Consider the following 144179-nt stretch of genomic DNA (forward strand, 5'->3'; position numbering starts at 1 on the left):
ACAGAAAACTCTGTTGAGGTGCTATCAGTGGCCTATGCCACAGTCAGGGTGATGGGCTTTAAAAGAAGAAATGTCTTTATACACATGGTCAACACATGCTCCTCTCTTACCCTCTCATGAACTAAGCAGGAAGGTTTTCAATCCAGGCCTTCATGATGTGTCTTTCAATTACACTTTTCGTCCTTGGTTCAGACTCTCACAGGCATGCTTTCATCTATCAAAAAATATTTAATTTAACTAAGAGTTGTCTAGTCAATATCAATGAACATGGTTTTATTTTGTAATCAGACTTAGAAGTCTGGGAGTGGGGAATGCACCAATTACAAACAGACAGACTCAGCAGTTCAGGCAGCTTCTGTGGAAGGAAATGACATCACTGTTGATAATGACATGTACAGAGAAAGATCAGCTGAGTGAATGGTGTCACAACAAAAGCTTTACACAACGTCAGCAAGTTGAAGGAATTGATATTGAACTTCAGGAAGGAGAAGTCAGAATAGCACACACTCATGCTGAGCAGTGGAAAAGCTGAATAGTTTCAAGTTCCTGGGCATTAATATTTCAGTGAATCTATCCTGGGCTTAGCACTGATGCAATCTTGAGAAAGACGCACCAGCAGTTCCACTTTATTTGGAGTTTCAGAAGATTTGGTCTGTCACCAGTGTTCCCTGTAAGGTGTGTGCATGTCCGTAGGCAAACATCTTTTGCTGGTAGTGCACAAAGGAATTTAATCCGCACACAAAAGGTTGTCACCCTCTACCTCATTGGCACGTTCAGTATCTTTCACGATTGTACAAAATCTGTGCTGTATGCAATGATTTACAAATAAAATACCTATCTGGATATTTTGTCAACTGGCTTTGTAATTTTATAAGTTCCGTTTGACAATTTCAAACAACCTCAATGACATGTGAAAAGACAGAGGTTACTACATGCTGTTGTACAGTATGTGAGAAATAAAACTCATTGTTGTGTATTATTTGATTTCTTTTAAACAATGACTACACATGATAGTTTATTATCCTTGGAAAAGCTTCAGGTTTATTTCCATGTAAAAATTCAGTGAGCACATTTGTTGTCACTGGGCAAGAAATTGCACAGCTCAAGATTTTTGTGCACACTGGTCATTCCAAAGTAGAGGAAATATTGTCTGTCATCAATATTCTTACAAGCGTCTACAGATGGACGGTGGAGAGAATACTGATATCACAGCCTGGTATGCAGGCTCCAATGCACAGGATTGTCAGGGACTGTGGAGAATGTAGATATGCCCAGGCTCCCACCTTTATCCAAAAAAATCAGTTTATTGAAGTGATATCCATGACTATGGACCCTTACTATCAGATATGTGCCCTTCTCTCATTACAACCATCAGGGACTTGGAGACCCACAATCGACAATTCAGAAACAACACCTTCCCCTCCACCATCAGTGATCTGTGAACACTACCTTCTTAGGGTTTCTTCACAATTTATTATTTTATGATTTTTATGTTTTTGACTGTATTCACTGACTACCATTACAAGGCAACGGTTTTTGTATCATATAAGTCAGTGATTAAAAAACATTAGATAGCCGACATTTCGGGTCAAGATCCTTCACCTGTTGTGAATTCCAGCATCTCTTGCGTCTCCACTAATTATACAAATGCATGTCCTGGTGATGAACACTCCACGAACAACCACAGTCACCCTGAGACAGAAGTTCTGAACACACTGTAAAACTCTGAAAATTCTGTATACAGCATACATACTTTGATCATAAATGAACCTTTGAACCTTTTGAACAACAATATTCCTTTGCATTCCAAATTGCCAAAAGCATCACAAGGTGTTTTGGAGTAGAGTTAGACCTCTTAACAACTGATCCTCATCGTGGACCTCCTTCATTTTCCAAACTGTCAAAGGTTTCACAAGATATTTTGGAACAGAGTTATCCAATGATAACTGATGCTGGACCTCCTAAGGTTTTAGCATGGATGATAAAGAGCTGAGTTGCAGGGATAGGTTCAAGTGATCTCTTAAGAAAAAGGAAGCAGAAATATTTGCAGAGACTGGAAAAGGAATACCTGATGGCAGAGCCGGATTAAGCTAGTTCAGGGCCTGTAGCATCTGTTATAAAGGGGCCCTAAATATAAAAAAATGCACATAAGTATTAAAAAATAAATTATGTACTTGCATTGTAAAGTAATTCAATTTTTTCCTTTGCTATACAGCCAGATAATAGGACAAATGTCTGACACTTTAGCAATAGTATTACTTACATGTAGGTATCAATTTCAAATGTCAAAAGTAACAAAACCACAATTCAAAAGTTACATTTTCCAGATTTAGCATGAACAAATTTATTGATGATACTGGAAATGTCTATTTCACGCAGAAGTTCATGTTCGATGCTCATTAGAATGAGATTGTTCAATCTGTTTTGAGCCATGGTGCTCTTTAGTTAATTTTTAATCCTTTTCAGTTAGGTATGATTTCTGTCCCCTTCCTTCGTTTGCATGAGCATTTATATGCTCTGCCAGAAAAGGGTCAAACTAGGCCAGTAATTCTGACAACGGCAAGTAATTTCCATTATAAGGGGAGCCAACAGTTTCATTACTATCATGAAATAACAGGCCTCGTTCTGCTAAAAACCTTATAGCTTCAGTTATTTGCTCTAGAAGTGTGCGCCAATACTTTTGTTCAGTCTCCATTTCTTTTCTGAGGTGGGAACCGACACGTTTAGCGGCACAAAACCCACAGTCTAATCTGACCTTGTATGTTCCTGAGCTGGTTTGGATGACCTAAAATCAGGGGAAAAAAAAGAGGAATCGTGAACTGGGTCACATAAAACTGTTGTGCCGCTCATCCCTTGTCGCAGGCTCACCGAGATGGCGCATACTCCGGCGGCGTAACAGCGCACGCTGCAGCGGCTCAGGAGCATGGGGGATAGCAGAAAGGTCACTGCGACACAGCAAGGAGCCAACACACGCCTGCACACACTTACCACGTAGCATGCAGCTCCCCGGACATGAAATCAGCAGCAATGCCAAATCGGCGTGAGAATACGGTGAGAGATGCCGATTTCACCAGACTGCAGCTTGCAAGCATTCAGTGCGGGGCCCATAGCATTTGCTACTTTTACTACTAGGTTAATCTGACCCTGCCTGATGGCAGGACAGCAGATTAAATTTATGGATGAGCACTTGGCTATAAATGAACTTAAGGAAGTAAGAGAAGACGAGTAAGATGGGTTGGGGGGAGGTGGTGTGAAGGCATGTGCGAGACATTGAGAAAATAAGTGCAAATTTAAAAATTTAGGTGTTTCTCAACAGGAGGCACTGCAGATCAACTTGATAACATGATAAGTGAAAGAATCCTGATTTCGCAGATGGCAAACAATGGGAAGTAGTGGATAACCCTAATTGGGTAAAATTTTGGAAGTGTGCAGTGTGCTGAAAGATTAGAACAGAAACTTGAAACCCAACTCAGGTTCACATATGTCATCAAGACTCTGTAGAAGACAGTTGGCAGTAGGAGGGATAAAGATGGTGGTAAGGAAATGGAGTTTGTCAATGGATTCAAAAGCCTTGTTCTTCCTGACGTATGAATGATCTAAATTGCTATTTGACATGTGAACAGTAGAAAAGGCAAGAGACATGCTGGTGAGACAAGCTTGAGTGTTGTGAGTAAGCTGCAGACTCAAAAAAGTGTAATTTAGGTCAGGGCACAAGGGTTCAACTCAGCTGAATATGCTGACTGTGTATGGTTGACTTTTTTCCTCAGAAAAGAGCATCAAAAACCACAAAAGTGGAGGTTAGTTTCACAGCACAAGTGGTTTTTAACCATTGTCTCTATGACAGATTGAATCACATGTTTAATTTATATTTGAGCGGCAGGGTAGTGTAGCAGTTAACGGCTGTGACATGAGTTCGATTCTGTCACTGCTTGTGAGGAGTTTGTGCATTCTCCCTGTGGCCACGTGGGTTTCCTCCCAGTGTACCACTGAAAGGTGGCATCACAGTGATGTAAGGCACCGAACCAGAAGTCCAAGGAACTCAGTTAATGATTTATAGATGTGAATTCAAATCCCATCGTAACAAGGAGAGCATTTAAGATCCCTTTAAATTAATCTGGTATGAAAGAAAGAAATTAGAAAAAGAGATTATGAAAACAGCAGTCTGTTGGTAACAGTTCACTAATATCTTCTGAAAATAAAACTATTGTCTTCACCTGGTATCTGCTTTTAGGCAGTATATCAGGATTAGGTTCCTTAAAATTGCCGCAGCCAGTGGGTGGGGATTTGTAGTGGAAATTAGCGCTCACTACCTATCGAATGTTCCCAATGATACACATCTCAAATGACAACCAAGTCCAGCTCCTAAACATGACAAGGTCAGCAGACACTGGAGATCCAAAGCTACACACACAAAATGCTATAGGAACTCAGCAGGCCAGGTAGCTTCTATTGAACAGAGTAAACAGTCAACGTTTCAGGAAAAGACTCTTCTTCAGGACCGGAAAAGAAAGGGGAGGTCAGAGTTAGAAGGTGGGGTCACGGGAGGAAGAAGTACAAGGTGGCAAGTGATAGGTGAAACTGGGAGAGGGGGAAGGGGTGAAGTAAAGTGCTGGGAAGTTAATTGGTCAAAGAGATAAAGGGCTGGAGGAGGGGGAATCTGATAGGAGAGGGTAGAAGACCATGGAAGAAAGGAAAGGAGGAGGGGAACCAGAGGAAGGGGGTGGGTGGTAAGGAGGTACTGTAAGATGAGAGAGGGAAGCAGGAAAGGGGAATGGTGAAGGATGGGGAGCAATTACTGGAAGTTTGAAAAGTCGATGTTCGTGGCGTCAGTTTGGAGGCTACCCAGCTCCTATGCTTCATGTGTGGCTGTGCTACCAAGCCTGTTGGAGCTGTTTCTACTGACAGAGAAGGGATGAAGTTTGGTCACTGGTACCTTAAGACCTGTCACTTTTGGGAAGATAGGGCTCATCAACTGTGATAAGCAGCTCATCTGAAAGAAGGAAAACTCTGATTTCAAAGCACTGCTGCCCTGTGGCTATACCTGCAGGGCAATGGGTAGGCTTTTGAAATAAATCCTGAGGAAAAGTCTGGAGCTAGGGTCCTTAAGGCAGTCCTACATTGCATTCTGCGTTGAGTGGCAACTCCTGCAATGTATCTGGTGCCAACATGTATCAGACTCTGCTGTTCCATTGGTTTCAACAGCTGCATAGAGAGGGGGAGCTTAATCCATCGACAACAGCTTGCTCTCTATATTGTACAACCCTGACGTGCATATTGGCTTGTGTATCACGTAGAGAGCTAGGACGCAATACCAATGGAGAGCCTGCATCTCAATTGAGGATTATTTGTTGATCTGAGAATAACCCGAATAATCACATTATCAAGTTTGCCGATGATGGGACAGTGGTGGGGCTCATCACCAACAACGATGAGATGGCCTATGGAGAGGAGGTAGAAGAGCTTGAGGCCTCGTACCAGGTAATTGGCCTCTTCTTCAATGTCAGCAAGACAAAGGAGATGGTTATCAAATTCAGGAGAGCTCGTACAACTCACACCAGTCTTTACATTAGCAACACAGCGGTGGAAGCCATCAGCAGTTTCAAATGCCTGGTAGTGCACATTTCTCGCAACCTCTCATGGTCCCAGAACACATGGCCTCTGCTTTCTGAAGGGAGCTGGACTTTGCACATCTATACTCACACCATTCTACAGATGATCTGTAGAGAGCATCCGAACAAACTGCATCACCCTGGCTACAGAAACTGTACTGTGGCGGACAGGAAGTCTCTAGCACAGGTGGTCAAGTCTGCCCACTGCGTCACTGGCACCTGCCTGCTCGCAGCCATGGACATATATGCAGAAAGGTGCCAGAACAGGGCCAGAAACATTATGAAGGATCCCACTCACCCTACTCATGGACTGTTTGTCCCATGCCCATGGGAGAGGAGGCCACGTAGCATCCGTACCAGGAGCACCAGACCTGCAAACAGTTACTGTCACCAAACAATAAGGCAGATCAATCACACCTAACACTAACCCACAACCACTACTTTATCAGTCACCTCACATACAGACACTCCTTTGCCTGGTGTCACTTTATCAGTCAATGATCTATGTATATAAGCAATCTTACAGTGTGTGTTTTTTTGTGCTGCATCGGATCCGGAGTAACAATGTTTTCATTCTCCTTATACGTGTACTGTTAATGACATTCCCAACCCTGAATCTTCAGTCTTGTTCCATCTCATTTCACTTTATTATCCTGGAAAGCTGCCAACCTTCTTCTATTCCCCATTCTGGCCTTTTACCTCTGCTCACCTGCCTATCACTTCTCCCTGGGGTGCCTCCTCCCTCCCTTTCTCCTATGGTCCACTCTCCTCTCCTATCAGATTTCTTCTTCTCTAGCCATTGACCTTCCCCATCAACCTGGCTTCACCTGTCATCTTCTTCCTCTCCCACCATCTTTACATTCTGCCAGTCCTGAAGTTCCTTCTCAATTCTGAAGAAAGATCTTGGCCTGAAATGTCAAGTGCTTGTTCTTAGATGCTGCCTTAGCTGCTGAGTTGCTCCACAATTATAAAACCAGAAGATGATAAGCTATAGGAGTAGAATTAGGACATTTGACCCAATGAATCTGCTCTACCATTTCATCATGGCTAATCCAATTTTCCACTCAGCCACAATCTTCTTCCTTATCCCTGTATCCTTTCATGCCCTGGCCAATCAAGCATCTATCAACTTCTGCCTTAAATATACATAAAGATTTGGCCTTCATGGCTGCCTGTGGCAAAGAATTCCAGAGAATCACCACCCTCTGGCTAAAGAAATTTCTCCTCATTTCCGTTGTAAAAGGACATGCCTCTATTCTCAGGCTATGTCCTCTGATCTTAGACACCCCAACCATAGGAACCATCCTCTCCACATCTACTCTATCAAGGCCTTTCAGCAATCGATAGGTTTCAATTAGGTCACCTTTCGTTCTTCCGAATTCTTGTGAAATACGTGTCCAGAGTCAGCAGACACTGTTCATACAACAAGTCATTCGATCCTGGAATCACGTTCATGAACCTCCTGTGAAGCCTCTCCAGTTTCAGCACATCCTTTCTAAAATAAGGGACCCAAACCTGTTTACAGTACTCCAAGTGAGGCCTCACCAGTGCGTTATCAAGTTTCAGTATTACATTCGTGCTTTCATATTCTCGTCCTTATGAAATGGATGCTATTATTGCAGTTGCCATTCTCACCACAGAATCAACCTGCACATTAAACTTCAGGGAATCCTGGACAAAAACTCCCAAGTCCCTTTGTTTCTCTTTTTTTTTTGTATTTTCTCTCCACTTAGAAAGTAGTCAACTCTTTCATTTCTTCTACCGAACTGCATAACATACACTTCCTGACACTGTATTCCATTTGCCATTTATTTGCCTATTCTTCTAATCTGTCTAAATCCTTATGTAGCCTCTCAACTTCCTCAAAACTACCAGCCACTTCATTATATTCATATCATCTGCAAACTTTACAACAAAACTATCAATTCCATCTCACAGATTATTGACATATAACGTAAAAGAATCAGTCCCAACACAGACCCTTGTGGAACGCCACTAATCTCAGTCAGATTTTTCAGGTAAGATTTTCCCTTGAGTAAACCACACTGACTGTGCCCTATTTTATTATGTGCCTCCAAGTACCCTGAAACCTCATTCTTAATAATGGACCCTAGCATCTTCCCAACCACTGAGGTCAGACTAACTGGCCTATAATTTCCTTTCTTCTGCTTCTGTCCCTTCTTGAAGAGTGGAGTGTCATTTGCAATTTTCCAGTCTTCTGGAACCGTTCTGGAATCGACTGATTCTTGACAGATCATTACTTATCTCTTCAGCCACCTCTTTCAGAACCCTGGGGTGCACACCATCTGGTCCAGGTGACTTACCTATTTTCAGAACCTTTCAGTTTCCCAACAACCCTCTCTCTTGTTATGGTATCTTCACACACTTCATGCTCCCTGACACCTGGAACTTACACCATTCTGCTAGTATCTTCCACAGTAAAGACTAATGCAAGATATTTATTCAGTTCATCTGCTATTGTCCACCACTACTATCGATCCAACATCGTTTTCCAGAGATCTGATATCCATGCTCGCCTCTCTTTTACACTTTATGTATCTGAAGAAACTTTTGGTATCTTCTTTAATATTTCTGTCTAGCTTACTTTTGTATTCCATCTTTACCTTCTTAATTACTTTATTAGTTGCCTTCTGTTGATTTTAAAATCTTTCCAATCATCTGACATCTCATTAATTTTTGCTCTGTTATATACCCTGTCTTTGGCTTTGACTGCTCTTATTAGCCAATGTTGTGTCATATTGCTTTTGGAATAATTCTTCCTCTTCGGGATGTGTATATCCTGTGCCTTCCAAGTTGCTTTTAGAAGTTCCAGCCATTGCTGCTCTGCCAGTGTTCTTTTCCAATCAATCCTGGCCAATTCCTCCCTCATGTCTCTGTAATTCCCTTTACTCCACTGTAAAATTGATACATCTGACTTCAGCTTCTCCTTCTCCGATTTCAGGGTGAATTTAATCATATTATGATCACTTGTCTCTAAGGGTTCTTTTACCTTAAGCTCTCTAATCAATTCTAGTTCATTGCACAACACCTGATCTAGAATATCTGATCCCCTAGTGGGCTCAACAATGAACTGTTCTAAAAAGCCATCTCATAGGCACCCTAGAAATACCCCCTCATGGAATCCAGCACCAACCTGATTTTCTCAATCTACCTACAGAGTGAAGTCTCCATGATTATTGTAACATTGCCCTTTTGGTATGAATTTTCTATCTCCCATTGCAACATCCTTACTTCTGTCTGGGGGTCTGTATACAATTCCCATTGGGCTCTTTTTACCCTTGAAGTTGCATGATGATTCAACACCTTCCGACCCTATGTCACCTCTTTCGAATGATTTGATTTAATTTTTTACAAACAGAACAATTCTGTCTTCCTGCCTATAATTTTGATACAATGTTTATCCTTGACATTAAGTTCCCAGCTATAATCTTTTAGCCATGATTCTATGATGCCTAAAACATCATACCTACCAATCTGCAACTGTTTGCAAATTCATCTCCCTTATTCCACATAGTGCATGCACTCAGATACAACATCAACAGTGCAGGATTCACCCTTTTTGATTTTGTTGCACCATGCTCAATATTTTGATTCCTTCCCAACATCTGCCTCCACTAACTGTTCTGGCACTCTGGTTCCCATCCCCCTGCAACTGGAGTTTAAACCCCACCATGCAGCATTAACAAACCGTCCCACTGGGATATTAGTCCCCCTCCAGTTTAGGTGCAAACTGTCCTTTCTGTGTAGGTCTCACCTTCCCTGGAAGAGAGACCAATGATCAAAAAATCTTATGCCCTCCCTCCTACACCAACTCCTTAGCTATGTATTAAACTGTATAATTTTCCTAGTTCTATACTCACTAGCATGTGGAACAAGTAGAAATCCTGAGATCTCAACCCTAGAGATCCTGCCATTTAACATCGCACTTAACTCCCTGAACTCCCAATGTAGAACCTCGTGACTCATCCCACCCATGTCATTGGTACCTACATGGACCACGACTTCTGGCTGTTCACACTTCTGCTTAAGAATGCTGAGGACACAATCCGAGATATCCCAGACCCTGGCACTCGGAAGGCAACATATCATCTGAGAATCTTGTTCTCGCTCACAGAACCTCCTGTGCATTCACCTTGTCTTCCCGTCTAGGTCACAGAGGCAGTCTCAGGGCCGAAGACCCAGCCATTCTAACTTTCCTTTGTTAGGTCACACCCCCTCCGCCCCAACATTATCCAAAATGATATACATGTTGTTGAGGGGGATGGAGGGGGTAGATGGAGCTCGTCAGCCTGGGAAGGCAGTCCAGCTAAGAGAGGGAAAACTCTGATTTCAAACCTCCGCTGCCTTGCGGCCATACCCACTCATGGGAAAGGCTTCGGGAGTAAACCCTGAGGACAAATCTGGAGCTGGAGTCCCTAAGGGGGTCCAATGTTGTCTTCAGCTTTATTCTGGCAACTCCTGCGATGTCATTGGTGCCAAGCTGTATCAGCCCTTGCCCTTCCCTTGGACAACATCGGTGTTGTGGAGAGGGGAGACTTGCAGCATGGGCAAATGCCAGTCTCCCATACAACCTTGCCCAGGCCTGCGCCCTGGAGAGGACACTCCAGAAGAGTTTCCAATCACAGATCCATGGTCTCATGAGATGCCACCATGAGGGGGATGGCCACAGGGGTAACCTACACTGGCTCCTTAACTCCTTTCTTCTTCCTGACTATCATCCAGTTTCCTATGTCCTCCAAATTGGGTGTTACTACCTCTCTATCTATGTCCTATCTATCACCCCCTCTGCCTCTCAAATGATCCAGAGTTGATTCAGTTCCTATTCAAACTGGTTAATATGGTTTCCTAGAAGCTGCAGCTGGGTGAACTTCTCGCAGTTGTATTGGTCAGAGATACTGGAGGTCTCCCTACCTTCCCACATCCCACACAAGGAGCATCACACTATCCTGCCTGTCATCTTGACTGTCCTAGTTGGACAGATGTAATGAGGAGAAGGAAAAGTAAAGTTTTGAAGTTTGCTTTCTCTGAATGAAGGCCCTCCTCAATGAAGCCTCAAAGAGCTAAAGCCTTGAGATCACCACTCTGACTATGTGTGTGTTACTTTGAGTCTTACTCTGGCTGGGATATGCCACCAGTGGGACAAATTGTGCTAGAGTATGTAACATGTTTGCTTCTAGTCTTCACTGCTCTTTGTGCTTGCCCCCTATGTTCTTAGAGCTGAGAGACGTTCAGTCCTCAATCCCTCACCGGATACTGACTGGATTATTGTTTATTATTGTCAAAGGTCTCAAAATGCAGTGAAGAGATTTTGTTTCTGTACCATCCAGACAGATCACAGCATACATAAGTACATCAATGCAGTTAAAGAAAAACAAGATAAGAATAAAGTGTTACAGTTGAAGAGTAAATGTAGTACAGGTAAACAAATTAAATGTGAAGGCCATGATGAAGGAGATTTGGAGATCCACTCAACTGAGTGATCCAGCACTTCTCTGCCTTCAAGAAGTTTCCTTGAACTTGGGCGGCCTCGAGGCGAAGAAACTTCGAGATGGGTCACAAGCTGACCTTCGACTCCAAAGCACCTATTTAAGCATCCATTAATCGCTGACTAAAGCATCAATGATGATTGAGATATCATGCGAACATGGAAGGTGAGCAAAAGTTCAGCGCTGACTACCTGCCTTTTAATTGGTGCCAGAGAAGCTGTCTTTGAGCGGCCTGTCACTGTGTGACTTGCTATGGTAGGGGGGTAGACCTCTTGTGTGGTGTCGCTCTCTTTTGATGATGAAGGAAGATGTTACCATGGTTCTGTGTCATGGATTGGACAATTGTGTTTATGGACTGCGGACATTTTTCAGACTTACGGTTTTTACATTCTGCATTCTTCACCTGCTTCTTTCTGTTTTGTTGAGCGAGAAGGTGTTTGGGGTTTGGGGAGGGGTTGATGTTCTTGTTGCATTCTGTTAATTATTTTTGTGTGGGGCAGGGGTTTTGGGGGGGGGTGATGTTTTTTTTTGTGCAATGGGGTGGGTCTGAAATTTCTCCCTGAATGACTATTATGCTCTTCTCTGTTTCATGGCTATCTGGAGAAGATGAATCTCGGAGTTGTATATGGATACATAAATGATCCTTTGAGATCAATAATTCATCTTTTAGTATATGAGAGATACGTTCAAGAGTCTGCTAACAGGAGTTGTTCTTGAGCCTGGTGGTACACAAGCTTTTGTACCTTTTACCTTACAGGAGAGGGCAGAAGTGAGATTGGCCATGGTTGGAGTGGTTGGTTGCTTGCCAGAGGCAGTGAACAGTGTGAAGAGAGTCAATAGAGGGAAGGCTGGTTTGTTGGATGGACTGGTCTGCTTTCACATCTCTCTGCAGTTTTGTGCAGTATTGGACGGAGCAGAATCCACGCCAAGCTGCAATATATCTGGATAGGATGTTTTCAATGGTGTCTGTTAAAATTGCTCTGGTTCTTCAGGACATGGCACACTTCCTTGGTCTTCAGAGGAAGCAGAGGTATTGGGGCACTTTCTTGGCTATTGGGTGAACCACAACTAATTTCAGTGATTTTTAAGAACTTAAAGTTCTCATCCATTTCCACCACACTACCAGTGACACAAACAGGAGCGTGTAATCCACTCTGTTTCTGAAGTTAATGATCAGCTCTTTTGTTTTGCTGACACTGGGTTGTGTTGATACCATGTTGCAAGGATTTCTGTCTCCTCACTATCCTTTGCCTCATCATTGTTTGAGAGCAAGCTGGCTACAGAAGCGTCATTTATGGACTTGGTAAATGGACTTAGAGCAGGAGTTTGTAACACAGTCAGGAGTGACTGGATTTATATTAGCCAGGGGTTCCGTGAACGGGTGAGGAAGTTGAAATTTTCACAATGACATCTGGTAAATGTTCTCAAAATATTTTCCTCACCTGTCTGGAAACCGCTTCCCCTGGTGAAATTCGGAGAAGATCTCTTACTTTTTGAGTTTAATATATGGCTCATTGATTATGGTCAGAACCTCAGTGCTGGGAATGTTGGTTAGAGAGGGAACATCTAAACTCCATAATCTATCATGCTCATATAGCCTCTGACAACCAAGTCCAACTTCCTGGCCTTCTCGTGTGGCTTAGCCTCTAAGCCCGGTGGAACTGTTTCTACTGACAGGAGAAGGGGTGAAGGCGGGTCCTGGTGCCTTAAAACCAGTGCTTTGGGTAGATGGAGCTCGTCAGCCTGGGAAGGCAGTCCACCTGAGAGAGGGAGAACTCTGATCTCAAACCTCCGCTGCCTTGCAGCCATACCCACTCATGGGAAAGGCTTCGGGAGTAAACCCTGAGGACAAATCTGGAGCTGGAGTCCCTAAGGCAGTCCGATGTTGCCTTCAACCTCGTTCTGGCAACTCCTGCGACGACACTGGTGCCAAGCTGTATCAGGCCTTGCCCTTCCCTTGGACAACATCGGTGGTATGGAGAGGGGAGACTCACAGCTTGGGCAACTGCCGGTCTTCCACACAACCTTGCCCAGGCTTGCGCCCTGGAGAGGGCATAGATCCATGGTTTCACAAGACTAACGGATGCCACACATGCTGGTGGATTTGTTTTATTTTATAAAGATGTCTTTGTCATTTATATGTCAATGATTCCAAAACATTCAGAACAAAAGATACCAATGATGGTCAGAAGACCATGAACTTATTACCATGTTTTGGCGTATTTATTAATACATATTTGCCGTGGCATCTGAAGATTGTGTAGATTCCATGAAAGGCAATGGTGTGTTTTCTTATTGTTGTTAGAAAGAGCTCTGGAGATAGGGAAATATACCCTTCCAGCCCAATAAGTTTGCACCACCTTATTACACCCATGTGATCAATTAACATGTGCACCTTTGGAATAGGGGAAGCAATTAGAGCACCTGGAGGTACAAGCTGAATCAAGGTGGTGGGGTTCTGGCCCAAGGGGATGTGGTCAAGGGGAGAACACAAACTCCTTATAGACAGTGGCAGAATTGAACCCAGGTCATTAGCACTATAATAGCATTGCAAAGTTCAAAGTAAATTTATTATCAAAGTACATGTATGTCACCACAAACAACCCTGAGATGCGTTTTCTTGCGGGCATTTTCAGTAAATCCAATAACCACAATAGAATCAATGAAAGCTATGGTGGCAACCAATGTGCAAAAGAAACAAACCATGCCAATATAAAAGAAAAGATAATAATAAATAAACAAACAATAAATATGGAGAGCATGAGATGAAGAGTTCTTGTAAGTGAGTCCATAAGTTCTGGGAAAATGTCAGTGATGGGGCAAGTGAAGTTGAGTGAAATTATCTCCTTTGGTTCAAGAGTCTGATGGTTGAGGGATAGTAAGTGTTCCTGAACCTGGTGGCTTGAGTCCTGAGGCTCCTGTACTATCAAAGTACGAATATATTATACCACCTTGAGGTTCATCTCCTAACATGCAGCCATGAAACAAAGAAACCCAAAGAACCCATGAGAAAAGGAGTCCCATCAAACACAAAATATTCAGAGAGAAAAGGCAACATCATGGGAACAGTAACCACACGTAAATTGTGCTCTGAACTGAAAACCACAAAGAGATTGACATAGTCCAACACAGAGCCAAGTGGTGGAGCAGTGATCTGAACCGGCCAAGCCCTCATCCTGTGCATACCCCTGAACAAGTGTATGTAAATATGAAGTAACGGAGTGCCACCGTGTGCATGTAAAGACTGCAATGCAAACATTTGTAAAGGACTGAGAGTCATCGAATGGTTTATTGTACATAATTTTATTTTTGAATAAAGTATATTTTGTTTTTAAAAAAGCCCTCATCTTGGGCCCAGACACTCTCACCTTTTCAACCTGGCTCAGTGCTAAATCAATATCCGAACATCGGGTTCCATCGCCCTGATGTGCTCTGGGGCCAGGACCCCAACACCTTGATTCGGCTTGTACCTCAGCTTTCCGATTCGCACCTGTGCACAAGTTTTCATCCAAAAATTGGGTTCAGTCACCCTGATCCACTCTGGGGCCAGGACCCTGCCACCCTGATTCAGCCTGTACCTGCCCTTTCCGATTCGGCCCTGAACTTAAGTCTCTGTCCGAACATGGAATTTAGTCAAATCAGGATGCTCTGGCACCAGGATTCTGCTGCCTCAATTTGAGTTTCAGCACAGTGCTTAAAATGATTGAAGTTCAGGTCTTCCTCACTCTTGGCGATGGGACTTACTTTGGTTCTGCCTTGTCGAATCTCCTCCAAGTCCAAGTGGAAGTACCAGAATATTTCTTGCAATGATTGTTTGCCAGAAGAAAGAGTGATTAACAAAGTATTTAGTTGTTTTCCTTGCTTCATTGGCTACCAGTCAGAAGTCACTGAGGATCGCCAGGGCCATCTTAAACAAGGAGTACCTGATGGCAGCTGTGAGAAGAGCACCTGACTTGGGTGAGGGGTTCCCTGATGATGGATACAGCGTTCCTGCGCCAGTGCTCCCTGCTGATGTGCGTAATGGTGGGGAAGGATTTACGGTGATGGGCTGGGCTGTATCCACCAGTTTTTGCAGGATTTTCCATTCAAGGGCATTGGTGTGTAACACCCTGGTTCAGATTTTTACTGCTATGCTGCAGGTATTTCATTTTAGCAGTTCTGTAAGAGCAGTCTGTTCTGATTTCAGCCTGTTTCGATTATTGTTGAAGATAAGGGATGCTGAGGAACGTGTGTCATGCAATTAGAGAGGGTGGTTACAATTTCCTGCCCTTGTGACCAAAGGGAAATAATAGCATCTTTACATTTATTTGTTCTGGTTTATGTGCCGAATCCAATTTAAGATAAAATGCAATTTATTTTAACTACACTGATTTGACAGACTGTTTTCCTGTTTGGTTGTTAATTGTGCTGACATGAATCAGGGTCACAGAGTCCAGCAGCATAGAAACAGACCATTTGGTCTACCCTGTTCATGCCCACCATCATCTCCTGTCCTAATTAAATTGCACATCTCTCCCTCAGTACATGATCTGAATTAGGAGGGATTGTATGTGCTGTTTGATTTTCTGATCTAGACATGAAGTATACATTTTGTAATTTCATCAAATGGTGTCAGTGAAGATCAGTGCAAAATCTGGACGTTCTCTATAAGCTGCAGTATTAACATGAACCTCAAGTCAAGTCAAGTCAAGTCACTTTTATTGTCATTTCGATCATAACTGCTGGTACAGTACATAGTAAAAATGAGACAACGTTTTTCAGGACCATGGTGTTACGTGACACAGTACAAAAACTAGACTGAACTACGTAAAAAAAAAACACAGAGAAAGCTACACTAGACTACAGACCTACACAGGACTGCATAAAGTGCACAAAAACAGTGCGGGCATTGCAATAAATAATAAACAGGTTACCAATATCTCTTCTATATTAGTAACAAGATCATCATGACACCAGTAGCTACAGTAGTCAACAGAGACTTGCATTCATGTATATTTGGAGGACAATCTCCAATTCACCATTCATTTATCCACGAAGAATGTGAGAAGATGGGCTTTATGGACAACATCAATGTGATAAAGCTACCCTACAGATCTGTATCAAGAGGGACTTTCTGGTCAAACTCAATGTGACAAAGGCCCCCCCTACCAACCTGTGGCAGGATGGTTTTATGGTCAATATCCATGTGATAAGGGTCCCCCACCAGAGTCAGAATTAGAATCAGGTTTATTATCACCAGCATGTGATATGAAAGTGGTTAACTGAACAGTAACAGTTCAATGTAATACAAAATATAGAAGAGAAATAAAATTAAAAAATAATATTAATAATAAATAACCAAGTAAATCAATTACGGTATACATATATTGAATAGATTTTTTAGAAAGTGCCATAAACACATATACTGTATATTAAAAAAATGCGGTTGTGTCCAAGGGTTCAATGTCCATTTAGGAATCAGATGGCAGAGATGAAGAAGCTGTTCCTGAATCGCTGAGTGTGTGCCTTCAGGCTTCTGTACCTCCTTCCTGATGGTAACAGCGAGGAAAGGGCATGCCAGAGTGCTGAAGGTCCTTAATAATGAATGCTGCCTATCTGAATCATTGCTTTCTAAGATGTCCTGAGTACTTTGCAGGCTAGTATCCAAGATGGAGCTGACTAGCTTTACAACCCTCTGCAGCTTCTTTCAGTTCTGTCAGCAGCCCCTCCATACCAAACATTGATCCAGCCTGTCAAAATACTCTCCACAGTGCAACTTTAGAAGATTTTCAGTGTATTTGTTGATGTGCCAAATCGCTACAAACTCCTTGTGAAGTATAGCCACTGTCTTGCCTTCTTTATAACTACATCGATATGTTGGTAGCAGGTTAGATCCTCAGAGATATTGACACCCAGGAGCTTGAAGCTGCTCACTCTGTCCACTTCTGATCCCTCCATGAGGATTGGTATGTGTTCATTCGTCTTACCCTTCCAGAAGTCCACAATCAGCTCTTTCGTCTTACTGATGTTGAGTGCCAGGTTGCTGCTGCGGCACCATTCCACTAGTCGGCATATCTCACTCCTGTACGCCCTCTTGTCACCACCTGAGATTCTACCAACAATGGTTGTATCATCAACAAATTTATAGATGGTACTTGAGCTATGCCTAGCTGTACAGTCATGTGTATATAGAGAGTAGAGCAGAGGGCTAAGCACATACCCCCAAGGTGCGCCAGTGTTGATCGTCAACGAGGAGAAGATGTTATCACCAATCCGCACAGATTGTGGTCTTGCAATTAGGAGGTCTAGGATCCAATTGCAGAGGGAGGTACAGAGGCCCAGGTTCTGCAACTTCTCAGTCAGGCTCATGGGAATGATGGTATTAAGTGCTGAGCTAGAGTCGATGAACAGCATCCTGACGTAGGTGTTTGTACTGTCCAGGTGGTCTAAAGCCGTGCGTAGAGCCATTGAGATTGTGTCTGCCTTTGACCTATTGTGGCAATAGGAAAATTGTCACCAACCTGTGACAAGATGGGCTTTATGGTTAATATCCATCTGATAAGGGCCCTCCTCTAACCTAACCTTATCCATTGTACTCACTAACAACAAACATCCATAGTACATTCTTTGGAAACCTCTTGGTGAAAGCAGACATCAGTAATGAAGTTTACCATTGCCACCAAAAAAATTCTATGAATAGTGGCTCTCCCTTTTATTGAGTGACATAAATCATGATCTTAAATCAAGCACAGAGCTAATAAATTATAAGGCATCTGTGTTCCCTGAACTTCGCTATGCTTTGGAGAACCTAACCATTTACAGCAAGGATCTCAAAACATTGGCAAGGTGCCACCAATGCAGTAACCATGAGATTCTCCAAATTTACCCGAAATGAAACAATAAGTGTCATTCACTCCCACAGTGGTTCTAATGGTTTGTTTATCTTTTACTTCAAATTCCCATCAACTGCGGCATATTTCATTGGCTGGGAGCCACAAATCAACTGACCTTTTTGATGGTAGCATCATGGAAAACTGGTATTAACTAAACACATTTCAATTACCCAGGCCTTGATTTATACTCATCACTGATCAACAGCCAATCAACCTGAGAATCAGAATCTGAAGCAGATATATTATCACTGACACACAGGATTTGTTACTTTGTGGTAGCAATACAAAGTCATAAGAAAGATCCTTCCATTGTAAGACCATAAGATATAGGAGGAGAATTAGGCCCATCGAGTCTGTTCCATCATTCAATCATGGCTGACCCTTCTTTCCCCTCCTCAGCCCTAGTCTCAGCTTTCCCCTGGAAACCTTTGATGCCCCGTCCAATCAAGCCGCTATCAAGCTCTGCCTTCAATTCACTGAAAGACCTGACCTCCACTGGAGAAAGACCTGAACTGGAGCAGTACTAACATTCTTGCAGGAAAGTTTGCTAGTGCTGCTCGGGGAGGTTTAAACTAAATTTGCAGAGGGCAGGGATCCAGAATGTGAGAGAGGTTAGCGAGATGAAGAATAAAGGACAGGTGGGGATGGTTCCAGAATATTAAGTGTGTAGTAGAGAAAGATGAGGCGGAACAAGTGATAAGGAGGACACATACAGAGGGATGGTCTGACGGAACATGGAGTTAAATATGCAGAAAGAATAAGTAAATTTAGGAAGGACAACAAAAGTCAAGGGGCATATAGCCCGATGGGAGTTCGGGGAGCTGGGTTAAGCACAATAGGCAGTGATTTAAATAGAGAGAGGAGAAATGGGCTAAAAATTTTATATCTGAATGCATGAAGTGTCAGAAATAAGGCGGATGAGCTTGAAGTTCAGGTGCGAATGAGTAATTATGATGTTGTTGGGATAATGGAGACATGACTGCAGGGAGATCAGACCTAGGAAATGAATGTACAAGGGTATACGTGCTATTGTAGGGACAGAAATGTGCGCAGAGGGGGTGGGGTGGCCCTGTTGGTGAGGAATGAGATTCAATTCTTTGCAAGGGGGGACATAGGATCAGGAGAAGTAGAGTCTGTGTGTATAGAACTGAGGAACAGTAAGGGCAAAAAGACCCTAATGGGTGTTGTCTACAGGCCCCCAAACAGTAGCATGGATATTGGGTACAAGTTGAATAGGGAGTTAACATTGGCATGTGGCAAAGGTAATGTTGCGGTAGTTATGGGGGATTTCAACATGCAGGTGAACTGGGAGAATCAGGTTGGTGCTGGACCCCAGGATTGGGAGTTTGTAGAGTGCCTACAGGATGCATTCTTGGAACAGCTTGTACGAGAGCCGACCAGGGACAAGGCTATTCTGGATTTAGTGTTGTGTAATGAACAGGATTTGATAAGCAATCTTGAAGTAAAGGAGCCATTAGGAGGTAGTGACCATAATATGATAAGTTTTTATCTGCAATTTGAGAAGGATAAGGGCAGATTGGAGGTTTCAGTGTTGCAGTTGAACAAAGGAGACAATGGAGCCATGAGGGAGGAGCTGGCCAAAGTTAAATGGACGGATATCCTAGCAGAAAAGACAGTGGAACAGCAATGGCAGGTATTCTTGGGAATAATTCACAAGGTGCAAGATCAGTTCATCCCCTGGAGAAGGAAGGATTCAAAAGGGGGAAAGGGGCCATAGTGGTTGACAAAGGAAGTCAGAGATTGCATAGCATTAAAAAAAAAGAAGTATGATAGAGCTAAGGTGAGTGGGAAGACAGATGGTTGGGAAATTTCTAAGGAACAACAGAACTTAACTAAAAAGGCAATACAGGGAGAAAAAATGAGGTACGAACACAAGCTAGCCAGGAATATAAAGGAGGATAACAAAAGCTTTTTTAGGGATGTGAAGAGAAAGAAGATAGTTAAGAACAATGTTGGGCCCTTGAAGAATGAATTGGGTGAAATCGTTATGGGAAACAGAGAAATGGCAGAAGAATCTAATAAGTACTTTAGATCTGTCTTCACTAGTGAAGACACAAGCAGTCTCCCAGATGTATGGATGGGCCAAGGACATAGGGTAACAGAGGAAATGAAACAGATTGACATTAGGAAGGAAACGGTGATGAGTGGACTGATGGAACTGAAGGCTAACAAATCCCCAGGTCCAGATAATGGGCATCCTAGGGTACTAAAGGAGGTGGCTCTGGAAATTGCGGATGCATTGGTAATCATTTTCCAATATTCCTTAGATTCAGGATCAGTTCCTGAGGATTGGAGAATGGCTAATGTTATCCCACTTTTTAAGAAAGGAGGGAGGGAGAAAACAGAGAACTATCATCCTGTCAGTCTAACATCAGTAGTAGGGAAGATGCTAGAGTCCATTATTAAAGATGAAATAGTGGCATATCTAGATAGCAGTGATAGGATTGGGCTGAGCCAGCATGGATTTACCAAGGGCAAATCATGCTTGACTAATCTATTGCAGTTTTTCGAGGATGTAACCAGGACAAGGGAGATCCAGTGGATGTAGGGTACCTTGATTTTCAGAAGACATTTGATAAGGTCCCACATAGGAGATTCGTGGGTAAAATCAGAGCTCATGGCATTGGGGGGAAGATATTGACATGGATAGAAAACTGGTTGGCAGATAGAAAGCAAAGGGTAGCGGTGAATGGGTGTTTCTCGGAACGGCAGGTGGTGACTAGTGGGGTGCCACAGGGCTCGGTATTGGGACCACAGCTGTTTACGATTTACATCAACGATTTAGATGAAGGCATTGAGAATAACATCAGCAAGTTTGCTGATGATACTAACTTGGTGGCAGTGTGACGTGATGAGGATGTTAGGAGAATTAAGGGTGACTTGGATAGGCTGGGTGAGTGGGCAGATACTTGACAGATGATGTTTAATGTGAATAAGTGTGAGGTTATCCACTTTGGGAGTAAGAACAGGAAGGCAGATTATTATCTGTACAGTGTAGAGTTAGGTAAGGGAGAAATACAAAGAGATCTAGGAGTCCTTGTTCATCAGTCACTGAAGGTGAAAGAGCAAGTGCAGCAGGCAGTGAAGAAGGCTAATGGAATGTTGGCCTTTATTACAAAGGGAATTGAGTACAAGAGCAAGGAAATCCTTTTTCATTTGGACAGGGCCCTGGTGAAACCACACTTGGAGTATTGTGTACAGTTTTGGTCTCCAGGGCTAAGGAAGGACATCCTGGCTGTAGAGGAAGTGCAGCATAGATTCACAAGGTTAATTCCTGGGATGTCCGGACTGTCTTACGCAGAGAGGTTAGAGAGACTGGGCTTGTACACACTGGAATTAAGGAGATTGAGAGGGGATCTGATTGCAACATATAAGATTATTAAGGGATTGGACAAGATAGAGGCAGGAAATATGTTCCAGATGCTGGAAGAGTCCAGTACCAGAGGGCATGGTTTAAGAATAAGGGGTAGGTCATTTAGGACAGAGTTAAGAAAAAACTTCTTCTCCCAGAGAGTTGTAGGGGTGTGGAATGCACTGCCTCAGAAGGCAGTGGAGGCCAATTCTCTGGATGCTTTCAAGAAGGAGCTAGATAGGTATCTTAAGGATAAGGGAATCAAGGGATATGGGGACAAGGCAGGAACCGGGTATTGATAGTAGATGATCAGCCATGATCTCAGAATGGCGGTGCAGGCTCGAAGGGCCGAATGGTCTACTTCTGCACCTATTGTCTATTGTCTATTGTCCACAGTTCCTTGTGGTAATAAATTCCATAAATTCACCACTCATGGTTGCACACTGGGGAGCTAAGCAGGTGCTACACCTTGCCCAAGGCTGACGTGCAAACCAGCAGAGTGAAAGAGTGCCTTGCACCTCCTTTGGTGGAGACATATAGCGAAGAGGTGTTTGTGAATACATAGAGCCTTCAGAAGAGAAGAAGCTGTGCAGGTCTTCTGGCTCCTGTACCCACTCCTGACGGTATTAATGAGAATATAGCATTTTATTTATTTTTTTGATGAGCCTCATCAATCCCTTGATTTAATCCCAGCCACAAGACAATATACAATCATCAATTAACTTACCAACCTGTAAGTCTTTGTAGAGTGGGAGGAAACCGCTGCACTTAGAGGAAACCCCGTTAATCACGGGGTACAAAATCATTGGATATGAACTCCTTACAAGAAGCACTGGGAATTGTACCTGGGTCGCCCGTATTGTAGAGAGTTGTGCTAACCACTATGCTGTTGTGGTGTTCAGTCATGTCCTGTATGGCAAAATGCTATCATTTCTTATTTGCTGATACTTGCCGATATCACTTTCGCTGTGTATCAAATTTCCAGCAATGGCTTCTATTCTATTCTCTCTTAGCATGTTTTCTATGTTTCTATGTCAGGTGTCTCCACCTTTACCCTATTTTCCTCCACCCCAGCAGGTCTCCATTTCACTCTTATTTTACCTTGTCTATTTTCATGTATCATCCATCTGCCTGTGTCTTCCAGCTCCACTCCACACCCTCCCTCTCTCACACCCATCCCGCACACCCTACCAAACACTTGGCTCTGTCTACCTATCATCCCTCAGCTTTCCACCTATCACTTACCAGCCCGCTTCTCAGTAACCCCTCACCTCTATATCGACTCCCTTTTCCTCTTATTTTAATATGTACATATGTGATTCAATGACTACAATATTACAACAAAACAAAATACAGTATTCAAAAAGGTGGTGTCCATCTTTGAGGAACCTATCACCCTCCTCTCATTGCTATCATCAGGGATGAGATACAGGAGCCTGAAGACACACACTCAATGTTTTAAGAACAACTTCTTCTCTTCCACCATCCAATTTCTGAATGGACAATGTGCCTCACTATTTTTTTCTTTCTTTGCTCTAGTTTTGCATTTCTTATTTAGTATGTATATATATTTAAATTCTAAAGTTACAAGCAAAAAATGTTTGTCTTAATGTACTTTTTAGTTTTTAATTATGTACTGCAATATATTTCTGCTGCAAAACAACAGATTTCACGGCATATGCCAGTGATGTTAAACCTGATTCTGGTGATTACATATGTATTAACAGTTTCAAATTAATTTCAGCTATCAAGTCCAGTCCCTGTGGAGCCCACCATTTCTGCAAATCCCCCCATTACGCCCATCCCCTTCCTTCCCTGCACTCAGTCCTGCTCCAGAGTATCAACCTGGTATGTTGACAGATCCTTGGCCTCGCTTCCCCACCCCCCACCCACAACGTCTGTCCAAGCTGCTGAATGCCTCCCACAGTTCATTTCTCATTACCATTTCCTGTACATGACCCCTCTTGCATCTACTCAGTTCAGCAAGTTTGCCCACAATGTTAAAAAAACAGATAAAAAGATTTTTGGTTGTAAGTTTTTACATTGATCAGATTTATTTTACACTAATCAGAAACCATTGTAGAATTAATGAGTAGAAAACAGACATAGGAATGTGATGGAAATTCATGCTTAACTTTACAGTGAAATTTTATACATTTTCAGTTCATGGGCATTATCCAGGAGAAGCTGTTGGCTCATCTTAAACTTCTCTATCAAAGTCTATTCAAGGGATATGGGGACAAGGCAGGGACTGGGTATTGATAGTGAATGATCAGCCATGATCTCAGAATGGCGGTGCAGACTCGAGGGGCCGAATGGTTTACTTCTGCACCTATTGTCTATAAAATCCTGAAAATGCACATTAGCAGGCTCATGAACAGCTTCTACTTCACAGTTAGAAATCTAATCAATCTATTGCATGACAAAATGGACTCGATTTTACCATCTACTTTATCATACGGCTGTACTTTGGCAGCCTGCCCTGCACTGTCTGTAACATCACTGCAAACTCTGCATTTAGTTATTACTTCTCTGAATAATTAGCTGCCGTGTTGGATGTCAGGATAAAACTCAGAACAATTGCGACATGAGAGTTGGAGCTCTGACTATTCCGAAAGATTATGGAACAGAAGGATGGATGCAATGAAGATGGAGGGATATGGGCATTGTGTAGGTAGGAGGGATTAGTGTTTGGATATTTTTGATTTGCTTTTTACCTAGTTCTGCACAACATTGTAGACGGAATGGCCTGTACTGGGTTTATGTTCTATGAGGCCAATTTGTCACATGTACATCAAAACAGTGAAATGTGCCACCTGGCTCTAATCAAATCAGCTAGGCAGCCTGCAAATCCCCAAGCCTCAGGGGCCAGCACAGCATGCCCACAAATCATTAGCCCCAATGCATACATCCTTGGAATGTGGAACAAAACTGGAGAAAGCAACACGGTCACAGGGAAAATGTACACACTCCTTCCTGACAGCGAGGGGAATTGAACCCTGGTCAGTGGCTGCTGTAAAGCAATGCACTAACCAATCTGCTACTGTGCCACCCCAGGATATTGTGCCATCTAGGGGTGCATAGAACTTGGTTAAAGACAGAACAAGCATTTTTTTTTAGATTCCTGAGAGGACACAGGAGCCCTGGCTTAACAGCACACTCAAGGACAATGCCGATACCTTTTGGCAAGACTCTCTCAGTAGTTCGACAACGTGTCTGTCCAGATAGTTCTATTGTCTATTGTGTATTTTTATTCAAGGCCTTGGGCAGCCCATCCCTAAATGCCCTTGGTGAATTGTGGTGAGATGCCTTCCTGAACAGCTGCAAAATTTTTTTTTAAATGCTGATGGGCAGAAAATTCCAGGGTATTACCCAGCAAAGGTGAAGGAAAAGCTATATTTTTTTTCCCCTAAGTCACGATGCTGTGTGGCTTGGAGGGCAAATTCGAGGGGGTGGTACTTCCTGTGCTTTCGCTGTCCTTGTCCTTCTAGCCAGTAGGGGTCGTGGTCTTGAATGGTTGCTGTCCAAGGAGCCCATGTGAATGGGTTAAAGGGGAGGGACTGACTGGAGCTAGACAAAAGTCGAACCAAAACTGGCTCGTGCTTTGCTTCGCTGTCTCCAAGGACTTTGGCTTCACAGATTAAGACATATCAGATGAACAGGAAGTTTTGTTTATTGGAGCAGTGACCACAACAGAAGAGCAGAGAGGGACTTTCCAATATATTAGCAGTCTTCAGACTGAGCCACACAGTCAGAAGTGACAGAACAAATTGGTGCCGACGAAGCCGCTTCTGCTTGGAGACAGTCTCAAGAAAGAAAGGTAAGGTTCGAACCCGTCTTACAACTCAAACTTTTTCATTGGGTATTTCAATTCAAATAACTAAAAGTATTTGTTTTAAAGGAACAGGTACGTAATTGTTATGACAACTTTTCAACTAACTGCTCTGGCACTCTAGTTCCCATCGCTCTGCAACTCTGGTTTAAACTCCACCATGCTGTATTAACAAATCTTCCCACTGGGATAATAGCCCCCGTCCAGTTCGGATGCAAACCGACCCTTCAATAGAAGCCCCACCTTCCCTGGAAGAGAGACCAATGATCCAAAAATCTTATGCTCTTCCTCCTACACCAATCCTTAGCCGCGTATTGAACTGTATAATCTTCCTAGTTCTGCCCTCACTAGCACGTGGCATGGGTAGCAATCCTGATATCACACTCCTGGAGGTCCTGCTCTTCAAGTTAGCACCCAACTCCCTATGTAGAACCTTGTCACTCGTACCACCCATGTCATTGGTACCTACATGGACCACATCTTCTGGCTGTTCGCCCTCCCACTTAAGAATGCCGAGGACTCGATCCGAGATATCCCGGACCCGGGAATCCGGGAGGCAACATACCTCCTGGGAATCTCGTTCTCGCCCACAGAACCGCCTATCCGTTCCCCTAACTAACGAATCCCCTATCACTATAGCGTGCCACTTCTCCCACCGTTCCCTTCTGAGTCACAGAGCCAGAGACCCGACCACTGTGACTTTGTTAAATCAGAGTCTCTGCACTGGCCCCTTTCCCCCTTACTGTGCCCTGCACCTCAGGCGCAACTACCTCTCTGTCCTATCTGTCATGCCCTCAGTTTTCCGAATGATCCGCATTTCATCCAGCTCCAGCTCCAGCTCCAGCTCCTTGATGCAGATCGTTAGAAGCTGCAGCTGGATGCGCTTCTCACAGTTGTACAGTGATACTGGAGGTCACATCCCGCAAGAGGAGCATTTCACTATCCTACCTGGCATCTCTACTATCCTAGCTGACCAGATATAAAGAAGGGAGAGGGGAAAATCTTAACGTAGAGCTTTTTTATTTTGCCTTCTCTGGATGAAGTCTCTGGCTGAAACCTGGAAGACCTGAAGCCTCAAGATCACCACTCAGACGGCAGCCGCTGTGCTTGTGTTTGCTTTAACTTGCTCTGGCTAATCAATCCCAAACGCCGACTGTTCGTTGGTCACCAGCTCTGTTTCACTGTCAAGTATCGCTTTGTACTCGGGCAGTGGAGCTGATTGTAGCCCCTTTATCTTAGATTTCTGATGTCTGGATTGACCGCTGGTCAAAGCTCTTTTTCGCTATCGGGACTCGTTACGAAGGTACAGGAAGCCAACGCAGAGTAGCGAGGACAGGGGTGATATGCGCCCTCATCCTCGTTTTAATTAAAATCTATCAGTGGTGCTCTGAATAAGTTGAATTTGTCAATAGATTGCTTTGGAAGGCCAGTAACTGCAGTAATCTAGTCTATTCGATATAAAGGCGTACATTAGTTTTGTAACATCATCACGTGACTGACACGAGTGCACAACTGCGATGCTTCAAGAGTCGAAATGCTCTATTGTCACTTTCTTTACGTGAGAGTTAAACTTCAACTCTAAAACAAGAGTTACACCCAGGCTTGTACAAGGGGAGCCAACACTGCATAGTTCTCAAGAACTTACTTTCTTTTGGCTTTGGGCCCTACCAGAATGATTCCAGTTTCATCTTAATTTAGTTTTTGGAAATAGTTGTTCATCCACTTATTTCTGTTTGCTAAGCCAGAAGTCAGAGGTGATAGAGTATTATCATCATCGGGCTCAAACTAGATATGCAATTGTGTCATCCCCATAATTGCGGACATGGAGCTTATGCTGTCAGATTATGTCTCTAACGGGAGCAGGTATAAGGAGAAGAGACAGCATCCCTGAGCAACACGAAAAGGTCTAACTGCTCCTATTCTCTCTCAATGCCAGCTGACAAATGGAGTGTAATCATATACGAATGCTTCTCCTTGTCATTGGCGTAGGGGAAGAGTATCTGCAATCATGTACCCATTAACACCAAGAATACAATGCAGGGAAGCCCAACCATGTCTCTAGTTGCTTGCTCATTCACAGAATGTTTAAGCTGCTTCCTTGTTTGCTTCTTGCCCCGGTCCAGTGCATTTCAGTTTGGAGACAAAAGACTCAGGACACAAGTGCCCAGTCAAATCTTGACCAGGATGGGTGAAGATGTTAGATATTCATCCCTGCAGAACATTCATGTGCCATCTTTAATTGAAAAGTACGGCACAGTAACAAGCTCTTTGGCCCATGAAGTTGCTCTGAACATTTAACCTACTCAACAATCAATCTCCTGTCACCTTCCCACATAGTCCTCCATTTTTGTTCCATCCATGTGCTAATCTAAAAGCTTTTTAAAGTCCCTAATGTATCTGTCTCTGCCACCACCCCTGGCAGGACATCCTATGCAATCACTACTCACTGTGTAAACACCCTACCTCTGACATTATACATTTTTCGAATCAATTTAAAATGATCTCCTCCTATATTAGCCATTTCCGCCCCAGGGGGAAAAATCTTCAACATGACGATAAACTTCACTTAGAGGGTCATGAGAGTGTGGACTGAGTTGCCAGTACAAGTGGTGCATGTGAGCTTGATTTGAACGTTTAAGAGAAGTTTGGACAGGTACGTGGATGATGGGGTATGGAGGCATATGGTCTGGGAGCAGCTGATGGGACTAGGCAATTTAAATCATTCAGCATGGACTAGATGGGCCGAAGCACCTGTTTCTGTGCTGTACTGTGTTGTTGAGAGGTGTAATATGATTAGTAGTCAGCATGGCTTTGTCAAGGGCTGTCATGCCTTATGATCCTGATTGAATTGTTTGAGGATGTGACTAAATACATTGATGAAGGTAGAGCTGTAGATGTAGTGTATATGGATTGCAGCAAGGCATTTGACAAGGTACCCCATGCACGGCTTATTGAGAAAATAAGGAGGCATGGGATCCAAAGGGACATTGCTTTGTGGATCCAGAACTTTCATGCCCACAGAAGGCAAATTGTGGTTGTAGATGGTTCATGTTCTGCATGGAGGTCAGTCATCAGTGGAGTGCCTCAGGGATCTGTTCTGGGGCCCTTACTCTTTGTGATTTTTATAAATGACCTGGATGAGGAAGTGGAGAGATGGTTTAGTAAGTCTGCTGATGACACAAAGGTTGGGGGTGTAGTGGATAGTGTGGAGGGCTGTTAGAAGTTACAACAACTCATTGATAGGATGCAAAACTGGGCTGACAAGTGGCAGAAGGAGTTCAACCCAGATAAGTGTGAAGTGGTTCATTTTGGTAGGTCAAATATGGTGGCAGAATATAGCATTAATGATAAGACTCTTGGCAGTGTGGAGGATTTGAGGGATCTTGGGGTCTGAGTCCAGAGGACACTCAAAGCAGCTGCGCAGGTTGACTCTGGTTAAGAAGGTGTACGGTGCATTGCCTTTATCAATTGTGGAATTGAATTTAGAAGCTGAGAGGTAATGTTGCAGCTATATTGGACCCTGGTCAGACCCACTTGGAGTACTGTGCTCAGTTCTGGTCGCCTCACTACAGGAAGGATGTGGAAGCCATAGAAAGGGTGCAGAGGAGATTTACAAGGATGTTACCTGGATTGGGGAGCATGCCTTATGAGAATAAGTTGAGTGAACTAGGCCTTTTCTCCTTGGAGCGACAGAGGATGAGAGGTGATCTGATAGAGATGTATAAGATGATAAGAGATATTGATAGTGTGGATAGTCAGAGGCTTTTTCCCAGGGCTGAAATGGTTGCCACAACAGGACACAGGTTGAAGGTGCTGGGGAGTAGGTACAGAGGAGATGTCGGGGTAAGTGTTTTATTCAGACAGAGGTGAGTGCGTGGAATGGGCTGCTGGCTTCGTTGGTGGTGGCAGATACGAAAGGGTCGTTTAAGAGTCTTTTGGTTAGGTACATGGAGGTTAGAAAAATAGAGGACTATCGGTAAGCCTAGTAAATTCTAAGGTAGGGACATGTTCGGCACAACTTTGTGGGCCAAAGGACCTGTATTGTGCTGTAGGTTTTCTATATTTCTGTGTACCTCCCCAGGACTGTAGTTGTCTACTTGATCTATACCTCTTATTGTCTTGTGCACCTCGATCACATCACCTCTCATCCTCCTTTGGTTTAAGAAAAGCCCTAATTTCCTCAAACTATCCTCATATGATATGCTCTGTAATCCAGGCAGAATCCTGGCAAACCTCTTCTGCACCCTCATTCCTGTTGGTTGGATTAAAAAGAGAGACTGCGGACGCTGGAAATCCATTTTAAAAGACAATTTAAATAATTCATTTTTATTTTGTTAAGTTAAATTTGACTTTTCAGAGATAATGATTCAAGCCCTGATAAAATGATTCTGCAATACTGTGAAAAGTATTTCCTCCAGTGTCTCTGGAGGAAAAGTCCAGATTTCCACATGCCAATAACAGCCACTACAATACCATAATTAGTCAAACTTGCTGAGCAGTTGATAGCTTAGAATTAAGGCTAAATTTCCTTCAGTACTTTTCTGGTCAAAGGGCACAAACTTGGTTCTGCATTGCTTGTAGATTCAAGGCTACTGGTATCAATGTGCTTTGAATCTATTTTGCAATTGGGATGTCACAAAAAAACTATATATAAGATGTCCCTCAAGTCCTGTTATGCTATCCAATAGAAATACTGGTGGGTCAGTGCCTTGGGACAGTATTGGAATTCAAATGGAAAGAAGCCTTAATAATACTTACCAGACATTTACACCAGTGGGACCTTATTCACTGAATCACCATTCAGACATTTTGCCAGGTTAAGTATAAGCAAGACCTTACTGATTCCAGTAGGGATTCTGAAGCTAAATATTAAGCAATACAGTGTCTATTAAAAAGTATTCACCACTCCCCCGCCCCCACCCCAGAAGTTTTCATGTTTTATTGCTTTACAGCATTGAGTCACAGTAGATTTAATTTGGCTTTTTTGACCCTGATCAACAGGAAATACTCTTTTGTGTCAAAGTGAAAACAAGTTTCTATAAATTGGTCAAAATTTATTACAATTATTAAACACAAAAAACATTGATTTCATGATTACTCACCCCTTCAAGTCAGTACACGGTAGATGCACCTTTGGCAGCAATTACACCCTTGAGCCTATGTGGTCTCTCTAGGCTTTGCATATCTGGACACTGCAATATTTCCCCATTCTTCTTTACAAAACTGTTCAAGCTCTGTCAGATTGTACAGTGATTGTGAGTAAATGGCCCTTTTCAAGTCCAGCCACAAATTCTCAATTGGATTCTGGTTTAGGCTTGGCCTCTCCAGGGTATTAACTTTGTTGTTTTTAAGCCACTCCTGTGTAGTTTTGGCTTGGAGTCATTGTCTTGATGGAAAACAATCCCAAGTCGCATTTCTCTTGCAGACTGCATCTTGCGGACTCCCTGTATTCTGCTGCATTCATTTTACCCTCTACCTTCACAAGCCTTCCGGGGCCAGCTTCAGTGAAGCATCCCCACAGCTTGATGCACCCACCACCATGCTTCATGGTAGGGATCACACAAGAAGTTCTGGAGGAACTCAGCAGACCCGGCAGCATCTATGGGGAAAAAATACAGTCAACATTTCGGGCCGAGAAGAGATACAGGGCTGGAGAAGCAGGAGTCCAGTAGGAGAGAACAGAAGGCCATGGTAGAAAGAAAAGGGGCAGGGGCACCAGAGGGAGGCGATGGGCAGGCAAGGAGATAAGATGAGAAAAGGAATGGGGAGGGCATTACCGGCAGTTTGTTCATTCCATCAGGTTGGAGGCTACCCAGATGGAATATGAGGTGTTGTTCCTCCAACCTGAGTGTGGCCTCCTTACAACAGTAGAGGAGGTCATGGATCCTTATCATTTTTTTTCTTTTTTTGCTCCAGTCCAGCTGAAGGGTCTCGGTCTAAAACATCGACTGTACTCTTTCCACAGATGCTGCCTGGCCTGCTGAGTTTCTCCTGCATTTTGTGTGCATTGCTTGGATTTCCAGTGTCTGCACATTTACTCCTTTTCATTGTAGGGATGGTGTGTGTGATGATAATGCAGTGTTAGGCTTACACCAAACACAGTGGTTAGCCAGATGGACAAAAGGCTCAATTTTAGTCTTATCAGACCATAGAACCTTCTTCCAGTGGATTTCAGAGATTCCCATATGCCTTCTGGCAAACTCTAGCTGAGATTTCATGTGAGATTTTTTTTATAACAGTGTTTTTCTCTTTGCCACTCTCCCATGAAGCTGTGACAGGTGAAGCACCCGGGCAACAGTTGTTCACTGCCATTTCAGCCACTGAAGTTTGTAACTCCTCCAGAGTTGTCACAGGTCACTTGGTGACTTCTCTCACTAGTCACCTTCTTGCACGGTCACTCAGATTTTGAGGACGGCCTGCTCTGGGCAGATTTACAGCTGTGCCATATTCTTTCCATTTATTTCTTGATAATTAACTGCGCTCCAAGGGATATTCAGTGACTTGGAAATTTTCTTGTATCCATCTCCTGACTTGTGCTTTTCATTAACCTTTTCATGGAGTTGCTTGGAGTGTTCTTTTGTCTTCATGGCAATTGGCAGGAAAGGAGATAAGGTGAGAGAGGGAAAAAGGGGATGTAAAATGGTGATGGTGATGGGGAATGGTGAAGGGGTGGGGGGGAATGCATTACCGATATAGTTTTTGCTAGGATTCTGACTCGCCAGCAGTTGGACCTTCCAGATACAGGTGTATTTTTGCTATAATCAATTGAAACACCTTTACTGATCTCCACTTAACTAATTATGTGACTTCTAAAACCAATTCACTGCTTCAGTGATCATATGTTAATGTGTCATATTAAAAGGAGTGAGTACTAATGCAATCAATTATTTTGTGTTTTATATTTGTAATTAATTTAGATTACTTTGTGGAGATCTGTTTTCAGTTTGTGATGAAAGTCTTTTTCTGTTAAGCAGTGTCAAAAAAAGTCAACTTAAATCCACTGTGATTCAATGTTGTAAAACAATAAAACATGAAAACTTCCAAGGGGTGGTACTTTTTGTAGGCACTGTATAACCAGAGAGCTGAGTTACTTTCAGAAATTATTTTGAGTTTGGTTATTGTATATAACTACTTTTGTGTTTTGAATTAATTTGATATTTTGTTCATAAGGTCTGAATAATTTTAAATTTCTTCCGTGACTTGTGCTAAAAACTTGGATAGGGAAGGATAGATTTAAATACGAGAGGAGATCTAAATTTATAGCATTGAAACAATGGAAGATAATGTAGTTCATTGACAACATGAGCAAGTCTTCGTAGATGGGAGACTTATGGAAAAGTAAAGTTTGCAGTGGGAGACGGGCAGTTTTTAAAATTTGAGATATAGCATGGAATAAGCCCGTCTGGCCCCTCGAGTCGTGCTGCCCAGCAATTCTATGCCTTTGAACTGTGAGTGAAAACCAGAGCACCCGAAGGAAACCCACAGTCACGGGGAGAACGTATAAAATCCTTGCAGGCAGTGGTGGGAATTGAACCCTGGTCGCCTGTCCTGTAAAGGGCTGTGCTAAACACTACACTCAATGGTGAAGAATATACATATGATATGTGTCAAAGCGTGATTGGAAGATGTGAATACTAAGATGGAGTTTAACCAAAGATTAAATGGTATTTATAATGAAGGTACTAAGAATTTGAGGAAAAGCTTGGGGTGGATGGGCGAACAGTAATCAAATAAATTATTACGAATGAATACATATTTGAAAGCGGAACGACTTAAAAATTGTAATGTGAGCCAAGAACAGGAAGAAAGCTTTCCTGTGAAGTGTGTAGTTACATTTGGGAAATTTTCAGCCATTCCCAGAATGTGAATCGCATTTCAGATGATTCAGTCTGATTTGTAATAGTCATCAGGGACCCCCACCGTACACGAATCTACTGGCTCTCACCATCAGAAAAGAGGTACAGGATCCTCGGGGCTCCAGCACCAGGTTCATGAACAGTTATTACCCTTCAGTTGTCTGGCTCTTGAACCAAGGGGTTAACTTCACTTGAACTATTCCCACAACCAAGGACTCTTCACCTCATGTTCTCGATACTTACTGCTTATTTATTTTTTATTATTAATATTTATTTTTTATTTTTTTTCCCTATTTTCAGTTTCTTGCCTTTTGCACACTGCTTGTCCACCTTGTGCAGTCCTTCACTGACTCTATGATAGTTATTGGACTTATCGGGCATGCCCAGAAGAAAAAGAATTTTGGGATGGAATGTGGTGACATATACGTGGGGTGATTGATAAGTTTGTGGCCTAGGAGGGAACTATGTTAAAAAATAAATGTGCTAGGTTTTCTAAAACTAACTCCTTCTACATTAGGCCACAAACTTATCAATCACCCCCCCCCCCCCCCCCGTACATACTTTATTAATACATTTGCTTTGAACTTTTATTTGTTGGCGATATGAACATATTCAAGGGGAGTTTAATTAACAAAAGTAACTTGCATTTTTACTTGCCCACTATCAGTGCAAACCCAGACTAGAAAAACACCATAACTTCTGAAGTGCTAAGGGATGGGGTGAGCTAAACAAACTAAATGTAAGGTATGAAACAAAGGTCAACTGAGGCAAATTTCTCTCATTTCTTCAAACGCTATCCTCCCACTTTCCTTTTTCAGGCCTTGTCAAACTTCTATAGATCGCAGTGCAAAGGAACTTGGAAGTCCTTGTGCAGAATTCCCCGGAGGTTGAGTCAGTGGTGAGGAAGTCAAATGCGATGTCAGTACTCATTTCGGAAGGACTGGAAAATCAAAACAAGAGGGTAATGCTGAGGCTATATAAAGTATTAGTGAGGCCTCACTTGGAATATTGTGAGTAGTTTAGGGCCCCTTATCTAAGAATAGATGTCCTGATATTGGAGAGAGTTCAAAGGAGGTTTCTGAAAATGAAAGGCTTATTAGATGAGAAGTGTTTGGTGGCTCTGGGCATGTATTCACTGAAATTCAGAAGAACGAGGGGATATCTTATTGAAACCTATCGGATGTTGAAAGGTCTTGATGGAGTGGATGTGGAGGGGATGTTTCCTATGGTTGGGGAGTCTTAAGACCAGAGGACATTGAGGGATATCCATATGGAACAGAAATGAGGAGGAATTTTAGCCAGAGAGTGGTGAGGTCTGTGGAAGGCAGCAGCTGATGGATTCTTGATTAGTCAGGACATGAAGGGGTACTGGAGAAGGCAGGAGATTGGGGCTGAGAGGGAAATGGATCAGCCATGATGAAATGGCAAAGCAAACTTGAGGGCCAGATGGCCTAATTCTGCTCCTATATAGTGTTTTACTTGTGGTATCCTGACTGGTTGCGGTTAGGCTTGTCTGGACATGAATCCAAGTCTCTAGTGTGGCAGTCTGGAACTCTACCACAGTTCGTGAGGGACTGAGTGAGAAATGATCCAAGGTGCAGATGAATATTTAGACAGGTACTTTATTGGATATTTTGCCTTTCCAGCACATTTCCAAAACAAAGGCAATAATCCAAATCAGAAACACAGGCTGTGGTTCAATGTAACAAAAACAGGAGTCCAAAAGGAGCAGACAAGCAATTCCAAAAAAGAACACACTAGACTGAATACACGGTTCTGAAGTAAAACAGGTCCAAAATGCAAAGTGGAAAAAAAAAGAAACACTCAAAAGGAATACTGCAGTGGAGTACAAGACGGACACACTATCAAGTGATTGATCAAAGTCCGAGTAAAGACTCAGCCCATTTCACACAGCTTAAGTGCTCAAAATAAGTATTCGCGGGTGTGGTCAGTTATCATACAAGATGAAAATGAATTTATTTAAATCTTACATCTGTCCCACAACATGAGGGAGTAAAAATATTTTGTTATGACTCTGTCGCAATATGCAAACATGTGAGTTTATAAGCTTAATGGCCTGTAGAAAGAATCTGTCCTGTAGCCTATTGGTCCTGCCTTTAATGCTGTGGTACTGTTTGCCAGGCAGGAGCAGCTGAAACTGTTTATGATTGGGGTGATTGGTTTTCCTGATGAGCTCCCAGCCTTCTTTCCGCACCTGTTGCTATAAATGTCCTCAGTGGCGGGGAGTTCACATCCACAGATGTGCTGGACTGTCTGTACCACTCTCTTCATTGCCCAGCGATCAAGGTTGGTGCAGTTCCCATACCAGGTGGTGATGCAGCCAGTCAGGATGCTCCCAATGGTGCCCCTGTAGAAGGTCTTGAGGATTTGGAGACTCAGACTGAACTCCTTCAGTCGCCTGAGATAGAAGAGACGCTGTTGTGCTTTTTTTTTGCAGCACAGTCGGTGTGTACAGTCCAGGTGAGATCTTCAGTCATGAGTGTACCGAGGAACTTGAAACTACTCGTCCTTTCAACTGCACACCCATTGATGTTGATCGGGGCAAGCCTCCTGTAATCCACAATCAGTTCTTTTGTTTCTTTGGACATCGAGAGGGCAGTTGTTATTTTGGCACCACTGTGTCAGGGTGTTAACCTCTCCTCTGTAGGCTGTCTCATCACCGCTAGAAATAAGGCCGATCAAAGTCATGTCATCTGCAAACTTGATCAGCAGGTTGGAGCTGTGTGTAAAGGAAATAGAGAAGTGGACTTGGGAACACAACCCTGGGGGGCACCTGTGTTGAGGGTCAAAGGGGCAGAGGTCAGGAAGCCCATCCTTGCCATCTGTTGGTGATCCGACAGGAAGTCTAGGATCCAGTTGCACAAGGCAGGGTGCAGGCTGAGGTCTCTGAGCTTTCTGTCAAGTCTGGAGTGAATTATGGTGTTGAATGCTGAACTGTAGTCCAGGAACAGCATTCTAATGTTGGAATTCCGCTTCTCCAGTGAGTGAAGACAGTGTGTAGTGCTGTGGTGATGGCATCATCAGTAGGTGAACTGTAGGGGGTCCAGTGTGGGTGGTAGCAAGCTGCAGATGTAGTCTTTGACCAGCCTCTCAAAGCATTTGCGTATAATTGAGGTGAGAGGGTGCCAATCATTCAGGCACGCTATCTTGGTTTTCTTAGGTACAGGGACAATGATGGACGATTTGAAACAGGAGGGCACTTCACACTGGAAGAGGGAGAGATTAAAAATAGCCTTAAACACACCAGCTAGCTGTTCTGCACACACTTGAGGACCTGCCCTGGGATGCCGTCCCAAGCAAGTAACACAGCAAGGCTGGAATGTTTAGAAACCAGAAGCCCACTAAGAGCTTCTAGTGGACAACTGTGGGACGGACCCGGAACTCCTGACACTTGCATCATGGCCTGGGATAGAAGCATTAATGCCCAAGAATGGAAAACTTTGTCAAACTTATTGGATACAGCCCAGTCCTTCTCAGGCAAAGCCCTCCCCTCCATTGTGCCCATCTACACGAAAGAATACAGCAATGGGCTACATGTGTATTCTTGAGTTGCATCATTGTTGATTGTCTATGAGGAGGAGATACTACTTCCAGTCCACAGAGATTATTGTCTCCTGGTGAAGAAGACAAGAAGTCATTTGCAAGGGGAGTCACAGGGGCCCAGGTTTCAGAGCTTGTTGATTAGAACTGAGGATATGATTGTGTTGAACACTGAGCCATAGGCAATAAACAGCAGCCTGACATATTGTCCAGAAGATCCAAGGCCGAGCAGAGAGCTATTGAGATTGCACCCACTGCAGACAGATTGGGCAAATTGCAGCAGGTCCAGATCCTTGTCTAGGTAGACTGCAGCTGAGCCTAGCCACAAGTTTGCTAACAAGACAACCATTGTTGACAGATTATCAGATGGTGATGAGGAGGCTTACAGAAGTGAGACAGATCAACTGGTTGAGTGGTGTTGCAACAACAATCTTGCATCCAACGTCATTTAGACTGAGGAATTGATTGTGGATTTCAGGAATAAGAAGTTGAAGCAACAGAAATCAAACCTCATCGAGGGGTCAGAGTGGAAAGGGTGAGCAGTTTCAAGTTCCTGGGAGCCAATATCTCTGAAGATCTTTCCTATGTCCAACATATTGATATAATTACAAAGAAGACTATATTTCATTAGGCATTCGAAGAGAATTGGTATGTCATAAAGATACTCACAAAGTTCCACACGCATGCCATGGGCAGCATTGTAACTGGCTGCACCACCATCTGGCATGGAGTGGCCACTGCATAGGATCAGACAGAGTGGCAGCATCCAGTATGCCTTTAAAAGGCAATGCCTCAATAAGGTGGCGTACATCAATAAGGAACCTATCACCAGGACATGCCTTATTCTCATTGTTACTGTCAAGGAGATACAGGAGACTGAAGGCAGACATTCAATGTTCCAGAAACGGGTTCTTCCCCTCCACCATCAGATTTCCAAATGGACAATGAACCCCTGGTCACTACCTCACTAATTTCCCCCTTCTCTTTTGGCACTACTTATTTAATTAAATTTTCTTTTTTTTTTGTATACTTATTGTAATTTTTTGTTTTTATTACTATAAATTTCATGACACATGCCACTGATTCTGATACAGGAAGTGTGGTCATCATCAAGGACCTCCAACATCCACCTCTCTTCACACTGCTGCCATTGAAAAGGAGGTATAGGAGCCTTTGATCCCACACCACCAGGTTCAGAATCAGTTATTACTCTTGGATAAGTTCACTCACTACAACACTGAACGAATTCCACAACCTATGGACTCACTTTCAAGGACTCTACAACTCTTGTTCTCACTTATTTATTTACTTGTTATTTGATTAATTGTATTTGCAGAGTTGTGTCCTTTTTCACATTGATTGTCACATTTTGTGTGTAGGTTTTCGCTAACTCTGGTGTATTTCTTCAAAGTATTTATTATCAAAGTACATGTATGTCTCCATATGCTACCCTGAGATTCATTTGCATTCACAGAAAATAAAAAGAAACATAGAAGAGTCAATGAAAAACTGCACACAAAGACATGGACACCAAAAACCTAATGGAAAAACAAGCAATCTGGACAGCTAACTCTACTTCTGTTTTACGATTGCTGCCTGACTTGCTGTTTCTAGCATTTCCTGACTTTAATTTCAGATTTTCAGGATCCGCAGCGCTTTTTGCTATTGTGTAAGAATCTCACCCTGACCAACTTGTTAGTAATGCTGGTAAATCAAAAATCTATTTGAAACCTTCCAAAATTCCAAATGAACAATTGCTTTGCAGAAATTCTTAGGAAAGATTGAATTCTTGTAATAGACCAGAATAGCCTTTGTGATTGAGTTAGAACGTACTGGTGTTTTGCTGTAAGAGGGGAACTTCCAAAATGATCTATTAATTCATGGAAAGTGTTGTATATATTTGCAACTCTTCTTTTGTTTTTTTTTGGGGGGGGGGGCTATTCTGGTTTGATCAGTTGGATCCCAACAGAAAATAGAACTAGAATGTTTTTCTAATATGCCTTTTGCTTTAACATTTCTTCATAACACCTTTATAATTCTTCCCGTCTTGTGTTTAAGGCATGTTTTACACCCAGTGGCCACTTATTTTGGTCCCTTCTGGTACGTCTGTGTGAGTGACCAGAATACTTCTTTGCAGTTCGCTTATCGCTCAAATCGATCCACTAACTGTGCAATAACCTCTGTACTCCACTTTCTCCTATGCCACCTGGAAAATTGGGTCTCAAATGCCAGATGACTGTTCAGAGACTTCAGTTCAGCGTTCAACACCATCTTACCCCAGAAACTGGTGAGGAAACTGCCCTCGCTGGGTCTCAACACCTCTCTCCGCAATTGGATACGGGACTTCTTAACAGTGAGGCCACAGTCAGTCCGTATGGGCAGCAATGGCTCTTGTCCCATTATGCTGAGCACTGGTGTTCCCCAAGGCTGTGCGCTCAGCCTGCTGCTGTTCACACTGCTGACGCATAACTGTTTCACAGGATCCACCTCAAGTTTGCAGGTGACACAGCAATAGTTGGCCCTTTCAAGAATGCTGATGAGATGGAGTATAGAGAAGTGGAGCAGTTGGTGGGTTCAAGATGTGCATAAAAGCTGGATGAACTCAGCAGGTTGGGCAGCATCCGTTGAAAGAAGCAGTCACTGTTTCTGGTTGAAACCCTTCGTCCTGACGCTTTCAATGTCTTTCCACGGATGCTGCCCGACCTGCTGAGTTCATCCAGCTTTTTTGTACGTCTTGATTTGACCACAGCATCTGCCGTGCACTTTGTGTTTGCAGTTGGTGGATTGGTGTGAGAAGAACAACCCAAGCCCGAATGTGGAGAAAACAAAGGAAATCATTATGGACTTCTGGAAAGTGCAGACAAACCATGCCCCTCTGTGAATACATGCCTCCTCTGTAGAGAGAGTGAAGTGTACTAAGTTCCTAGGATATCACACTATGGATGACCTCACCTGGTTCCTTAATATTATCTCCCTGAACAAGAAGGCACAGCCACCCCACCCCTCATCTTAACTGCATTTTACAGGAGCACCATTGAGACTGTCCTGACAAGTTGCATCTCCATCTATTATGGAAGCAGCTGATCTTCGAACCTGATGTCCCTACAAAGGACTGTGAGAACAGCTGAGAGGATCATAGGGTTCTCCTTTCGATACATTGGGGACAGTTATCAGGAATATTTAGTATTATCGATGAACTCACCCATCCATCCAGCATCCTCTTTGACTTTCTACCATCAGACAGGAGACTACGATGCATAAAAACAAGAATGGTTAGAGTGAGAAACAGTTTCTTACCTCAGGCTGTTGGGCTTCTGAACTCCCTGCTGCATTGTATTCAAAGCGTCACTGGTTAATCTGTTCTGTACCTGACAATATTTAATGTTAATCCACTTTAGTTCGTTATTTATGTGTGATTCATCTGTAGATTTTCCTTACCTTCATAAGTTATCATGTGCTGTGTGTGTAAAATGTACTACTGTGCATGCCTCCCTGGTTTGAAGAAACGTCTTGTTTCTATGTACGTTATATGGTTATATATGTTATGTACATACACTATATAGTTAAATTACTATAGACTTCTGTACCTAATAAGGAGGCTGTTGAGTGTATGCTTGTGGTCGTCTGATACTGTAAGGCATCCTCTTCAAGGTTGTGCATTGTGCATTCAGAGATGCTGTTCTGCACACTACTGTTGTAGTGCCTGGTTATTTCAGTTATTCTGGCCTTCTTGTCAGCTTGAAAAAATCTGGCTTTTCTTCTGACCTCTGAAGATCTATCGTGGGCCAAACATATTGATGCAAATACAAAGAATTTCATTAGGAATTTGAGAAAACTCTCAAGTTTCTATAGATGTTAGAATGTTCTCCAAAGTACATTTTGCATCAACGTCCGGTATAGAGGGACCAGTGTACAGGATTGGAAAAAGCTGCAAAAAGTTGTAAGCTCAGTCAGATCTATCATGGGCATTAGCCTCCCCAGTATCCAGGACACCTTCAAAAGGAAATGCCTCAAAAAGGTAGCATCTATCATTAAGAACCCTGATTCCAGTATGGTGCGGTGAACCATGGCAATGCTCTGCAGACTATGTACAATACATCTAAATTTATCTCTTTTTGAATTACTCTCACCATAACTTGCAGCATGGAATTTCCCTTTAAGCAATGCACTTTTAAATTGACTTAATGCAGTACACCAGTGCTCTTGAATGGAAAATCCTAAAAAAAGTAATGGATATGGTGCAGTCTATCATGGGGAAAGACCTCCCCACCATTGAGCACATCTACATGGAGCGTTGTTGCAGGAAATAGCATCCTTCATCAGGGAGCCCCTCCACCCAAGTTCTGTTCTCTTTTCACTGCTGCAATCAGGAAGAAAGTACAGTAGCCTTGGAACTCACCCCGAGGTCAGGAACAGTCAACCAGCAGGATTTTGAACCAAAGGGATAACTTCACATGACTCTCACTAAACTGTTCCCACAACTTATGGACTCACTTTCAAGGACGCTTCATCTCATGTTCTCAATAATTATTATTTATTTATCTAACAATCGCTTCGAAGGTTCAAAAGTTTATTTTATTATCAAACTATACAACTTTGAAATTCTTCTGTTTTCCTGGTAGCCATGAAACCAAGAAAGAAAAGAAAGGCAACATTATCATCACCTCCCAATCCCACCTCCCTGCCAAAAAAAAACTCTCAAAAACATATCAGACACATCAACCCCCAAATCTGTCCTCCTGCATATAAACAGAGCAAAAACGACCGAGGCACATTGACCCCCAAATTCCTCCTCCCGTACTAAATTAATGAACACAACTGATCAGGCACATCAAATCCCTCCCAAATCTCTCCCCCACACAAAAAGAGTTGAACAAACAGACCAGGCACATCGACTCCCAAATCCCTCCCCCTGCAGAAAAAATAACAAGAACAGAAAGTCTCTTTATCTATCTCTATCTTTCTTTTTATTTGCATAGTTTGTTGTCCTTTGCACACTGGTTGTCCTAATGGGTGTGGTCTTTCATTAATTCTATAATGGCTATTGGATTTCATGCATGTGCTTGGATTGCATTTCATAAGTTGGTGACACATATATACTTTGATAATAAATTTTCATTGAACTTTAAGGACCTGCGTTACCCAGGACATAACCTCTTTTCATTGCTACTATCAAGGAGGAGACAAAGCAGCCTGAATCACTCAATGATTCGGGAATAGTTTCTTCCACTTCATCAGATTTCTGAATGGATAATGTACCCATGAACACTACCTCACTATTTTCCCCTCTCTTGTTGCACGACTTATTTAACTTATTTTTTTAACCTATACTTGTTGGAATTTATATTTTTCATTATTATGTTTTGCATTGTGCTACTGCTGCAAAACAACAAATTTCACCACATATGCTGGTGATATTATACCTGATTCTGAATTGTAAATGACATGAAAACCAAAATTTGCTCTTAAATCTTGAATCTTATTGGGTCTGAAATGAGATTTAGACCAGTTGAGTCTAAGTGACTGTTCAGTGCTATATAACTCTGTAAAGCAAGGTCACTTAACCCAGGTAAATAAGAAAGGCACTTATGAAAAGTTTTTTTGCTGGCAAAATTATGCTGCACCTTTACTAATTAAATGTCATGTTCACTGCTGGAAATCTGACCTAATCATTACAGTAAATATTAGAAGAAAATCTTAGATTGAAATATTTGCAGCCAGTGTTTTTGCAAGCTTTGGAATTGTAGTTCCTTAAAATTAGTGTTTTTTCAGCAAGATTCTTACATCTGAAAGCAAGATAGGCATAAAAGGAGATTACACTTCATTACAGAGTTGGCATGTGGGCATCACTTCTCAACCTTCACCCTTCTTTTCTCTGAGTCAGATTAACTCTTCCTGTTAAAATTCTGCATTTGTTAGAGGCAAACATTGCCATTTTAAATGCTTGAATTAATTCCCCCTAACATTAGCTTGGTCTTTACTGACTGACCTTCCAAAGTCTCTCATGAAAATGGCTTCCAGCTCCCACCCTACTTTTAAGTAAGAAGTTTGATTTTTGAGCAAATTTTTGATTTTGATTTTTGAGTTAATTTGGAAGGCAGTAGCTCGAGGCCCATTGGCAGGAGCCCTGGGTCTGCGAATCTCTGCATGTCCGCCGGGGAGTTCAAGGCCCAATGCTTGCGAGTCTGAGGCCGTTGGAGACTGGAAGCTGAAAAAGATGGACTATCTTGGGTTTAGAGGACTGTGTATGCATGCAGGTGGGAGGGAAGGGGCTTCTTTTGCTGTTGTTTTGTTACTTGTGTTCTGTGTCATTCTGTTGAGTACTGTGGGCTTGCTATGTTGGCCTTTGAGTGTGTGGCAACATCGTGGAGTGCGCTCTGCACACCCTTGGGTGTACTATTTGTTAATGCAAACAATGCATTTCACTGTAATTTCTGATATCCATGTCATAAATAAACTTGTGTCTTGAATTATTCATTGCCCTATCTTTGATTACTGCCATTGGGAATCTTTGTTATTGTTACGTCAGCCAAGAGAAATATATTAACATGCACTGCATCAGCATCAGCTAGTTGCTTTTGAACATCCAAGTTTGGAATACACTTCTGAACACTATAAATATTCCAGCTAAGAGACTGACTCAATATATTAAAAGACGTTCCTTTTGTCATGGGATCAGCAAAAATGCAGGCTCTTCAGCCCATCATGTATCTGCCAGCCATTTATACTCATCCTCTCTATGCATCTGGCCTTTATTCTGCCTGTTACTCAGCTTCTACTGTTCATTCTTCCCAAATCTTGTCATGGTCAGGGACATTTAGAATCAATTTACAAAATAAAGAATTGTTTTTTTTTAAATTGCTTGTATTTAAAAACATGAACCTATTACTAGTTAATTTGTTAATTAACAGTATAGGCATGCATTGAAAAAAATTGTTTTTTTTTAAAAGAGCTTTCTTTTAAATGAAGTTTTATGACTCCCTTTTAAATAAATGGGCCACTCTAGAGGCATCAGCTAAAGCTAACATTGTGCTGGCATTGGGGAGGATCCAGAGGAGGCTCACAAGAATGATCCAAGGAATGAAAGGGTTAACAGATGAGGAGATTTTGATGGCTCTGGGCCTGTACTCACTGGAGTTTAGGAGCATGAGAGGGGATCCTGTTGAAACCTATTGAATATCTAAAGGCTCAGATAAAATGAATGTGGAGAAGATCTTTTCTGTAGTGAGGGAGTCTAGGACCAGAAGGCACAGCCTCTGTGTACAAGAATATCCCTTTAGAACAGAGATTAGGTTAATTTATTTAGTCAGAGGGTGGTGAATCTGTGGAATTCATTGCCACAAATGGCTGTGGAGGTTAAGCCATTTATTTAAGGTGGAGAGTGATAGGTTCATGATTAGTATGAATGTTAAAGATTATGGGGAGAAGCCAGGAGAATAAGGTTGAGAGAGATAATAAATCAGTCATGACAGAATGGCAGTGAAGACTTGATGGATCAAATGGCCCAATTCAGCTCCCATGTCCTATGGTTTTATGGCCTAACAAATAGGAGAGCTGCAGGTAAGAAGTATATCCAGCTTCTTAGATTAGGAAATTGTCAAGTGCCCCTAGACTCATCTGAAGCAGTAAAATATTGGAAATGTACACCTGACCTCCAATTTATTCCCGATTTCAGACTATAGCAGAAAGCTATTGTAGATTCCTTCAGTTGATCACAGAGGGTGGTTTCAATACTTCCAGAAACAATGTACTTCGGGAGAGTCAACATGGCAATTGTTTGACAAATCTGGTAGATCTTTTAGAAGATGGAACTGCAGGATGGCTAAGTGAGAACTAGTGGATGTATTGCGCATTCAGAGACCACTTTATTAGGTACCTACGGTACTTAATACATTGACCACTGGGCATATGTTCATGGTCTTTTGCTGCTGTAGCCCATCCACTTCAAGGTTCAATTGCTCAGAGATGCTCTTTTGTACACCACCATTGTAACGCGTCATTATTTGAGTTACTGTTGCCTTCCTGTCAGCTTGAATGAGTTCCTGTCTCTTCTGATCTCTCTCATTAACAAAGCATTTTCACCCACAGAAATGCTGCTCATGAGATTTTTTTTGTTTTTGCTTTTTGCACCATTCTCTGTAAACTCTAGACTGTAGTGCGTGAAAATCTTATGAGATTGGCAGTTTCTGAGATACTCAAACCAATTAGATCACATTTATTGTATTCCTCATTCTGATGTTAGGTCTGAGCAACAACTGAACCTCTTAACCAAGTCTGGATTTTTTTTTAATGGTTTGAGTTGCTACCACATGATTGGCTGATTAGATATTTGCATAAACAAACAGGTGTACAAGTAAACCTAATAAAGTGGCCACACCAATGAGTGTATTTGTAGTTTCAAACAGTAGTTCATATTTAGTGTTTCAAAAGGGTCTAATGTAAAATAAGAGCTAAGGGAATTGTTGGTTATACATAATTGGAGTGGTTGTTATAGAGCAAAATCAGATTTAATATCATTGACATAAGTCATGAACCTGTTGGTATGTGGTAGCAGTATATTTCAATATGTAGTAACTATGAATTACAGTAACAAATCAGGATTATTATCACCGGCATGTGACGTGAAATTTGTTAACTTAGCAGCAGTTCAATGCAATACATGATATAGAGGAGATAAATAAATAAGTAAATCAATTACAGTGTATGTATAGTGAATACATTAAAAATTGTGCAATAACTATAAATTTTATAGTTAAAAAAGTGAAGTAGTCTTCAAGGGTTCAATGTCCATTTATGAATCTGATGGCAGAGGGAAAGAAGCTGTTTAATAATATTTATAACTTAAAAATAGAGAATGGACTTCCCTGCTGGCTGTGGATGGAATAACAGTTTTTTTCAGCTGTTCCTAGCTTACTTTATTTTCCAACTTGATTTGAAACCTTACTTTTGAATGTGACACTATCTTGCCATGGCTACAAGAATTGCTAAAGGTACTAAAGAAGAAGAAGATGATCCTTCTATATATTTGGATTCTATTCTTGAATTGCTGCAAAATCACAGAAAAGAAGCTTCCAAGGAATTTCAGCGATTCAGAAAAGAATCCTCCAAAGAGTTCCAACAACTCGGCTCTGAAATTAAACAGCTAGGTATAAAACTGGATTCTATTCTAGAAAACAGAAGAAATGACTTGCGAATTTCTGGTCTCGACAAGTTAACTGAAGGTGATCGCCCTATGGATTTCTTTGCAAACTTTCTAGTTCAGCTATTCCCTAATATTTTAAAGTTGACACCAATGATTGACCAAAGTCACAGAGTGCCTGGGAATAGAATGCTTGGAAATAGACCTCGTTCAGTAATAATCTGCTTTCCTGAATTTCAACCAAAGGATCTAATAATTCGTGAATCCCATTGGAGAGGTATGATCGATTACAATGGCAAGAAGTTTAGGATAGTTGAGGATTTCTCAGCAGAAATCACAAGGGAGCATGCTAAGTTTAAAAGTGTCATGTCAGAGGTGTTCAACAAAAATTTTAAACCTTCTTTATGGTATCTGGCTCAGCTCAGAATTATACTGAGGGATGGTTCAAAGGAATGTTTCCATTTGATTTTAGAGGCTCGGAATTTTTAAAGTCAGAAAATTGTTTATTATTTTTTACATGAATAGCTGCATATTTTACTTTTGGTAAAACTTGTACTCAACTCTCTTTTTGAACCTTTTAAGGCTTTACTTTGAGAGTAAGACTTTAACGAGCTAATACTTTGTGTGTTCATATTGTATATTATACTTATTTTTCTAGAGTTCTTGAAAACAGAATTAAGTGTTTTTTATTTGTTGTTTTGATTAGGTTGGAATACTTCTAACCTTGAAATTAATTTGGAGCTAAGCCAGCAAGTTCTCTGGGGGGATGTTATGATTAGCTATAGGCGTTGAATTTCTTTGGTCCACTTTCTCTCTTTGGGAGGAAGGAGGAGGCTTGGGTTTTTTTTCCTGGAAGCTGATTGGATTCTCAGCCAAATCTGTTGCTTGGTTACCTTATCTCAAAGGTCACTGCTTATTTTTATTAATCATTTCAGGGATTATCGTTCTATCTTTTCTTTTAAATAGTATTATACTACTAACCTACTTCGTCTTAACGTGAAAGGTTTAAATCTCCCTGTGAAATGAAATAAGACTTTTGCCTATATTAAAAAACTTAAGGTCTCAATTATTTTTTACAAGCGACTCACGTATGTAAGTCTGATAATTCATGCCTTTTTAGCCGGTGGAGAGGATTACATTTTCACTCTTGTTTTCAGACCAAGTCTAGGGGAGATTTGATTTTTATGGATAATACTGTCCCCTTTGTTCAACACAAGGTAGTCTCTGAAACTAATGGGCATTTTGTTATTGTATCAGGGAAATTAGAGAATAAATTAGTGGTATTTGCTAATGTATATACCCCAAATATAGATGATCCAGGATTCTCTAAGTTTTTTTTTCATTACTGCCTGATTTGAGTTTGTACTCATTGGTGATGGCAGGAGACTTTAATTGCTGGTTAGATCCAGTTTTAGATGGATCATCATTTAAATCAGCTTTGTTTATTCACTCATTTTTAATGAAATGTGGTATTGTTGATAATTGGAGCTTTTTACATCCAGCGGATAGAGAATATTTGTTTTGCTCTCATGTTCATCATGTGTATTCGAGAATTGATTTTTTTTTATTGATAGCCAAATGATTCCACTAGTTTGATATCTTGTGAGTATAAAGAGATTGCTTTCTCTGATCATGCTCCTGTGTTTTTATCTTTAAATCTTTCTGGTTTCCCTCAAACAAACAGATTCTGGCATTTTAATCTAACTTTGTTATCTGACAAGGATTTTTTAAAGTTTTTGGAGAGACAAATTATTCTCTTTTTTGAAGAGAATATGGTGATGGAGACTTCTAACCTTGTTATATGGGTTGCCTTTAAGGCATATATTAGAGGACAAATCATTTCTTATACTGCAAGTGGTAAGAAAAAAGCTAATAAAGAGAGAATTAATTTAGCCAATCAGCTGAAACAATTAGACCAAGAATATGCCTTGGCTTCAGATCCTGGTTGAAATATGATCTTTTTTTTTAACATATCCTATTGAAACTCAACTCCTAAAGGATAAAAGTCAATTTTATATTCATGGAGATAAAACAGGTAAATTATTGGCTAACCAAATTAAAACTTCAATTGCTAAATGAGAGATTAAAGAAATTTGTAAAGCTAATGGTGTCAGGACAACTGATCATTTAGGAATAAATGATACCTTTAGAGAATTTTGCTCTAAACTTTATAGTTCTGACCCTGCTAAGGATAATACTGTAATGAATAACTCTTTAGACCAATTAAATATTCCTACACTTTCTGTGGATAACCAAAAACAGTGTGATCAACCTATTTCTCACAAAGAAATTGCCGAAGCTGTACATTCACGGCACTCGGAAGGCTCCAGGTCCTGATGGATTTTCTGGAGAATTTTATAAGGCTTTTTCATCACTGCTTATACCGCATTTATGTTCAGCCATTTTGAATTCTTTTAAGTTGGGTAGGGTTGCCACAATCTTTTTATGAAGCTTCTATTTTGCTTATTCTTAAAAACAATAAGAACCCAACTGAATGTTCTTCATACAGACCAATCTCCTTACGTAATGTTGATACTAAAATCCTATCCAAAATTCTAGCTTGTAGGACTGAAGATATCTTACCATCTATCATTTCTGAAGCTCAGAGAGCATTTATGAAAAACCAATATTTCCATTTTAATATTAGCCAGTTACTAAATGTTATCTATTCTCCTTCTAACGAGATATCAGAATGTGTGATATCCTTAGACACTGAGAGGGCTTTTTATCAGGTTGAATGGCACTATTTATTTAAAATTTTAGAAAAATTAAATTTTGGGCCCTATTTTACTCAGTGAATTAAATTACTTTATTTATCTCCTTCTGCTCAGGTTCTTACTAATTCTCAGAATTCTAAACCATTTAAACTTCAATGTGGAACCAGACAAGGTTATCCTTTGAGCCCTTTGCTCTTTGACCTGACCTTAGAACTATTATCTATTGCCTTTTGAGAATCTAGTGATATCATTGGTATTTTGCAGAAGGGTACTACCCACAAAGTTTCACTTTATGCGGATGACTTAATTGCTTTTTATTTCTAATGTTGAGACTTCGTTACCTTCTGCACTTTCTCTACTCTCTCATTTTAGCCAGTTTTCTGGATATAAATTGAACCTACATAAGAGTGAACTTTTTCCTTTGAATAGCTTGGTATCAATTAATACTAATCTTCCTTTGAGAATTGTAAGAAACCAATTTACTTATTTGGTGTAACAATTACTAAGAATTATAAATAACTTTTTAAAGAAAATTTTCTTACTTTATTAAACTATGAAAAGAACATTATCAAATTTGTCATTTCCTTTGTTATCATTGATTGGCCGAATTAATTCTATTAAAATGAATATCTTACCTAAATTTATATACCTCTTCCAGGCCTTATCCGTCTTTATTCCTAAATCCTTTTTTGATTCTCTTGACTCTATTTTATCCTCTTGTATATGGAAATTAAACATCCTCAGCTGAATAAAGTTCATCTCTAGAAAGTTAAAAAGAATGCAGGTTTAGCTTTACCAAATTTTAGGTTTTATTATTGGGCAATTAATATACGGAATCTTGCGTTTTGGTTATATTAGATTAATCATGAGGACTGTCCAGGGTGGGTTTCTTTAGAATCTAACACTGTTAATAAATTCTCCATTATCTCTCTTTTGGGATCTTCACTTCCTTTATCTTTAAGTAAAATAACTGAAAATGTGGTAGTTACATATACCTTGAGGATCTGGAGACAATTTAGAAAACACTTTGGTTAATTGAGATTGTCCCTTTCGAGTCCCATTTTTCTTAATTATTTCTTTAAGCCCTCCACAACTGGTGTAGTTTTTAAACAATGAGATAGACTGGGTATTAAATGTTTCCAGGATCTGTTTGTTGGAGGAAGTCCTTCTTCGTTCGAACAACTGTTAACTAAATATAGTTTGCCAAAAACCCACTTTTTTGATATTTACGAATTAGAGACTTTTTGCGATCTCAATTATATACATTTCCTAAAAGCCCTGATAAGAACTTACTTGATGAATTTCTTCATTTGAAACATTTTTATAATGGTTCAGTATCTGATATTTATGATATGTTGATGGGAATGAGAAATGACTCTTTAGACAAAATCAATAATCTTTGGGAACAAGATTTACAGACTTCAATTTCTGAAGAAACTGGGAATGAAATTTTTAAACTGCTTAATACATCATCATTATGTGCCCGCCATTCACTCCTACAATTCAAAGTGGTCCATAGGGCTTATATGACCAAGGATAAGCTATCTGGTTTTTATATGGATATACCTCCCTACTGTGATAGGCGTAACAAAGGAGAGCTTCATTCATTCAAATATTTTCGACATGCCCAAGTCTTGAAAAATATTGGAAGGAATTATTCCAAACTTTTTCTCTACTTTTTGAAGTAAATTTTAAGCCTAATCCTTTGACCGCCTTATTTGGTATTGTTGGAGGGAAAGATATCATTTTGAAGACACATTCTGGCTTTTATCTCTCTTATGGCTAGGAGGGCTCTCTTGCTTAAATGGAAGGATGCTGCTCCGCTTAATCATGCTCAGTGGTTACTGGATGTTATGGCATACTTAAATTTAGAAAAGATCTGTTGTTCAATTTCTGAATCTAACCAAGATTTTCAAAATTTGTGGAGCTGTTTTTGAACTATTTTCAAAACCTTTGATTTCCCATTAAAGTACAGATACTGGTTAGCATATTTCACTATCTGATAAGGTTTTTTTTTCTTTTTTCTCTTTACCAAACAGCTTCAGCTTTGGTAGTGGGTATAGATATTTTTCTATATATATAAAAAAATTATTTTTATCTCAACATATGAATTAATCTAACCTACATGAATATAGGGTAAGGAGTTCTTCAATGTGATTCAAATATAATGTATTTGGTATTGTATATTTTTTCTTTTATAATATGTATTTTCTTGAACTCTTATTCTATCTAGAAATTAATAAAAATATTGAAAAGAAAAATAGAAAACCTAGAATAGCAATGCATATTTTGGAAGGTTCCTATCAGTGGATCCCACAGGGACTGGTGCTGGGTTTTCACATTCAAAGCTGTAAATGGTGGTTCCAAGCAAGCTGAGAATGTCCCTTGAGAAGACACAAAGAGACATAGCCAGGTTTGGATGAGTGGCAAGAATAGAGTGGATGGAATACGTGAGAAAATGTAAGGTTGTTATCAAGTTTAATTATCATTGGACCGTTCATGAATACAGCCAAACAAAACAATATTCCTTTGGGGCCAAGGTACAAAACACAGTACCAGCAGTCACGCACAGCTCAGGGTGCATATAGTGCATATAAGATAGCAGTAAACGTACAGTCACATGAAAGAAATACATACTTTATAGCCCAAGTTCCAGGGTGGCATGTCTTATAAATTGATGGCACATAGGTGTTGACAGCAAGAACAATAAAATAAAAGGGTGATGATTCTGCACAATATTGAACTGCAGAGACCTGTACAATAACTCAGGCTGTTTTTATGCTCCCTGGGAGAGGATGGCTGTTGCCTGGCCAGTATACAATTCAGACACCATTATCTCCAAAACAAGGTTTCTTAAGCCAACAGATACTGAGACCTGCATTAGGGTCAGCCAATGATCTAGCTTTATAGAAGGCCACTAAAAGACCTTCTAATTGATTCACACAGTTCTTGTGTTTCGTTGTTATTTCCATGCTTTGTCTGGTCTGCATCAGTTAACTGAAACTCTGAAGTTGGGTCTTTCTTGAAGTCTTTGTGATTTCTTCTTAACACTGCTCCTTCTTCTGTTTGGACCATGTATGATCTTGGTTGTACTTCAAGTACTGTAGCTTTTTTAATTCCTTCCACTTCCATTTGTAATGAAATCTGAATCTTCTTTTCATAATCAATTCATTCATTAACTGTGTAATCTCTTTTTTTATGCTAGGACTTCATCCTTTCAATAAAATTTCTCAATTCCTTCACTTGTGCTTTCACTTCTTCAATTGGATCCTGATTCTTGTCACTCTTTGGCTTCAGATCAGTATTGCACTTTACCGGCAAGTCTGGCATCTGACCTCCTGCAGAGGTGAGATTGTGATGGAATGCATGTCCCATTGATGCATGTGCGTTACTTCCAGAGGGCAAAATTGCAACTCCTGGTTTTGGTGGCAATGCTGGTAACAAAGGAATGGGCCTGGGAGCTCTCTTTATGACTTCTAGCCATTCCATTCTGTCAAGTTCTGTTTTCAGTTGATGGTGTAATACAAAAGGCACCTTTCTACATGAATGTACCAAGGGTGGCATTGTGTCGTCAATTTTAATTATGTGCTCACCTGGAAGACAACCGAGCTCTTTGAACAAGTCCTCATACTCTTTCATCAAGTCACTGTATTCTGACTCTGTGTCACTCTCCAGGACTAAGGCTCTATTCACCAAATTCAGTCTCTCACAGGCAGATAAACCCAGTATTGACTGTACATTCTTTGGCTCCAGCACAAATGAAAGCGTGCGCACAATATTCTTGTGTGATACTTTTGCCACACATGTTCCTTTAACTGGAATGTCTGCACCTGAATACCCAGTCACTTTTATATTCATCTGATGTAACTTTGGTCTTGGTTTTAATGCATTAAACTCAGATACTGCAAAAACATTTACTTGTGCTCCAGTATCAAGTTTAAACAGAATATTGTTTTGGTTCATTTGCAATGGAATAGTCCAGTCATTCTTTCTTTATTTGTTTTCACAAAGCACATCTATATAAAACTCCTTGTTCATTTTCAAGCACTACATTTACTTGTTTTGTTTTCTTTCTACTTCTACAACAGCGTGAAAAATTATTACTTTTACCACAGTTGTTGCACATTTTCCCATGTGCTAGAAACTGTTTTGGCTGATGCTGCCACCCACAGAGACCACATAGCTTTTTTTCTCTCAGATGACGTCTTGCTCTCTGTCGGTTTTGGTGTTGTTTTATCATTTTTTTCTAATATGTTCACACTTAATCACACGTCTGTGTGGCAGCTCTCAGTGAAAAGTTCTTCAGCCTGTGATGTCACGGTTTCCAAAGCTTTGCAGAGCATCAAAGCTTTTTCCAAGTCTAAGTCTTGTTCTCTTAACAGTCTTTCTCTCAGACCATTATCCAGAATCCCACAAACAATTCTCTCTTTAATGAGAGATTCTGTCAGTTCTCCAAACTCGCATGTTTTACTCCGGTGTCTCAACTTAGTAACATATTGATCAATAGTTTCATCAGCTCTCTGCTTACATGTAAAAAAAAAATTGTACCACTCGTAGGTTACATTAGGCTTCGGTATGCAAAATGCTTCAAATTTGTCCATTATCGATTTTAGATTTAAATAATCTCCATTTTCAAAAGTAGAATGGCTATATACCTCAATTGCTTCATCAATAATTATGAGTAGAAGCACATCTTTTGTTTTTACTGGTTTTTCATATGCTTCAATTGCCAATTTTAAAAATAATTCAGAAATTTCCTTAAGTTTTCTCCAGTTCTCAGCTATGTTCCCAGACAATTGAAGTGCCAGTGAAGGTTGCAATCCTTCCATTTGTAAAACTGTGAGCAAATACCAAAACGGTTCAAACTCTTTTTGATTATCTTCAATTCTCCCATGTTAGGTAGCATATTATTCTTCCAGACTGACTTCTGACACCATGTTGTGTTCTTTATATTAATATGTACTGTGGGCTTCTAATAACAAACCATATTCAGGAAGAAATAGAACTTTTATTTAACAACAACAACCACACGTGTCTTACAGTGCCATAGAAACATAGAAAACCTACAGCACAATACAGGCCCTGCTTCCAGATCTGTCTATAATTTCTGTGCATGCTTAGTACTCTCTCCAATCACATCCTTACATGTGATATCACCACAACTTATGCATGTCTATTTCACTGGTGTATATATACCCCTCACCCATCCCTCCTGATTGGTCAGTCTTCATCCAGTCAGGTTTCTGCTGTCACAATGTGCTTACAATCAAATTCCAGTGCTTACTTGGAGGGAGACCTTTGACTTTGTTAAAATTAGATTGTAAACAAGGTGTGACAGCAGATACATGATTGGTTAGACCTCAACCAATCAGGAGGGATGGACGACAGGGTTGTAAATACCACTGAATTAGCCGTGCCTAGGTATCATTCCAGATGATGGAGTGTGTCTTCAAAACATTGGTTAAAATCAATGACTGTACCCCGATGGAAGCTCGAGAAGAACTTATTCATGAAATTGAGCATTTTGGCAAGCAAAATTTAAGTAAGGATGAGAAATTGCAGAAATCTGGGACATGTAACTCTGCACTCTCTAGTGCATTGTATATAAATTAACTAAGTTGATAGTTATTATTAAATACATAGAGTAAAAAAGTAAAAATAACCATATAAACAGGATTTTTGTTGCAAGTTATCATTTTTTGATATATTGAATTGCACTACTACCTCAAAACACCAAATTTCATGACACAGGTCAGCGACACTAAACTTGATTCTGCTTTAATTCATTGCACAGAGGACTGACATAAGACAAGATAGAACAACTGCAGAGGAAGTGCATTGCAGGTAGACAATAAGGAGAGAAGAGAATAGAGAATTTCTGGTGTAGATGGGATCTTTGATTATACTGAGGTACTGAACATACAGACAAGTCTAAGGAAGGGAGGCTGGTTTTCATGCTGCTCTGAGCTGTGTCCTCAACTCTCTGCAGTTTGTTGAAGGAATGGGCAGAGCAGCCGCCATACCAAGCTGTGGGGCATCCAGGTAGGAAGCTTTCTATGGTGTAGTGATTGGTGGATGGGATATGAAGGGTAACCAGGACACGAGTGAATTTTCAGTTGTTCTTCAGTTAGTGAAATGGAATCATTCCTGACAAATCCTTCCAACAGCTATGGCTGATTTGATTTAAATCTCCAAATATTGTGCCTCTGACATCACCATGCTCCTGTCATGCTGTATAGAAAATAACACTGAAGGCTTACTTATGAAGGTCAAATTCTGAAGTAAATTTGTTATCAAAGTCACCATATACTACTCTGGAATTCATTTTGTTACAAGCATTCACAGGACATACAAAGAAATACAATAGAATCAATGAAAGTTCTTAAAAAATAAGTATTTTAAAATTAATGGTTCAGTGTGGACCAGATGGGGTGAGCTGTACTCTTCAATGACTAAAAATTACACCCAAATAAAAATGGATAAACAACCAAAGTACACAAGAATGCATACTGTGCAAATACAATAAATAAATAATATGAAGAACATGAGCTGTAGAGTTCGGAAAAGTGAGTCCTTAGGTAGTGGAGTCAGTTCAGAGCTGGAGTGAGTGAAGTTATCCACACTGATTCAGAAGCCTGATGATTGAAGAGCAATAACTGTTTCTGAACCTGGTGATGTGGGACCCAAAGCTCCTTTAGCTCCTGCACAGTGACAGCAGAGATCTGATGGCAGATTTTGGAATGTAAACAGTGATCAATGTTGTTAAAACATAAACTTTATTAGTCAGTCGTCTTGATTTAAGAATAACTTCTGTTGGTTTCAATTCACATTCTGACTACATGTACTCCTTTTATCAAAGACAATGTCAGAGAATCGCTGTCTTTGCTTCAGGCACATAGCTTGTTAAAAGAATGTGCAGACTTAGTGCAACTTCTGGCAGCATTTTGATGGGTTGGTTTAGCAAGCTATTTCCTTTAATTGTTTCATCAAACATGTTCTGGTGGTGATTACACCTACTGCAGAAACAAAGGGTCATTTAAGCTCTGGCTGGATGTAAAGGGTCCAGTCAGGAACTAAGAGTGGCCACCTCGTGTGTGCCTCTTGTGATTGGGGAGATCTGTTATGACTGGTCAAGGCTCACAGACAGGACCAAGATAAATAATTTTCATAGTTAATCTTGATCTGGACTTCACAGCTTATTAGATCAGTAGAAGCAAGTTCAATTGTCACTTCACAAAGGATTGGGTAAATCTTTAAGTGTGAAATTGTTGGAAACAGATGAACAATATATTTAATTATGTTGCCTTTCCAGAAGTTCAGAATGAGCTAGTCAAACTTCCTTCCACTTAGTGACAGTTTTGCGATTTTGCTATCTTATATGCATGGCAAAATAATGATAAAGAAGCACTGTTCTTTATCAATATCAAATTCTTAAGTTTAGTCAGATGCTAATGCAAACACTCTGCAGTTATGAGACAAACTCCCCAAAGAACAGTTTGAATTATTAAATGTCAATAAATACCTCATCTTTTATCTCATCAGTATTTTACATGGTGGACACAATATTGGAAATGGACACATAATGACACTTCTGGAAACAGCTATTAAGCTAAACAGTTTTGGTTAGATGCACCAGAAAGTATTAAAGCATAGAATTATTAAGCAAAGAAGCAAGACCTTCAACCCACTGAGAATATGACAACCATCAATCCTTTCTATATCATTATCATAATCAGCATCCTGTACCATGTCCTATCGCTATAATGCTGGTGATCATGTCCCACAACCATGATTGTTTTTGGCAGATTTTTCTCCATAAGTACTTTGCCATTGCTTTCTTCTGGGTGGTATCTTTACAAGACACATGACCCCAGCCATTATCAATGCTCTTCAGAGATTGTATGCTGACATCAGTGGTGTGTTGTTCACTGTTCAGTTAGGTCTTCTAATATACAGTAACAAACTACAACAAATTCAGAGTGGGTCAAATTGTAATTATGTTTATTACTTGTAAGAAAAGGTCTACCGCCATTCATTAAGTTGGTTGTAAGTTTCAATCTTAGCACTCAAAACAAACCATTTTCATATATCTACAAAGTCTAGTAATTAATCAGTTTTGTGTCTTTGAGGTTGTCCAGCCCAATATGCAATTCCTTCCTTGTCTGCATCCATGGCATGTGTGTTTAATCAGTCCATTATCTTTCCTGACTTCTTTCCCACCCATGACAGCTGTGTCCTGTTTTTTCTGTGGTATCTAAACATTCTTTATCATGAGAAAGCTTCTTTAGGTATGTGATTAGCAAAAAACTAGTTAAGACCAAAATTGGGCCATTGAAGACAGAAACTACTGTTTAACTAAATAAAGTAGAACACTACCAAAACTGCTACAGCACTATAAAACTGTGTACTAATTCCTAATAGCCTATTAGATTCAACTTTATTGTCATTGTGCCAAATACAGATACAAAGCCAAATGAAATGCAGTTAGCATCTAACCAGAAATGCAAAGAATTGTGTTATTTACAAAATAACTGCAAATAAAGAGGAAGTGCTACAGCACACAAATATAAAGGTACTGAGATAGTACAATATGGGTGCAATACTGTTTAGCGCTGTGATGTCAGGTTCAGCAGGGTCACAGCCTCAGGGAAGAAGCTCTTCCTGAGCCTGCTGGTGCAGCAGCAGAGGCTCCTGTAGTGCCTACCGGATGGGAGAAGAGTAAAAAGTCCATGGTTAGGGTGAGATGCATCCTTGATAATGTTTTTTGCTCTGCCCAGGCATCATTTATGGTGGATGTTCTCAATGGTGTAAATTGGATGCCAATAATCCTCTGGGCCGTTTTCACCACACGCTGGAGTGCTCTGCGGTCTGATACGGGACAATTGCCATATCACACTGAGAAGTAGTTGGTGATTATGCTCTCAAAATGTCAGTATTCTGGGACAGAGGTGAATTTTCTTGATGCTCCACAGGAAATAAAGGCACTGTTGCGCCTTTGTGATCAGGATGGAGAAGTTCAGGGACCAGGTGAGATCTTCGGAAATGTGGACACCAAGGAATTTGAAGCTTGATACATTGTCTGCTACAGCCCCATTGATGTAGGTGGGGTCATGAGTGTGGCCTCTAGCATGCCTGAAGTCCACAATGATCTCCTTGGTCTTCTGGGCATTGAGGGCCAGGTTGTTATCGAGGGAGGAATTCATTCAGTAAACACTGCTGTGTTCTTTTGATTGACTGAATGAACAAAGTTAGCATGGACCCCTAGTGCAAAAAGTGGACTGCCTTCAAACGGTGCTCTCGACAATTGCACCCTCCAAATCTTCAGTCTAATTGTAACATTCAAATTGTTCTTAGTTCTTAACTTGCTGAAGTCGTAAAATCAGTTCCTTTCCACTGCCGACTGTTTCTGGCATCTCCACGCCTGAGTGCTAGAAACTGCAGTGAGCAAAACAGCTCTGAATTGTCTTACTGTTTATTACTCAACAATAATCAGCGACAAAAATCACTGTGCTTTTTGAACATAGACACTGGCAACTGACACTATATAAAAACCATTTGTTCTAACGGCCACACAGCATGCACACAACTGAAGCTAATTATAAATTGTTCAGCAACAGTCGCCTGCCCTAATTAAATGGCATAGCGTCCCAAATAAGCAGCTGCTCGATAAAACTATGGCCCAATTAACTGGAATCAGTTGTATTCTTAATGTAACTTAAGTAATTTTTAATGTATTGCACTGTACTGCTGTCACAAAACAACACATTTCACAATACTTGTCAGTGATACTAAACCTGATTCTGATTTGACTGTGACTCTAAGCAATTATAGTTGGATGATCTGACATTGTGACTTGACACTGGGGTAAATATTGGCCTGAACTCCTGCTCTCCTTCTGAATACTGATGTGGGATCTATTCCATCCTCCTGAGAGGGAAAGCTGATCAGCTGTGCACCACTTCAACTGAAGAATAGAACCTCCAACCCACAAGAGAACAAATTTCACTCTTTAAGTCAGTGGCAATAAACAGGATTCTGAAAAAAAAAGCTCTGTAGAATTTAATGAATAAAGGAACTTTATGTCTGAGTCATGAAGAGTTGTAGGATATGACCTCAGGCCTCAGATCAAATCATGTGAATGGAGCTAAGAAAAACAGAAGCCAATAGTACAAATGGATGACCAATAACAGAATTGTCAGAATTCTGATCCTGACTCAGGTAACTAACTTTCAGCTGGTGACATTAAGATCAAGATCCTGTTCTTTGATACTGCGTTGTCATTAGAATGTAGAAGTAAGGATTCCAATGCTCAGGCTTCTTAAGGCATTGGTCAGACTGCACTTGGAGCTTGGGCCCTTTATGTGAGAAGGGATGTGCTACCGTAGGAGTTTCACGAGAATGATCCCGGGAATGAAAGGATTAGCACAGAGGATGATGTTTTGGATCGGAGGCTCATGGAGTGGTAGGTAAGGACATGAGGAACTCTATCAGTATTAAGGCAGCAGGAAGATCGGGTGAGTGCCAATGCTTGAAAAAATTGAGGAGATATGTGGAAAATGGTGGTGTTGAGGAAACAGGTAGGATGCAGAAGGACTTAGACAGATTAAGAGAATGGTCAAGAAAGGGGCAAAGTTTGTCTTTTTTTTATATCTTTTTAACTATTTCCATGAAACTTTGGCTGATTGGGTCAAAGTATACAGGTCCCAGTTAACGGGAATCCAGTGTATTTGTATGTAAAAATAAATAGTGGAAACAGAGAGCATAATAGTGAGGTAGTGTTCATGAGTTCATAGCCTGTTCAGAAATCTGATGACAGAAGGGAACAAGTTGTTCCAAAAATAACTGAGTCTGCGCCTTCAGGCTCCTGCCACTCCTCCCTGATGCTGTTAATGTGAAGAGGGTGTGTCTAGGTTGCTGAGGGTCCTTAATATGAAAATTGCCTTCTTGAAAAGCTGGCTGAGTCTACATCCTCTTTCCATCCGGTGCAGTGGCGTCTCCACACCAGGCAATGATGCAACTAATCAGAATGATCTCCATGTTACTTGTGTAGAAATTTGGACCAAATCTCTTCTAACTCTAAATGAATTATAGCCACTGGCATGCATTTTTTTGTGATTACATCAATGTGTTGGGCCCAGGATAGATCCTCTTCGTGTTTGTGGGATCTTGCTACACCACACTACCCCCATACATGACAGCACTTTCTCACAGACCAGGAAGCAACTTGCATTTACGTAAAGTTGTGAAGGCTGCAGCACATACTGGAGTAATTCCTTCCTCAGGGATCGGTGGGAAGTGTAAGATAGGACTAATAAACATCAAGGACCAGTTACATGATTAATTATTCTAGCTTGACCATATCATGCAATCTTTTGTCCGTTTATACAGGATGCAGGCATCGCAGGCAATTCCTGATAGCATTGGGACTGGGGAAGTGGCTGGAGTTTGCTAGGGTCACCTTTAATCAGACCAGAAGAGTACAGCAGATTCCATTCCTGAAGGATTTCAGTAAACCAGGTAAGTCATTACACAGGCCAGTAAGTATACAGCTTGTTGTAGAGCAGTGGTTGTTTTAAGTTTTATCTTCTGTTACAAGGCATTTTCCATAAATATCTCTGAATAAATGGTCCAACATTCTTCTAGTTGGCTCAGTTTCTCTGAGGATCATCACCTTGTCAGAGCAGAGAGACTTGTGAGTTTCCTGAGATCCCGAGAACAATGCTCTGTGGAGTTTAACCATCTGGTGCTTAGCTCCTGATAGGGTCACCCACAATGGTTAAGGTCAGTGGGGACTTCTACACAAAGAGCAGCACAACCAAAACCTCATCACTGGAGGTGGTGGAAGATGATGACTCTTCACAAAAGCATTGAATGAAGAGGAAGGCAACAACAGTGAAGGGCCCCCCAGTTATCTTGTATTCCATGCCACTGGACCCTGATACCTGATCTGTCAAGGGCTGCGTGGCGGCTGCTGAAGTTGAGCAAAGTCCTGCTCAGGTCTTCTCCATTAAGAGAATCCACCCTAGCACCCAGAGACAGCCCTTTAGGAGAAGATCGTACTCAACTTGAGTGATCACGCTAGTAGTTCTCTAAAGCGATACATACGAAATGCTGGGGACCTTAGTTGGTCAGGCTGCATCTGTAGAGGGTACTGAACAGTCAATGTTTTGGGCCAGGACCCTTCAACAGGAAATCTCACTCTCTTAAGTTAGTGATCCAACACTCTGACTGCCAACTTAATCACTAAAGATTATCAGTGCATGGTGACTCCCTCACTGATCGGGCCAGCTGGGTTCAGTCCTTTCCTCAGTGCTGTCTGTGTGGAGCTTGCATATTCTCCCATTGACCACACAAGGTTCCTCTGGGCACTCTTTTCCCTTCACATTCCAGAACCCTACGGGTTGATGGGACACTAGTGTGTAGGTGAGTAGCAGTTTCTGCGGGGCAGTTGATGGAAATGTGGAGAGACCACAATGAGTTAGGGTAGCATTGCTGTATCATATTGTCATGCAGCAGGTTAGTGTGCTCTCAATTACATATCGGTAAAAGTTTACCAGCAGCTTTTGGGGCAGATTTGCTCTCTTTAAACTCCTTAGCCTTCCCTACTCTCAAGGAGGTGTTGGGGGTCCAAGCAAGCTCCCCTCTGATGTTCACTTCCAAGAACTTAAAGCTGGAGGCCCTTTCCACTTTTTAACCATTTGAGTAATGGAGCCTGTTCATAGCTTCTTGATTTCCTGAAGTCAATAATCATTTCTTCATTTTTTTAAAAGCTGAGTAGAAAGTAATGGTTGTTGTACCATTTAGAGAGTTTCTGCGCCTCCCCTCTGTATGCTGTCTTGATGTTATTTGTAATTAATTCAGTTACTGTAGTGTCATCTGCAAGTTTGATTATGGAGCTGGTGACCTAGGCAAGGACACAGTATTGGGTGAAAAGTGTGTAAAGGAGTGGGCTCAGTTTTCATCCCTTCAGTGCACTGGTGTTATGAGTCAGGGAGGCTGATGTGTACTTGGGAGCAATTGGTAAGAAAGTCCTGAATCCAGTTGGAAATTGATGTAGTGTTGTTTAACAGTCAACTCGTTGGGATTATGACCTTCAAAACTGACCAAGAGAGTGCTTCAACGAGTGATCAGGAAATGTACAAAATGTCATTGGAACACAACTACCAGATATGGAAACCATCTACAACTCCTGGTGCCTACATGGGCTCATCAGATAGTGATGGGTACACCCCACCCCAGTAATCACCTGTTCAATCTACTGCCATTGGCCGGAGATATGGCAATATCTCTGCATGTTCCAGAATGAAAAACAGCTTTTCCCTCAGGGCTGTCATACCACTGAACAATGCCCCCCCCACACCCACCCATGGTCCAATGGACAATCTCTAAATGCAATACATGGGCATAATTTTTGATGCAGTTTTATATTTAATTATTTTATTTTATAGCATGGACATGTGCAACATTTGAATGGGATAGCCGCTGTTTCTTTTAATTTTGGAATTGTGTGTTTTTAATTGAGTTTTAACTTGGATGTCATTCTAAACTCAGATATTATTTTTAAATGTATTTATTTGTGGTTTTAGTAATTGAATTGTCAGTATGCTGTTGGCACTGCAATCTTGTTGTCCTCAGCAATGACAATAAAATTCTAATTTTGTGTAATAATATGATCAAGGAAGATTAGATGGGTTGAAGATCTATCTCTGTGCAGGACCTTCTATGACTTTATGTCTAGAGGAGGCAACTAACATTTCTAAGTACATTGTTTGGAGATGTTTGGTGATTATTCCTCACTGTGGGTGTGAAATTATTTTTTATACATGTTTAGTGTCTTCTTCGCTTTCTGTACTATACCAAACCGCCCCGTCACTATCAAGTTAGTAGATACCCCAGAAGTCAATACTGAGAATTCACACACTGTTTTCACAGCAACCACTTGTGAAAATGGAAAGGATGATAAGAGACCTGCTGCAACTGGTGCTTTGTGCCGAATATGCTTTAGGGCTAATCCACAAACCGTCAAAAAAAAACAAGAAGCCACTCTAACCCTCCACCATGATCATCGCTCCTTCACCAGACCTCCAACTGCCTTCCCACTCCTGTGTCCGCTAAGCGATTTTCACAGTTAGTCCAGTATCGTTAGTTTTCCCCCTGAGCCTTTTAGATGCATGACATGCAGATAGAATTAGATAACTACAATTGTGAGGGGCACAGCAGGGTGAGTGTTCATGATCTTTATACCCCAGGAAAAGGGAATCAAAAAGTGGAGGGCATTGTTGTAAGATGAATTAGAAAATATTTTAAAGGGACTTGCAGGAGCAACTTGTATCACATGGAGGGAGATTGAAAGTCTAGCTGAGTGGCGCCATAACAAGCAACTGCTTACTCAAAGTCAGCAAGAGCAAGGAGCTGGTTATTGACCTGAGGAGGAGGAAACCAGAGGTCCACGAGCCAGTCCTCATTGGAAGATCAGAGGTGGAGAGGTGCAGCAAATTTAGTTTCACGCACAAAATGCTGGTGGAGCGTAGCAGGCCAGGCAGCATCTGTAAGGAGAAGCACTGTCATTGTTTCAGGCCGAGACCCTCTTTGAGGAGCTGTCCGTGACCCAGCACATGAGTGCAGTTATGAAGAAAACACAGCCACGCCTCTACTTCCTTAGGAGTTTGCAGAGATTCAGCACTATATCTAAATCTTCGGCAAACTTCAACAGATGTGTAGTGGAGAGTATATTGACTGGCTGCATTACAGCCTGGTATGGAAACACCAATGCCCTTGAGCAGAAAGTTGAATTGATTTGACTTTATTACTTACATCCTTCATATACATGAGGAGTAAAAATCTTTACGTCATGTCTCTGTCCAAATGTGCAATGTGTAATTTATAGTAATTTATAATAAATAGTGTGTAAAACAGGACAGTCAATATAAAGTAGAAATACAGTTGTGTCAGCATGAATTAGTAAGTCTGATAGCCTGGTGGAAGAAGTTGTCCCCGGAGCCTGTTGGTCCTGTCTTTTATGCCGTGGTACCTTTTCCCGGATGGTAGCAGCTGGAACAGTTTGTGATTGGGGTGACTTGGATCCCTAATGATCCTTCAGGCCCTTTTTACATACCTGTCTTTGTAAGTGTCCTGAATAGTGGGAAGTTCACATCTACAGATGCGCTGGGCTGTCCACACCACTCTTTGCAGAGTCCTGCGATTGAGGGAAGTACATTTCCCATACCAGGCAGTGATACAGCCAGTCAGGATGCTCTCAATTGCACTAAGGTAGAAAGTTCTTAGAATTTAGGGGCCTATATCAAACTTCTTCAACCATCTGAGATGAAAGAGGCACCATTGTGCTTTTTTCACCACACATCCAGTATGTACAGACACATGAGATCCTCAGTGATGTTTATGCCGAGGAACGTAAAGCTGTCCACCCTCTCAACCCCAGATCTGTTGAAGTTAACAGGGGTTAGCCTGTCTCCATTCCTTTGCTTTTGTGACACTGAGGGAGAGGTTGTTTCCTTGACACCACTGTGTCAGGGTGATGACTTCTTCTCTGTAGGCTGCCTCATTATTTGATATTAGGCTAATCAATGTAGTATCATCAGCAAATTTCATTAGCAGATGGGAGCTGTGGGCGGTGACACGGTCATGGGTATATAGAGAGTAAAGGAGGCGGCTTAGGACACAGCCCTGAGGGGCACCTGTGTTGAGGGTCAAAATGGCAGAGGTGAGGGAGTCCACTCTTACCACCTGCCAGCGATTTGACAGGAAGTCCAGGATCCAGCTATTCAGGGCAGGGTGAAGGCCAAGGTCTCTGAGCTTCTTGTCGAGCTTGGAGGGAATTATGGTGTTGAATGCTGAATTGTCGTCCAAGAACAGCATTCTCACATAAGCATCCCACTTCCCCAGATATGTAAGGACAGTATGTCCAGCTGGGGCTATTGCGTCATCTGTCAGTTGTGTCGGTAGGCAAATTGTAGGGAGTCCATTGTGGGTGGGAGCATGCTGCAGATGTAGTCCTTGAGCAGCATCTCAAAGCATTTGCTTATTTAGAAAGTTCTTAGTAGGGCCAAGATGGCCTGTTTCCGTGCTGTAGTTGTTATTATTGCAATGAGTGGTCGTAAGACGGCAGTCATCTAGGCATATTACCTTGGTCTTTTTAAGTACAGGAAAACTGGTGGATGTTTGGAAACAGGGGGGCACTCTACTCTAGGAAAGGGAGAGATTAAAAATGTCTGTAAACATACCTGCCAGTTGTGCTGCACACACTCTGAATACCCGCCCTGGGATGCTGTCCGGTCCTGCAGCCTTGCGACTGTCCACTCTTTGGAAACAGCTGTGTACCTCAGCCTCAGAGGTGACCAAGGTACAAAATCCTAGAATCCCAGAAAAAGTAGTGGAGATGGCCGATCCATCGTGGGGTAAAGACTTTAAGATATTTCTATCTTAGTTTTCAACATTTCACATGGTAAATTCCCATTAAGGTCAGGTATTTTCTATTGGTAATGTCAGATGCTGTGCCCATTTAATTGAAATCTTCCATCAGCTGAAGTCACTATAAGCAGTCAATGAAAACTCTTTCAGTGTAAGCATTGGCCATTCATGAAATGCATAGTACTTACTGTCCATTACACTACTGAAGTTTAGAGGAGCAATGAAGGTATCCCAGCTTTGTCTGCACACAGGTGCAAAGGATTCTTCATTGCTATGTTGCTTCTTACCGTATACTTGCCCCATTTCTGAGCACAATGTAGTTTCTTTACTCAGAAGTCATTTGTTTCACAGTTCTACCACAGAAGTAGTTAAAAATACCCTAGAAACAGGAAATGATCAATACAGTCATTAGAACAAAAGACATGTCACTGGAAAAACTCAACATGTCAAGCAGCATGTTGTAGCAAGAGGTGTAAGCCAAAGTTTTATATTGAGACCTGTGACATAGGGAACAGAGAAGGTTGTCATAAATACAGATGGACGCAAGATGTTTGGGTAAAAGCTGGTACGTTATAGCTGGAAACAGGTGGGGAGGAGATGATGGGTAAAGGGATCTGGGTGAGGGCAGAAGATGGGATGGAAGAGCAAAGAGAAAAGAAATCTAGAGAAGCACACACAAGATACCCAAGTAAGCCAGTATCTCTGGAGAGTGGTCAACATTATGGACCAGGACCTTCATCATGACTGGAAAGGGAGGGGGAGGGGGAAGAAACCAAGATAAGAAGATGGTGGTGGTAGGGGAGGGGGAGGAGTACAAGCTGGCAGGAGATAGCTGAGACAATGAAGGGGAAGGTAGATGAAGTAGTGGGGATAAAGTAAACTGGGAGGTGATAGGTTGCAGAGGTAAAAGGCTGAAGGAGGAAGAAACTGATAGGAGAGGAAAGTGGACCATGGGAGAAAGGGAAGAATGAGGAAGGTGATATGCTAGTGGAAAGAGTAAGGCAGGAGCCAAAATGAGAAATATAAAAAGAAAGAAGCGAGAGAAATTACCGGAGGTTAGAGAAACTGATCTAAGTAGACAAGTGAGATGTCAGATAAGAGTACCTTTAATTGGAATATTCAGTATTCATTGTGTTGGGATGTCAGCTACCCAAGCAACGCATGAAATATCCTTTTGCTTTCTGTTTGGCCTCTCTGTAGCAATGAAGAAGGCCAGGAACAGACAAGTTGGTGTGCAAATGGAAAGAAGAGTTAAAATAGCATGCAACCAGAAACCCAAGATCGTGGTTAGGCACAGAGCAGAGGTGCTCTGCAAAATGGTCTCCTAGTTTATATGTATTTTTGTTTTTGCCAATGTAAAGGACACTACATCATAAGCACTAAATACGTTAGGTCGGGTTGGTTGGGGTGTGATGAACCTTTGCTTCACCTCAAAGGAGTCTGCGGGTGCTTGGATAGTGAGGAGGAGAAGGTGAAGGAAAAGTTGTAACATCTTCCATTGCCGATTAAAGAGCCCTCAACACCCAGCAGGACAGGTGGAAAGGTATGCTAACAGTCCCAGGCTCAGCGGAAACAAACCATGAACAGCGAACTGCTTATTACTTCACAGTTCAAAGGTCAAAGTAAATTTATTATCAAAGTACATACATACATGTTGCCATATACTATCTTGAGATTTATTTCCATGCAAGTATTTATGAGGAGATAAATACAATAGAATTTATGAAAATCTATGAAGAATGACAGACAGCCAATGTCCAAAAGAAGACAAACTGTGCAAATAAAACTAACACTGAAATAATGAGTTGTAAAGAGTCTTTGAAAGCCAATCTGTAGGTCGTAGGATCAGTTCAAGAATAGTTGTGACTGGCGTTATCCATGCTTGTTCAGGTGCCCGATGGTTGTAGAGTAATGCCTGTTCAGAAACTTGGTGATGTAGGACATAAGGCTTCTGTACCTTCTGCCCGATGGCAGAGGTGAGAAGGTACAAGTCCTGGTTTGTGGATTTACTTGTCTTTCACAGAAAAGATAGTAGGTTTAAAAAAAAACTCTCTCCAGTTTCAGCACATCCTTTCTAAGATGAGGGTACAAACCTGCTCGCAATACTCCCAAGTGAGGCCTCATAAGGTTTCAGCATTACTTTGTTGCTTTTGTATTCTAGTTCTCCTGGAATGAATGCTAACATTGCATTTGCCTTCCCCACCATAGATTAGGGGATTCTCAAAAGCACTCCTAAGTCCCTTTCCACCTATTGTTTGTATTTTCCCTCCATTTAGAAAATGATCAACCCTTTAATTTCTTCCACCAAAGTGCATGACCATACACTTCCCAACACTGTATCCCATCTACCATTTCTTTGCTCATTCTCCTAATCTGTCGAAGCTCTTCTGTAGCCTCTCTACTGCCTCAAAGCAACCTGCGCCTCCACCTATCTTCATATTGTCTGCAAACCTTGCAGCAAAGCCATAAATTCCATCATCCAAAGCATTGACATATAAAAAGAATCAGTCCCAACACAGACCCCTGTGGAACACCACTAGTCACCAGCAGCCAACTAAAAAATGCTCTCTTTATTCCCACTCTTTGCCTTCTGCCATTCCAGGCTAGAATCCTTCCAGCAATACCATGGGTTTGTAGCTTGTTAAGCAGCCTCATTTGTGGCAGCTTGTCAAAGGCCTCCTGAAAATCCAAGTACACAACATCAACTGATTCTCCTTTGTCTTTCCTGCTTATTATTTCTTCAAAAAATCCCAACAGATTTGTCAGGCAAGAATTTCCCTTCAGAAACCACATTGACTGCAGCCTATTATGTGCCTCACACCACCGAGGTCAGACTAACTGGTCTATAATTTACTTCCTCTGCTTTGTTCTGTTCTTGAAGAGTGGACTGACATTTGCAACTTTCCAGTCTTCCAGAACCATTCCAGAATATAGTGATTCTTGAAAGATCATTTCTAATGCCTCCATGGTCTCTTCAGCTACCTCTTTCAGAACTTTGGAGTCTACTTCATCTAGTTCCGGTGACTTTTCTACCTTATTACTTTTCAGGTTCTCAAGAACTTTCTCTTTAGTTATTGTAACTTCACACATTTCATGCCCTCTGATATGTGGAACTTCCACCATTTTGCTGGTGTCTTCTACAATGAAGACTGACTAACTTCCGACTAATTTTTGCTCTATTGTATGCCCTCTCTTTGGCTTCTCCTGTTAGTCAACATTGTGTCATCTTTCCTTTAGAATACTTCTTCCTCTCTGAGATGTGTATGTCCTGTACCTTCCAAATAGCTTCCATAAATTCCAACAATTGCTGCTCTTTCCAACATCCCTGGCAACTTCTCTCTGATGCTTCTGTAATTCCCTTTACTCCACTGTAATACTGATATATCTGACTTCAGCTTCTCCTTCTCAAATTTCAGAGTGAATTTGATTATATTCTGATCACACTCCCCTAAAGGTTCTTTTACCTTAAGCTCTCTAATCAATCCTGGTTCATCAGCCGACACCCAGTCAAGAATAGCTCATCCTCTGTGGGCTCAACTACAAGCTGCTCTAAGAAGCTATCTTGTAGGCCCTCTGGAAATTTCCCTTCCTGTAATCCAGCACCAAACTGGAATTCTCAATCTACCTGCATATTGAAGTCCCTCATGACTATTGTAACACTGCCCTATTGGCATGCATTTTCTATTTACCATTGCAATATGTAGCCCACATCCTTACTACTGTATTTAGAATGGGGATGAGGAGGAATTTCTTTAGCCAGAGGGTGGTGAATCTCTGGAATTCATTGCCACAGGCAGTAGTAGAGGCCAAGTCTTTGGGAATATTTGAGGTAGATTCTTGATTAGTCAGGGTATGAAGGGATATGGGGAGAAGGCAGGAGACTGGGGAGTAGGATCAGCCCTGATGATGAACCATGACGGAGCAAACTCAATAGGCAAAATAGCCTAATTCTGCTCCTATACCTTATGGTCTTATCTCAGCCTCAAATCATTTCAAGCCTGCATCTGAAAATGAGCACAATATGAATTGTAACCAGCCGTGCATGTTTAGAAATTTTCTAATGACATATAACAGGTTTTGTTATGAGTGAGGAGATTTAATATCTGGAAATGATGCACTGTTATTGAAAGTCATAACAACACCCTTCTTCTTAGGTACAGTTTCATCGAGTCATACAATGCAGAAACGAGCCCTTCAGACCAACTGATTCTGTGCCAACCAAGCTACCTGTCTAAGTCAGTCACATTTGTCAACATTTAGCGTAAACTTCTAAACATTTCCAATGCATGCACCTTGCCTGAAGCTCTGGGAAACACACTTTTGGAAAGATGTGAAGACTCAGAGAGGATGTAGAAGATTCTCTTAAAATTATTGCAAGAACAGGGGAACTGAGTTATGGAGGAACTGCGACCATCCTCCCAAGGACAGAGAAGCTTCTAGAGAGACTTGATAGAATCACAGACACAGGAAGAAACAGTTTCATTGACAAAAGTGCTGAGAGTTAGGAAACAAAATAAAAAGCTGCCTGGCTAAACAAAAGCAGAAGTGATATGAGGAAAGCCCCTTTCACTCTGTAAATGCAAGTGCCGGAAATACACTGTTTGGGGTAGATTCAGTAGTATTGTTCAAAAGAGAGCAGGAAATGTGTCTGAAAGGAAATGGTTTACTGAATTGACGGTGTAGAGTTGAATTATTTTTCTAAAGACCTATTAACTAGTGGGCCAAAAAGACATTTTTAGTGCTTTTTTTCCATTTGCTGCTCATATTTTCCGTTTTTCTGCATATTCACCTTATTATGTTTCCATCATTATCTTGTCACTTTTAATTCCCACATTTTCTCATTTTTGGATATAGAAAACTCCAATGAACAATGGGCATGTAATCTGTTTTGGATTGACTATCGAAGTATTGACTAGTATACATGATTTAGTGCTTCTTCTCTTCTCCAGGAGCTGTTAAATCCACCCATAGGATTGGGTAAAGATTCAGTTTAATATTTGATTAAAATTCTAATAGGGAACCTCTCGATCACACCCTCTCAACTTAATCTAGATTTTCTAAAGGAAAACTACTGCACACATTGGACATATGCAATAAAGTGGAAGTTATAAAAAGTACATACTCGAAATACTATAGAGAATAGAAGGTTCACGGTTCAAGGTATATTTACTATCAATATAAGTAGGCAGTAAACAACTCGTTGTTGTTAAAGTGAAGTATTTCACTAAATGGTTTGACGTATGTGCGATAAATAAGTTAATCTGAATCTAAATCAAGTGGTGACAGTATTCTACTATGAGCTAGTATGGGTATTGGTAAGAAAGTGGCTGATATAATCAGTACAGTATAATCTGTAATGTTCGCGATACCACCCCAGTAAGAAATGTGAGTCACTTTCACCTGTGTGTGCAGAAAATACTTTTGGATTTCATTCTGATGTAATTGATATCACCATAACATGAGCAGAAAGTCTAGTTTTTTTTTGCATGTCTGTCTTGTGGAACTGGTGATTATCGCACAATCAGAACAGCCGTACCTTGAAAAATGCTTTTTGACCCATTGTGTCCATTCTAGCTCCATGTCAAAATAATTCAGCTAGCTCATCTTGAATATCTATGAGCTGTGAATTGTTTCCTCAAGTAAAGGATGCTGCACTCATTTAAGACATTGGCAGAAAACTGCTGGTCTGGAGTTTTTGCTTCATGTTGGTAAATTGGCTTCTTATTGTCACATCTAAAGAGGTCCAGTGAGGAAAGACTTTGTTTTGAATGCCATCTATATAAATCATTTCATTACAACTGTGCATTGAGATATCACAAAGACAAATTAAGTGTTACAGTTACAGAGAAAGTGCAGTGCAGACAGACAACAATGTGCAAGGCTACAGCAAAGTAGATTGAGGTCAAGAGGTGATCTTGACAGTCTTTGTAGTTTTTCATTGGTTCTATTGTAGTTCTTTGGTCTATTGTGAATGCCTGCAAGAAAGTCAAGTCAAGTCACTTTTGATTGTCATTTCAACCATAACTGCTGGTACAGCACACAGTAAAAATGTGACTATGTTTTTTAGGACCATGGTGTTACGTGAAACAGTACAAAAACTACATAAAAACAACACAGAAAAAAAAGCTACACTAGACTACAGACCTACCCAGGACTGCATAAAGTGCACAAAATAGTGCAGGCATTACAATAAATAAAAGACAGGTCAATAGGCACAGCAGAGGGCAATAAGTTGGTGTCAGTCCAGGCTCTGGGTATTGAGGAGTCTGATAGCTTGGAGGAAGAAATTGTTACATAGTCTGGTCGTGAGAGCCTGAATGCTTTGGTGCCTTGTCCCAAATGACAGGAGAGAGAAAAGTTTGTATGAGGGGTGCGCAGGGTCCTTCATAATGCTGTTTGCTTTGTGGATACAGCGTGCAGTGTAAATGGCAGGAAGAGAGACCTCGATGATCTTCTCAGCTGACCTTACTATCTGCTGTACGGTCTCGCGATCCGAGATAGTGCAATTTCTGAACCAGACAGTGATGGAGCTGCTCAGGATGCTCTCAATACAACCCCTGTAGAATGTGGTGAGGATGGGGCGTGGGAGATGGACTTCCCTCAGCCTTTGCAGAAAGTAGAGACGTTGCTGGGCTTTCTTTGATAAGGAGCTGGTGTTGAGAGACCAGGTGAGATTCTCTGTCAGCAGAACACCAAGAAATTTGGTGCCCTTTATGATCTCTACAGAGGAGCCATCGATGTTTAGCGGAGATTGGTCAATCCATGCCCTCCTGAAGTCAACAGCCATCTCTTTTGTTTTGTTCACATTCAGAGACAGGTTGTTGGCTCTGCACCAGTCTGTTTGCAGCTGCACCTCCTTTCTGTATGCCGACTTGTCGTTCTTGCTGATGAGATAGACCCACCATGGTCGTGTTATCAGCGAACTTGATGGTGTGATTCAAGCTGTGGGTTGCAGCACAGTCATGGGTCAGCAGAGTGAACAGCAGTGGACTGAATCAAAGGCTAGTATTGGGTGACGTATGTACATTGACATATGCGTTCCTTGTGGGCTACCTCCAGCACAATCCTCGCTGATTTGATTTGACGCAAATAACGTATTGCAATGTTCATGTGACAACTAAAGCTAATATTTACCTTTAATCTGCAAGAGTCTTATAACTGCAGGATAGGGGTTAAATTTGTGCTTGGTGGTAATGGAGAATGGTTCACTGGTGGATTAGGGCCCAAGTTTTAATTTTTCTCCCCAAAGAAGAAACTGATAATAGAAACAACACATTTTAATGTTTTTTTTCGACAACAGGACTTTCAAGGATGCCTTCCATAACTACATTGTAAAGATCACATTTAAAGTCAAAATATAGTTTCAAGGAAAGAATCAAGAATCAACTTTATTCACCATATATATTTACATTTATTAGGAACTTACTGTGGTGTGTTAGGGTGCAACATGCAACAAAATACAACAATGTTCATCAATTATAAAGAAATCAAGAATTATATAAAATAAAGTTAGAGATTAAGGAATGGATATAGAATAAAATGTGCATAAATACATAAATACCAGTATGTATTTACATTGTAAACTGCATTATAAAATGTGGTTTAAAATATTTATAGTGCAGTGACAGGGATAATAGATAGAGGAAGTGGGGGTGTGCTAACTACAATGGTTGATCATATTAACTTTCTGAAGAAATAAACGTTTGAGATGGTGTGAGATTTTTGTTTTAATAACTCTTTTGCACTTTCCAGGAGAGAGCTTTTGGAGTAAAGAATTTGTAGGGTGGGGAATGTTTGCAAAGCACATTTGAAAACTTCCTTTTCCTTCTACTTGAACAGTCACTTGCTTATCTGTGATTCAGTGAGTGGCATTCTTAACTATTGAGGCAGGAACCCAATGTTGCAACCTCAATAACTCTTGGAGACGTGAGTCAAAATAGGCTTTTATTAGCTGGAAGAAAGCACCGTCAACAGCAAGAGACCATCACACAACATCCTGGAGACTGAGGGAGGAGCAGTGCCTCCAATTGCCTTTATACAGGGGTCAGTGGGAGGAGCCACAGGAACAGTCAGTGGGGGGGGGGTGTCCAGACAGGTATATGTAGTTCACCACACTGAAGTACAGTAACTACCTCCCACTCTGGTGTAGCAGAACCAGAAATGTCACCTTTCAGGTGAGATTGTATAATAAGTGTCCCACATACTAATTAAGAATGAGGTTAACAAGTCCATTGTTTCAAAAATGATGCTTACAACTTTATAATATAAGATTACTTTCCTTCATTTTCAGAATTTTTTATTACCTAAATTGGCATTTTAGAGCTGACAAATCTGTAACCGAAGATCTCCAATATGTTCCTTTTACCTGCTTATCTTGCAATCCATCTTGCATTCTCCATTGGATCGAGTAATAAGACCCCAGACCTCCTGGCAAATCTGAGTAAGTATTGAACATTCATTTAATACAATGCTTGAAAGACTTGCTGAGGGCTTTCACCCAAAGGTGTCCTGAAGGATGGTTGAAGAGGTACGCAAATCCATTCCGTGACATCCAAAACTCAGAACCATTCATGCTTGTAAAAAAGAAAACTGGTTGTACTGTATAAACCCTGAAAATCTGAACTATACTGAAATATATCTTTTGTGTTTTATATTCTGTATTTTTCAATCGCTTTTATGTTGCGTGTCTTCTTTTGAGTGTTGGGAGATAGAGGGGTTGATGTTATTATCTGAACGGGTTGCTTCCAAGGTTCTTCCTTGTTTTGTGACGATCTGTCAGGAAGACAAATTTCAGCATTGTATACTGTATACATACTCAGATAATAAGTTTACATTGAACTTTGAATCCAATAGCCTTCAATTCCTTGATCTATCAAAAGTGTAATGACAGCCTCCTCAGCTGCCACATCACTCTTTGGGCTAGAAAATTCTAGTGATTCATAAAATGAATTTCACGAGCACAGATTCATTGAATAGTGAAAATCTGCAGCACAGAAGTAGAGCTTGATATCCCATTTCAGCCATGCCAACCATGACACCTGCCTTTATGCTAATCTCATTTGCCTGCATTAGACCAAAACTTTTCTACTACTTTTCTAAACTAGTGTTTTCCGAATACTTCCTAAAATAGTTTCTGCCTCCAAGTCAAGTCAAGTCACTTTTATTGTCATTTCGACCATAACTGCTGGTACGGTACACAGTAAAAATGAGACAATGTTTTTCGGGACCATGGTGTCATCATGTTATAAGTAATTGCAACACACACAAAATGCTGGAGGAACTCAGTGGGCCAGGTAGCATCTGTGGAAAAGAATAAGTTGTCGACCCAAAAGTTTAATCACAAACAAGAGAAGATCTTCAGATGCTGGAAATCCAAGCAGCACACACAAAATGCTGCAGCAACTCAGCAGGCCAGGCAGCAGCAGTGAAAATGTGTATAGGCCTGCTGAAGGATCTCGATGCGATACAACAACTGTACTCTTTTCCATTGATGCTGCCTGGCCTGCTGAATTCCTCCAGCACTTTTTTGTGTGTTGTCATCATAAGTTTGGTATGTCATCAAAGACACTCGCAAATTTCTACTAATGTACCCTGGAGAGTATTCTGACAGACTGCATCACTATCTGGTGTGGGGGGGTGGAGTGGTGACTACTGCACAGGATCGAAAGAAGCTACAGAAAGATGTAAAATTAGTCAGCTCCATCATGGATACTAGCCTCCCCAGCATCCAGGACATTCAAGGAGTGATTACTCAGAAAGGTGATGTCCATTATTAAGGACCTCTGTTACTCAGGGCATACCCTTTTCTCACTGTTACCATCAGGGAGGAGGTACAGGAGCCTGAAGGCACACACTCAGCAATTCAGTAACAGCTTCTTCCCCTCTGCTTTCAGATTTCTGAGTGGGCCATTGAACCCATGAACACTACCTCACTACTTTTTTTTTTATTTTTTTTGCACTATTTATTTAACTTTAACTTTTATATAACCTTATTTTAATTTAACCGGAATCTGATTTTGGCAAGTTCACTCTACAACCTCCTTTGCTCCAATGGGAATAAACACTGTCTATCCAGTCTTTTCTTAGAACCATAGCCCTCTCTTCCAGGCAAAAATTTAGTGAATTTCTTCTGTGCCCTTTCTATTGCTACCATACCCTTCCTGTAGTACACTGACCAAAGCTCTATATGTACAAACTCTAAATGTGGTCTAAACAATCACAACATGACATCCCAGCTCTTGCACCTGAATCTCCACAAAATCTTCAGTCCTGCGCTAAAGCAAACTTGATGTGTTTTCTTGTCAAAAGTTGTGTATGATTTTTTTCACTTTTGTTTTTCAATGCTCGTATGATACCACGTTCCTGTGATGCTGCTGCAAGTTAAGTTTTTCAGTGCACCTGTGCATACATGTACTTGTGCAAGTGACAATAAATTCGACTTTGACAATGGATAGATGATGATCTTGTCATCATGTGCCCATGGATGTGTGCCATGTCACCTTCAAATAAAGATCACAGGATACATGATTGGAATCCAAATTGTAAAGAGTATTTGGAGGTGTTGGGTGGAAACCAGTTCTTAATAGAACCATTGAACCATTCATTTGTTGGTGTTGATGTTATTATTGACTACATTAGTTTGTAAGCAAAACCAACTTGGCTGCAATAGTTAATGCCAGAGCCTAAAGGGGAGTTAACAATACAGGTGGGTAGTTCAATAAAGGACAGATAAATTCAATAATAGTGTATAACATTTAGAGGAAAGAGCAAGATTGTGAGTGTGTTATTTCCTGTTGTGCTTCATAAAATCAGAAAGACTATTCTCAGAAAATGAAGCAGAATGGCTCTTAACCATCCAGTAAGGTCACATCTGATCCTGTGCCAGCCAATCACTTTTTCAACAAATTCCTATATCTCCTCATACCTTTACTGACCAAAAATTTAGTTCTGCCTTCAATATACTGAAATGTTTGGGATTTTGTTTCAATGTTTTATTCTTGTTTCTATATTAAAGAAAAGAAATATAATTACTAAAAAGAGTGCAGGGCACTGGTATAAGTAATTTTCCTTGACAGGATGAATTCAGAAACTGGTTTGTACTCTTTACTGGAAATGGACAGAAAGAGGGGCATGAAACGGCTTCTGAGATATTCAGACTTCAGAAAAGTTAGATTGTGACCACAGAATTTACATATCAGCTTGAAGTGAAGTAAAGAATGAAGTACACTTCTCTTCTTTGGAGTATCAAGTCAAGTTGATTGTCATTTAACTATATGCATGACAAATGAGAAAACTTTTCTCTAAACCAGGGTTTAAAGCACCTTAGCATGCATAACACACAATAACTTACGAATGAAGGATAAAATCTACAGATGGATTACTTATAAACAAATGAACCAAAGTAAATAAATTAAATATAGTAAGGTACAGAACAGATTAACCAGTGAAGCTTTGAATGCGATGCAGCAGGGAGTTGCATAGCCTAATGGCTGGGGGAAGAAACTGTTTCCCATCCTGGCTCTTCTTGTCTATGGATCGGAGTCTCCTGCCTGATTTCATAAAGTCAAAAATGGTACTGGATGGATGGGTGGGATCCCTAATACTACTAAGGCAATGCATGCACAGTGCTCCTGATAAAAGACACTGACAGTTGGTGAGGCAGCCCCAAAATCCTCGCAGTGTTCTCACAGTCTTTTGTAGGGACTTCCAATCCAGTACTTGGTTGCTCCCATGCCAGATGGAGATACAACTTGTCAGGATGCTCTCGGCAGTCCTCCTATAAAATGCAGTTAAGGGTGGGGGGGGGGTGTGAGTTTGGAATATTGAAGAAAGACATAATAAAATAAAGAAAGGACTTGAAATATCAATAGAAAATACTGGAGGCACTCAGGAAGTCAGGCAACACCAGTAGAAAGAGAACCAGTTTTAGTTTCAGATTTGAGATTCTTGATTCTATGATGAGAGCTACCAAAAGATCCTTACCCAAGATAATACTTCTAGATCCCACATCATCAAATACCAAGAGTTAATCTTCGGACTCTTTCTGAGACGAACATCAATTGCTGCTGTTGAGCCATCGGTTTGGTGAAGGGTGCTCGTTGGTCTGCCTGAAACTTGTTTGTCTTCTGGTATCTGTCAGTAAATGCTGCTAAAGGCACGATCTAGAGTGCAGGAGAATGTGCTGAGGGCTGCACAGAGACTTGGAGCAGCTGACACAAAGGCTGCATGTGGAAGGAGCACAGTCTAGGATCGTGGCAACTCTTGTCACTGAATGGCATGTAACAGCCTCTGAACCATGAGAAGCACTGCAAAAGGATGTATAGATTTGATGGCACCATGAATGTAAATAAATGCATACCAATATTATTTCTGTATATATCTTTATGAATGTGTATTTTTAAGAAAAATTCCACCTTTTTAAAACTTTCTGTTACACTCTTTACTGGAGTCTAAAAATAATCTTGTATATCCCCTTGCCTTATGGGAATCCATCTATCCCCATTTTCAAAGTTGCTAGTAGTAAAAATCTTTTGGTAGGTCATTCAGAATGAATCAGATTTCATTTGATTATTTAGTTCTTGTTTCTTTGTTACAGGAAAGAATATAATTACTAGGAAGAGTGTGGGAGGAATGGTGTGAGTCAATTTCTTTTACGGGATGAATTTAAAAGTCAGTTTGTGCTCTTTACTGGAAATGGACAGAAGGAGAGTCATGAGAGGGATTTTGAGACTTTCAGACTTCAGAAAAGTTAAATCTTGACCACAGAATTTATTAAACAGCTTGAAGTGAAGGAAAGCAAAAGACAAAAGCCACTTATTTTCCTTGGCATATGAAAGAAAGACATAGAAAAATAAAGACTTGAAATACTAACAGAACTCTCAACATGTTGAGCAACATCAGTAGAAAGTGAAACATACTGTTTCAGGTCTGGGACCTTTTCCTACATGGATTTTGAAATTTCTATCTTTTTGAATTTCTACCAAACGATTTAGTAGGAATCACGTTCGAGTTTACCGTAATCCAACTGTGCACACGTACAACCTTCGGACCACAGCACATCCACACTACATACATCACACACAGCATGCAAGATAAAATATTACTACAAATAAGTTAATAAATATAATTCAAAATGCATGTAGTGTTCTGCACAGGTAAGCAGTAAACAGTTCACTGTCCTCGTGACGAGACCTTGGTGGTAGCAGGATTTTCATTAGTTTCACATCCTGAGAAAAAGACTGGCAGTCCTAATCCTAGTCTTAGTTCTGTAATGTAAAACAATAGCAATTTTGAAATGGTGATAGATGAATTCCCATAAGGCAAGGGGATACACAAGATTAGTATTACAGACTCCACTAAAGAGTGCAGCAGAAAGTTTAAAAGGGTGGAATTTTTCTAAACATTAAACACATTATTTACAAGTATATCCTCTATACAGGAATAAATTTGGTACACATTTCTCTATATCAATTGTGCTATCAAATCTATATATTCTTTTACTGTGCCTTTCATATTAGAGAGTCTATTTCTTGACTTCTGGTCAAGATGACATCAGTTTACAATGCTCCCTTGGACGACATCTTCCACATAACTAGCAAAAATATCTGTTTTTACTTCTCTTACATCAGTTTTTTACCTTAAATGTGTTTCTGGGCCCGTTGGAGCTTGCGATTTACGTTTTGGAGATCATTTGAATGACCCAGTGCTTTGCGGTCTCTGAGAAGATTCCGGGAAGCAAGCGCGTTCTTAGACGGTCTTGATGCGAAGAAACTTAGAGATAGGGCGCGAGCCGATGTTTGACTCCATTTTGTCGATTAGTGTGTCTGGGTAGATTGAGACGTCGGGGTGAATGAGGAAGGCAAGCGTGAGAGCACCAACTCCCTGCCTTTTGATCGCTGCAAGAGAGGGACTCTATGAGCAGCCTGTTGCTGCTTGGCTTGTTGTGTCAGGCGGGTAGGCCTTTCTACCTCGCGTGCTGTCCCTCTCTTTTGATGAATATCAGTAATATCGGGGGACGGTATAAAGATTCTGCATTTATGGACTGTGGAATTTTTCAAACTGATGTTTTAATATTCTGTGTTTTTTTTAAATCACCTGTTCCTTTTCCATTTTGTTGTGCGAGGGAAGGGTGATTGGGGGGGGGTGTTGATGTTCTGTTAGTTTTTTTTGTGCAGGGAAGTGCTAGTTTTTGGTGGTCAAAGTTCTTGTTAAGTTTTGTGCAGGGGGAGGAGGATTTGGGGGTTGATGATTGTGATGCGTGTTTTTTTTTGTACACAGGGATTAGGTTTGATGTTTCTCTCGGGACGACTTTCATGTTCTGTCTTTGTTTCGTGGCTAGCTGGAGAAGACAAATTTCAGAGTTGTGTATGGATACGCACTTTGATATTAAATGAAACTTTGAACATGCCCCTCCGTGATGAGAGCTACCAGAATACTAGATTATACTCCTTCCATATGCAGCTTTTGTGTTGGCTACTCCAAGTCTCAGTGCACCCTCAGCACATCTTCCTGCACCCTAGATTGTGCCTCTTAGCAGCAATCCCTGACACATATTTCCTTACACTGGAAGGCCAACAAGTTTCAGACTGACCAAAGAGCTCCCTTCACCAAACTGATGGTCATACAGCCTTGTCTCAGTTTGTTCAATGCTGCACCACTGAGCTTATCTTCAATAAGCACTGCCCGAAGAAAGCAGCATCTGTTGTCAAGGACCCCTGCCATCCAGACCATGCTCTCTTCTTGGTGCTGCCATGTGGCTGGAGGTGCAGGAGCCCGAGGTCCCACATCACCAGGCTCAGGAAGAGTTCTTGCCCTTCAACCATCAGGCTCCTGAACCAGTGTGGTAACTTCATTCATCTCAACTCTGAGCTGATTCCATAACTTATGGTCTCACTTTAAAGGACTCTTAATGATGTCCTCAATATTATTAATTTCTTATTTATTTATTGATTACCTTTTAACATATATTTGCACAGTTTGCCTTTTTTCCCCACATTGGTTGTCTGTTCATCTTTGTGTGCATTCCTTCCATTGATTCTATAGAACAAAGAAATCTACAGCCCATCAGCCCAGAATGTTGTGCTGACCATGAACCTACTCGAGAAACTGCCTAGAGCTTCCCTACTGCATAGCCCTCTATTTTCCTAAGCTCATTGTAGCCATTTAAAAATCTATTAAAATACCCTATTACATCCGCCTCTACCACTGTCGCTGGCAATGCATTCCACCCACTTACCATTATCTGTGTGGAAAAACTTACCTCTGACATCCCCCTGGTATTTACTTCCAAGCATCTTAAAATTGTGCACCCTCGTGTTAGCTATTTCATCCCTAGGAGAAAGCCTCTGGCTATCCACACGGTCAATGACTCTGATCATCTTGTACACCTCTATCAGGTCACCTCTCATCATCTTTTGCTCCAAGGGGAAAAGGCCAAGTTGACTCAACCTATTCTCATAAGGCATGCTCCCCAATCCAGGCAACATCCTTGTAAATCTCTTCTGCACTCTCTCTATAGTATCCATATCCTTCCTGTAGTGAAGTGGGATCTAACTAAGGTCTTTTATAGCTGTAACATTACCTCATGCCCCTTGAACTCAATCCCACGGATGATGAAGGCCATTACACCATACATCTTCTTAACACTGTCAACCTGCGCAGCAGCTTTGAGTGTCCTGTCGACACGGACCCCAAGATCCCTCTGATCCTCCACACTGCCAAGAGTCTTACCATTAATACTATATTCTGTCTTCAAATTTGCCCTACTGAAGTGAATCATTTCACACAGCTGGGTTGGACTCCATCTGCCACTTCTCAGCCCAGTCTATCGATGTCCCACTGCAACCTATGACAACCTTCCAGACTACCCACAATGCCACCAACTTTTCTATTGTGCTTCTTTGTGTGTATGAAGACCCACAAGAAAATGAATCTCAGGGAAGTATATGGTGACAAAGATATACTTTGATAATAAATATACATTGAACTTTCCCTATAAACAGCCCGTAGACCAACTCTTGCTATAAAGTGAATCTGCGCCTTTAAGCAATGTTTTTGTGAAGGTACCATTTGGTACCTCCCTTGTCATACAATCAGAAGGTTGTGGATTCAACTCCAAAACATTCCAGAGAAGCTCTTTCCAGGGGTGCATTGCTGGGTGGAATTTTCAATTCAGGGCCTGTTTTTAAAAAATAAGATTCAAGATTGTTTATTGTCACACTTAAGAAACCAAGTACAAAGGAGAACTAAATGAATGTTACTTTGGATCTGATATTGAAAAAAAAAACAAAGTAAGTATAGAAAACATAATAAGTATAAAGCAACACAGACAAAATGCTGAAGGAACTCAGCAGTACAGGCAACATCAATGGAAATTAATGAACAGTCGACATTTTGGGCCGAGACATGTCTTCAGGACTGGAAAGGAAGGGGGAAGATGCCGGAATAAAATGGTGGTGGAAGGGAGATGAGGATAGCTAGGTGAGAGGTGAAGCCAAGTGGGTTGGAAAGGTAAAGGGTAGGAGAGGAGGGTGGATCACGGAAAAGATGAAGGGCAACAGGGGAGGTGATATGCAGGTGAGGAGAAGTAAGAGGGCAGAGTGTGGAATAGAAGAGGGAAGGGGGAGTGGAAAAATTTCTACCGGAAGGAGAAATTTATATTCATGCCATCAGATTGGAGGCTACCCAGATGGAATATGAGGTGTTGCTCCTCCACCCTGAAGGTGGCTTCATTGTGGCAAAAGAGGAAGCCATGGATCAACATATCAAAACAGGAATTGGAATACGAATTGAAATGGATAGCCAACAGGAATTTCCACTTTTGGCAGATGGAGCAGAGGTGCTCAACAAAGTGGTCCCCCAAACTATGACGGGTCAGTTATGACGGTGACTGTGTCAATGTAGAAATGAGGTGTGGAGTGTAAGCATATAGTGGCAGTGCATGGGGGAAAGAAGGGTGCTGGGGGGATGTAGAGAGGAGTGGTTGATGTGGATGTAGTGACAATGGAGTTAGATTGGGTGTGTTAATGGGTGTTTTGTCAACATGAAGCAGAAAGTGACTTGGTAAATCTGTCAGGAACAAAGGATGTTGGAAAAGATGAGGGTAGAGTACTGCGGGAGGGGTGTCGGACAGATGAACAAGAAGGCGTGCCAGAGACAATGGGGGTGGGGGTCATGGTGCGAACACAGTCAGTCCTGACACACCAGTCAAGGCCGCTTAATTCCAAACTATTGGTTAATTGCTCATTACAGAACGTTTCTCTGTCGCTTCCCACTCCCTCCCCTCTCTCTTCCCCTTTTCCTAACCATGATTTCCCTTTCCCTGCCCCCTTCCCACTCTCAATCCACAATAGAGACACATAACTGAATATGGTTCATCACCACTCACATATGTCATGAAGTTTGTTTTTTCTTTGCGGCAGAAGAATAGTGCAATATGCAAAATTACTGCAGTACTGTGCAAAAGCCTTAGGCACCCTTGCTATATATACGTGCCTCAGACTGTTCCACAGTTCTGTATAGCCTCCACTGACTAAAATGCATTAGTTCATTGTGTTGGCTTTGGTGCTTGTGGAACCTTATGTGGAAAATGGCTGCTGCAGAGAAGATGCAAGAAGAATGCCCTCAGTTTGAGAAAACTCAATCGATTTCTCAGACTTCCTTGAAGAGTTCTTAGTATTTTTAATGTAAGTTCATGTCAAAGTGTATAATAAAGTGAGTTCTGCTGGCTTCTTCCCCCTTCTCTTCCAGTCGTGATGAAGGACTGTGAAACACTGACTGTGTTCGCACCATGACCCCCACCCCCATTGTCTCTGGCACGCCTTCTTGGACATCTGTCCCACACCCCTCCCGCAGCACTCTACGCTCATCTTTTCCAACATGCTGCCTGACGGCTGAATTCCTCCAGTATTTTGTGTGTGTTGCTCTGGATTTCCAGCATTTGTAGAATTTGTTGTGTTTGTGAACTGTATTTGCACAGTTCTTATCAGACAGAAAAATGAATTTTGAGATCAGATTAGGAAGGATTATGTAGAACAAGGAACCGGATTTAGAGTAGCATGACTTCTTAAATTTTATGTAATCTATAGCCTTTGGCATTGTAACAAATGTTAGTAACTATGTCACTTACCTTTAAATAGATCATCTAAATCCACCGACAGACCTTAAGATTGTCGATAAACAGTTTGGAGAATTTGAATTTTTCTGGAATAGCAACCTTACTGAAGACCTACTGGCTAATTATCAAGTTAAATATGTATTTCAGAGTAGATACGACGACGTGGGCGTATGGGAAAATGTAAGTTTAATTCCAATTCCTACTATTATTTATGTGGATTTGTCAATTTCTCTGATTCTTTGTGCTCTAAATTCAACGAACTTTCAAGGCACAGAAGAAAGACTCAACCCATTCACCAGATGCTAGCTGGAGAAAGAATTACTTAGACTTGTCAATCATCCTAGCTCTAGGTCTATAACTTTTAACTTCAGGAAGTTCAAGGCGCCCCTAGGGGATGGTTAAATTATAGGGGTTTGAGTCTCACACTTATTCAGATTATTTGACATAAACCTTTAGTTTAATGGAACAGGCTCTGAACCAATCAAATCAAATCTAATCAGTATTCAACCACACAGCTGAACAAGACAATGTTCCTTTCAGGCCAAGGTGCAACAGCATACACACACATTCAAAACTAGTGAAAAGAAAAAGAAAACATATGTAAGAAAACATTTCCAGTCCAAAACCCTGAATAACAAGACCCACAAATTGATGGTTCCTAGCAATCCAGCTTGTCATTCCACTGAATGAACACTAGAGAGCAGCACAACAGGAGGCACCAGCCCCAACTCTGCACAAACACCATGTGACACCACCTCTGGCATCTCATCACTTGGACTGCAGCAGGAAGCAAGCTTGCAGCTTCAGGCCTAGTCCTTGCTACAACTGAGGCTATGTTGCTGTCATGCTGCCTCTCTCCCCATCAAACAGGAGAAACAGGCCTCCACCTGTCTTCATATCATCTGCAAACTTCCAACAAAGCCATCAATTCCATCATCTAAATCATTGATATATAACATCAAAAGAATCGATCCCAAGACAGACCCCTGAAGAACACCACTAGTCATTGGCAGCCAAACTGAAAAGGCTCCCATTATTCCCACTGTTTGCCTCCTGTCATTCAGATACTGCTTTATCCATGCTAGATTCTTTCTTATAACACCACAGGCTTGTAGCTTGTTAAGCAGCCTCATGTGTGGTACCTAGTCAAAAGCCATCTGAAAATCCAAGTACACATCATCAACCAATTCTTCTTTGGCCATCCTGCTTGTTATTTCTTCAAATAATCCCAACTGATTTGTTAGGCAAGATTTTCCCTTGAGAAAACCATGCTAGATATGGTCTGTTTTATCATGTGCCTCCAAGCACCCCAAAATAACATCTTTAATAATTGACTCCAACCAATAACCCAGAGTCTCTTCAGCATTTTCTTCCAGATCTCTGTGGTTACACCATCTGGTCTGGGTGACCTATCTACCTTCAGACATTCCAGTTTCCCTAAGAATCTTTTTTCGAGTAATGGTATCATCAACACTTCATGACCCTTGACACCTAGAACTTCCACCATACTGCTCGTGTCTTCTACAGTGAAGACTGTTGCAAAATACGTATTCAATTCATCTGCTGTTTGACTTCCCTTATTAGCCATGGTGTCATCTTGCCTTCAGAATACTTCTTCCTCCTTGGGATGTACGAGGGGTGATTGATAAGTTTGTGGTCTAAGGTAGAAGGAGTCAATTTTAGAAAACCTAACACATTTATTTTCCCTACATGTACGCACTTAATTCAGTGGTCGTGGAGCATACGGATCTCTTCTTTGTAGAAGTCAGCATCTTGGACCTCCAGAAAGTGTCCACAGCAGGGGTGATTGATAAGTTGTGGCCTAAGGTAAAAGGACATGAGGTATTAACTTCTAACTTCCTGCATTTTCACTCAGAATTGAACTGCACGCGCATGTAACAAGAGCTGTATAACTCATCTCTGTCTACCTTAGGCCACAAACTTATTAATCACCCTTGCTGTGGACCACTTCTGGATGTCCAAGGTGCTGACTTCTACAAAGAAGAGATCTGTATGCTCCATGACCACTGAACTAAATGTGTACATGTAGGAAGGAATTATGTTGAAAAATAAATGTGCTAGGTTTTCTAAAATTGACTCCTTCTACCTTAGGCCATGAACTTATCAATCACCCTTGGTATATATAGTGTGCCTTTCGAACTACTTCCAGAAATTCCAGCCATTGCTGCTCCACTGTCATCCCTGCCAGTGTTCTTTTCCAATCAATTCTGGCCAACTCCTCTCTTTCATGCCTCTGATTTCCTTTACTCCACTGTAATACAGATACATTTGACTTCTCTAAATTTCAAGGTAAATTTGATAATATTATGATCAATTGCCACTAAAGGTTCTTTTACTTTTACTCTCTAATCAATTCCAGTTCATTGCAAAAAGCCTAGTTAAAAATATCTGATCCCCTAATAGGCACAAGCAAGAGCTTTTCTATAAAGCCATCTCATAGGTATTCTCGAAATTCTCGCTCTTGGAGTCCTGCGCCAACCTGATTTTCCAGATCCACCTGTATAGTGAAATCTTCCATGACTATTGTAACTTTGCCCTTTTGGCATAAATTTTCTGTCTCCCATTGTTACTTGTAGACCACATCCTTACTACTGTTTGGGGGCCTGTATGAAACGAGTCAAAATGGCAAAGTTGAATCTTGCATGACCATTCCGATTGTGCGATTCAAACCAGCCATCAAGAACACACTGAGGGAATGATTGAGACCATACAATTCCTTTTACTGGCTCCAGGTTACCTAGGAACCATTTGCTTATGATTCTATCCCTCCACAGATGGTGAACTTACCCATTTTCTTTTTGCTCCTTCGTTCTACTGTTAAGGAAGCACCCACCCTCCCCACTAGTGCCCTCATCTCCTTTGTTGCTGATGCCACATTTTCTAACACTGAAGGAAGTTATACTGAAGCTTAGTGCAATGGGACCTTTCTCACCATTTATTAATTCATGCGATATCTACATCATTAGAAACATCAACAATGTTTGTCCATCGTTCACTTCTAGAGGACTAGAATATAAAAGCAAGCGTATAAAGCTAAGGTTTTATAAGGCATTGGTCAGCTGCCATTTGGAGTATTGTGAGCAGTTTTGGGACACTTATCTTTTAGAAAAAAAGGGTATGCAGGCATCGGAGAGTGTCCAGAAGTAGATTGTGTGATTGATTCTGGAAATAAAGGGGTAAGCAGGTGAAGAGTGATGGCTCTGGGCCTGTATTCACTCAAGTTTAGAAAAATGGTGAGGGGAGGGGAGTGCATGGATGGATGATGTCTTTGAAACCTATTGAATATCGAAAAGCCTATGTAGAGTGGATGGGGAGGGTGTTTTCATTAGTGATAGAGTCTTGTACCAGAGGGCACAGCCTCAGAGTAGAAGGATATTCCTTTAGAACTGTGATGAGGAGGAATTTCTTTACCAAAAGGGTGGTGAATCTGTAGAATTCATTGCTGCAAATGCCATTGGAGGCCATGTCATTGGATATATTTAAAGTGGAGGTTGATAGATTCTTGATTAGTAAGAGTGTCAAAGGTTTTAGGGAGAAGGCAGGAGAATGGGGTTAAGATGGAAAATAACTCGGCCATGATCAGTTGATGGAGCAGACTTTGTGGGCTGAATATCCTAATTCTCCTCCTATGTCTTATGACCTAAATAGTTTTTTGAACTGAGAATATGGCTGTTAGCCTCATTGGTGGTTTGGAGGCATATTTGGCAAGGATGATCTTCTGTATAGAAAGGTATTTATAAACTAATTGTATTTTTAATGACAATGTAATGGTTTCATGGTTACTTTTAGCAGTCTTTATCAGAAAAAAATCTTTAATCGTTTTAAATTGACTCATTACCATAACTAGGTTCAACCTAATTTTTTGGGATTAAATTTTGCTTGTTGGAACAATGAGTTAGCCACAACTTTTCCATATACGTGCATTTAGTGGCCACTTTGAGGTACACCTGTGCACCAGCTCGTTAATGCTAATATCTGATCAGCCAATCATGTGGCAGCAACTCAATACATAAAAGCATGCAGACATGGTTAACAGGTTTAGTTGTTGTTCAAATCAAACATCAGAAAGGGGAAGAAATATGATCCCAGTGATTTTGACTGTGGAATGATTTTTAGTGTCAGTGGTGGTTTGAGTATCTCAGAAATTGCTGATCACCTGGGATTTTCACACACTAGTGCTCTCGGAGGATGGTGCAAAAACAAAAAAAGCATCCAGTGAGCGGCAGTTCTGTGGGTGGAAAAAATAATGCCTTGTTAATGAGAAGGGTCAAGGAGAATGGCCAGACTGGTTCAGATTGACAGGAAGGTGACAGTAACTCAAAGTGCTACAACAGTGATGTAACAGAAACAAGGCCCTGAAGGTACACTCAGCGGCCACTTTATCAGGTACAGGAGGTACCTTGGGTTTCAGCCTCCAGGCCAACCCTGGTTTCAAATTCCCTTTTTCTCCAATTTCGGACATTCATGACACTCTTGCACTTTTGCATTAAAAAATGCAAAATTAACGTTTGTTTCTCATCTGCAAGGAAAAAATATGCAATCACACTTTGTAATTTTCACTGAATAGACTCTGTTGAAAGGGGACCTTCAGACTAATTGTTCAACCTTGTATCATAGGGCGCCAGACTACCACAATCACAACATGATAGCACATTTGAGCTACACAGGGGTGTTTCTATAAGAATTAAAAATGTGCTCCTAAGTAACGGAAACGTGTGCAGAGAAAGCAACTGGACTGAAAAGGTGATACAGTCACCAGGTATGATATTTTGTTTGTTTATTTATTTAGAGATACAGCATGGCAGCAGGCTCCTCTGATCCAATAAGCCCATGCCACTCAATTGCAAATGCGACCTATTAACCCATAAATCACTTCTGGAATGTGGGAGGAATCCGGAGCACGTGGAGCAAACCATGATACAATCTCCTTACAGGAAGCAGCGGAACTGAAGGTGTAGCTGGCTCTGTGATACTGCTATGCTAGCAGCTATGCTACTGTGCCACCCACGTTATATATATTTATGTATCTGTCTGCAGACCGAAGTAAAAAGACACATGTTCTGTTTGCATATTTATACAGTAAATAGATGAGCAAACAGGAAACAAACTTTGAACTTGTGCATTGAGTTGCTCTCAGGTTCACCGGCAATGGTGGTGAGGTCTGGATACCTTGCAAAGCAGAATGCAGGCCATTAACTCTTGGAATGCCAAGCTGCACTATCTCATTGCACAGCTGTTATTGCGACCAGGCATAAGAGAGAAGTTCCATATGTGAACAGTACAGCCTCAGTGCCAACATCTGCAAATCATCTTCTGTGTGTTGGAGACATGAAGAAAATTGGGGGCGGCATAGTAACAGAGTGGTTAGCACAACGCTTTACAGCATAGACAATCCCTCCCACCCCACCACTGTCTAAGGACAGACTCTCCATGACTGGGTCGGTTTCTGGCCCTTCCGACCCCACTGTCCAAAGATACACATCGTATTCATTGTCAATTGTCCTGCGAAAAGGCTAGGATTAAATCGAGGGATTGCTGGGTGGTGTGACTCAAAGGACTAAAGTTTGGACTGGATTTTCACATGTGAGGACATGCTTTTTCTCCATAATAACTTCAATAAAAAGAGGCAACACGAGTGAATCTGCAGATGCTGGAAATAAATAAAAAAACACAAAATGCTGGCAGAAGTCAGCAGGCAAGACAGCATCTATGGGAGGAGGTAGTGACAACGTTGAAGGGTTTCGGCCCGAAATGTCGTCACTACCTCCTCCCATAGATGTTGTCTGGCCTTCTGAGGTCTGCCAGCATTGTGTGTTTTTTATTCAATAAAAAGTGCATGGTTTAAAACTATATTTACATCAACAATGAATAATGCTTAATCAATCTGCTGCTTATACTATTGATACAGGCAATCCAGAAACATTAGCAGCCTACTTTTCATGTGTTTTGTATAATCACTCACGCATGAATTGTACATGGCGCCCTGGCAGCAAACTCCCGATCGGCTCACAATACAGAATGTATTACAAGTAAGTGTGTAATATCAGTACACAGTAATTTAGCATACTCCAAAATCTTATGTTGAATTCTTTATGTTAATATTCAATCCTTTCCCCTTAAGATATTTTGGCAACACCAAGGAATGTGCTCACTACTTTACAGACTTGCAGGGGAGACAAGGCTGCCATATTGATGAACTACCCATTCCCAATGATGACCCAGATGAGCATGTGCTAATATGTGTCAACGGGTCGAATAATTCTCCATCAATTTCGCCGTATTACGTGAAGCTTGATACACAACTGTTTGGTATGAGAGAAAGCCTTTTTTCCTAATGAAACATCCATCTTTGAGTTGCTGATTGTAAAATATGTGGAAGTGATTAGAAATTCCTTTTTGTGTTGTTGATTCTCAGAGAAGTACAATCCACCGTGCAATGTTAAGATTTTTCCAAATCTGACTGTTGTGTGGGACAAGCCTCCAGGCTATTCTATCGCTGATCATTGCTTTGAATATCAATTGCAACTCACGGAATTGGCTGGGAATAATATTGAGGTAAGGTAAATGTAAGCACAAATCAGGAGCAGGAGTAGGCCATTCAGAGCCTCAGGTCTTCTCCAATATTGAATAAAGTCATGGATGATCTGACTGCAGCCTCAGCTCCACCTTCTTTAGCCAGAGGGCGATAAATCTGTGGAATTGCCATGGATGGCAGAGGGGGTCAAGTCATTGAATATATTTAAAGCAGAGGTTGATATGTTATTGATTAGTAAGGGCATAAAAGATTATGGGGAGAAGGTAGGAAAATGGTGATGAGTCAGCCTTGATTTAAAAGGGATGATAAATCAGCCATGATCAAATGGCAGAGCAGACTCAATGAGCTGAATGGTCTGATTCTGCTCCTGTGTTTTTTGGTCTTGTGGTCTTCCCAACTATCCACAATACCACTTCAGCCTTTCATTATGAAGTGTCTATCTACCTTATTGAAAACAAATGTATTTCGCAATTAGGAATATGAAACATTAAATTAAAAGACAGAAAAACACGAGCTTGCAAACTCAAAAGGATACTTGGCTCTGTTCTTGATTGTCCACCTTAGTTTCAATCTTAAACAGTGATTAGTAGAGAACTGAGGTTTGCAGTAGGACCTGTAAATGCAGATCCAAAGATCCTCAAAAGTGGCAACACATGTATATACGGTCATAAAGAGAGCTTCCGGCACATTGCCCTTCATAAATCAAGGCATTGAGTTCAAAAGTTGAGATGTTGTACAACTTCAACATAAGATGTTGATGAGGCTGAATTTGGAGTAATGTGTGCAGGTTGGTGGTCTACCCATAGGAAAATATCAATAAGATTAAAAGAGTGCAGAGAAAAAATTATAAGGAAAGGTTGCATAAGTTAGAAATTTATTCGCTGTAGCATAGGGAACGGAGAGAGCTCTTAGAGGAACACAGAATTATGAGGTCTATAGATAGGGTGAATGTATGCAGGCAACTGAGGTTGGGTGAGACTGGAACTAAAAGTAAAAGTCATAATATTATGGAAGTAGAGCTATAAGAGGAGGTTGGATAGGGACATGGTTGAGAAGATGTGGTCTAGGTGCATGTAGACAGGTCTAGGTATGCGAAAGAACCTATTTCTGTACTGTAGTTTTCTATGAATCTATAGTACCAAATTTTTATGTTCCAGACAATCTAGAGCTTGGAGGTAAATAAACCATCCATTAGGCACGATTGGTCAACACTGATCTCTCCATCCATTTCCAAGGCTCCTCTCTCCTTATTTCATTCCACTCTCAATATGTCAGCAAAGTATCCTTTTATACATTTGCCAAAAGCAAAGGTTCATCAGAAAAAATGAATAGCAGTCAAGAATATGGCCTATGGTTCTGCCACACAAGATCTAGTAATCTTCTGCTGATTAGACCTTAGTTAGCATAGACTAGTTGGGCTGAATGGACTTTATTTTTGTTCTATTGCTCTATGACTCTGTGATTCAAGTAAGTATACCTTGTTCACAAATTATCCTCCCAGCTCTAAATTCCCTCAAAAGGATAAATAAAAACAATTTCAGCATCTACCCCTTCGAGGCTTCCAAAATGCTTGTATCAATAAGATTGCCTCTTATCCTAAATTCCAGAAAATATTGAATCATTTTACATTAACTTTCCTTAAAAAACAAAAATCCTCTTCTTTAAGAACTGTTTAGTAGAGTTTCTTTGATGTGCTTTTCTCAAATAGAGAGGACAAAAAGGTAATGCTTAATGATGCTCTGTATAGTCATAGCAGAAGCTTTCTCCTTTAACACACCATCCATGTTCAATTGAGGGTGACATTCTGTTTATTTTTTCCTAAATACTTTCTATTATGGCATGTTAGCTATTGTTTCTTCTACACCCAGACCACCAACATATAAAAAGACTCTTTCCATTCCAGTAGGGTCTTGGCCCAAAACGTCAACTATCTATTCATTTCCACAGGTGCTGTCTTACCTGCTGAGTTCTTTCAGCATTTTATATGTGTTGCTTTGGAATTTCAGCATCTGCAGACTTTCTGATGTTCAGGATAAGTCTGTTTTCTGTATTCATTCTATAACAGTGGATAACCTCACACTCAAGTCCACCTACTAGTTTCTGCCCTGCCTCAGTCTGACCACCTGGTCCTCCAGGCTCCCCTGATTATTAGTTGATTATTTCAGCTGTATCTTGTTTTAGTTATCAGTGCACTTATGCTTTTTGTTTGTCTATTTAAGTTCCCTCTGTTTTGTCTGTCTTTGCTCACTCTTGAGTTTACCTCCCTGTGTGTACTGTTTCTCAAGTCCTAGCCTGTTATAATGGGCTGGGTTGATCAGACCCAACATTTTGAATGTCTGGGAGATGAGGTAATAAGCATACACGTACAACCATGTAACTCAAGCTTTCTTTATCATAAAATAGAAAGCACAAATAAATACACACAATACTACAAAGCAAGTCATAAAGATTTCATGGCTCATGATTCTTAATTGCCACTTAGCTGTTGCTGTTGTCGGGGGAACTCTGAATTCTGACTCACTAGTGAATTCACCCTGGGTCCTCAATGTTGATCACGATTTCTGGTCTAAGTGAAGTCCAAAGAACTGAGCAAAAGGTACCCCAATTAATATGAGTTCCACAAGTTAGAGGGACTTGATCTTTTGTTCTCATACCATTAACTCAAACAACTCATGTGTTCATTAACAGTGTTCAGCATACCTTTATAAATCAATTAGACACGTTAATGTTCACTCCTTATAAATTAATCCACTAATGTTTTTGAACTTAACATTCTTTTAGTTACAAAAGAACATTAATATTACAAAGAAGTGACAAGCTTGAATTCAAAAAGACTTCATCAAGCCAATTTGACACACACTCACAGAATCCATCAACCTAGCTCTCAAAGTGACCAACAGACATTTAGTCACTAATAGACATCTTGATGTTAATGGCACTTGAGACTCTGAAGGAATCCAGCCGCTGTCAACAAACATTAGACATTAACAGACCTACTGTGTTACTTTGTACAGACATGACCCATGCTGTGAGTTCACAATGAGTTAAACTGTCATTTTGAACTGTTCAGGCATTTATCTAATATTTAAGAAAAATAATACAACAGACTTGTGATCTCTACAAACCAATCACCACGTGAAGATTCTTCCTTCAATTCCATGCTTATTTATGGTCTCCTCTGTAGCTGGATCCACTTGGTTGAAATTTCTCCTGATAGTCCGCTGGTTAAAGATACAGAACTTCACCATAACAACCCCAGATCAAATCCAGCCTGGCAACCACTCCTATTGCAAGGTTTAAATGCTCATCTATGCTGTCTGACTCAACTACACATTCACATGTTGGAACATTTTGGTAGGGACATCATATCTCGCATGTATCTTGAGTACTCTAAATCATGCAAATAATTGTTGTTTCTTTTTTTTCCTTTCAGTCGTTCTATGTGCAAGCTGTTACTAAATATATTCTAAATATCAACTTATCAAAACGTTACTCAGTGAAAGTGCGAACAAAGATGAAGTTGTGCAAGGAGACCAAGTATTGGAGTGAATGGAGCGATGAAGTATTTATTGGTAAGACTTCTGAGTGTTGTCTTCAGCTACTGCCAGTCATGATTTCCAATTCAGAATCAGGTTTATCATCACTTTTATATGTCATGATATGTGTTGCTTTGCAGCAGTACTAAATAATATATGAAATATACCAAAAGTAAAACATGTACAATTTAAAAAAAACAAAATGAAGAAGTGATCTTCCTTCACTTCTTCATTCAGTAACAATCATTTGATGATGCTGAATTCTCACCCATAAAGCCGAAGAGTTTGTGGACTGATCGTTAATGATTCATGTTTCAAATAGCTAGTAAAACGAACTGAAAAAGGAGTTTGCCCATGTATGAGGAGCATTATTGTTCTGGTTAGAAAGCAAAGGTTGCAGACTGAGTCCTTCTATGTTTTGGTTTCATCAGATTGCACCATTTCATTGGGGAGCAGTAACTGTGATACAGGATAAGAGACCAATTCTATATGTGAACAGTATAGTCTCAGTGACAACATCTGGAAATCGTCCTTTGTGTGTGTTGGAAACATGAAGAAAATCAGGATGGCGTGGTAGAGTAGTGGTTAGCACAATGCTTAACGATACAGACAATCCAGGTTCAATTCCCGATGCTGTCTGTAAGGACTTTGTACCTTCTCCCTGTGACCACATGGGATTCCTCCAGGTGCTCCGGTTCCATCCCACAGACTAAAGCTGTACCTGTTGGTAGGTTAATTGGTCTTTGTAAATTATCCTGTGGTTAGTCTAGGGTTAAATCAGGGTTCTCAAAGAACCGAAAGGGCCTATTCCATTCTGTATCTCAATAAATAAAGGTAAAGCTACAGATTCAACTGTCTGGCAGAAGTTTGGAAAGGGGAGATAATACCATCATGACAAAACAGAGAACCGTTCAGCTTATTCTTCTGGGCCATTCTATGAATGAACCGTTCATTTGGTCGTACACCTCCATCAGCAGTTTTTAATTTTAACTGACATCGGTGAGACATGTTCGTAGATCACTAGCAAAATGGGTACAAGGATATTGCTGGGACTTGAGAACCTGAGTTATAGGGAAAGGTTGAACAGGTTTGGACTTTATTTTCTAGAGGGTAGGAGAATGAAAGAATATCTTCTAGTTAGAAGGGAGTGGTTTTGGTGATAGGCAGATGGGTGAAGGGAGAGTGGGACTAGCATCAGAAGCTGGAAGCTGATAGGTGGAAATGACAATGGCCTGAAGATGTTGGACAGAAGAGGAAATGGAGCTTTGAATTAAGGAACGGAGGGGAGTAGATTGGGGTGGGAACCATTGGGGGGAGTGTGTGGGTGATGACCTAAGTATTGGCTAACAGTTTTGAAGGAAGTTGAAAAGCAAGAGAAAGTCTTTTTAAAAAACAGATTAGTTTATTTCAGAATAGAACCAGAATGACATGTCACGTGGACATCAAACCATACAGTGAATTTACCATTTGCATCAAATCAAATCAGTGCGGACTCAACTGAGCAGCCCACAAGTGCCAGCATGCTATCGTTGCATGCACACAACTCACTAACCCTAACCATATGTCTTTGGAATGTGGAGGAAACTGGAGCACCCTGAGGAAACCCACACAGTCATGGGGAGAGCATACAAACTCCTTGCAGATAGTGATGGGAATCAATCCTGATCTTATAGCCAGTGCTGTAAAGTGATCACTGTGCTACCATGCCACACCTAGGTTTTGGTATTCAGAAAAGAGAATCAAGTAATGATAACAGAATGAACCTCAAAGTAGTACATGGTGATATATACAGTGCATACTTGGACAATAAATTTACTTGAACTTTGAACTTAAGCCCAGTTGGCTTTTATGTGCCAAGTAATGAGGTCCAGTTGCAGTATGCATCCCTCTTCCTGAATCCACAATCAATTAAGCCCACATGAAACTTCTCTCTCGAAATTTGTCTCTAAGACTCGCTGTGTTCCAAAAGAAATCAAACAGGGCCATGCTTGGTTTAGATATTCATTGTCCAAATGAACAAAAATTGGACTGTTGTCGCAATGGACTTAGAACAACTTTGAGATCTACAAAAGCATTTTAACCAATTTGGCATATTTTGTAAAAATTCTTGAATATTCACTGCTCATGATATTGGACTTTTTGTTACTTATTAAACCATTGGATTGGCTGAGAGTAATGCAATTGAGTCTTTTATTTGAGAATTCTCTGCAAGAGTGATGTTAGCATTGTACTTGGCTCTTCTTTGTAGCAACTTTTTCTGAACTTTCATTTGTACATGGGTTGCTTGTCCGTCTTTGTGTGTAGTTTTTCCATTTGATTCTATCATGTTTCTTTTCATCCACTGTGAACATCTGCAAGAAAATGAATCTCAGGGTAGTATTTGGTGACATTTATGTCCTTTGATAATAAATTTACTTTGAACTTAGACAAGAAAGTTTCTTCATGACTTCAAACAATTTGTTTGTTTGCAGAACCCAAGAAGTTATTTAATGGATGGGTCGTGACAACTGTATTGATCATGATTGCTGCAATGATGATACTGCTTCTGAGCTTAATTTTCAGAAGGTAATTTCGTAACCAAAATATTTATTGCAAGTACTTCCTGGTGTATGCACCCTTGTCTATCCTGACAAATTCTCACTGTGATTCCTTTCCTGAGATTCTGGCACAAATTCAGTACAAAGCTGGCAAGATACAATCTGCACCCAAGAATCATCTTGCCAATCTTCCTTCAAAATTGTGCCAACAGATACAAACTTAGTGGCCACTTTATGAGGTACAGGAGGTGGGTAATAAAGTGCCCTTTGAGAGTATTTTCATGATTTTAGAGACATTCATGCCTTATTAGGACCTGCACACAAGGCAGGTCCCAATATAGGAACGTGGGATAGGTGTAGAGTGGCTCAAAAATCAGCATGAACTTGATGGACTGAAGGGACTTTCTGTGCTGTACATTGAGAAAGGATTACCAGCCCTCCAAGTTCAACAGGAAAACTCAAAGAATTAGGTGAACCTTCAAAATTGGCAAAATAAACTTATAAAATCTTTTAGCCTCTAAATGACTTGTATGGCCTCACTTATTCTTTGGGCTTGGGAGGTTATTGAGAGAAAATAGTTTTTGAGGAATGCCGGACCCCAAAGGCAATTACTAACAGATTAAACTTTCACCATTACTTAAAATTCCAGGATACTGAAATCACCAAGTCTTTTAAAATTGTAGCTCCCTGAAACCTTCTGGGATTAAGAAGCAATTTAAATATTGTAAACACTACCAAAGACATGAAGTGCCCTACCTAGTAACAGATTGTTTAATATCCTCATGGATTGGACCTGAAAAATGACCTGACAGGAATTGGGGAATTCAGTTTTGTGTTGTTTAAGCAGCAAACTACATTGCAATCAGATAAATTAATTGAATTATGTCATTTTAAAAAAATCCACATTCCTTATCTGCTCTCAATATTGTTGACTCCAAACCCCCTCTTTGTTAAACAGCAGTCTTTATAGTGAAGTTTACATCCAATGAATCATATTTAAAGTTTTAAAAAAGAATCAAATTCTTGCTCCTTGCTTCTGTTGTCCAGACCTAATTTGGTCTCATCTATTCACTTTTGCTAATTTTCTCCCATAACCTTGTATTCAGAAGGTATAGAACCCTCGTGGGGTAGAATTTCTGGCTGATTGTCTTTCTCTAATCCTTTGAAACAATGGCTATGAACTGGCCTTAGGACTCAGGGACACAAGAGATTCTGCAGATGCTGGAGCAACTCATGAGATGAAGGGTCTCAGCCCAAAACATTGCCTCTTTATGCCTTTTCATAGATGTTGCCTGGTCTGCTGCGTTTCTCCAGCATTTTGTCTGTATTTCATAGGCCTCAGCATCTTCCTACACCACAAGATATCATGTTCTTCACCTGGACTATGGCAGAAAGGATTACTGCAAGACAATTAAGAGTGATTGTCTGGTTGGTAATTGTGTCTTAACTCTGGAGAACTGAGATCAATAATGGTGGCAATGTGGGAAAGTGTGAGCCAGACTCTCCTCACTCTGAAAGTAATTGTCGCTGCCCAGAAGAATGCAGTAGAAAAAAATACTGAATCATATGCAAGTTATATATTCATGGAAAAGTGTATAAATTAATGTGTGTGTATATATATATATATATATATATAGCTTTACTTGAATATGCAATTCTCAAAAAAGGGTGATCTTGACTTTACAAGATAGTATTACAAGTATATGTTGGCAAGTATATCTGTCCTCTAGGCCAAAAAAGAAACAGAAGGAGGAAAATTTCTGTTGGGCTGCCAATTAACTACTACACCATCTTGCAAATGCAAGGTCTTCTATCTAGTGGTAGAAACAGATATATTAGGGACATTTAAGGAATGCTGAGATCGGTACATAAATGATTTAAAAAAATTGAAGACTACGTGGAAGGGAAGGATTAGATTGATCTTCGAAAAGGTTGGGAGTTCGGCACAACATTGTGGGCCAAAGGGCCTGTACTGTGCTGTAATGTTCTTTGTTATATCTCACTTTGTATGTACTATTTTACAAAAGTAGTTTAAAATGTTGAGCAACAAACAAGATGCTAGACGAACAGGCTGTATCTCCAGAGTGAAATAGATAGTCAATGTTTTAGGTTGAGACTCTTTGTCTGGACTGAACAATAGAGGAGAGATAGCCAGTATAATAGGGTGAGAGGAGAGAATGAGGGAAGATCTGGTGGTAATAGATGGATCCAGGTGAAGAGGGGTGATAGACAGGTGGAGGAGGGGAAATTAGAAATGGAGCTGGGCAGAGTGATAAACTCTGCACCTCGTTTGTTGCTCCAGCATAAGCTGTCTTTTCTGCCTTCAACTGAAAATGTTATATATCTACAATTGCTTAGGTACAAAGACTTTATATTCAGACGAGTTCCTGATCCTCAGAAGAATTTCAAAGAATTGTTTGAGGAATACAATGGTGATTTTCAGGTTGGTGGACATTAATAAAATGCTTTCTTTTTCTCTTACTGTTAAGGGCATGTTACAGCCATATAACACATTGGTATGACAACAATTGGTGTATTGGATAACCCTGCTGACAGGATGGATGAAATTGTACTGGAGAGGGTCCAGAGGATGTTCATGAGAATGACCCCAGGAATGAAAGTGTTAATGTATGAGGAATGTTTGATGGTTCTGGGCTTGTATTCATTTAGAAGAATGGGGGGGGGGCGGGTAATCTTTTTGAAACCTACCAAATATTGAAAGGCTTAGTTACAGTGGACGCAGAGAAGCTGTTTCCTATATTGAGTGAGTCTAAAACCAGAGGGCACATCTTAAGAAAATTCAAGGACATCCCTTTAGTACAGAGAGGAGGAGGAGTTTCTATAGCTTGAGGATGGAGAATCTGCGGAATTCCTTCTGCAGACGTCTGTGGATCCCAAATCATTGGTGTTATATATTCAATATTTCAGTAGTATTTGTGTAATATTGTAAATATATTGTTTAAAGATTCTTGTTTGTTTAAATAATTAATTGCAGGTTTTATATATTAAAATAAGTGAATTGCATACATTATGATGAGAGCACGTGTGCAGCTTGCTTAAAGTAAACACTAAGTTAGACTCACATTTCAGACTCTTGTCTTTTCCTTTTAATTAGTTTGATGTTTTGTAGTTACTAAACATAACAATTGAGTATATTTAAAGTGAAAGTCAATAGGTTCTTGATTATTAAAGGTGTCAAACGTTACGTGAAGAGGATAGAAGAATAGGGCCGAGAGGGATGGAAGGGCAGAGCAGACTCAATGCACAGAATGGCCTAATTATGCTTTGATTTCTTATGGTCTTTAAAAGAAATTTACTAGAATGTTACCAGGGCTGATGGGTTAGTTATAAGAGGAGGTTGGACAGGGTATGACTTTTTTCCTTGGACCATAGGAGACTGAGTGGTGATCTCATAGATGTATATAAAATCACGAGAGGTATACAGTACTCTCTCAAATTCTTATGCACATACAGTGCCTATAAAAAGTATTCACCCCACCTGGAAATTTTCAAGATTTACAACTTTGAATCACAATGGATTAAATTTGACTTTTTTGGTGCCGATCAACAGAAGACTCCTTTGTGTCATAATGGAAACAAATTTCTCCAAATTGGTCTAAATGTTTACAATTATTTTTTTAAAAAAGTGATTGCATAGTTACTCATCCTTTCAAGTCCATACAGATGTCCTCCCCCCTTTACAAAGATAGTGTGCCTATGAAACCTTTCTTAAGCTGAAATGGTGTAAAGCAAAGAATCATTAATTTATATGGGAAAAATTTTCCTAAAAGCAAAAATCCTCTTTGTAATGTCAAAACAGTTTAATAATGCAGGTCTTTTGTAAAAGTGAAGTGGCGTAAAGCAAATATTTGTAAAATGGGGGACACCTGTATTTAATAGATGTACCTTTGGCAGCAATTTGTAGCCTTAAATCTGCGTGGAAAGATCTCTATCAGCTTTGTACATCTGAACACTGCAATTATTTCTCATTCTTCTTCACAAAATTTCTCAAGCTCTGTCAGATCACTTTGGGATCGTGAATGATCAGCTCTTTTCAACTCCAGCCATAAATTCTCAGTTGGATTGAGGTCTAGACTCTGCCACTTCAGGACATTAATTTTGCTGTTTGTATCCAATTCGGTGTTGCTTAGAGTCATTGTCTTGCCGGAAAACTAAGTCACATTCCTCTGCTAAGTCACAGTTCTCTGATAGACTTCATTAGGTTTTAGTCTGATGGCCAAAAAACTCAATTTTGGTTTCATCAGACCACAGAACCTTTCCACATGCTTTCTGGCAAACTATACCCAAGATTTAAGGTGCTTGGAAGTAGGTATCGAGGAGATGTCAGGGGTAGGTTTTTTTTTACACAGAGAGCGGTGAGTGCGTGGAATGGGCTGCTGGCGACGGTGGTGGAGGCAGATGCAATAGGGTCTTTTAAGAGACTCCTGGATAGGTACATGGAGCTCAGAAAAATAGAGGGCTATGGGTAATCTGAGGTAATTTCTAAAGTAAGTACATGTTTGGCACAGCATTGTAGGCTGAAGGGCCTGCATTGTGCTGTAGGTTTTCTATGTTTCTATTTCATGTAAGTTTTTTTTTAACAGTGGCTTTCTCTTTGCCACTCTCCCATAAAGCTGTGACAGGTGAAGCATCTGGTCAACAGTTGCTGTATGCGCAGTCTCCTATCTCAGCTTCTGAAGCTTGTAACTCCTCCAGAGCTGTCATAGATCTCTTGGTGGCCTCCCTTGCATAATCAGTCAGTTTCTGAGGACAGCCTGCTCTAGTCAGATTTACATGTATGCCATATACTTTCCATTTCTTGATCATTGTTTTAACTGTACTCAAAGGGATATCAGTGACTTTGACATTTTCTTTTATCTACCCTTGGACTTGTGCTTTTCAATAACCTTTTCACTGAGTTGCTTGGAGTGTTCTTTTGTCTTCATGTGTAGTTTTTGCCAGCATCTGACTAACCAACAGTCGGACCTTCCAATCAATTGAAACACATTGGTGAACTCCCTTTAATTGATTGTGACTTTCAAAACCAATTGGCTACAGAAGTGACGACTTGGTGTGTCATATTAAAGGGGGTGAATATTTATGCAATCAATTATTTTGTGGTTTGTATTTGTAATTAATTTAGATCACTTTGTAGAGATCTGTTTTTACTTTGAGATAAAAGAGTTTTTCTATTGATTAGTGTCAAAAAAAAAAACAAATTAAATCCACTATGTTTGAATGTTGTAAAACAATAAAACATGAAAACTTTTGGGGGGGGGGAATACTTTTTATAGGCACTGTATATAGAGCCAGGGTGCCTAAGACTTTTGATTGGTAATGTTGTAATTGAATGTATTACTCTGTACTGCTGCTGCAAAAAGAAAACAAATTTCATGACATCTGAGTGATGAGAAACCTAATTCTGATATGGGTCTCTATTGCAGACTGAGAGTGGGAAGGGGGCAGGGTGAGGGGAATCATGGTTGGGGAAAAGGGGAAAGGAGAGGGGGAAAAGCAGGCAGCACCTGAGAGACATTCTGTAATGGACAATAAACCAATTGTTTGGAATCAAATGATCTTGCCTGCTGTGTTATGCCTGGGTCTGTCTGCACCCGCATCACCTCTTTCCCTGCACTCCTTCTCTGCCACTTGTCCCACACTCCTCCTGTGACACTCTACCCTTACAATTCCCAAAATCTTTTACTCCTGCTAGATTTACAAACTTGCTGTCTGCTCCAAGTTTACAAATACAGTGCTATGCAAAAGTCTTAGGCACCCTAGCTATTTATATATGCTTAAGATTTTTGCACAGTAGTGTAGCTAGGACGAATGCACACAGTCTTTTCCCCAGGGCTAGCAAATCAAGAACTAGAGGACAGTAGTTTGTGGGAAAAGATTTAATTGTAACCTGAGGGCTAATTTAAAAAAAACAGGGAGTGTTACTTATAAGGAATGAGCTTCCAGAGGAAGTGGTTGAGGCAGGTGCAAGAACATCTTCCAAAAGTCAGTTGGACAGATACATAGATTGGAAAGGTTTGGAAAGGTATTTGGAGAAACAAAGGCAAATGGGATTAGTTTGGTTCGGCATTTTAGTTAATATGGAACAGTTGGGCTAAAGGGTGTCTTTCTGTTCTGCATGACTCTGTGACTAAATGGCAACACAAGCATCTGATTTGTCTTCTCCTGGTGGCCTCCTTCATCTCATCCTTTCTGGAGCTGTCATTCCAACAACCCCTGTTGGAGTAATGTCACCAGAAGAACTACAGTGGTTGAAGTAGACAGCTCATTACTGCCTCCTCAAGGACAGTCAGGAGTTGACAATTAAATATCAGCCCCACCTCTGATGCCCTTGTTAATTAAATAATTAAATGAATGGTGTATTTTTGAGTGCCAAACTCCCTGGCAGCTAGAATAAACTGAAGAATATACTAATACATTTTTTCCTTGCTCAACAGAAATGGATTGGCTGTCAGATACCAGCTTCTAAATATGAAGAATGTGCAACAGTTGTCATTGAAGAACGCACAAGACCTGAATCACAAGTTAAGAAATATTCTTCCATCACAAAAGACCTCTTCACAGCTGAAGATTATCGTCATTCCACGGGTAAAGCTGTGGGCCAGATTTCTTAATTACCAACTTCTCTTGCTTAATATAACCCTGAAACAGGGTTTTAACCAGAAGTCTCAAAAATTCCTTTCTCCCTACATATGCTACTTGACCACTGAGTTCCTTCAGCAGATTATTTATTTCCTCGTCAATATCATCTTTATTTATTTGTACCATGTACATTGAAGCATACAGTGAAATGCATCATTTGCATTACATCAAATCAGCAAATATTGTACTGGGCTTTAAGCAGCAACAGAGAAAATATAGAATGCCCATGACTCACTAACCCTAATCCATGTGTCTTTGGAATGTGGGAGGAAACGTGGAACAACTGGGGGAAGCCCACATCGTCACAGGGAGAATATACAAACTCTTTAAAGACAGTGGCAGGATTTGAACACCTATCAGTGATTGCTTGTGATATAACATGATTCACTGATGGCAACGTTACCATGCCAATTGTCATTGTCAGTAAATATTCCTCATGACCAAGATTGCCGAGCTGAAACATTAACGTGGATTGCTGAGTAATTTCAGTGTTACTGATTTTATTACAAATGATTCAATTTAGGTCTCTGAGAGCAATAAAAGTAAACAGAGAAGTTATTTCAAATTTCATCATCTGTATTTGTCGAAACTGAGCCTCCTCATTCCTTTAGATAAGACTTTTCTGCTTGCTCCCTTTTGTTGATATACCCACAGATGGATAATGACTGATCAACAATGTATCATACCAAATAATATTTTGTTCTATATACAGAGCATGCATTGCTTCATGACTGTGAAAATAGATAGGGAATTATTGAAAAAAAATAATAAGCGTATAGTTCTAACTATTTTTAAATCTTTACTGAGAGTTTTATGTTTTTATATGGTATGAAATGTAAGATTTTATTGAAGGAAAATAATTCAGTTGGTCTAGCATTTCTTGCGAGAAACTATTGGGGTTCATAGCTGGAGGTAAGCATACTGTAAGATTTCAACTGCTCAGGGAGTGTTAGCATGGATTTCTGAAGAGAAGGTCACGCCCATGAACCCAAATAGGCTTTTTGACATGGGATTCTGTGGATATTACATAGACTGCTTCAATTCCCTCACAAGAGATCAATAAGTCATGCAATTAAAAGCAAATCATTTGCCTGGTTAGGGGATTAGCTCAGCAGGGGGGAAAATGGGTGATTTAATTGAAATCCACACTTACCAGTTGTGACCAGTGGTATTCCATGCTGATTTGTGCAGGAACCTCAATTAATCGCTTTTTTATTATCAGCTTATCAACAGGCTAGGCAGACACATATACAATGTTGCTTTAACATAAATGTTGTCTTCAAGAATTATTGGACTGTGGCATGATTCCAGAGGACTGGAAAATTGCAAATATTACTCCATTCTTGAAGAAAGATGCAAATTTATAGACCAGTTATCCTGACCTCAGTGGTTGGGAAGATGTTGGAGTCAATTGATTTAGATGGGGTTATGGAGCACGTGGTGACACAAGACAAAATAGGACAAAGTCAGCATGGTTTTCCTTAAGGGAAAATCTTGCCTGACGACCCTGTTGGAATTCTTTGAGGAGATTATAAGTAGGATAGATAACAAGGATGCAATGGATGTTGTATACTTGGATTTCCAGAAGGCATTTGACAAGGTGCCACATGTGAGACTGGTTACCAAGTTACAGGGAAGTTACTAGCATGGTTAGAACATTAGTAGGAGGCAGCGAGAGAGAATAAAAGGTTCCTTTTCTGATTGGCTGCCAGTGACTAGTGGTGTTCCATGGGGGTCAGTGTTGGGTGTGCTTCTTTTTAAGCTATATATCAATGATTTAGATGATGGAATAGATAGCTTTGTTGCCAAACCAGGGATCTGTTAATTTTAATGAGACGATCAAATATCAATTTGAATGAAGTCTTCAATTTGGTAAGCAGAAAGAGAGAAAAATATTTCCAGTGGTTGGGGAATGAAGTGAATGGGTTACCCTTTTAAAAATAAGAGAGCTTTCAGAGATAACAATAGGAAGCAGCTGGACACAATAGGGAGGTGGAATTGTCTACCACAAATAGCTTGATATTGAATTTTAATTCTGAGATTAATAAATTTGTTGACCTAAGGTATCCAGCACAAAATGCTGGAGAAACTCAGCTGGTCAGGCTGAGAGGAATACACAGTTGACGTTTCGGTCCAAGACCCTTCATCGGGTCTCTTTTTCCTCCCTTTCCATAGATGCTGGCTGACCTGCTGAGTTCCTCCAGCATTTTGTGTGTGTTGCTCTGGATTTTCAGCACCTTCAGAATCTCTGCACTCAGAAGTATTTACCACTCTGGATAGAGTCACTGATGAGCCTGCATCTCTTAATTGGCAGGACAGATTTTTAGAGCTAAAAGTCTTCTCCCGCTACTATAAGTTATTATACAATGAATTATTGTCCAGTAATTTGTTGATTACATCACCAGTTTGATCACCAATCAGAGAATGGTAGGGACAGAATTGACCAATGGGTGAATCACATCTATATCATGTGTACCTTATAATCATAAACAGAAACAGTATGGTGCACTGAATTGGGGTGGGGTCACTGGTATAAATCATGTTTACTAGATGAAACAACTCCCTGCTACTTCCATTTCAGTAGGTCATGAATGAGTTCAATTTGAAAGCATGAAGACATATTTCTTTTCATATTTGTGCATATGACATCATTTGATACCAATGCACTTTGACCTTACCACATAAAAGCTCTATATTAATCCGTACTCAAGTTTATTATTGGCTTTTCATTTCAGAAAGAGAGTTTACTTGTCAAAAATGATAATATGTATCCTTAATAAAATGGACTTAAATTGTCTTATATTATCTGTAATTTTCTAATAGCTATATTTGATATGAAGTGAGCTGTTAAATTTACTAGACACAGTGTTTAATTTTTTTTCTACAATGTTGCAATTACTTTTAAGGAAAATTGTACCATCATAGCTTTCTTGGACATTGCACTTGATTTTTTTTTTCCTATGGTAACATACTCATTAAGATAGTAGACTAGCCAGTTAGCCTATCATGTGGCAGCAACTCAATGCATTAAAGCATGAGTCTCGGCACCAGCAAAGGACCGCAGGTAGGCAATGGGGAGTTTTCCACTGCATTAAAAATTATTGTCACTTTTGCTTTCTTTTTTTTTTCATTAAATGGCTTTTGGAATCTGCAATTGAAGATGTATAAAAGCAGTGCAAATCTATGGATGATTTGGGAAGAAGAAATTCTCAGTAATTTCTGAAAATGTCATAATGCATTAAATAAATGTTTTCTCAAAAGCTGAGAGAGTGTGCATGTATTTTTTGTTAAATAATTGAGGCAAATAATTATGGCCCAAATTAGTGTGCTTTCATAGAGGATAAATGACATGAGGCTCATCAATGAGTTGCTTTTATTTCTACAAGAACACAAAATGAGAAATAGGCTGAGGAAGCCTGAAGAACCTTTCAGCCTATCCTGTTCTATCTAAAACAGGGGTCCCAACCTTAGGACCACAAACACCTCAGTTAATGGTAGGGGACCACTGCATAAAAATGGCTGGGAACCCCTTATCTAAAAAAGCTGTGGCTGGTCTGCCCTTGCCAGCTCCAACTTCATACCCAACCCATTTAACTCTTGATCCCTCAGCAGTGTAAAATTCTATTTCAACCTTGAACGGAAGAGTTAACATAAGAACATTTGGAGGTTCTGGGCCTGTTGTCACTGGAATTTAAAATAATGAAAAGGAATCTCACTGAAACCTATCATGCATTGAAAAACCTAAATATTGTAGATGTGGAGAGCATGTTTCCTATAATGGGAGAGCTGAGGAGCAGACGGCACAGCCTCAGAATAGAAGAATGACCCTTTAGAACAGAGATGAGAATGGACTTCTTTAGCCAGAGGGTGATGAATCTGTTGCTGCAGGCAGGTGTGAAGGCCAAATCATTGGGTATCCTTAAAGTGGAGGATGATAGATTCTTGATTAGTAAGGACATTAAAGGTTATGTAGAGAAGGTTTGAGAGGGAAAATTAATCAGCCATAAACGATTGGGTTGACTCAGTGGGTTGAATGGTCTAATTCTGCCCCTATAACTTTTACATTTAGTGACTCTACCTTCACAACTCTTCAGAGCAGAGACTGTCAAAGATTCTTATCTTTAAGGAAGGGAATTTTTCCTCATCTCCATCTTAAATTCCTAGCTTCCAACTCCCAAACTTAATGTGCATTTCATTAAAAGTTTCCCATCCTAGTATAATTTTTCTATGCCATCTCCCCAGGTTCTAGGGCAGCAATTTTCAAAGATTTGTAGGAAACAAGATTCTTTCAGTACAATTAAACACCAACTTGTACATCCCCAGCTTGTTACCTCTATCAAACCGAGAAGTGCAATCTTCATTATTTAATACCTGTTTAAGATAATGGACTGATCAACAAAGTGCTGGTCAGTGATGTATTGGCATCCCTACTGGACATCGAGGCGAGTGGTACCGAGTTTGAATCCGACCGGCTCCTTGCAAGCTTTCTATTCGTGCTGGATTGAGTGTCGAGCCAGCAACTCACAGACAAATGCTAAGGAAACGACAAAACATTGCTGCCTGATGTGCTACAAGACATGGAGACGTAAAACAACTGATCAACTGATTTTATTCGATGACTATCACTAGTCAGCTGGTTCCCAGTTCACCCTTACTTTGAAAAAAGGTTTCAGACCTGGAATGTTAAATGTTTATCCTTTCACAGATGCTCTCTGACCTGAGGAGATTTTCCAGCATTCCCTCTTTTCACTTTGTTCTCTAATGCTGCTAAAGACATTTATATTTGCGGATGGTAGATTGTCAATATCAACTGGAATGCTACTCAAACCTGGGCTGCTCTTCTGTCTAGTGATGCTGATCTTTAGGCAGCCACAAACTGGACAGAGAGAGAAAATGGTGCAGGACTGTTCAAGCAAAGCACCACACTGTCAACATGCTCTTGAGTCTGTAGATTGGTCCAACTAGTGGGATGCCTGTGGCTCTATCCTCCCCAATAAGCTTCTGAGGCTACATTTTTGCACAGATAGTCATTGAGCACTGCAGTGCAGAAACAGGCCCTTCAGCCCATCTAATCCAGGCTGAACCATTATTTTGCCTAGTCACAACAGAGCCCCACCATAGATCTCCCATCCATGTAATTATCCGAATTTCTCTGAAATGTTGAAATCACATTCCCACACTCTTACCACCCTCTGACTGAAGATGCTCCCCTCAGTTTCCCTTTAAATATTTCATCTTTCACCCTAACTCTATGACCTCTTGCTCTAATCTCACCAAGTCTCAGTGGAAAAACCTTTTTTCACTTACCCTATCTATACACCTCATAATTTTGTGCAGTATTCCCTCATTCTCTTACACGTCGGGGAATAAAGTCCTAAGCTATTCTACCTTCCCCTATAACACAGGTCTTCAAGTCCCAACAATATCTTTGTAAATTTTCTCTGCACTCTTTCAATCTTATTGATCTCTTCCTTGTAGGTAGGTGAACAATACTGCACATAATACTCCACATTAAGCCTCACCAATGTCTTATACAGCTTCACCGGTGGCTATATATGGTAAGATATAATACACTAGAGACACCAAAATGGGTATTCCAGATTTTCATGAGATTTTGCAGCAAAAAAGAAAATCTTCTGCAAAACCTATAAAAAACACTTCAGTTTCATTATTATATTCAAGAGATTCCACAAATTCTGGAAATCCACACACAAAATGCTAAAGGAACTCAAAAGGTCAGACAGCTTCTATGGAAAGGAATTAACAAGTCAGTGTTCCGAGCTGAGAACCTTTAACAGGACAGTTTCTATTCTGACTTTCAGGACTGCCCCAAAGTGGTTTGCAGTCATTAATGTGTGGTCACTACAATGATTTAGGAAATAAGAGGCCCCATTTGTACACTGCAAGAATCTGTAAATAGTTTGCAGTAAAATGTTGATAACTTATCTCGTTCCTCCCTGTGCCTCATTTGGTGCATTGGGCGGCAACCTTGCCACTTCTTTAGCATTTGCTTTTTTTTAACAAGGACGAGTTGCTGGCTTAACACTCAACCCCGTATGAATGTAAAGTGTGCAATTTGCTGGCTGGATTCCATCCCCAAAGAAGTGGTATGCCACTGGTACAGATAACTACTTGTTTGATGATCACAATAATTTAGCCTCTGGCATTCCAGCTTTCTCCCTTCCCTTTAAACATTGTTGTTGTTGAGTGTCGTCAAGTCATTGTCGACTCATGCTAAAATTATGAATAGTGTAGGGTTTTCGTGGCATGGTGCGGAAGTAGATTGCCAGGCCTTTCTCCTGTGCCGATACTGTTGCTGCCCAGGTTGGGACCCAGCTGGATTTGAATTCTGGACCATCTACCTCGAAGTCCAGTGCTGATTTCCATTTCCCAGGCTCCCATTAGACTCACTTATCTTTTCTGTGATTTTTAAAATTGTGTTCTTCATGCTTATCACGTGTTTTTTTTACTGTATCGTATCCGGAGTAACAATTGTTTTATTCTCCTTTACACTTACGTACTGAAGAATGACAATAAATGATTTTGAATCTTGAATCTTTCCTGCATCACTTAAAAAACCGGGGAGGGGGGGTGCAGAGTCATAATAATGTTGTACTTAGTACGATGCTATTACAGCTTGGGCTTTGCAGCTCCACCTTCAATTCTGTTGCCATCAGTGAGAAGTTTGTTTGTCCTCCCCGTGAACACGTGCATTTCCTCCAGGTGCTCTGGTTTCCTCCCATATTTCAAAGAAGTACTGATGAGTAGGTTAACTGATCATAGTGAATTGTCCTGTGATTAGGCTAGGGTCAACCAGAAGTATTGCTGAATGGTGTAGTCATTGGGCCAGAAGGCCTATTCTGCACTGTATTTTTAAATAAAAATAAAATTAAAAACTAACTGGGTCTCATTCCAGGTGCTCTTTTTTCATCTCACTGGACCCAGTTCTGGGTTCGCTGGAAAATGGATTACACTGCTGTGTAACAGCTAAAAAGTGCAATTGTGTTAACTTATTAATTAACTGACAAAGTGCATTGAATTATGGTCTTATAAGGCACAGTAATCGAGAAAGTTTGCTAATTGAATATGTCCCACATCCTAAAGCAGTGCAGATGCGTAGAATTATAGTCATATAACACAGCAGCACTCTAGACTGTGGTCCCTCTCCACCATGCTTATCTGGTGACTGTACCAAGCTTCAATGCACGCTTCATCACAAATTCTTGGACCTTATCTCATGCATTCATACCTTGTTGGTGTTGGACTGAGCATAAGCAGAAGAATTTTATTGCTGGCCTAAAAAACAATTTCATTACTTCAACAACTCTCAGGTCTTCCACTTCAAGCCGATAAGAACTCACGCTTGTTTCCCTCTACCTCTTTTGATAATTGCCCCATTGCAGTTGCATACCACCAAATTCGGATGCATACTGGGATTATCAGAATCGGACTGTACACTCAGTGGCCAATTTATAAGACACCTCCTAAACCTGATAAAGTGGTCACTGGGTAGGTTTTGTGGTCTTCTACTGCTGTGGCCTTCCACTTCAAAGTCGGTGTGTTGTGCATTCTGTGCTCTTCTGCTCACCTCTTCCTGTCAGCTTGAACCAGTCTGGCCATTCTCCTCTGACCTCTTGCACTAACAAGATGTTCTTGCCCACAGAACATCTGCTCAGTGGATTTTCTTTTTCATTTTCACACCATTCTCTGTAAAGTCTAGAGACTGTCGTGTGTGAAAATTCCAGGAAGGCAGCAGTTTCTGAGATGTTCAAACAACCCCATTCAGCAGCAAAAATCGTTCCACGGTCAAAGTCACTTAGGTCACATTTCTTCCCCATTCTATTGTTTAGTCTGAACTTCTGAACAATGTCTGCAGGCTTTTGTGCATTGATTCATTGATTGGCTGATTAGGTATTTGTATTAACCGGCAGGTGTACAAGTGTACCTAATAAAATGGCCACTGACAATGTATTGAGCTAGTTTTTAATGCTGTAAAGACATTGTGGATAATTTCCCACCCCTTTTTAAAATAACCCTGGACTTTTAATGCTTACCAAAGAAAACATGTCTCATTCTGACTGTGTGGCACCACCTCAGTGATGCTCTGGATTATCAGCTTTGATCCTTGTGCTGAGGCCTCTGGGGTCAGAAATTAATTTAGATTTCAAAGCAAGTGCACTTCCAAATGAGCCAAACTGCTCCATGAATTTCACCGCTAGATTCATAAAGATGGAAAATACAGCACTTAACAGGTTCAGGTGTAAACTACTTTTTAGAGATACAGTAAGGTGTCAGGTCCTCCAATGGGCCTACGCTACCCAATTACACCAATGTGACATAGAGCATAGAACATAGAATAGTACAGCACATTACAGGCCCTTCGGCCCACAATGTTGTGCCGACTCTCAAACCCTGCCTCCCATATAACCCCCCACCTTAAATTCCTCCATACACCTGTCTAGTAGTCTCTTAAACTTCACTAGTGTATCTGCCTCCACCACTGACTCAGTCAGTACATTCCATGCACCAACCACTCTCTGAGTGAAAAACCTTCCTCTAATATCCCCCTTGATCTTCCCTCCCCTTAACTTAAAGCCATGTCCTCTTGGTGGCCTGGGGAAGAGGCGCTGGCTGTCCATTCTGTCTATTCCTCTTAATATCTTGTACACCTTTATCATGTCTCCTCTCATCCTCCTTCTCTCCGAAGAGTAAAGCCCTAGCTCCCTTAATCTCTGATCATAATCCATACTCTCCAAACCAGACAGCATCCTGGTAAATCTTCTCTGTACCTTTCTAGTGCTTCCACATCCTTCCTATAGTGAGGCGACCAGAACTGGACACAGTACTCTAAGTGTGGTCTAACGAGTTTTATAGAGCTGCATCATTACATCGCGACTCTTAAACTCTATCCCCCAACTTATGAAAGCTAACACCCCATAAGCTTTCTTAACTACCCTATCTACCTGTGAGGCAACTTTCAGGGATCTGTGGACATGTACCCCCAGATCCTTCTGCTCCTCCATGCTACCAAGTATCCTGCCATTTACCTTGTACTCTGCCTTGGAGTTTGTCCTGCCAAAGTGTACCACCTCACACTTCTCCGGGTTGAACTCCATCTGCCACTTCTCCGCCCACTTCTGCATCCTATCAATGTCTCTCTGCAATCTTCGACAAACCTCTACACTATCTACAACACTACCAACCTTTGTGTCATCTGCAAAATTGCCAACCCACCCTTCTACCCCCATATCCAGGTCGTTAATAAAAATCACAAAAAGTAGAGGTCCCAGAACAGATCCTTGTGGGACACCACTAGTCACAACCCTCCAATCCAAACGTACTCCCACCACCAGGACACTCTGCCTTTTGCAGGCAAGCCAATTCTGAATCCACCTGGCCAAACTTCCCTGGATCCCATGCCTTCTGACTTTCTGAATAAGCCTACCATGTGGAACCTTGTCAAATGCCTTACTAAAATCCATGTTGATCACATCCACTGCACTACCCTCATCTATATGCCTGGTCACCTCAAAGAACTCTGTCAGGCTTGTTAGGCATGATCTGCCCTTCACAAAGCCATGCTGACTGTCCCTGATCAGACCGTGATTCTCTAAATGCCCTTAGGTTCTATCTCTAAGAATCTTTTCCAACAGCTTTCCCACCACAGACATAAGGCTCACTGGTCTATAATTACCTGGACTATCCCTACTACCTTTTTTGAACAAGGGGACAACTTTCGCCTCCCTCCAATCCTCGGGTACCATTCCCGTGGACAACGAGGAAATAAAGATCCTAGCCAGACTTCTTCCTATCATTGTGAAGCAGAATTCACCAAGCACTGAATTGTTCACCAATTAATAAGGAACACGAGGTGAGTTTAGATCATCATGAGGCAGGTTACTTTTACCCTACTGATGACACTGGAAAACAACCTTTTTCAGAAGTGTTGCTTTCTCAGAATTATTTTTTTTAAATAATAGACTGCTTGAAGTTGAACACAAATATCATTTCAGACTATTTGTATCACGTAGGAATTTGGAGAAACAAGACATTAACTTTTGCTGAATATAATGCATTTAATTATATAGCAGTGTAGATACTTTGCTAAAAATGGTTTGTTGATGACTTTCAATTGTTCACAGCATCTGAGGCTTCTTGCTTAAGTGTCCAGCAATAATCAGCCAGGATTGATGGCTTCAAACTGCCTTGATATCGTTAATACATGACCGTAATGTCCTGGTGAAACCTTTCACCATGCTTGTCACTGACTGTGCCAAAATTTGCAGGGAAGAAGTCTAAATGGGAATGTAGAAAATGGATCTTTAGTGACACGTTGCACTTCATGGTTTTGTATGCTCGAGCATTGTTGTCAACCAGCTGCACTTAGTTCGGTCCTCTGTAGTTGCCCAGAAAATTGGCAACAACACCCTTGAATGCCTTCCATGCGATTTTCTCCAGTCCCACCAGAAGTTCTTCGAATTGCCCATCATTGATGACCTGTTTGATTTATGGATCAACAAAAAGCCCTCCCTAATCTTAGCATTAGTTATTCTGACTTGAATTATGAATTGAAATAAAAACTAGGCATTTTCAAAAAAAAATGGGCTTGACAGGAGAACTTCATGGTGATTTTCATGATCAGCAGCCCAAAATCCATAAAGTACACCCAAAAGTATTCAGGAAGCAAAATCTTTGTTGCCTAGTGTAATGTGTTAATGCAACAGTAATCCTGCTCAGTGTGAGAGGAACCACAGGTTCAGACATTTCCTGTATGTGCTTGGCAGAGGAGCCCGCCTATGGGGTATCGGAACACTAATACGGTCATACAGTGGCAAAAATTGAACCTGGGGTTGCTGGCGCTGTAATAGCGTTATGGTAACAGCTATGCTACTGTGGCACCCCTAAATCCTGGTTCCCTGTCCTCCATTTGATCATTTTCTGAGGAACGAAAATCAATATTGTAGTATCAACCTATTTACTATCTCATTGCATTTTGAGAAATAGAGGTGTATAGATCTCAAACAAGAGAAAATCTGCAGATGCTGGAAATCCAGGCAACAGACATAAAATGCTGGAGGAACTCAGCAAGCCAGGCAGTATCTATGGAAAAGAGTACAGTTAACGTTTCAGGCCAAGGGGTCTCGGCCTGAAACATCGACTGTGCTTTCTTCCCATAGATGCTGACTGGCCTGCTGAATTCCTCCAGCATTTTGTGTGTGCTGCATGTACAGGTCTTTCTGTTTCTTCATGCAGGCATGGAATGAGCTGCCAGCAGAAATAGTGGATTGAGGTTCACTTGCAACATTTAAGAGAAGTTTGGATTGGCGCATGGATGAGGGGAGAATGGAGGTACATAGTTCTGGTATGGGTCGATGGCAATAGGCAGAAAATCAGAATGCATATGATGAAAGTCCTGTTTCTCTGCTGTGACATTCTATGACTCATCTGCATTTTACTGAGAAAATAATTTTGCACAGTTTGTCATGCAACCCATTTTTGGTGTCTTTTTTTTAAATCTTACTGTCTCAGTTCCTCTACATGAACAGAACAGCATTAATTTTAACATCCAAGGTATTTGCAGTATATGTATGCACAATTACTGTATATGAGGATAATTTTATTATCCAATCACCTTCATAGCATAGTCACAATGATAGGTGTTCAGTTCCCGAATGCTCAATGCAAACATTAAGTTGAAGTTAGGAATTCCATTAAATTAATGTGATTAAATTGTTGCAGTGCATAAAGAAGTAATTCAGCCCATTGATGTCAACACTGTCTTCCTGTGGTGTAATCCCATCCAATAAGCCTTCCTCAAGAGTCTATCTAGCTTCCACCTGAAGACCTACAAGCAGTAGGTTCCAGGTTATCATCAAGTTTGAACATAAGAAAATATTTTGCATTGCATCCCTCCACCATTTACAACCTTCTGGTAACATTTTAAAACTATGCCTTCGTTGGTCTTGCATCTTCTGCTTTTGAGATCATGTTCTCGCATCTTATTTTAGCAATATGCCTCAACCTCAATTGTACCCTCTTCCCCAGCTACTGGTTTTGTTATAGAGATCACTCATTCCTCTAAGCTGCACTGGTGTGCAATCATATATTAGCTGAATTGCTCCCATGATCATAGCCTTAGTTTCCATGCAGCTGAAACTTTATTTTATATAATGGTAATATAATTTTAAAGTTATGTTAATATAATTTTGAAACCTATGCTCATATAATTGTGAAGTAGTCTGTAATTATGTTAATGAATATAATCCATAAATTTTCAAAATAGTAGTCGTACCACAACCTGGACATTTAAACATTTTAGAGTTTCAACATATTCACATTATCAGCGTTTCAAGTCACAACACTGTTACAAATTGTAACAATAAACACAGAGTGAAAGCCAATAGCTCATTGTTAATGAACTGCTGGCCAATGTCATCTCATCTAAACATTTTACTTTTATCATTGTGCCTGTCAGTTGGTCTGACTGCCTCGCGTTTTTTACTTGGGTTGGCAGTTGTAGTTTGTGTTTATTTGATTTGCATATTAAAAACAATATTTAAAGTGCCATGCAGTTTTCAGTTATGTAAAAATTTCCTGCACAGAGCAATGGTTGGTCCACGCAGCTAATAAAAATAATTAGAGGTGTTGTGCATCAATGGATGATTAATTTACTCATGCACCTAAGGGTAAATAATTTGTGCAGCATTATGGTTTATACATGAAGCTTTTTAGACAGCTCTTTAAGATTTGCCTCCTTGCATTCTAATTTTGTACATTCTCCCTACACTATGCGGATTTCCTCTAACTGCTCTGGTTTCCTCCCATTTGCCAAAAACGTGCAGTTAGGGCGTGTCATAGGTTCATACAGCATGGAAATAGACCCTTTAGCCCTAATCCTCCAGGCCGACCAACATCCCCACCAAACTTATCCCATTTGCCTATGTTTGACATATATCCCTCTAAACTAGAGGTTTCTAACTTTTCTTATGCATGGACCCCTCTCATTAATTCAGTAGACTGTGGACCCCAGGCAGAGAAGAGAACCTCTGCTACAAACATTTCCTATCCATGTACTTATCCAAAGTCTTTTAACTGTTGATATCAGTAAGTTAATTTGTCACTTCAATTGCACCCAGTATGTGGGTGAATGCAAGTTGAAAGGAATCTGGGGAGACTACATATGGAATCGCTGTAGGAAAAGTGTAAATAGGCAGTGAACAGCATGGACTTGATGAGCCAAAAGGCCTGCTGGATGACTCAGTTATTCTTGATATGAAGTCGTATTTTTGTCACAGTATATCCACCCACCCTCTCATCATCACCAGTATATGCAGCTACTCAGAAATTTTCAAAGGATTTTCCATACAGAAGCATAAGAATGGATTATTTGTTTCAGCTGGATAATGTCCGTTTTCATGTTCCACTTAATCTTTCTCCCACCATCTGACCAAATCACTTTGTCCTCTAATTCCCTTCTTCCTTATTTCATTGATGTAAAGCAGCTCAACTATTTCCCATTGTACCACATTCTCACCACTTGCTAACCAAACATTTTCTTTCAAAGTTATTTCCCAGGGGGTGGAGGGAGTCTAACACAGGTTTAAGGTGAGAGAAGTGAAGTTGAAAGGGGATCTGAGGGAGAGGTTTTGAAGGTACAGTGTAGTGGTTGTACAGATGAGCTGCCGGAGGAAAAGGTCAAGGTAAATACAATACAAACTTTTGGAGGACGTTAGCAAATCATCTATGGAGCAAAGAAATGGTCATCATTTTGATTTGGGGGCTCATGTCTGTCTTGATGCAGGGTCCTGACCCAAGACATTAAGAATCATTTTGCCTCCATATAGGCTATTTAACCTACTGTTTCTCCTGTGGTTTGTAATTGTCTCTCCTTATACCACTTCCTCCAGCAGCTCATTCCATCTAACCACGGACGTGTGTTCAAATCCTAATCCTCAGATCCAGAATCTACGGTCTCCCGTGCCTCTCGTCATACTTGTCATGAAGCTGAGGTTTTGTAAGACATTGGTCAGACCACATTTGGAGTATTGTGAGTAATTTTAGGCCCCTTATCCAAGGAAGGATATGTTGAAATTAGAAAGTGCCCAGAGGAGGTTTGCAAGAATAATCCGAAGAATGAAAGGGTTAATGTATGAGGAGCATTTGATGGCTCTGGGTCTATACTCACTGAAATATCAAAGGATTGTTGGGGGATCTCATTGAAACCTATCAAATATTGAAAGTCCTAAAGAACGGAGGTGGAATTGATGTTTCAAGGTGGAAGAGTGTAGGATCAGAGGGCATGGCCTCATTACACAAGGATGTCTACTTAGAACAGAAAGAAGGAGAAATTTCTTTAGCCAGAAGATGATGAATCTGTGGCTTTCAGAAGGCTGTAGGGGCCAAGGCATGGGGGATATATTCAAAGTGGAAGTCGATATGTTTTGAGTTATAAGAATGTCAATGGCTATGGGGAGAAGACAGGAGAATGGAGCTGAGACGTACATAAATCAGCCTTGATTGAATGGCCAAATTCTGTTCTGATATCTTATGATCTTAAAAAGTCAAGAGGAAGAAAGAAGCTTATTTAAAGTTTAGGAAGCAAGAATCAGATAGTGTTCTAAACAAGTACAAAGTAGTCAGGAAAAATCTGAATAATGAACTTAGAAAAGCTAGAATGGGACTAGAGAAGGCCTTGGCGAGTAGGATTAAGGAAAACCAGTTATATGAAGAACAGGAGGATGACTAGAGTGAGGGTAGGACCTGACTGTAAGGAGTTTATACATTCTCCCTGTAACTGCATATATGTTTCCTCCAGGGTCTCTGGTTCCTCCCCACATTTCAAAAATGTACCGATTAGTAGGTCAATTGGTCACGTGGGTGTAACTAGACAGTGCAGGTTCATTGGGCTAGAAGTGCCAGTTACCATGTTGTATCTCAGAATAACTAAACAAGAAATAAAAGGCACTTTCACGTTCAATCAAAAACAAAAGGCATAAAGGGATACAGGGTTAAAGTGGGCAAATTGGATTAGTGTAGATAGCCATTATGGCTGTCAGAAGTAAGTTGGGCCAAATGGTGCTTTCCTGTGTATTACAGTGCTATGAAGTTACAGTACTGTGCAAAAGTTTTAGGTATATATATATATATATAGCTTGGGTGCCTAAGACACTACTGTATTTGTTAATGTGGAGCAGAGAGTGAGTTTGTAAATGAAGCAAAGGATGTTGGGAATGGTGAAATTGGAGCACTGTGAGAGGGGTATGGATTTGGTGACAGAAAAGGAGTGACAGGGGTGTGGGTGGCGCAGGTGCAGACACACCCAGCCCTGAGACACCAGGCAAGGTCATTTGCTTCCAAACATTTGGTTTATTGATCATTACAGAACGACTCTCTGATGTGTCCTGTTCCTTCCGCTCTCTCTTCCCCTTTTCCCAACCATGAATCCCATCTTCCTGCCCCTTTCCCACTCTGCTCTCAATAGAGACCCATATCAGAATCAGGTTTATTATCACTCACATGTGTCATGAAATTTGTTTTTTTTTGTGGCAGCAGTACAGTGCAATACATAAAATTACTACCGTACTGTGCAAAAGCCTTAGGCACTCCAGCTGTATATATGTGCCTAAGTCTAAGGCTTCTGCACAGTACTGTATACATACTCAGAGCAAACCAGGAATTTGCATCTATAAAATACTTTTCACAATAAGCGATTTTCATGATGGCGAAAACTCTTCTGGAATTTCAATCATTTGATGACCAAATTGTTTGGAGATTTCTGACGTAATTGGCAGAGAGCCGAACATTGCTCTCAATATCAGGACAATGCAGCATTCCTTCAAAGTAATGCCAATAAACATTTTTACCTTCTTTCAATAAGCTCACAGGGACTCATTTTAATATAAATAAATAAATAACAGAAACCCAGCTGAGAAAGCCGTGAGTGTGGAGGAGGAAGCCTTGCAGGCTAGTGACCCTTTCAGTAAAAGTGGGAGAAGATAGACAACAAATAAGTCTTAAGCAGAAAATGAAGATGGTGAGAAAAGAAGGAAGAAGAGTAGATATTAGAGAAGGTTGATTGACACAAGTAATGGTAATGGTACATATAGAAGAGTTGTAAGGTCAGTCGAATATACTGACAAAGGCAAAAGCAACAGAGCTTCCAGGGAACATTAGAAGTTGAGTAATGTCTAGAGCAAAGTTCCCTTTCTATTTCCTCAAAGCTAAATTAAAAAGGTCAGAATGTGAGAGCCCAAGGAGAGGGATGGGCCAGTTCAGATTGCCCGTCCACGACTCAGCTGTAAGCTGAACTATGGGACTCCCTTTGTGGATTTCAGAACATTATTCGCTTGTGGATATTATTTGCATGATTTGTTTTTTTCACTGCACATTGGGTGTTCAGTAGTCTTTTTTGATGGGTTCTTTTGGGTTTCATGGTTGCCTTTTAGGAGAGAAATCTCAAAGTTGTATAATATATACAGTACATACTTTGAATATAAATGTACGTCGAACATTAAACTTCTCTTGAACTTCATTGGATGATCAAGCAACTAGGTGTTTGTCAGTTGGATGGTTGCTGATTGAATGGTTGTTGGTTAAGCTGAAAGTTCCAGGCCATGACCACCTCCATTGATTGAACCATTTCTGATATTCACTGGCATTACCATTGGTGTGTCTGCAACTGAAGTAACCAGATATACGTTGCTGGGCAGAGGCTGTGAATGACTCACCTCCTGACAAATCCTTTGCACAAGTTAAGGAGCATGATTGAATGATTTACTTGTGTTTTAATTTCATTAAAGGCACACCAAGTTAATTTCATGCTACCTAGTGCAGGTTGTCCTGAAATCTGGAGGTCCAGACTGGTACTGAGTGGGCAATGACAATGTAAGGTCAACAGATGGTATAATCCCCGACAATGAAAAGAAAATTCATGTTGAGGCTGGTGATGGCATCTGAAGCAAATAGCTATGAAACACGCTGGTTTCCTCGGCTGCGTAAGTCTAGGGAAGACGATCTCCAGCCCCACCAAAAGTGTGAGATTGAGGCACGAGCCCACCTGAAAACCTTCTGTTAGTGTGGATGCTGTGTAATTCGTTACCCTGTTACAAATAAGTGCCGCGAGATAACAGACAGTACACCGCATACAATTAAGCGATTTAGCTTTATAGTTCTTAATTTGACTAAAGAGTAAAGAAAGAACAAGGAAAAAGAAAAGGGCCCATTTTAAGGAAACAGCCTCACGTGGATCTCGTGGCTTCCCCGTGGCCGATCCTCTTTCGATCTCCCCGGGCCTTCACTGAATCGCGCCCCTGCTCTGGGTCAAATCCTACGACCTCTTCTCTCCGGAGTCTTCTGCCTTCACCTCTCTGTTTAACAAAAGCCCCAAGCCCAACCTTAGTGTCCCTCACCAGAGAAATCTCCCCTTAATCTGACCATCCTATCCCTTATCTTCAACAGTAACCAACCATAAGCTGAAAACAACAGCTCGCACAGAACAGCACAAATCGAAATACAGAACAGCATAACAGTAAAAAATATGAACCAGGGCATTACAGATAGTAACACTTATGTATCGATATTGGGAGTAAACTAAATACAGGGGATTGATTATGTTTTTTGCTTCAGAGCCAAAACAAATAACAAAATATTTGTACAAATGTGTGCATTGCTTTTAATGCATCAAAACATTAAAAAAAAACTTTCATCACAGCTTTAAATGAGACTATTAGGACTTTCCTTGGTCATTTTTTAAATGTCTTCTGAAATTGAACTTAGAGGTTTGGTAGTTTTAGCAAAGGTATTCCAGAGCTTAGTGCTTATCAGATGAAGGCACTGCCATCAAGGATTATACAGTTCAGTTTGGAGCACAAAAGAGGCTGCAGATGCTGGAATATGGAACAACAAGCGAAATGCTGGAAGGACTCAAATTTTCAGTCAGCATCTATCGAGGGAAATGGACCAATGACATTTTGGGTCGAGTCCAGATGAAGGATCTCAATGTTAAACATCTTCATCAACTTTCCTCCACGGATGTTTCCTAACCTTTGAGGGGCTAGATGCAGAGAAATGACCCCTGTGGAACACTACTGGTCACTGATAGCCAACCAGAAAAAGCTCCCTTTATTCCCACTATTTGCCTCCTGCTAGTCAGCCTCTGCTTTATCCATCGTAGAATCTTCCCTGTAATACAATGGGCTCGTAGCTTGTTAAGCAGCCTCGTGTGACACCTTTTCAAAGGCATTTTGAACATCCAAGTACACAACATCAACCGATTCTCCTTTATCTATTCTTCTTGTTATGTCTTCAAAGAATTCCAACAGATTTGTCAGGCAAGATTTTTCCCTAAGGAAACCATATTGACTATAGCCTATTTTATCATTTATAATTTTATTTCTTCTGCCTCTCTCCCTTCTTAGAGTGACATTTGAATGTTCCGGTCTTCTGGAGTCATTCCAGAATCTAGTGATTCTTGAAAGATCATTACTAATGCCTCCACAATCTTTTCAGTTACTTCTTTTAGAGCCCTGGGTATACACCATTTGGATTAGATGACTTATCTACCTACAGACCTTTCAGATTCCCAAGAACCCTAGTAATTACTCTAGTAATGGTAATTTCACACACGTCATGATCCCTGACACCTGAAATTCCACTATACAGCTAGTGTCTTCCACAGTGAAATGCTTATTCAGTTTGTCTGCAATTTTCTTTTCTCCACCACTAGTTCTCCAGCATCATTTTCCAGTGGTCCAATATCCACTCTGGCCTTTCTTTTACACTTTATATATAAAGAAACTTTTGGTGTCCTTCTTAATATTATTGGCTATCTCACTTTTGTGTTTCATCTTCACCTTCTTAATGGCTTTTTAGTTGCCCTCTGTTGTTATTTGAAAGCTTCCCACTTCTTTTATTTTCCAGTATTTTTTGCTCTATTACATGCCCTTTCTTCGGTTTTTGTTGTTGCTTTGATTTCTCTTGTTAGCTATTGTTGTGTCATCTTGCCTTCAGAACACTTCTTCCTCCTTGGGATGTATATATCCTGTGCCTTCCAAAATGCTTCCGAAATTCCAGCCATTGCTGCTCTGCTGACAACCCTGCCAGTGTACTTTCTCCAATCATTTTTGGCTAACTCCTCTCTCAAGTCAAGTCAAGCCAAGTTTATTGTCATTTTGACCATAAACTGCTGGTACAGTACACAGTAAAAATGAAACAACGTTCCTCCAGGACCCTGGTGCTACATGAAACAACACTACACTACACTAGACTATGTGAGAAAGCACAAGGCTACACTAGACTATGTAAAACAACATAAAAACTACACTAGACTGCAGACCTACACAGGAGTACATAAAGTGCACAAAGCAGTGCAGGGCAGTACAATAATTAATAAACAAGACAATAGGCACAGTAGAGGACAAATTACAATATAATAATAAATGATGAGGATGTTAGTCTAGACTGATTATTGAGGTGTCTGATGGCTTGGGGGAAGAAATTGTTGCACAGTCTGGTTGTGAGAGCCCGAATGCTTCGGTACCTTTTGCCAGATGGCAGGAGGGAGAAGAGTTTGTGAGAGGGGTGTGTGGGGTCCTTCACAATGCTGTTAGCTTTGCGGGTGCAGCGTGTGGTGTAAATGTCTGTAATAGCAGGAAGAGAGACCCTGAGTGATCTTCTCAGCTGATCTCACTATCTGCTGCAGGGTCTTGTGATCTGAGACAGTACAATTCCTGAACCAGGCAGTGATGCAGCTGCTCAGGATGCTCTCAATACAACCCCTGTAGAATGTAATGAGGATGGGGGGAGGGAGATGGACTTTCCTCAGTCTTCGCAGAAAGTAGAGATGCTGCTGGGCTTTCTTTGCTATGGAGCTGGTGTTGAGGGACCAGGTGAGATTCTCAGCCAGGTGAACACCAAGAAATTTGGTGCTCTTAATAATAATCTCATGGAGGAGCCATCAATGTTCAGCAGAGAGTAGTCAGCACATGCCCTCCTGAAGTCAACAACTATCTCTTTTGTTTTGTTCACATTAAGAGACAGGTTGTTGGCTCTGCACCAGTCCGTTAGCCGCTGCACCTCCTCTCTGTAAGCTGACTCATCATTCTTGCTGATGAGACCCACCACAGTCGTGTCATCGGCGAACTTGATGTTGTGATTCGAGCTGTGTATTGCTGCACAGTCGTGGGTCAGCAGAGTGAACAGCAGTGGACTGAGCACACAGCCCTGGGGAGCTCCCATGCTCAGTGTGATGGTGTTGGAGATGCTGCTCCCGATCCGGACTGATTGAGGTCTCCCAGTCAGGAAGTCTAGGATCCAGTTGCAGAGGGAGGTGTTCAGGCCCAGTAGGCTCAGCTTTCCAATCAGTTTCTGAAGGATGATTGTGTTGAATGCTGAACTGAAGTCTATGAATTTGGAATCTGGAATCTCATGTGGATAGGGTGGTGAAGAAAGCTTTTGGTATGCTGGCCTTTATAAATCAGAACATTGAGTATAGGAGTTGGGATGTAATGTTAAAATTGTACAAGGCATGGGTGAGGCCAAATTTGGAGTATAGTGTACAGTTCTGGTCACCGAATTATAGGAAAGATGTCAACAAATTAGAGAGAATACAGAGGAGATTTACCAAAATGTTACCTGGGTTTCAGCCCCTAAGGTACAGAGAAAGGTTAAACAAGTTAGGTCTTTATTCTTTGGAGCGTCGAAGGTTGAGGAGGGACTTGATAGAGGTATTTAAAATTATGAGGGGGTTAGATAGGGTTGACGTGGATGGGCTTTTTCCATTGAGAGTAGGGGAGATTCAAACAAGAGGACATGAGTTGAGAGTTAGGGGGCGAAAGTTTAGGGGTAACACGAGGTGGAACTTCTTTACTCAGAGAGTGGTAGCTGTGTGGAACGAGCTTCCAGTAGAAGCGGTAGGGGCAGGTTTGATTTTGTCATTTTAAAAAAATTGGATAGGTATATGGACAGGAAAGGAATGGAGGGTTATGGGCTGAGTGGAGGTCGGTGGGACCAGGTGAGAGTAAGCATTCAGCATGGATTAGAAGGGCCGAGATGTCCTGTTTCCATGCTGTAATTGTTATATGTTATATGGTTATAACTGCATTTGAATGTATGTCTTTTTTGTCCAGGTGGGTGAGAACCAGGTGGAGGGTGGTGGCGGTTGCGTCGTCTGTTGAGCGGTTGGGACAATACACGAACTGCAGGGGGTCCTGTGAGGGAGGCAGCAGGGTATTTATCTGCCTCATGACGAGCCTTTAAAAACACTTCGTGATGATGTATGGAGAGCAACAGGATGGAAGTCATTGAGGCAGGACACCAAAGACTTCTTTGGCACGGGGACAATGGTGGCTGCCTTGAAGCACGTTGGAATGGCGGAGCTGCTTAGGGAGATGTTGAAGATGTCAGTGAGACACCCTCTGAGCACTCTACCAGGAATATTGTCTGCTCCAGCAGCCTTCCATGGGTTGACCCTGCGTAGAGTTTTCCTCACATCGGCCAAGGTGAGACACAGCACCTGGCCATTGGGAGGAGGAGTGGTCTTCCTCGCCACCGCGTCATTTTCCACCTCATGCCTCTGTAATTCTCTTTACTCTACTGTAATGCTGATACATCTGTCTTTAGCTTCTCCTCAAAATTCAGTGTGAATTCCATCATTTTCCCCCTGAGGGAAAATGCCCAATCCAGAATAGCTGATCCCCTAGAGGACTCAACCACAAGCTGCTCTAAAAAGCCATCTCTTAGGCATTCTGGAAATTCCACCTCTTTGAACTCAGCACCAACTTGACTTTCCCAGTCTACCTGTATTTTGAAATCCCCATGACTATGGTAACATTACACTTTTGGCATGCATTTTCTATCTCTAGTTGTAATTTGTAGACACATCCTTGCTACTGTTTGGGGAACTGTATATATCTGCCATTGTGGTCTTTTAACCCCTTCCTGTTCCTTAGCTCTCTCCACAGTGAATCAACATATTCTGATCCTGTGTCACCTCTTTCTAATGATTTGATTTGGTATTTTGCCATCAGAGCCATGCCTCCCTCTTTGCCTACCAGTCTGTCCTTTTGATACAATGTGCATCCTTGGACATTAAGCAACCAGCTATAATCTTCTTTCATGCCTACAACATCATACATGCCAATCTGTAACATTGCTACAAGTTGATTTACCTTATTCCATATAGCATGTGTATTTAAATATACTTTCAGTCCAGCATGCACTCTTTTTGATTTTGTCTGCCTTTTACATTGCAAATCATCCTGTTGACTGCAACACCAACCTCTCCTTATTGGGATTCTTACTACATATTGCCATCCTGTTTACAATTACTGTTTTATAGATTTGCTAAGTATGTCTGCAAGAAAAAGAATCTCAGTGTTGTATGTAGTGACATGTACATATTCTGATAATAAATTTTAATTTGAACTTCGAACTTCAATTTGAAGATGTTTGGAAGGTCAAAAGAGAGGACCATAGAGATCCCCTAGAGCTGCAGTGCTAGTGATTGTTATGGATAAAGCGAAAGAATAGACTGCCAATAGGTCATGGATCTCTGTGTGGAGAATCTTGAACTATAAATCGCATGATTGGTGGCTTTATTCAATTCAAGCATGGGAGAATTTTCCAATTTACTCACAAGGCTGTACATCTCTTAGAATACCACTGTAATACAGAATTAGTTGATGATATATTCAAGACAGAAATTCATAGAACTGCTGTCATGAAAAGAAGGAAAGGGAGAACCAGATGGAAAATAGACAAATATTGTACTTAGCTTTAATCTAATAGAATGAAGGTTCAGGTTTGAGGGATCTATGAGCTGTTCCTGTTGCCATTTCTTATGTTCTTAAAAGTGAAGTTATTCTATTAAAATTATGCCTCATATGCATTTGAATGTTCTACTGATTGAAACAGTTTAGCCATGATGTCTGCTATAGAATTGTGGGTTCATCACAGGATGAAGCCTGTGACAGATCTTAGTAGAACAATCCCATCAGTACTTTTCAATAGCGTCCCCTAATTTATTCCTGATCAAGTGCAGATCCAAACTCATTTGAAGGAACAGATCACTTCTGTACAGGCAGTACATTCCAAATCTCTTCTTCTCACTATGTGGAAATGTTTTCCTCATTTCTCTGTTGTATCTTATAGGAGATTCTGCTGATGCTGGAAATCCAGAACGATGCTCACAAAATACTGAAGGGACTCAGCATGTTTCATCAAGCAGCATCTATGAAGAGGAATAAACAGTCGACGTTTATGGCCAAGACCCTTTATCAGGATTGGAAAGGAATGAGGAAGAAGCCAAAATCTTCTGCATCTTCTGCTGATATTTTAAGATGGTGTCCATGAATTATGTGCTGTTGGGAACAGCTTCCCTCTACTTATCTTGTATAAACCCATCAAGAATCTGTACTCTTCTATTAAATCTGCTTTTTATATTCTTTTTTTTTCTTAAAGAAGCACATCTCCAGCTTCCACAGGCTACCCTTGCAACTGAAGTCCTTCATTCCTTCATCCATACTTGTGAATCTCTCTTTCATACCCGCCTTGAATGAGGTGATCTCCAAATCTCCAAATGCGGTCTAATCCGTGATGCAGTCCCCCAGTGACTGCTGGCATGTTACTTGAGGAGGATATGTGAGAAGTATTGATGCACTGTAAGAGAACGTAATGAATCATTAAGATCAGGTTTATTAACACTGACGTGTGAAAATTGTTGTTTTGTTGCAGCTGTATAGTGCAAGACATAAAAATTACTTTAAGTTACAATTAAAATATAAATAGTAAAAAAGAAGTAGCTGTCCATGAATGCAAGTATCTATCTGAAGATTGATGGTGGAAGGGAAGAAGATGTTCCTAAAACATTGGGTTAGGTCTTCAGAATCCTGTACTTCCTCCTGGGAGGTTGTAATGAGAAGAGGGCATGCCCTGGGTGGGGAGGTTTGTTAATTATAGATGTTGTTTTTTTGAGCCACTGCCTATTGAAGCAATTTGCTAGAGTTCATGTTGATATACCAATTTTCCTCAAACTCCTAATGAGGTTTAGCCACTGGCATGTCTTCTTCATGACATATAGAGTACCCATGATCTGGGTTCGTTTCTGCTGCTGTCTGTAGGGAATTCGTACTTCCTTCCCGTGACTTTGTGGGTTTTCTCTAGGCATTACGTTTTCCTCCCACGTTCCAAAGAGATGTACAGGTTAGCAAGGATTAGTAAGTTGCTGACATGCTATGTTGACGCAGGAGGCATGGTGGCACTTGTAGGCTGCCACCAGCACTTCCTTAGAATGTGTTGGTCTTTGATGCAAATGACACGTTTCACTTTATGCTTCGATGAGCAGGTGACAAATAAACTTCATCTCTCTCTGAAGCTTTATGATTGCATCAGTATGTTGGGCCCCAGATAGATCCTCTGAGATGCTGTTGCTCATGAACTTGAAGCAGATTGAAGGTACAGTAAATGTAGATAGAGATGCAAGCAAATTGAACTTACTACATGTATACTCAATTACCAAAAAATCCGTTTCTGAAATCAAAATTTTGAGAGTCATGGCTGCTCAAACTGGAGCATAGTGTGCATGATTTGTGAATGTGCATTTGAAGCACACTCAGCCCTGCTTCAGCAATGGACTACCTCATAAGTGACCCTATCTACCACCTGATCCATCAGTCTGGCTTATCCGAGTCCATGGTTGCCACATTCATCTAATCTTACTACCTTAACTGGAGTTCCTTTGCCTTTAAGCAGCAATGTCTTTGAATGGAAGATCCCACAAAAGGTAATGGGTTTGTCCCAATACATCATAGGTAAAACCCTCACAAACATCTACATGAAACGCTGCCATAGGAAAGCAGTGTCCATCATTAGAGATCTTCACTACTCAGGTCTTGCTCTTTCCTTACTGCTGCCATCAGGTAAAATGTACAGAAGCCTCAAGACTTGTACAACCAGCTTCAAGAACAGTTACTACTCCTCAACCATCAGGCTCTTGGACAAAAGGGGATAACTACACTCATTTGTCCATCCATTAAGGTTTTCCAAACCAATGATCTCACTTTGTCTCATTATCTCATGTTCTTGTTATTTATTGCTATATAATTATGTTTGTATTTGCATAACTTGTCTTCTGTGCACTGTTTGATCATTCATTGATCCTGTTATGGTTACTGTTCTGTAGATTTACTGAGTATGCCCACAGGAAAATGTATCTTAGGATTGTATATATACTTCAATAATAAAATTTACTTTGAACTTTGAGTGGAAGAATGGCATAAGTCTTTTGCAATTCCATGGAGTTGCTCAGGAAGTAGACTGGCTTCAAATAACCTCCGTACTTTTTTACTCGATGCCCATAATACATGAATCTCAGGGTCCCACATGCAATAGTACACTCAGCAGACAGAGCTTCTTTCAAAGATTTATACTTGTGTATCCCATTTCCAATTGTTCATACTCACCTCTAGAATGGCACAAATTTAATAACTTTTTTTCTAAAGTAAAGCCATTTGATAAAATACAAACAAGAGAAAATCAGCAGATGCTGGAAATCCAAGCAAGACACACAAAATGCAAGAGGAGCTCAGCAGGCCAGGCAGCATCTATGGAAAAGAGTAGAGTCGACATTTTGGGCCAAGCCCTTCATTAGGACTGGAGAAAAAACAAGATGAAATACAGAAGTTTCTCAGATCCTGAATAACAATAGGCTATCTGAGTCAATGGACACCTCAAAAATATAGATAAAAAAGCCCACAGAGAAGGTGGTTCAAAACTTCACATTTGTAGTCTAAAATAAGTTCTGTAAAGCAAAGTATTGAAAATGTTCAGTGGGAAGCACAACATCTGTTTAAGCATCAGAAATTAAAGAACTACAACAGGATCTGTGGCTAACCATCAAGTTCCACCAGCCAACATCTTCAAACCACATTGTGTACTAGCTGGAAGGGTTGGTAAAGCTTGACAGTTCTGACTCATTTAGTAGCCTGATTACAACATATGAAATAGAGGATGGAGAAACCCACAGAATTTTCGAGCTTGCTTTGCTGTTCAATGTCTTGTTTTAGTCTACTCTCCAGAACAACCCTCATGTCTCCTGACGTTCCTATAATCCAAAAGTTCTCAGCCTTGAATGTGCTTAAGAATTGTAGAGTCATACTGCATGGAATAGGATCTATGGACATTTATTCCAAGTTCCATAAGATCAAAAGACATAGGAGCAGAATTAGGACATTTGTTTCATCGAGTCTCTACACTATTCCATCATGTCTTATCTTATCATCCCTCTTAACCCCATTTTCCTGCTTTCTCCCTATAACTTTTGGCATGCTTACTATTCAAGAAAGTATCAACTTTCACTTTAAATATAGCCAATGACTTTGCCCCCATCACTGTCTGTAGCAATGAATTCCACAGACAAGACTCTTTGGCAATGACTCTTCAGCCCATACCGATGACCCCTTCTTCTATCTCCACCCCTCCTCCCCTTCCTGGACAGCCCACTCTGGATCTTTTTATTGCTAACTGCCGACGAAATTTCAACCATCTCAACTCTCTCCAATTCAAAACTCACTCCATATGAATGAACTACTCTTTGCTCTCTCCACATTAATCCTAACCTCATCATCAATCCTGCAGATAAGTGGGGTGCTGCAGTGGTCTGGCAGACTAACATCTACCTTGCTGAGGCCAGGTGACAACTCTCAGAGACCTCATGCTACTTACCCCTTGAACAGGACCCCACTAAGGAGTGCCTGGTCATTGCCAAATGCACCATCACTAACCTTATTAGTCTGGGGTTCTCCCAACTACTGCTACTAACCTCACATGTCCCTTACCCCGTACCTCCCATTTCTACCTCCTTCTGAATATCCGTAAGCCTGCCTGTACATTTAGACCCATAGTTTCTGCTTGTTCCTGCCCCACTGAACTTTTATCTGCATACTTTGACTCCATTTTATCACCCATGCTTCAGTCCCTTCCTACGTACATCCATGACCCTTCACACACTCTTGATCTTTTCAAGTTCCCTGGTCCTGGTTGTTTCATTTTCACTATGGATGTGCAGCCCGTATACACCTCCAGCCCCATCAGGAAAGTCTCAAAGCCCTTCTCTTCTTTATGGATACTAGACCCAAACAGTTCCCCTCCACCACCACTCTCTTCATCTGGTTCTCATTCTTCATAATTTCTCATTTGACGATCCTCACTTCCTTCAAACGAAAGGTGCATCCATGAGCACTCGCATGGGTCCCAGCTATGCCTGCCTTTTTGCCAGCTACGTGGAACAGTCTATGTTCCAAGCCTACACTGGCATCAATCCCCATCTCTTCCTTCGCGACATAGACAACTGCATTGGTGCTGCTTCCTGCACCCGTGCCAAGCTCATTGACTTCATCAACTTTGTCTCTAAATTCCACCCTGCCCTCGTTTACCTGGTCTATTTCCCATACCTCCTTCCCTTTCCTCGATCTCTCTGTCTCTATCTCTAGAGACAGCTTATCTACTGCTACCTTTTATAAGCCCACTGATTCTCACTGCGACCTGAACTACACCTCTTCTCACCCTACCACTTGTAAAAAATGCCATTCCCTTCTCTTCATTCCTCTGTCTCTACCACATCTGCTCTCAGGATGGAGCTTTTCTTTCCAGAAATTATGAGATGTCCTCCTTCTTCAAAGAAAGGGGATTTCTATCCTCTACTATCAATGATGCTCTCATCCACATCTTTCATTTCATGCACATTTGCCCTCACCTTATCCACCCACCACCCCACCAGGGATAGGGTTCCACTAGTCCTCACCTACTACCCCACTACCCTCCATATCCAGCATATAATTCTCCGTAATTTCTGCCGTTTCTGACAGGATCCCACCACCAAGCACAAGCCTTCCCAAACTTACTGCTTTCCACAGAGATTTCTGCCTATGTAACTCCCTTCCCACTGATCTCCATCCTGGTACTTATCCTTGGATGCAGAACAGGTGCAAAACCTGCCCCTAGAACTTTTCCCTCCTACTATTCAGGCCCCAAAGGGTCCTTCCAGTTGAGGTGACCCTTCACCTGTGAGTCTATTGCGGTCATCTACTGTATCTGGTGCCCCCTGCGTGGCCCCCTGTCAGTGAGACCCAACGTAGACTTCGCTGAGCACCTATTCTCCATCCACAAGAAAAAGTGGTTCTCCTTGTAACCACTCATTTTAATTTTACTCCCCATTCTCATTCCAACATGTCATTCCAGGGCCTCCTGTACTGCTGTGATGAGGCTACACTCAGGTTGGAGGGGCAACACCTTATATTTCATCTTGTTAGCCTCCAACCTGAAGGCATGAGCATCGATTTCTACAACTTTGGTAATCGTCCCTGCACCTTTCCCATTCCCATTTCCCCTGCACACCTCATGGTTTCACCTATCATCTACCATCTTGTACTTCTTCCTTCCCTCTCCCCCCCCCCACCTTCTTACTCTGACTCATACTCTTACTTTTCCCAGTCCTGATGAAAGGTCTTAGCCTGTAACCTTGACTGTTCACTCTTTTCTATAGATGCTTCCTGGCCTACTGAGTTCCTCCAGCATTTTGTGGTGCATTACAATGAACTCCACAGATTCTCCACCCTCCGGCTAAAGAAATCCCTCTTCAACTCTGTTCTAAAGAGATGTCTTGTATTCTGAGTTGTGCCCACTGGTCTTAGAACTTCCCCACAAAAGACAACATCTTCTTCATCTGGTCCTTTCAATATTCAATAGCTTGTTTGAAACTCCCCCCCCTCCCACCATTCTCCTAAACCCCAGTGAGTACAGGCCCAGAGTAATCAAACGCTCCTTGTTATCCCGTTCATACTTGGGATCATTGCAGTGAACCTCCTCAGGACCCTGCTCAATGCCAACACATAAAGAGCCCAGAAATGCTGACAATACTCCAAGTACAGTCTGACCAATGCCTTAAAAATCCTCAGCAGATCATCTTTTCTTTTATATTCTAGTGTTCTCAAAATGAATACTAAGATTGCACATGCTTTCCTTACCACTCAAGCTACAAGCTAACCTTTATAGAATCCTGCACAAAGCCTCTCGTCCCTTTGCACCACTTTTTTCTGAATTTTCTCCCTTTTTAGAAAATAATCTATGCCTTTAATTCTTCTAGTAAAATGCACGACTATGTACTTCACTATACCATTTTCCATCTTCCTCTGTTCCCTGCATTTCTCAACTCACTCTAAGCCCCTCTACCATTCATGGTGTTTGGCCTAACCTCACTAGGGCTCCAAGGTTACACCCTTTGACATTTATCTTAATTAAGATCCACCTATCGTTTTTGAGCACGTTGCTAACAACTTTGGATAATGTTGTGGGGGATGACTCAGCTGAGGAAGGTCAAATGGTCAGCACTGAGCTTGACACCGGGACTCTGAAACGAAGTGGGGAGCAGAAGTGAACCATAATGATAGAAGATTCATTGGTTAAGGAAACAGAAAAGGTTCTGTGGACTAGAGCGAGATTCCTGGATGGTATGTTGCCTCTCTGGTGCCAGGGTCTGGGACATCTCGGTTCAAGAACTCAGCATTCTTAAGTCTGGGGGTGGGGGTTGATTGGCCAGACATCATATAACAACTACAGCACGGAGACAGGCCATTTCGGCCCTTCTAGACCATAGTCCATGGAGGTATCAATGGCATAGGTAGGAACAATGACAAGGTTCTACAAAGTTCAGGGAGTTAGGTGCTAAGTTAAATGACAGGACCTCCAGGCTTATGATCTCAGGACTTCTGCCAGTTCCAAATGTCATTGAGGCCAGAAATAGAAAGATCATGCAGTCATAGACATGGCTAAGTTGTTGGTGTAGGAGGGAGGGCAAAAGATTTTTGGATCACTGAGCTTTCTTCCATAGGTGGTGGGACCGGTACAGAAAAGATGGTTTGCACCTCACTGTAAGGGAACTGATATCCTAGCGAGAAGGTTTGCTAGTGGTGCGCGAGGTGTTAAGGTTTAGACTAGAGCTGCAGGGGGATGAGAGCCAGAGTGCCAGAACAGATAGTGGAGAGGTTCTGGAGACTAGGTGTTAAGACCTCAGACAAAGTCAAGAATCAAATAACAGAGCATGGTGCAGCTGATTTTCGAGCTGCATATATTTCGATGCAACATGTATTATAGGAAAGGCAGATGAGCTCAGAGCAAGGGAGCAACACCTGGAATTATGATATTGTAGCCATTAGTGAGTGAGACTTGGTTCCAGGTGGAGCAGGAGCAGCAGTACAATATACTGGGGTTTCATTGCTTAATCGCTACAGAAGGGAGGGACTAAAGGGGGCATTACTAGTCAGGAAAATGTCACAACAGTGTTCAGTCAGGCCAGACTGGAAAACTCATCTGGTGAGGCATTATGGTTAGAACTGAGGAATAAGTAAGGTATGACCATGCTAATGGGGCTATATTATGGATCATCCTACTGCCCGAGCAATTTTGAGGAACACATTTGTAGAGAGATCGCACACAATTGCAAGAAATATAAGATAGTTATAGTAGGTGATTTTAACTTTTCATATATTGACTGGGACTCCCATACTGTAAAAGGACTAGATGGGATAGAGTTTGTCAGATGTGTTCAGGAAACTTTCTTTTAATCAATGCGTAGAGGTCCCAATGAGGGAGTTTGTGATACTTGACTTGCTATTAGGGAATGAGACAGAGCAGGTGACAGAAGTCTGTGTACAAGATCACTTTGAATCTTGTGACCATAACGCATTAGTTTGAAAGTAAATATGGAAAAGGGAATGGTCTGGTCTGTGACATGAGATTCTAAGCTGGAGAACGGCCAGTTTTGATAGAGCCAGAAAGGATCTGGCAAGTGTGGATTGAGACAGTCTGTTTTCTGGCAAAGGTGTACTTGGCAAGTGGGAGGCCTTCAGAAGTGACATTTTGAGAGTACAAAGCTTATATATGCCTGTCAGAATAAATGATAAAGGAAACAGATTTAGGGAACCTTGGTTTTCAGGATCTATTGAGACCCAGTTGAAGAACAAAAAGGAGGTGCACAGCAGAGGTAGGCAGGTAGGAACAAATGAGGTACTCATGGAGTGAAAGAAATGCAAGTAAACACTTAAGAAAGAAATCAGGAAGACTAAAAGAAGGCATGAGGTTACCCTAGCAGACAAGGTGAAGGAAAATCCTAAATTATTCTATTGATATGTTAAGAGTAGAAGGATTGCAAGGAACAAAATTGGTCCTCTCGAAGATCTGAATACGGCACATGTGGAGCCAAAAGAGAGGGGGAGATTTTAAATGGATTTTTTGCACCTTTATTTTCTTGGGAGATAGACGCAGAGTCGAAAGAACTGAGGTAAAACAGCAGTGAGGTCATGGACCTGATACAGATTATGGAGGAGGAAGTGCTTGCTGTCCTAAAGCCAATTAGGATTCTTAGGGTCTGACAAGGTGTTCCCTTGGACTCTGTGTAGGAATTACAGGGGCCCTTGCAGAGATACTTAAATCATCCTTAGTGACAGGTGAGGACTGCAGGATAGTTAATGTTGTTCTGTTGTTTAAGAAAGGCTCTGAAACTAAACCAGGAAATTATAGGCTGGTGAACCTGAGATCAGCTATGGAAAAGTTATCGGAAGGTATTCTAAAGGACTGGATATATGCGTTTTTGGACAGTCAAGGACTGATTAGAGATGGTCAGCATAGCTTTGTGTATGGTAGGTCATGTCTAACCAATCTTGTATGTTTTTTTGAGGATAGATATTACCAGGATAGATGATGAAGGCAAGGCTATGGATGTTCTCTACATGGACTTTAGCAAGGCATTTGACAAGGTCCTGCATGGGAGTTTAGTCAGAAAGGTTCAGTGGCTTGGCATTCAAAATGACGTAGTAAATTGGATTAGACTTTGGCTTTGTAGGAGAAGCTAGAGAGTGGTAGTAGATGGTTGCATCTCTGACTGTAGGCCTGTGACTACAGACAGACAGACATAAAGACAGACAGACATACTTTATTGATTCCAAGGGTAATTGGATTTCATTACAGTTGCACCAACCAAGAATAGTTGAAGACTAGTGGAGTGCTGTGGGGATCGATGTTTTTTTCCATTGAGGTTGCAACTAGAGGCCATGGGTTAAGGATGAAAGGTGAAAAGTTTAAGGAGGACATGAGGGGAAACTTCTTCACTCAGAGCACCATAAGAGTGTAGAATGAACTGCCATTGCATGCAAGTTTGATTTCAACACTTAAGAGAAGTTTAGATAGGTGCATGGATAGTAGGGGTATAAATGGCAATGGTCTGGGTACAGATCAATGGGAGGAGACAGTTTTAATGATTCACCATGGACTAGATGGGCTGAAGGGCCTATTTCTGTGCTGCTCTTTTCTATGACTCTCCATGGCATTGTTATTTCTCTGCAATTGAAGACTACCTTCACATCATCAACAACCTAAGGAATCTTTATGTCATCTGCAGACTTATTCACATAAGTCTGCCTCCCATATTCTCATCCAAGTCATTCATCTATATTGCAAATAGCATGGATTCCACCACCAATCCTTGTTGGATACCACTAGCCACAGGCATCCAATTGCAAAAAAACAACCCTCTGCTATCACTGTCCTCTATTTCCAAGCTAACTTTGGATGTTATCTCTCATCTTGATCTGCATCCCAAGGACCCTCACCTGTTGAATCAATCTCCTTTGTGGGACTTTGTCAGCGGCTTCAGTAAAGTCATCAATACTCTTTATTACCTCTTGCAAAGTGATCATTATTCCTCCTCTTTAGAATCCTTTCCAGTATCTTCTTACTACTGATGTTAGACTCACAGATCAATCATTGCTATGCCCTTACCCACAAGGGCAATCCCAGTTAAGACATTGGAGTGTGCTGTTCCTCAGAAGAACTCACCTATTTTTAAGGAATCTCGTTGATATCTGTTCCTCTTTCTCCTGTAGACAGTTAAAGAAACCTGTAATACAACCCCAGCAAGGCAGCAGTACCCTTTTATTCTCTACCCATATGGGCTAGTTCAAGGAATCTTCTCTAATGTCTTCACTCACTTGCCCTCTTCTCATCACTACCACCAGAGAGGAGGTGTAGGAACACAAAGGCTCACAGTGAACATTTTAAAAATAGCTTCTTACCCACTGCCATCAAATTTCTGAATGGTCCATGAATACTACCTCACTAATTTACTATTTTATGCTGCGTCGCCAGCAGACTGGGCAAATGAGATCTACAGCGAGATCCAACAGCCAGGAAGGTGGTACTGCAACGCTCAGTGGAGAGCAAAGTGCTCAACCAGGCACAGAAGATGTCATGGTCGGCCATTGCAACCAAGGAAGATCTTAGTTTGTGACTCATGTTTATACCCCTTGACTTGGGTTTCTGAGGTCAAGGGAGTGCAGCTTCCCCAATGTAACGGCTTTTCCAATTTAAAAACTCTCCCGCCCAGGTTTCCTGTCATAGGCGAACATGGTGGACAACCATAAGCATGGAAGTTAGCAGAATGCTTTACAGTGCCAGTAATCGGCAATCAGGGTTCAATACCCACCCTGTCTGTAAGCGGTTTGTATGTCTACCCGTAACTGTGTGGGTTTCTTCTGTGTGCACCAGTTTCTTCCCACATTCCAAAGACCTGTGTGTTAGAGTTAGTAAGTTGTGGGCATGTTGGCAGTAGAAGTGAGGAGACACTTACGGGCTGTCCCCAGCACATATTCAAATGGTATTGGTCGTTGACACAATGCATTTCACTATACGTTTCAATGTTTCGATGTACATGTGACAAATAAAGCTAATCTTTAAATTTCTAGTTTTGCCTTCTCTTTGCACTATTTATTTTTTTCTCTACATTTTACTGTAATTCATGTAATCGTTTTATATATTGCGCTGTAGTACTGCGGCTAAGCAACAAACTATGTCAGTGATAATAAACCTGAGTCTGATTCTGATTCAATACTGAGGTAAAACTATCTTTGGCTGACTGTGCAATGGATCCTTTCCTGTGCACTCCTTTCTCCATTTCACCTGAAAATCCTACACCCTGATTTACTGAGATGCCAGTGCTGCTCATCCATCAGTTTTGTTTCAGTGCTAGATTCAATATTGAGAACCCCTGCGTTAATTAAAGATTCAAGTTCACCTACTTTACTCTGGATTTTTCAGCTGCAAGCCTTTGGAGTGGAGAAGGACAGCTTATGGTACCTTTTTGAACATCTACTTTTAGTGCTAAGAGGGCACATCGTGAGAATTATTACAGTTCCAGATACTCACATCTGCGGAAGCAATCATCGGCTCCAGCCCTGTTAGTCTTTCTCAGAATAAAATAAAGGATATCAAAAAGAGTTCTCCTCTTGCTTATTGTAGCTTCACTATAAAAAGAAATGTGGCAAGATTGCTGTTGCAATGTTTTGTACAGGTCATGGGGTCATAGAGAGATACGGAACAGAAACAAGATGTTCATCGCATTAAATTCGTGCTGACCATTAACCACTCGTTTATACTTATGATACACCAATCCTGATTTATACTGCTCACATTCTCACCAACTCTCCTAGCTTCCACCATCCACTTAGTTGGCAATTTATGGGGGACAGTGAAACTACTTACCTTCGCATCCTTGGGGTGTGGGAGAAAACCAGAGTACTAGAGGAAGCCCATGTGGGCATAGAGAGAACATACAAGGTCTATGCAGACAGAGTTGAAGATTCAAAATACCTGCTAGAGATGCTGCCTTAAGAAGGCAACGTCCGTCATTAAAGACCTCCACCAACCAGGATATGCCATCGTAGCTAAAGATTGGACAGGAATACAGAAGCCTGAAACACCAAGTTCTCAATTTTGAATGGACAATGATCCCATGAACACTACATCAGTATTTTTCCCTCTTTTTTGAACTACTTATTTAATTTAATTCTCTTTTTATATGCATACTTCTTATTGTAAGTTATAGATTTTTACTATTGCGTATTGCAATGTACTATTGCTGCAAAACAACACATTTCTTGATATATGCTGTGATGTTAAACCTGATTCTGAGTTCAAGAATAGCTATTTCCCTTCAACTGCCAGCACAACTCTAATCACTACCTTTAGTGCTAAGTGTTTACAGCAATGTTACAAAAACTTAGCACTAGAATGGACTCTTCATTGTTCTAAATGTGTTCTTCTTGTAAAATTGAGTATAATTTACAAAAACAAAAAAAAATCATGGCTTATGTGTTAATGGTAAACTTGATTCTGATATGATTAGCTATTGTGGACTGAGAGTGAGAAGAGTGCAGGGAGAGAGGAATCATGGTTGAGAAAAGGGGAAGGAAGAGGGGAGGAAGGGGAAATCACCGGAGAGACATTCTGCAATGATCAATAAACCAAATGTTTGAAATCAAATGTCTTTGCCTGGTGTCTCAGGATTGGGTGTGTCTACACCAGCACCACCCCTGCATCAGCATTTCTTCTCTGGCATGTGTCCCACTTGCCTCCCACGGTGCCCTGCCCTTGCTATTCCTAATGTCCTTTATCCTGCTGGATGTAATAGCTCCACTCCATATTGACAAATACAGTACTTTGCAACCATCTATATATATTGGAAACATATATTGGTGAGGGTGGCAGTGTGGGAGAGGTTTACCAAACTGACTTGAAAGCCACACAACATTAGGCTCCTGAACCAACATGGATAACCTCACTCACCTCAATGCTGAACTGACTCCACAACCCATAGACTCACTTTCATGTGCTCCACAAGTCATGTTCTCAATATTTACTATTTTCATGATTTGTCCTATTTTGCACATTGGATGTTTGTGAGTCTTTGTTTATGTATGGTTTTCCATAAATTCTATTTTATTCTTTTATTTTCCTGTAGATGTCCACAAGAAAATGAAAGTCAGGATTGTGTATGGTGACATATATGTATTTTGATAATCAATTTACTTTGAACTTTGAAAACCTTGGGTGATGGATGTCTGAAACAAAAGAGAACATGGTGGGGATAGACTGTAGGACAGCATCTGTGGAAACAACGAGAAATTTTTCAGTTCAACTGCCATTTTCAGAATTTTAGTTTTTATGTTTCACTGGAGTAATTGCTGGGATGAGGAGATGTCGAGTGAGAAGAGATGGAGTAAGACTGGGACAGTACTCTCTAGAGTTTAGAAGAATGAAAGGTGATAACATTAAAATACAAAAATAATTTCTGACAGGACTTGGCAGGGTGGATATAGGAATGACATTCCCCCTGGATTGGGGGTCTGGAACCAGTGGTCAGAGAATGAATCATTCACTCTGGGGAAGAAACTGCAGAGAGACGCTGACACAGCTCATCACATCACAGAAACAAGCCTCCCCTCCATCAACACTACCTTCACCTCTCACTGCCTCAGCAAATCAGCCAGCATAATCAAAGACCCCACCCAATCCAGGAGTCCCCCCTTTCCCGGCTCCCAATAGGCAGAAGGTTACAAAAGCTTGAAAGCACGTACTACCTGACTCAACAACAGCCTCTATGCCGCTGTTATCAGACGTTTGTACAATAAAATGCATTCTTGGTTTCGTAATGTACTTCATTATGATCTTGCACTTTATTGTTCACCTGCTCTGCACTTTCCCTGTAGATTTCACAATTTATTCTGCATTATTATTGTTTTACATTACCTCGATGATTTGATCTGCGTGAACAATATGCATCAGAAGCTTTTTTCTGTATCTTGGTACATAAAATTATAAAACCATAAGAAGCTATTTGGCTCATTGAACCTGCTCCGTTATTCCACCATGGATGATTTATTACCCTCTCAAATCAGAAAGAGGACAAGTAAATGACCTACAGTACCATGGAAAGGTCAAAGGCAGATATATACATATATATAACAAGGGTGCCTAACACCTTTGCAGAGTACTGTAGTAATTTTATATATTTCACTGTACTGCTGCTGCAGAAAAAAACAAATTTCATGACATATTTGAATGATGATGAATTTGATTCTGATATTGGTCACTATTGTGAACAGAGCGTGGGAGGGGGGGCAGGGAGAGCTGAATCATAGTTGGGAAAAGGGGAAGTGAGAGGGGAGGGAGTGGCAAGCACCAGAGGGGCATTCTATAATGATTAATAAAGCAATCGTTTGGAAACAAATTACCCTGCCTGGTGTCTCAGTGTTAGTGTGTCTTCTCTTGCACCACCTTCCCCTCCCCTCACCTGGCACTCCTGTCCCAGACCCCACCCACAGTGCTCCACTCTCGCCATTCCCAACATTCTTTGTTCCTGCAAGATTTACAAACTCACTTTCCACTCCACGTTGACAAATGTAAACTGTGCAAAGATCTTAAGTAATCTAGACTTATAGGTATCTAAGATTTTTGCAACATTCTGTAGGTGAATGTGAAACTCGAAGGTTTCAAAGAGTAGGCACAGGTACGAACAGGTAAGCTTTTGGTTTATTGTCTGTAAATCCTTAGCCCTTAGTTCAGTGTCAGCAGGATAGTTAAGCTAGTGGATTGCCGCCCCTGTGAGATGTGGGATTTCACAGTACCTGATCTTCTCACTGATGACTACATCTGCAGGAAGTTCATCCAACTTCAACTCCTGACTGTCAAGGTTAAAGAACTGGATCCGGATGTGCTCTGGAGTGTGAAAACCTCATGGACGTGACTTTTACAGAGGTGGTTGCATCGAGAGTGCATCCTTCAGATGGTAGATGGGTGACCACCAGGAGAAGCAGAGGAAGTTAGCGGTCAATTCAGTGTTCCCCTGTGGCCATTCACTTCAGCAACCAGAACTGTATACAGCTGAAGGAGGGGGGAACGACCTATCAGGGCACAGTGGTAGTAGCCAGGCTATTGGCACCATGGTCAGCTCTGTAGCTCTACCGGGAAGAGTTAAGCCAGGCAGAGTGATAGTGATAGGAAACTCAATAGTTAGAGGAATGGACAGGAGATTCAGTGGCTGAGAAAGAGAAACCAAGAATGTGTTTTGCCTCCTAGGCTCCCTGGTGCCAGGGTCCAGGATGTATTGGAACAGTTGCAGAAAATTCTCAAGGGGGTGGGAAAACAACCGGAGGTCATGGTGCACATTGGCATCAATGACGTAGGTAGAAAGAGGGAAAAGGTACTGCACAGAGTGCATAGAGAGTTAAGGAAATGGCTGAAGAGTAGTAATCAGGGCACGAGTGGGACGACAGTTCTGATGAATGAGTGGTTGAGGAACTGCCTATGTGATGGAAGCTCCAGGTGCTATGAGTCATGAAGTGTGTGAAGTTGCCATTACTAGAGAACAGGTTCTTGGGAAACTGAAAGGCCTGAATGTAGATAAGTTACCCAGTCCAGATGGTGTACACCCCAGGGTCCTGAAAGAGGTGGCTGAAGAGATTGTGGAGGCATTGCATCACTAGACTCTGGAATAGTTTCAGAAGACTGGAACATTGCAACTGTCACTCCACTCTTCAAGAGGGGAGAGAGGCAGAGAAAAGAAATTATAGGCCAGTTAGTCTGACCTCAATGGTTGTGAAGATGTTGGAGATGATTATTAAGAATGAGGTCTCAGGGTACTTGGTTTAGGAGACTGGGTAAAGAATTGGCAGATGGAATATATTGTCAGGAAGTGTATAGTCATGCGCTTTGTTAGAAGAAATGAAAGGGTTGACTATTTTCTAAATGGAGAGAAAATAGAAAAACACTGAGGTGCAAAGGGATTTGGGAGTCCTTGTGTAGGATTCTCTAAACGTTAATTTGCAGGTTGAGTCTGTGGTGAGCTAGACAAATGCAATGTTAGCATTCATTTCAAGAGAACTAGAATATAAAAACAAGGATGTAATGCTGAAACTTTATAAAGCATTGATGAGGCCTCACTTGGAGTACCGTCAGCTGTTTTGGGCCCCTTATCTTAGGAAGGATGTTCTGAAATTGGATAGAGTTCAAAGAAGGTTCACAAAAATGATTCCAGGATTAAACGGCTTGTCATATGAAGAGTATTTGATGACTCTGGGCCTGTATTCACTTGAATTTATAAGAATGAGGGCTGACCTAATTGAAACCTATAGAACGGTGAAAGCCCTTGATAGAGTGGATGTTTCCTATGGTAGGAGTGCCTAAGACCAGAGGACACAGTCACAAAATATAGGGGCATTCTTTTAGAACGGAGATAAGGAGGAATTTCTTTAGCCAGAGAGTGATGAATTTGTGGAATTCTTTGCCACAGGCAGTTGTGGAAGCCAAGTCCTTATGTAAATTTAAGGCAGAGGTTGATAGATTCTTGATTGGTCAGGGCATGAAGAGGTACAGAGGAAAAACAGGAGATTGGAGCTGAGAGGAAAAATGGATCAGCCATGATGAAATGACAGAAGAGACTTGATGGGCCAAATGGCCAAAAGGCCTAATCTTATGGTCCTATGGTCTTATCATCTTAAACCTTCTATCAAATCATCTATTATCCACACAGCCTTTCCAAATAAAACATGCTCTCTAATCCAGACTGCATTCTAGTAAACCTCCTCTGCACTCTCTCCAGTGCTTCCACATCCTTCCTATAATGAGGCGCCCAGAACTGAACACAATATTCCAAGTGTGGTCTAACCAAGGTTTTATGGAGCTGCATCATTAACTCAATTCCATGACTAATGAAGGCCTACCCAGCTTACACTTTCTTAACCACCTTATTAAATGTGCAATGACTTGAGGGATCTATGGACATGGGTCTTCACAATCCTTCTATTCCTTCACTCTGCCGAGACTCCTGCCACTAACCTTGTTCCACTTCTTTGAGCTTTCTGCAATTAGCCTGCTGCTTAATCAAGTTAGTAACATACTACATGCCTTATGCTCTTTTTCCCTTCTCCTTTCACTCTATCTTTTAGGCCCAGTAGGGAGTTCTGACTTAAATTCTCTTCCCATCTTATCAATGGCCTACACCTGAAATGTCTCTATTTGCAAGGTACATATATAAGAAGGGCATGGATGGATACAGGCTAAATTCAGGCAAAAGAGACTACCTCAGGTAGACAGTTTGATCAGCATGGGGAAGTTGGGCTGAAGGGCCTGTTTCTATGCAGTAAAACTCTATGACTCTAGTCTCAATTGCAGTTTTGCCTGCCAAGCTTTGATTCCATTTGGGGGTGACGCGGTAACACAGTGGCTAGCATAACGCTTTATAGAGCTAGCGATAATCAAGGTTCAATTCCTGATGCTGTTTGTTTGTACGTTGTCTCCTCCAGGTGCTCCAGGTCCTTCCCAAATTCTAAAGATGCATTGGTTCGGGTTTGTGAATTGTGGGCATGCCAAGTTGGCGCCAGAAGCATGGCACACTTGCAGGCTGCCCACAGCACATCCTCGGACAGTGTTGGGTGTTAACACAAATGATGCATTCCACTGTGTTTCAAAATTTCAAAGTACACTGATAAATAAAACTAATCTTAATCTTAATTGCAGTTAGTTACAGTCAGATTATTTTCCATCCATTTGAAACTGGCCATTCTCTCCCCTGGGGCGGGAATCCAGGAACAGATTATTCTCCGCAGGGCAACAACAACAATTTCCCTTCAATAGACTATGGTGAGAGATTTATTGGAAGAATTTGGAATGGTCTGAATACTTCTCTGTAGCTCTACTAAATTTAATATTATGTCTACAATAATGACCTTTCCCGTAGCTAAATGGTCCACATAGCAAAGCTATTTCCTAAAATAAAGTCCAACTCCTTCACTGCAGCAAAAATATACCAATAAAACTGATGCAACACACACAAAGTGCTGAAGGAACTCAGCAGACTGATCAAACTGATTTTAAACTTGCTAGCTACGTTGCACTCATATGAGTTACTGACCACCAAATCTGATAACTACCATGTTAGCTTGCACTGATTCATTATTTTGGATGGATACCAATTCATGGAGCTTTTGAAAATTAATTGCACATTTCTTGTGTCACTTATGCGTAGAGGATAGTATGTGATTACCAGAGCCTCTGCAATGGAGTTTCCCTTGCTAAATTTGACAAGAACATTTCCTCTGGGGTTTGGTTCTACTTACTGTATTTCTCAAGCCACTACTTAGAACTTGATAATGCTGAGAAAGTTAACTGTTTGCATCTTAAGTGTTGCTTTATGTAGCCATTTTCAACAACTTTCAAATCTTTTTTTTATTTCTCATTTCTTTTGATCGCAGTTCATGTGAGTCACTGCTGCCTGACTTGCTGAGTTCCACCAGCATATTGTGTATGTTGGTATCCAGCATCTGCAGCATCTCTTGTGTTTAAGAGTCTTTGTCATTTGTTGATTGCTTGCCCTTCTTCCATTAACAAGAACAAGTTAATCCTTGATATTTCTAAATCTTTGCACAGGGACTATTGGTCTTCTAAAACAATAGCTTTCATCATAAATTCTGGAACTTTATCATTAGTGTACTCAATATATATTTTGTCTCTCAGTCCTGAAATGCCTTAATTTAGAATTTTGCCTTTTTCCCTCCAATTCTCCAAGACATCCTTCAACAATATAACCCTTTGCGATATTTCTACTCCTCCAATTCTGGCCACTTGTACCCCCTTGATATTGGTCACTCTGCCCTGTGAAATCCATTATATTCAGCTACAAGCAACAGAGATCTGGAAGGTGGTCCATGTACCTGTCCCCCCTTTTCCAGTGCCTTCTCACCTACATCCCGGGCACCTCACATGCTGTCCACCTTTTCAATAATTTCTGATTCCTTGGTCCCCAACAATTTGAATGTTATGGATTATCGAAATCACATGTTGCATGAGAATATGGGAATATTTTTATTAAGCTGTACCACTTGGATTATAAATAAGTGTTTTGCACAAACTGAACTAGCACTGTAATCTTGTTGTCCTGAGCAATAAAAATAAAGTTCTTTTCTATTCAGTTCTATATAATCCAGGAGAATAAACAGATCAT

At 40.9% G+C, this 144179-nt stretch overlaps 1 protein-coding gene across 1 annotated transcript; it reads left to right on the forward strand.

Annotated features, from left to right (window-relative positions):
• Nucleotides 1–24940: 24940 nt before the first annotated feature.
• LOC132391077 (interleukin-13 receptor subunit alpha-2-like) lies at nucleotides 24941–105563 on the forward strand. Its single transcript, XM_059963800.1, has 12 exons — nucleotides 24941–25181; nucleotides 59855–59983; nucleotides 73185–73334; nucleotides 83032–83189; nucleotides 87648–87789; nucleotides 88939–89059; nucleotides 89152–89339; nucleotides 89446–89585; nucleotides 92999–93137; nucleotides 95573–95666; nucleotides 97997–98081; nucleotides 102094–105563. Exons 3-12 carry the CDS (start codon nucleotides 73247–73249, stop codon nucleotides 102268–102270), a joined length of 1332 nt encoding a protein of 443 aa, XP_059819783.1. The 5' UTR covers nucleotides 24941–25181; nucleotides 59855–59983; nucleotides 73185–73246; the 3' UTR covers nucleotides 102271–105563.
• The last annotated feature ends 38616 nt before the right edge of the window (nucleotides 105564–144179 follow it).

Source organism: Hypanus sabinus, chromosome 3, assembly GCF_030144855.1.
Source record: "Hypanus sabinus isolate sHypSab1 chromosome 3, sHypSab1.hap1, whole genome shotgun sequence".
NCBI lineage: Eukaryota > Metazoa > Chordata > Chondrichthyes > Myliobatiformes > Dasyatidae > Hypanus > Hypanus sabinus.

Bases quoted from the DNA above. Each gene is read 5' to 3' on its own strand.
- LOC132391077 (XM_059963800.1), top strand. From the start codon at position 73,247: ATGTTCCTTTTACCTGCTTATCTTGCAATCCATCTTGCATTCTCCATT. The intron at 73,335-83,031 runs GTAAGTATTGAA...ACCTTTAAATAG, and splicing joins AGACCTCCTGGCAAATCTGA to ATCATCTAAATCCACCGACA. The intron at 89,586-92,998 runs GTAAGGTAAATG...TTTTCCTTTCAG, and splicing joins TGGCTGGGAATAATATTGAG to TCGTTCTATGTGCAAGCTGT.